At 45.4% G+C, this 137,428-nt stretch overlaps 6 protein-coding genes across 15 annotated transcripts in view; 4 read left to right on the forward strand and 2 right to left on the reverse strand.

The window, feature by feature from the left end:
- The window catches only part of ARHGAP25 (Rho GTPase activating protein 25), a 16,873-nt gene extending 14,792 nt beyond the window's left edge, over positions 1-2,081 (reverse strand). Inside the window, exon 1 of the mRNA XM_072846308.1 lies at positions 1,879-2,081. Within this exon, the coding sequence (XP_072702409.1) occupies positions 1,879-2,055 (177 nt within the window). The 5' untranslated portion in view covers positions 2,056-2,081. The remainder of the gene's footprint in view (positions 1-1,878) is intronic.
- An 8,893-nt stretch (positions 2,082-10,974) lies between these two features.
- Positions 10,975-36,928, reverse strand: CDS2 (CDP-diacylglycerol synthase 2). 2 transcript variants are annotated; one of them, XM_072846023.1, is made up of 13 exons: positions 36,598-36,928; positions 23,625-23,767; positions 22,545-22,641; positions 22,038-22,135; positions 21,163-21,302; positions 20,681-20,739; positions 19,831-19,913; positions 18,876-18,963; positions 18,476-18,544; positions 17,655-17,807; positions 17,234-17,353; positions 16,450-16,553; positions 10,975-15,761 (listed from the first exon to the last, which is right to left on the reverse strand). In XM_072846023.1, the coding sequence occupies exons 1-13, from the start codon at positions 36,685-36,687 to the stop codon at positions 15,632-15,634; spliced, it is 1,374 nt and encodes a 457-aa protein (XP_072702124.1). In that variant the 5' UTR covers positions 36,688-36,928; the 3' UTR covers positions 10,975-15,631. The 2 variants fall into 2 exon arrangements, with proteins under 2 accessions (XP_072702124.1, XP_072702125.1); XM_072846024.1 differs by lacking the exon at positions 36,598-36,928 and adding an exon at positions 36,366-36,519.
- A 292-nt stretch (positions 36,929-37,220) lies between these two features.
- Positions 37,221-40,362, forward strand: PCNA (proliferating cell nuclear antigen). The gene is made up of 6 exons (XM_072846025.1): positions 37,221-37,525; positions 38,126-38,223; positions 38,633-38,700; positions 38,858-39,052; positions 39,350-39,473; positions 39,604-40,362. Exons 1-6 carry the CDS (start codon positions 37,305-37,307, stop codon positions 39,684-39,686), a joined length of 789 nt encoding a protein of 262 aa, XP_072702126.1. The 5' UTR covers positions 37,221-37,304; the 3' UTR covers positions 39,687-40,362.
- Positions 40,363-42,591: 2,229 nt separating this feature from the next.
- TMEM230 (transmembrane protein 230) lies at positions 42,592-47,418 on the forward strand. Of its 3 annotated transcripts, none has more exons than XM_072846027.1 (4): positions 42,592-42,810; positions 44,540-44,667; positions 45,140-45,262; positions 46,171-47,418. In XM_072846027.1, the coding sequence occupies exons 2-4, from the start codon at positions 44,569-44,571 to the stop codon at positions 46,309-46,311; spliced, it is 363 nt and encodes a 120-aa protein (XP_072702128.1). In that variant the 5' UTR covers positions 42,592-42,810; positions 44,540-44,568; the 3' UTR covers positions 46,312-47,418. The 3 variants fall into 3 exon arrangements, with proteins under 3 accessions (XP_072702128.1, XP_072702127.1, XP_072702129.1); XM_072846026.1 differs by having other exon boundaries at positions 42,593-42,806; positions 46,171-47,417; XM_072846028.1 differs by lacking the exon at positions 42,592-42,810 and adding an exon at positions 44,186-44,204.
- Positions 47,419-50,878: 3,460 nt separating this feature from the next.
- Positions 50,879-117,562, forward strand: SLC23A2 (solute carrier family 23 member 2). Of its 7 annotated transcripts, XM_072846016.1 has the most exons (19): positions 50,879-51,943; positions 57,016-57,060; positions 58,521-58,619; positions 75,588-75,691; positions 85,053-85,341; positions 85,993-86,091; positions 91,617-91,733; positions 92,933-93,090; positions 97,654-97,742; positions 99,230-99,300; positions 100,450-100,631; positions 103,538-103,658; positions 104,371-104,527; positions 106,084-106,231; positions 106,805-106,910; positions 109,944-110,073; positions 110,214-110,351; positions 111,512-111,607; positions 112,171-117,562. In XM_072846016.1, the coding sequence occupies exons 5-19, from the start codon at positions 85,210-85,212 to the stop codon at positions 112,401-112,403; spliced, it is 1,977 nt and encodes a 658-aa protein (XP_072702117.1). In that variant the 5' UTR covers positions 50,879-51,943; positions 57,016-57,060; positions 58,521-58,619; positions 75,588-75,691; positions 85,053-85,209; the 3' UTR covers positions 112,404-117,562. The 7 variants fall into 7 exon arrangements, with proteins under 7 accessions (XP_072702117.1, XP_072702120.1, XP_072702118.1 ...); XM_072846019.1 differs by lacking the exon at positions 75,588-75,691; XM_072846017.1 differs by lacking the exon at positions 57,016-57,060.
- A 3,737-nt stretch (positions 117,563-121,299) lies between these two features.
- Positions 121,300-131,511, forward strand: RASSF2 (Ras association domain family member 2). The gene is made up of 12 exons (XM_072846361.1): positions 121,300-121,433; positions 121,839-122,044; positions 125,182-125,264; positions 126,432-126,507; positions 126,673-126,824; positions 127,793-127,881; positions 129,490-129,641; positions 129,728-129,829; positions 130,000-130,051; positions 130,152-130,273; positions 130,984-131,081; positions 131,300-131,511. The coding sequence occupies exons 3-12, from the start codon at positions 125,206-125,208 to the stop codon at positions 131,367-131,369; spliced, it is 972 nt and encodes a 323-aa protein (XP_072702462.1). The 5' UTR covers positions 121,300-121,433; positions 121,839-122,044; positions 125,182-125,205; the 3' UTR covers positions 131,370-131,511.
- The last annotated feature ends 5,917 nt before the right edge of the window (positions 131,512-137,428 follow it).

A 137,428-nucleotide genomic window follows, 5' to 3' on the forward strand; every position in this document is an offset into this window, starting at 1 on the left:
CCAGAGCAGGAAAGCTGTTCCTTTAACACAGCATCACTTAAAACCAAAAAACAAACCCAAAGTTTGCGGGAGAGGAGTAGAGAAAAAGAAGAAAAAGGGAGGGAGAATAAAAAAGCAAAGTGGAAGACAGCCATTTCTTTTGGACCTTCCTTTCTCCAGCTGTCACGGTGAACACGGAGAGCTCGGTCCCCGCTGGAGAGGATGGGTGGGGAGCCACCGAGGCATGTGGGGGCCGAGCAGGCGTGTGAGTCAGCGCCAGAGGCCTCCTGGGGCAGGAAATGAGGCTGCGCCACAGAAATGAAGTTTCTTAGAGATTTCATCCTCCTGAAAGCCATTGGGCTCCTGCGAGGAGTGGGGACCAAAAGCCTGAACTGCAGCTGTATCAGTCAGAATCATTGATGGGATCAGGGAGGTTTGAAATGACCCAGGATGGTGCAGCAGGGTCATGGCGAGAGCTGCCAAAAGCACCATGAATAGCAATAAGCTTTTTACAGCACTTTCTGTTTCTACAGCCCACTTACAACTGGGGAGACTGCTCTTCCCAGTCACCCCTGAAATGGGGCAAAGCCAGAATAGGACCTGGATCCCACTGGGCTCAGCCCTGTATTTTCACCCCGAGGATCTACTGATTGCCTTCCCCTTATGAGCGTTTTCTATCTTGAGATTAGTTTTGCTACCAGTAACAATTTGTACAGAGAATGGCTTTTGCGGCAATGGGGAGGACCTTTCCCTGCAATTTCTCGAAACAAGGAAAAGATGGTGGATATTCAAAAAGTAAGTTACGATATGGAGAAAATGGTTGAAAAACTAAAAAGTTATCCATATAAATTGGAAAACCAACCTGATTTCTTCCTGGCAAGTGTACTACAATGCATAACCTGAGAAATGGTTTATATGGGTGAGACAGAGGGCTTGTTACAACCTGGAGGGGCTGAAGATGGGCTGATGCTGCCAGAGGGCTGCGGACATCAGGCACTGCTACAGACATTTAAATTATGCCCAAGTGGGTGATCACACTCCTGTTTCGTGCAAAGGGTTGGGAGCACGTTGTGCTCTCCTGGGGATCTCAAAAATCATCAGAACTGACATGCGCCGGAGCGTTCAGCAGATTTCAAGCATTTTCCCTTAGAGGAAGAGGCAGCGGGGCAGGTTTCCTCTGGCCGCGCAGAGTGGACCAGGGCAGCAGCCGAGTAACACAAACTGCATCTGTGCCACTGAGCCTTCTGCAGAGGATGGGGCTGGGCCAGGACGGGATACAAACCCAGAGGCTGGAGAGAGAGAGAATTTCTTTCCTTGTCCCTCCAGCTGCCCTCTCCCGTGGCAAGAGGTCCTAAGGAAGCAGATGCCCTTCGCTGTCATCTGTCCAGCCCACAGCCCTGCTGTGAGGTCTGTCTTGGGCAAATCCTCACACCCATTCAACTATGCTGAAAGTTCTGCTTGTTTTTTCCTAAAAGCATGCTGTAAGCTGCCTTTCCCACCAAGTGCACGGTTGAAAGCTCTCTCAAAGCTCCTGTTGTCTTGTGCGCCCATTGCTGCGCTTGCCATCACAAAAGAGGTGGTGTACTGAGCTCTTCTTCTCCCCAGCCTGTTTCTGTTGTCTTGGAGAATGATAGCAACTTTCTAGTTGGTAACTGGTTTTTTTTCCAGCACTCCATTGCTTGGGCACAGAAGGACCAAGCCCCCAGCAGGGCTTCCAGGCACTTTAAGAATTTAAGTGCACAGATGATCCTGATCAGGATATCTGATCTCTGTTACTGCCCAAAGGCAGAAAACCTCTTTAATACCCTACTCCAGACCCATCCCAAACCATTTCCCTACGAGCAAAGTTGCAAGAAGGGGGAGATTGAGGACCGACAAAGCCCAGCAGCCTCGTCCTACCTGTGGTTTGACATCATCCTCGTCCTTGTAGTAGTAAAGCTGCTGGCCCTTAAGCACGAAGTACCGCTGCTGCCAGTTCTTGACGATGGAGCGCTGCTTTTTCAGCCAGCCGATCTTCAGGGGCCGCTCTAGCGGGTTGGGGGAGGCCGGCCGGGTGCCCGCTGGCTCTCCGCTCATCACGCTCTTGGAGCGGGCTGCCAAGGAAAGAGAGGGTCGGGCTGGTGGGCATGCACGGGGACGAGTGGCCAGCAGACCTGCGTCCCCAGGGCCTATTTAAGCTACAACAGCGAGAGCGGCTCTCTGCCCCTCTGCCTGTGCTGAGCAAACTGGCTAGAGTTTTTAAAGGAAGTGGCTGCAGTATCTGTCAGTATGTGCTTCCTTTTTCCTGCGTGGGAGTAATTATCTTGCAAGTGAGAAGAAAATCATTAGCGCTTTTTTTTTAATGGGACTGTGTGGGTTTTTTATACCCACCCCAAACAGCCTGCAGCAGCGATAGCAGAATGACCCAGCCTGGCTTGAAAAAAAACTGTTCAGAAATTGCAGTTTTGCTCTGGGAGAGCATTGCCTGATGTTTCCAATGGGGCAGTTCTCATACAATGAGGTTGGAAAGTCTCCAAGGGGTGCCAGTGTGGATTTACCGGCTGGGCAGAGCAGTGTCCCGTGTCTCCTGTTTGCATTGCGTAGATGAGTCCCACTGGTGCCACTGACCTGTGCCAGGAACCGGCAGCATGGCCCTGTGGCATCTCTAAATCCTTCTGTGATAGTAAATGCCTGGGGAGGGATCGTTTCCAGAAGGGACACTTTGATTTTTGCCTCTGGACGGGGCACTGCAGGACCCCAGTGCCAACCCAGCTGGGTAGAGTTAGCATTTATGGTCACAGGGCAAAAATAATTATATGACTCCAGGGGAATTCAGCTTCACTGGTCTCTGCACGTGGTGATTTCCTGAGGTCTTACGTCTCCGCTGCTAAAACGGAGCTGATGGCACCTGGCTGGGTCCGGCGGGTGAGGGTGGTGCAGGATTCGGGCCCCTGAGCCCAGCAGCATTTGCTGTCAGAGGCCATTCAAGCCGAGCCAAGGCCATGAGGGAGGCGTTGTGCAACGCTGTGGGGTGGGGGAAGCTGTGGCGGCCCCATATCTCTGCCCCCAGATGCCCGCTTTTCCCCTGAGCTGGTCAGCGGAGCAGAGAGCTGCAAAAGCTGCATTAGATATGAGCGTCAATGAATCCTGGCGTGGACGCGAGTGCAAAGGACAAGCTTAAAAAGGAGAAAATTAAAAATCACCCGCCACTGCCTTGTGATGTTTGGGACCAGGGGCATCTCACGCCTGAGCAGGTGCTCCCGCTGCACAGACACCCACCGGGAGCATGAGCCTACAAAGCATTTTGCACTCCGTGCCGAGTTTTGCCCTCATCCTTCGGAGCCAGGCTTGGGTAGGGTATTGTGAGCTCGCTTCTCCACTACAAACCTGTTACAGGATTGCAAACGCCTTTCCAAAAATAAAAAAATGATTGTGAATCCAAAAATCAGCCTTCAAAACACAGTGAGGATGCTGCTTGTATCTGAATGCGTGCTGATGTGGAATGCCCCTGGCAGAGGATGTGGTTGTAAGCAAGGACCTTCGAAAGGGATTTGCCAGCTCCCCTGAACAATGCTGGTACTGGGGATTACCCTGATGCAAAAACCAAAAATGGGGTTTCGAAATTGCACCTCAAGCTCCAGGCAGGTTCATTGCTCTTTGCCAAAACATCTGCATCACTCAAATCTCATAAATATTAATATGATTCTCAGCAAACTGCTCATGAGCAGCATCACTCCTCTCCGTAAATCATGTTCCTTCATGTCTTGTGGCTGCCGTCGACTCCTTGGGGGCAAGGATTTTTGGGGAATGATCCGCAGGGGTGGAGCAGCTGCCGGGAGCATGGAGGCTACTGGGTGCAGGGTGCTGCCTGCCTCCTGCGAACGCTTTGCTCTGCAGAAACCACAGCCCATTGCCAAAGAGCAAATCCTGAGTGGGCTGGCTCCAAACTAGCCCCGTTCTGCAGAAAGCAGCACTCCCACGAGCCAGCACTCTGATGCCTTCCCGAATTTTGCTGTGTGTTCTCCTATCCGAACGTAGGGCCTCATCTCCCCCTCGATGAAACAGAGATGCTGATATTCGCTCTGTTTAATTAGCACTAACATTTGCAGAGTGAGGTCTCTGTACCAAGCACCGATGACCACAAGAACTTAATCTGAAGTGAAGCTGTTGCAATGCAGCTCGCAGGGTCCACACTTGCACCCAAATGGGTGGAAATCAGGGATGCGTCTCCATCCATCAGCTCCGTGTTCAGCCTTCCCCAAAGAGCTCAGCAGCACTGATATTCCAGTGGCACAAGACTTGGAAGGAGAAATCATGTATTTTATGAAAAATGCAATGTTTTACTACCTTTTATTGGAGATACTAAGCTCCCTCTAAGCCCATTGTGGCTGCATCAGGGCTCTGCACCATGGAAACAAAGCGACCCGGCAGACACTGCTACCCGGGGGTTCCTCCTGCTCTCAGCCTTGAGCTTCAATCGCCTGGTCCTTGCTGGAAATAAGGTTTATTCTCTCCCTCTTTGCAGCCTTAAGGTGCATAAGGAATGTGCATTCAGAGGGGTACACGTGGGTCCCCTTTCTTTAGCATCAGCCCTTCTGAAACGCCAGACGCAAGGTGCAGCCGGAGGCCTGTGCTTACCCATGGCTTAGCCGTGTTCATCCACATACATGTGCACCAGTGTGAACAGGCAGATGTATTTTCCCTCTGCACAAGACAGCTCTCCCTGTACTTTGGGCTCATTTAAGGCCAAAATAACAGTTTGCAGGATCCTTCTTAGCCACGATGTGAGCACCCCCCAACCGCCGTCCCCACCGCAGGGCTTGTGCAGAGGCAAAGGAAAGGAGCTGCTGTGGGGAGCTTGGCTTTGCAGACAGCGAGGCTATTTTTGCCCAGTGGAAAGTTTTTCTGCATTCACAAAACCAGAACTACCAAGGCTGTGGCTCCCTCCCTTACCGCTTTTCCAAGTTTCTACCTTTTGTGGCCAGTGCGATGCCCAGCTCGCGTGATGACCAGCAGAAAATTTTACGTGGGGCTGGGCAAAGCTTTTTCCCTGGCTCTCACCAGGGTGGTCCAGCACTTGCAATCATCTCCTCCTTTACCAACACATCCCTGCCGCACTTGGCCCTGCTCCTTGCCACTCTCGCAGGGCAGGGAAGAGCCACGAAGAGCAAATGTGGTGCCCCTTGAAGCATTTCCTGTGGTAACCACCTCTGAAGTTGAGTATTTCCTCCAAAACATCCTCACTCTTCCTCCAGCCCTGGGCACCAGCCGTAGCAGGGTGCCCGTGTCCTGCTCCTTGCTCCCCGAAAAGAGGAGCCCTGCCAAAGTGTGACTTGCAGGAGAAATTGCATTGGGTGCCCCCATGGTGTCCACATCGACGCTGGCTCCTGCCCCAAATCCTTGTCTTGAGCAAGAGCCCTCCCTGCCATCCCCTTTGCTCCTGCCCCGCAGGAGGGATGTTGGGTACTTGCAATAAAAAACAGTAAAAGCAAAAGTGCCACAATAGGTTTTGCAATGAAAATTGCAAATGCAATTTTCTCCTTCATTGCAATAAATAGCTTTGCATTTTTCTCAGCATGAGGAAGCACACAGAAGCTGGTGCGCTGCCCTGGGGCTTACAAAAGCTGCTTGTGGGCCACGGCTGGAGACGAGGAGGGGGAAGTATCCCGAAGCTGGGAGGAGCCAGCAAGGGCGGTGGTGACTAATTTGCAATTATTTTCCACAAGCAAGACACATCCCTGCTGCACCCCTGAAGACGGCAGCAGCTGGTCCCCGCAGCCAGAACCCCTGAAGCATGAGAAGAGTCGATGCACCGAGCTCGCCCCAACGCTCAGGTCTCTGCACACACACACAGACACAACCCTCATCTCACGGGCTTGCAGCAGGGCAAGCTGCAGAAAGCACCAAGAATTTCATCGCAAGCAGATTTTCTTGAAAAAAAGCAATTCCTGGTAACAACACAGGAATTGTCTTGTTAGATTAAGTTCTTGTGGTTCAGATTAAGTTGTTGTTCAGATTAAGTTCTTGTGGTCATCGGTGCTTGGTACAGAGACCTCACTCTGCAAATGTTAGTGCTAATTAAACAGAGCGAATATCAGCATCTCTGTTTCATCGAGGGGGAGATGAGGTCCTACGTTCGGATAGGATGTAGGATGTGTGTTTTCGGAACACACCGCAAAATTCGGGAAGGCATCAGAGTGCTGGCTCGTGGGAGTGCTGCTTTCTGCAGGAATCCCATCTCCACTCCCTCTGCTTCCCAGCAGCCAGCAGGCTCAGTGTCCCCTGGCCTTTTTTTCTGAGCTACCGATTGAATTTACCCACTGCTCTGCAGCCTCTGTGCAAAAAAATATTAATTATCTTAAGAACAGGCAATGCAGAAATCCAGGATGCTTCTATGATAACTACGTGAGGATTTTTCCACCTCTATCCTGCAAAGTGATGAGGGCAGGTGATGGCACCGCTTCCTCTGTCTGCCTGCAAGCTTCTGGACCACCCGGGGTCTCATCCTGCACGTCACTGTGCATCGCCCGAGCCCAGCCACAGCAGCGGCCGCCAGGGACCAGCAGTGCTTCATCTGGGGCCTTGTCTGAAGCAAGTGGTTTGGCCACCGATGAAAGTAGCTTCAAATAGAAGTCCAAATTGCCTTTGCGAGAAAATCCAGCCAGAAACAACCCTGCAAGCTGACGCAAGGTGCAGGGAGGAAGAGCTCAGCACCGCAGAGACTGGCTTGGTCAAATCTCGCTGCTGCAGGGAGAAATCAAGTTGCTAACGTGTGCCTTGACCATGTTTTGGCTCCAGTGCCAGAACCACGGAGGGCCTTTGCCTCAGTGCGTGCACAAGACTGGGCACTGCACCCCTTCCTCGACCGCAGCATCCTCACCCCCACATCCCCTCCCTGGTTTCTTGACCCAAAAGTAGACATTGGCTCTGCCGTGATATTTTGGCCACAGAGCCCGCCGTAGGGATCCCTCACTCCTTCCCAAAGGTGTTCTCAAGTGGTTTTCATGCTGGAGATGGATCCCATGGAGGAGGAGAGCCGTGTAAAGCCTGGGCAGAGGCAGGAGATAAGTCAGGAAATCACGTAGTGAAGCTATCCTGCAGCACAGAGCCCGGCATGGGCGTTGGAAGACTCTTTACCACCAGTGAGAGGAAACCAATGACGTTGGGGTGGGCGAAGAAACCTGAGCAAGAGCGAAATTGCTTCCTCCAGCCTGCACCACTCCGTCCGCCTCTTGGCCTGCATTTCACCTCCTGCAAGGCTTGCGCCAGCAGAATGAGCCCATGTGGTTTAAATCCCCCCAAACCCGGATGTTGGGTGGGCAGCAGCCCCACGCTGCCAGGTCCCCCCGTTCCCCACCCTACTGAGACAGCCGCTGCTCCAGCCCCAGCGCCACGGCCCTGGCCATGCTCCCACAGCATCCCTCAGTGACGACTTTGCAAATCACTTCTTGCAAATCATTTGCAAACCATCTGCTGTCTCGAAAGCGGTAGCTGGGGGTCAGGTCCCCCCACCGAGGCCAGAAGCGAGTTCAGGTGTGTGCCGTAGCTGAAATCGCAGCTGGGCTTGGCCACAGGCACCCCGGCACACCCGGCTTGCACCTGAAAGGCTGAAGCAGAAACAGAAGAGCAGAAAGAAACAGTCACGGTACCTATTTTTGCAGCATCCGTTTTCAGGTTGAAATCCCAGTTCCGTGGCAGCTTGAGGGACATTTTGGATCAGGAGGGGCTTTTTTTTTTTTCAAGAGGGGCTTGCTTAGGAGACGGGCTGAAACAAAGCTCTGATAGTCCCGTGGGGATCTTGCGCCCGGGGTGCGATCCCCCCCACGTAGAGCGATGGCTCGGCAAGGGTTGATTTGCCAACGTACTTCCTCCTCCCTCCTCTGAGAGCGGCTGTGAACAACCCCATAAAAGTACTTTCCTGCCCTGTTTTCCTGCAAAGCTCTCGTCTTGCTTCCCCGACGACGCCGAGGTGATGCCGCCTTGTTTGCTCCCCTTTTTGCTACCCTCTTTGGCTGATGCGGAGACGCAGCTGCCTGGCCCCAGCCTGCACCGAAATGTGGCTGCCTGGGGTTGCTCTCCGCACGCTGCTGGTTGTATTTGAGGAAGTGGGTGTCCTTCTCGGCGCAGTTGGTGCACTAGAAAAGTGTTCGCTGAAGGACACGGCCCAGCACGGAGTTTCGGGAAATGTTTTGCTCAGCAGCAAAGCAGAGCAGGCTGCGGCTCAGGTGGCCATGGCCAAATGCCGCAGGATGGTGTCTCTGAATGTCCTAATGCATCCCCGCGTGCATGGCCCGGACGACACGGGTGTCTTTTGCATTTTCTTATTGCAGCTGCTGAATAATCCCCACAGTTGATTTAAGGTTTTTCACACCCGCTTTGTAACAGCGGTACGAGCAAAATGGGGATGAAATGAGGCTGCTCTTGGAGGCTGTGGGTATCAGAGCAGTGAGGGCCAGGGGACGTGAGCACAGACCTCACCAGGACCACCGGCTCAAGCAAAGCCCCTTTCCCTGCTCACAACAGCAAGTGTATCCTGTTTCATGTCATTTAATGCTGGTTTCCCTCAAAAGAAACGGCTGTGCATCTGCAAAGCAGACTGCAGTGCACTTAGACTGAGATGCAGCTCGCGAGACACAGGGTAAATGCAAGGAAGGGTTGTTGCATTCACAAACGCCCAAATGGAGCGAAAAGCAGCGAGGGCGGCTGCAAGACATGGCAGCGTGCCCCAAGGGGCTAACGGGGGGCTCCAGCCCCGTTTCCCCCCGTACTGGGAAGGCCCAGGCCCTGCAGACAGGGAAGTTGCCCTGAACAGAAGCAGAAACAGCGATGTGGGGAGCGCAGGCAGCTGAAAGAGGATGCGGCCACCGGTTCCCATTCTGATTTGCAGCCCAGCCACCATGCCTGGGATGCACGAAGCCGCTTGCAAAGGCTTTTTTTTTTAGTGCTGTAGCATATATTGAGGATGTGCCTCTCAGGGAAGGAGCTGGAGCCTGCGCTGACTGCCCGGTCACAGCACAGCCAGGGTTGACCCTGGTGGGCTAATTTGGGTTAATCACAGCTGAAAACTGAACTTGTTGCTTTGAGCAGTGACTGGAGCCAGCTCAGAGATCCCCGGCTCACATATTCCACTGCCGAAAGCCCAGGGAACATGACGGCGTGGAAAGCGGTGCTATCGCAACGGAGTAGCCCAGCACGTACCCAAGCCTGAACTAGATTAACCCCAATCTCCTACTTCGGACCCAAACTGCCTGAATTAACTCCGTTTCTGCTGTACCCCAAGCAAAGGACCCTGCATGAGCTCTGAATTTAGCATCATTTTTTTCCTCTTCTTAACACTGTCTGCAGAAAGCCATAGGAGCTCTAGGGAGTCATGCATTTTGATTCTTTTTTTCTCTTCAACCCGTTTTTTTTTTACAAAAGCCCGGCACCAGCTTGTGAACAGCCGCCTTTCCCCACCTGCCTGTGCGAACAGGATGTCACGTGGCACTTTCCCCTCCTCGAGAAAGGAAATAGCAAGTGTTTTAGCCCAAAATCGTGCAATTCAGCCCAACGCTGTGTAGCTACACCGCAGCAGCTCAGCCCTCTCTGGCATCCCAAAACAGCCCTTCGCAAGCGCCCAGAGAGCTGTTTCAGCTGCCTCCTGCTTGCTCCCGCCAGGTACCTGGTAGCTGCCTCCGCGTTTGGGAAAGGACATCACAAGATTGGGGTATTTTCTTTAGCAATCAAGCTGGGCAGCCTGTTCCTGAACCGAATGCCCCAGGGGAACTTAAAAAGGGCAAATCTCAGCCCATAAAGTTGTTTGGTTTGTTTTTTACATCCCTCTTCGATCAGGATCTCATGGAAAATGTGTCTGGACAGAGCGTTGCATGAGACCTGCTGGCACAGAGGCCTTGGTTTGAGGCTTACTGGCTTTCTGGGTACGGAGCACAGCTAGCGCTAGGATTTCCACTGGGAATTTGCAGTTTTCGATGTTTGATTTAATTAAATTGGCACAGGATGGGGAGCAAAAAGGAGGGATCTTCAGCTGAAGGCTGGAATGTGAGCAGCGACGCAGATACGCCGGCCGCAGAGGCTGTCAGATGATGTCTGACTCACTGCAAGGCACGGGCATGCACGCTGCCCTGCCCTCCGCCAGCTCGACAGCTTGCCGAGAGATTTCATAGTCCGTTTTCCAACAGATTTAACACCAAGGGATCTTTCAAGACCTCTCAGTAATGGCTTCTAATTGCTTCACAGGACTGCTGAAGATTGCGTGGTGCTGCTCAGCAATTTTCTGCTTAACTGGCCGACTCCTCCAAGGGCGCTGTGTTGCAATGAGAGATTTGGGGCTTTAGAGCAATTTTGCAAGGTTGCTATAGAGAAAGAGAGGGCATCGTGTTTTGTTGCTGTTGGAGGATTAATTTGTCTGAAAATGCCCACACAGTGTGACAGGAAGCAAAAAGAGGGCTGCTGATGGGTTGGTTTGGCTTAGCTGATAAGTCAAAAACAGTCAAAATAACATGAGAGCTAAAAATAGTATGTTTTACTGGGTAAACAGAAGGATTCCGCTCTCCTAAACCCAGGCAAGTCAGGAGAAACAGCTGAGATGAAGCAATAAGTTACGCTAAGTGCAATTCCAACAATTTTTCACATTCCCAATGAAATATTTAGGGTAAAATGAGCCGATTTGCAGGGTGCAGCGGTGCCAACACTTCCCTCATCTCTGATCAAGATGGGCCTGTATAATCTGATCACAGCTTCCACTGCAAACCACCCTGGAAACGCAGCCGTTTGTGTCCCTCGTGCAGGACACGGACGGTCCAATCCCGCCTGCGTGCTCAGCCCCTCTGCAGCCCTCACGTGTGTCTTTGCCACAACCAGGTCTGCTCTTAGGAAGATCCCCAAGGAAGGAGAGCTACGGGGCAAGGAATGGGGGACTCTGAGTTTAAAACAGACCGATCTGCTTTACAGAGCACGGAAAGGAGGTTTTCGGCATCTCCGACTTGCCGACAGCGCTGAATAAAACTGCACTACAGATAATGGAACTTATATTTATTTAACAGTAACATATAGTATATAAATAGGGTAAATACTTTAAAATATACAATATATCACATTCGGACATTCAGTCAAAGAAAGGCAACTCTACATGTGTAGCTAAAACATTAATCAAAAGAACAATGCACAGAGAAAGAAGCAGATGGTAGAAACACATCAGGTCTGGAGAACAGGAGCACACAAAGATTACAGCAGTACAAAACGCAACTCCGTGGCTGGTTACAGAGGGCAGGAACCACAGGAGCTTTCACGCGATGCTTTTTGTGACAAACGCCTGTCCCCAGGAGGGTCTGGATGGGCCGTGCGGATGCTTTCGACACAGCTTTGTCCTCCTCATATTGTACAAAGCTGGTCAGAGGAGGCGGGGGAAGGAAGAGATGCCAGGACCCCATCACAGCCATGGTTGGGGGAACTCGCTGCACACATCGGGAACAGGAGACACACCTTGGAACAGAAGATACCGGCATTTCACAGCCTGGTGCCAAGTGTTCGCTGATGCTACAGGATTTCCAGCTTCATGAGCTGCACAGGGTACCACAAACCCCAGGCAATGGCTGCCCCTTCAGATCAGTGTCAGCAGACTTCTGAGCCCATCACCCCAAATAATATCTAAATAATACATGCTGATGGGCACGGGACATGATACTGAATGCAGAAACTAGGTTTTGATGTTTCGCTGAGCACTGCAGGCCACGGTCTGGCTGTGCATCCGATCTGCAAACTAATTTGGGCTACAACCAGACTTGGAGAAGCGAATTCCTATCACAGCACGCCAAGTGCTTGTCTACACAGACCTAGCCCAGCCGTGCCTGCTCAGGCTGTGGATCAAACCAGCGTCCGACCCATATCGCTGAATCACCCACCAGCAAACAAACGTCACGAACGTTTAGAGTCACCTCACAGGGACAGCCAGCTTCTCACGCCATGCAAAAGCAGCTTTCTAGGCATGTGCCATCCCTGTGCTCATTAAATACACTCACGTCCCTCTCTGTCCACTCCAACTGGAAAAGCAGTGACCGCTCATGAAGAGGTGGTTTGCACACCAGCCTGTCCCCTGCCAGGCAGCAGTAATACCCTCGTAAGCTTCACATTGGCCAAATCCTGCTTTTCTCTTCCTTCTGACCCAAGCACACCACACGCCGGCTGATACAGTACCTCCCCCCTTACTGGTCTGCTCTCACAGTTATTTGCCTCTTGGTGGGCACAAGCAGGAGGAACTTCTCCGGTTGTGGAGCCCACTGTGAACAAAAACTATTGTGCAATGCCGAGCTCGAGCCCTGCAGCTGGAGAAACTTCACATGAGCCCGCATCGCCTCACCTAGACATCCCTGGTGTCAGTTTGGCCTCTCCAGCAGCATCAGCTACGTCAGCCTCCCTCCAAACCTAAATTCTTACGAGAGCTGCAGCATGACAAAGGTCCTGCATGGCTTAATGCAATGAAAAGAGGCGCAACATGTCTTGCTACACATCCCTGGCATCACAGTTAACTCCTTTAGGGACAGCCAGAGCCAGTAACGTCAGCTTTTCATTTCCTCTAACTTTCTAAGTCTAACTTGAAATATCTACGGCAAACTAAAGCCACTCACAGGCTGGGCTGATGGGGAAAACCCACCAAATGCTCCCCAGGCAGCACGCTGTCGCTAAGAGCGGAGTAGTACTATCACATAGATTCATACCAGCGGTGTAGAAGTGGGTTTGCCAGCCCGACAGAGGACACGCGACAGTGGTCACCAGTATTTCTCAGCAAGATCAGCTGTACAACTTGCAAATAATCTTAACAACCCCCATCTCCCTCCCTTCCTCCTCCATTTCTCAAACGGATGCGCTGTTCCCATTCAGTTTAGTAAACTTCAGTGCAGGATGCTAAACCCTTTCCACGTAGCTTTATCTTTCAGGATCAAAACAGGCTTGGAAGTCCACCCTTTAACTGCACTGCTGGAAAGGAAGCAAGAAGAAAGCTGCGAGCTCACCAGGAAAGGCACCCACCCACATTGCTGCTGCTGCTTCTCCCCCAGCCCTGGGAAGCCACTAAGTGCAACTGCTTTGCCCTCCAGCGTCCACATCCAGCACTACACCCTTCACAGAGGCCCAAATGCTACTTTAAATCAAAAGCATGCAGAAAAGCTTTGCGTTCCATTTTTGCCCCACTAATTACAACTAAAGAGGTACAAAAGGTTTAAAGCAAGATGAGCAGGAAACTAAAGACCCATATGAGAAAATTCTTAATATAAAGAGCAGAACACTTTTGTAATATTTATCAACACTAGAGCTTCTTCTGATGACCCAACAGTGCACTACAAGGGGTTTTGGCAGATGTTGGCAACGGGCAGGGAGAATCCAGCAAAGCACCAGCTTGTCCCACCCCACAGGGCAAACTGCTTTTCAGGGACTACACAAAACCCTGTCACTTCCACAGCTATTCCCAGCCCGGGTACTCCTTGCAGGTGCCCTCCCTTTGCCTAGCTAAACTCAGTCAAATTGTCATGAAATGCAGACCAAATATTCTCCCTGGGCAAAGCAAGATGGAAGCACCTTAATTCTCCCCTCCAATTTTCAAATTAGGGGCTTGGACCAATACCCTGTAAGTCAACAGAAAATAAATCCCTGCCTAATTCAAGCTGGAAGGGAACAGTCTCCACAACTAGTCCAAGAAAGCCTCTCGGTACACCACTGGCATTAACCAAACGCAATCCTGAACTGGCTCCGTCGGAGCAGTCCTGCCTCCTGCCAGAAGCCAGCAACTTTGCCAGCACCGTGCTGAAAATACTTTGTGGAAACAGACCCTTCTTCTCTGCAATCTGTGCTTTCGATCAAATACCTGTCTTTGCAGTACAATGGGCACAAACTTCTGCCCTGTGGTTCCTGTTTAGGGAGACGAAGCAGAGCTTACCACGCAGAAAGAGTCCTATAGAAACATAAGAGAGAGTTGGTATCTGTTAATGTATTTACACGCTCTCTCGCTCACTCAGGGTAAATGAAAGCAATGGCAGAATCAGAATATGGAGTATGAACTACGAAGTATTTTCAGGTGTTTTATTTTCCATCAACGCTTAGCTAGCTTGCAGCGTGTACGTGTCTCCATATGGGGGGGTGTCTGTGTATAAGGTTTATGTCAGCAATTGTTTGAAAACAGCAATGTACTTCTGTATTATCTTTCCCTGTCACTCGTTCCCCAGGTTAAAATAAGGTAAAGTTTCTCTCTCCCATGCACAAACTATGGAAAGAAGTAAAATCAGAGTCACCTTGTGTTTGGGAACAGTGCATAAGGTGTAAACTGGGGATATTTTCACTATCTGATCACTAAAAAAAAAAAAAAAAAGTTTTACAATCTTCAGGGCTCTCATTTTGAAATAATAAAAAAGTATGGCAAAATAAAGGAAAGTACTTAGATAAAACTTGCAACTATTAAGTACAAACTATTTATGACAGGATTTAGTAAGCGAAGCAGGACAGAAGCCTGCAGGTAAATGAACCCAGACTGAAATGCAACATCGACCATGATAAACTCAGCAGCATGACATCTAGAACTCAAGTAACAAACAGGTGATAGACATGATCCCTGAAAGAAAAACAAAATACCCAGCTGACAGCACCAGCAGGGTGCTGGAGCCCCAACCAGCAAACTTCAGAAAAAAACCAAGTTGGAAACTGCTCCCCAAATCAGTTGAAATATCCCAGTGCGGGGTTTCCAACCATCGAGAAATGAAAAAGTGTGGTTCAGTGTTTCTTAAAGGTTATTTGATGGGGTAAAAATGAACCAAGTTATTTAAAGGCTTGTTCTTACTTGGCAGGAATTACTCAATGAAACTTCAATGTTCTTTAAAACCTATTTACTTGATTCAGTTTTGAAGCAATTTGAACCTCCCACATTCCCACAAGCAACTACCAGTTTCTTGACTCCTTGTCCCCAGTCTATTTCTGGTTTAATCGGTTATAAAACTCTTATTTGCCAAAATATCAGCCATAAGGGGGGAATATGAGAGGCACTGCAAAAAACAGCAAGTGAAAATAGATGCGCGTGCCTGGCTGGGCAGAGGAAATGTGGCTGGATTAGTACAAGATCCTCTTCCAATTAACAGAGCCTTGTGCTCACCGTGCAGTCTGCAAGGAGATTGCACACAGGCATAAACATGGCTTTCTGGGAAAATTAACATCGCATTCACAGTTACCACCGCAGAAAGCGATGGTCCCCAGAGTTGCCATCGTGAACGCAGCCTGGCACAACGGCCAGGGGAGCTGCACGGCTTCACCTTCCCCGCTGGCTCCCACGCGCAGAGGCAGTTGTACGGACAACGCTTTGCGTATTCCCTGCATAAACACACTCACAGGAAAAGTTCAGCTCTGCGCATGTGCATCGAAGGTTAAGAACAGACCATGAGGACAGTTGTACCCTCTTACTTTACCCAACAGTTCTTCCAAGCCTTAACTCCTTCTCAGCTATAAACCCAAGATTTGCTCATTTGAACCAAAGCGATATAAATATATTATTAAAAAAACCCACAAATGCAAACATTTACCAAGAAAGAAAGAAAAGTTACAGTGAAATGAGGCCTTGTTATTGTCTTAAATCAGGCAAGCCAGGAATTTCCTCGAGGAGGCTTGTCTGTTTTCAGTCCTGTTCCAATCACCCGGCTGTCTATGCGTCCTCCAAACTACCTAACATACCCTTGTCAACAAGGTGTGCTTTTAGCGTGTTGAAGATGTGGAGCTGCTGGTCTGGCCGCAAGGTTAAGAACTGCTGGATCAGTTTGCTTGGGTTAGGACCTCTGAAACACACAAGCACCATTATTAATGAGTCACATTGCTAAATCTCAATGATCTGGGAACCCAAGTGCAATTTCATCAAAATCATAGGCTTAAGGTAAAGAGCCATGCTGCCCATTCCTTCACCAGTTCTACCCAGGGAGCTTAACTCCATTTGAGATGTGGAAATGGATTCAAAAGGCACAGGATGCTGAACTGTAAACAAAAAAACCACCCCAAACCCAATCTCTTTCAAGAGGGTTGTGCATCTTCCCTCACCAGCAGATGCTCCCCCTCAAAAATCAAAGCAGCCACATAAAGACAGTTCTTCACCTCCTTCAGTACATCTTTTATGCACCTACAGACTTTCTTCTATGCTTGGCTACAGACACTTGTTAATGCTACAAAATGAGATTTTTCTGCTCGTTCAACTCTGGAAACCCTGCTCAAGATTCACAGGGACGCAGAAGGGACAAGGAGGAGTTTCAGAGCGACTGGAATAACAGACCTTGGGAAATGGGGGTTGTGTTTCCAGCTCTGCATGACCCTGCTAAAAGATGCTTCCCTTCTTCAAGCCTCCATTTCCTCTCTTTCTTTGTCTTATATTTTTAGATGTTAATCTAACGGGGAGAACAACTGTCTCTTATTACAAGCCTGTACGTCACTTGAGTTTGACAGGGCCCCCAAGCTTCACCGCAAAGCAATAAATACCTGATAAAGCTCGCGATGTACACGTTAACAAACGTAGCCATCAGGTACTGACAGTCAAAGCGGTCCATGATACCTCCGTGCCCTGGGATTGTGTTGGCAAAGTCCTGTGCAAAGCAGAAGGGATTGTATTGAGCAGTCTCAAATGCCCATTACCTGTACTTGCTTATGTACCTCTATGCACGACACTCATACCCTTGCTCTAATTCTTCCCAGAAGGCAAAAGTCAGACTAAGATGACTGATCTTAAGTCAGATGACTGACTTAAGTCAGATCTTAAGTCAGATCTTTAGTCAGATGACTGACTTAATCTCTCCCTGGTTTTAAAAGTTTCGCCTTTATGAAGACTACCAGTGCCTGAGGGACATCAAGGCTTAGCTCAGGTCTGTCACTCAAAAGTCAAAGAAGGCTAATGTTTCTCTCTTGCAACGCTGTCTTGCCTTTCAAGGCATCTTAACCGAACATGGACTGTTTATACGTAAACCAGCCTGCAAGAGATCAAGGGAAGCCTCAGATTGCAAAATTTCCTGACTGAGTCTCTCTTCCTCTACCTCAAGTTCTGCACCAAAGCAGGGTTTAGAATATCACAGTTGAAATTTTAACATCTCTCCCCATTCAGTCACAAAAACTAGATTCTGCTCCAGCATTTTATCTGTGACTGAAGAAACCTTCTCTCCCTTCCCAAAGCTCACAGCCTGCCACTCCTTGGAGCACAGGGACTGCTCAGAGTGGTAGCACGTATTTACTCTTTCCTTTCTAAAATGTAAATTACCTTGACCATCCTCACCTTGATTTTGAAGGCTCTCTTAAATCCACTAGCAAAGAAGCCTCCGAACGGCCCAATGAGGGAGGCGAAAGTAGACAGTGCGATGCTGTGGATTTGGAAGGGGTACATCCGGACTGTCTTCTGCAGGAAGAAAAACATGTCAGAGAAGGATTTTCAACAAGAATAGCACTGTCCACGGCTTGCTCCTCTTTCTGTGCTCTCCAGGCTTTAGATCAGTTGGTTTTCAAGTGAGTTAATGTCCCACCAGGCTTGGGACACTTCCTTTGGGCCTTCAACCAACATGGAGCACCATTAAATTCCCCCCCTTTTCTGGATCATCCCTTGTCATGTTCCTTCAAACACCATCAAAATAAAGCCCTGATCTCTTTTGTTGGTGTTCCTATTGCAATAAATAAGATCCAATAAACAGAGAGAGTCCTACCCAGCCCACCACAGACTGCAGCACCAAGGGGATGTTGTACTCCTGTAGCTGGAACAGCTCGGACGGCTCACAGTCCACCGTGAAGCTGTTGGTGTCGTTGTTGAACTCCACCGGACAGGTGAAGCACCGGTACCCAGACATCACGTAGGACAGCTTCAAGGAGAGAGAAAAAGAGACGCACCAAGAGAAAGCAGGGTTAATACTTTCCTGAGTAATGTGGCAGAGCTGATCTCAAGAGAAAAGGCTGCTCAAGGAGACACGGCGAGGAGGGAGCCACACTCCCAGCTTCATTAAGAAGATTACTCTCCTGAGAAGCAGTAATTGGCTAAAGGCAAAGTAAGCATTTTCGTTTAGTAAGTGCATCTGTTCAGCAAGCAGTGATCAGAGCCCCGTACGAACAGGCTGAGACAGGCTGCACCACTTGGCTGAGAGGATGGTGGAAACAACCAGACACAGAGATCATCATAAAAACAGATAAGAATATTCCAAGAGCACTGAATTCCCTCGAAAATTTCAAGAGCACAGCCCTTGAAAAGACGCACAGCATTCATCCAACAGCAGCAGGAGAAAGTTTCAAGGACAATTATTGTAAAGAACATGTCACAGGGTCTAACAGGGACTAAAAACGTCCTCCATCTGCAGGATCTGCACACAGCACAAAGCACAGCCATGGACCAGTTCAAATCCTGATCAGTGAGGAAAATGTGAAGTCTCTGACAAGAGCTGGAAGAGCTTACAGCTTGACTGCATTTTTTAGACAAAACTCTGTCACCCTACGAAGGGAAAAGACCAATGAAAGAAGCACCATGATTGCTACTTACCAGCAATCCAAACAAAACAGTGGCAAAAAATCCTCCAATAAAACCCTCCCAGGTCTTCTTTGGGGAGAGCTGCCAGACAAAGAGAGAGAGAATTACAAACTGTACATCTCCGCACACCACTGCACACCTATGCAGCCCTTCTTCGCTCGTGAATTGCTGAGGCAAATAAAAATTGGTGCCAACAACCAACAAGTAAGTGTTTGGTCAGAACCTGACATTAACGTCTCGGTCTGAAACGGTTCATTTCACTTCACAGCCTCAAAGATTGGGACGCGCATCAAGTTTAATCTGGAGGCTTGCTTCAGACCCACAAAAAGCCACAAAACGGGAGATGAGGGAACACAGGACTAAGACCCAAAGAAGCCAAAATGCGTGGTTTGTCCACCAAAGTGTTACGAACCTTGATGAGTGGGGTGCGGCCAAAGAAGAACCCGAACATGTACGCCATGATGTCATTGCAGATCACACAGGAAATTGGGACGATGAACCTAGATGGGAGAAGAATCAAACCATTGGGAAGTGCCAAGATCAGACAACTCCAAGACTTAACTACATGAGCAGTTGCTTCATAAGATGCTTTGCAGTGCCATCACATCAACCTCTCCCCCTCCAATGCAATGCAAGGAGCAACCACCTGAAGCTCCTAGGGAAATCTGGGGAATTACTCTAGTGCTCTGGACTCAAAAGCAGGTCGGGCACCCAGAATGGCCTGTTTTAAGCACATTTTCTTTTGCCACACGTGACATGCTGTTAGACAGTGGCCCCCTCTGCCACCCAAAGAGGCTGCATTTAGCTGTAAGCAGGCTGCTCCCAAAGCACTCTGGGCTGGTTGTGGCACGCAGAGGAACATGCAATCTTAAAGCGGACAAAATTAGTTCCCGGCACTGCTGGTTTTGGGAGGACCACCAAAGGGGCTTCCCCTCTGCACAGCAGCTGGAGTAAGGTGGCAGGTTGCAATCTCCTTCCTTTCACAGCGCTGCTTCTACCATTATGCTGACGGCATTGCCCCAAATCAAGTGCCGAGCAGCACTTTCCCGTCCATTCGCTAGATGTGGGTATAAAGAGAAAGCATCTACACAGGCCTGACACTGCCTGAAAGGTCCCTGCACCCCACAGCAATTTTCAGATGCTTCTTTACAACAACTCTCTATACTGTTCAAGTAGCACAAAGCAAGTCCTAAGTCGCTGAGGTATCACTCAATCTTTTGCTTTTCTATTCTGAATAGGTTGGTCCCTCGCAGGAAGCACCTTCTCCTTGGCCATTTGTTTTTTTAAAAGAACAGTTTTAACTCAAAACACGGTCATTCGTTTCAGGCTGCAGAAATCAAAGCAACTCAGAACACACGGCAACTCACCATATCATTCCTTCAAACAGGTTGTGAATGATGAGGTGCGACTGGGTAACAACAATTAGCAACGTCACATGGGTCCATCCAAACTGGAAGAGAAGACAGCATGCAGTCCAGCCTGCCTAGAGACCCTGCCCATACGCATCGCTGGCAGAAATCAGATGCTGTTAGCTACCTCTCAGACAGAGAATGGCTCATGCACATGTGCATTTCTAGCATGCACCTTCACCATGACAAACACCAAGAGTCACGAAGAGCAGGGAACAGTCACCCATAGTAATTTATGGGCATGTTCTTCAGCTCAAGCCCAGAGGTGACCTTCATTGGGAAGACTTCTGCTGGACCAAATGCTCTTTAGCCCACCCCTATCCCATATATCTCGCTCAGCCTTCTGACTATATAAGAAGAGCAGAAGACTGATAGATATCCAAGCCATACCCCTGAGTGCTGAATATATTGGAAAGCAAAATTAGTTGTGTTGATGGTCAAACACAAGCAATGCCTTACTGATGTTTGGGAAAAGGAGGACATAGCCAATTAACCCTGGTGGCCATCTACCCTCAGTACAAGAGTCAAATAGCCTTGTGCAGTCCTCTCAGCTTGCAGGAAGTTTGTTAATAGCATCCACAAGTGCAGAGAGAAGAGAACACATGTTTGCAGGGAAATTCGGTCAGAGACACTTTCCTAAAAATACAGTCTGCTCACAGTAACTTTTCTTCCAGGCAGCGTTACAGTGCACAACCAGCACAGAAGCATCTACTGACATGTATTCCTCTACACAACATTTTCAAGCAGCCTACACTATTCATTCTTCTGCCTCCAAGTGGGGGCAGCCAGGCCCTGCATTTAACCTTACCATGTAGAACTGGAGGCGATAGTGTTTCTTCACCAGACTCAAGACAAACATGCAGAAACCTGATGAGAGACAGAAGGAAAGTAAACGGTGGGAATGGATCTTCAACAGAAAGAAATACTTTTTGTCCATGACATTCCACAGCTCTTTAGGTTCTTTACTTGAGGAAGGCAGCAATGTAGAGCAGGAAAACGCGCTACTTTTGGGAAGTCACTAAATACCTTTACCTACAAGTAGCACTTGGACAGATTAACAATCAAGCCTGGCTGTCCCGTACAGATTAGGCAGTTTTCTTCTACAGAGCCTCATGTAAGAGATTTGCCGCCACTACTCTAACCATGCAGCCAAGCTGCAGCATCACTGAAGGGCAGAGATAATTTGCTATGGCTACTGCATTAGACACAATACTCAGGACAAGAGTAGTTCAAGGAGATTTCTTCCCTCCAGCCCAGACAAGATTAACCAACAGAAAACGGGGTCTCTACCTGTTAAGTACAGGGCGAAAGAAATGAAGCGGTGGTATTTGCTGAGAATTCGCAGGGGCTCCTCTCTCTGAACCAGGGTGAAGAAATAATCTGTCACAGTCTCACCATAGAAAAAGTAGTTTACACAGAGCAGGAAGTACCTGTGAAGGATGCAGATGCTCGTTAGCAGGAACCCTACAAGGCTTCTGGAGAAACACAGAAAGTGACTGATCCCTAAGGTCTTTACACTGTTCTGGTACACTGCAAACAGGCTTTCTTCAAGTGACAGCCAGAACTTTATTGCCCCCAGTTTAGAAATGTCACCTTCATTTAAACCTGCATCACTCAGCGCCACTTTGCGATGGATCACACCATCCAGGTTCGGTTTTGGCCTTCTGATGCACAAAGACTTTCTGCCTTTAGGTGGCACTCCTCAACAGGCCTCTGCGAGCTTGGGCATCCTTGGGCATCCACCCGCTCTGTGCTTTCTGCAAGCCCTGCTCCTGCCCTCTCCCCAGCCCTTACGTCCCAATGATCAGCCCTGTTTCACAACCACCTAAAAACCCCCATCCCACCCAAGCAGCCATGTCCATCTCTAAGTGCTGACGCCTGCCAATGCCGTCCCTTGCGCAGATCATGGGATTCAAATCTCCACGCTTCATTAACAACAGGACAAACTTTATCAATACAGGCTCTTTCAAGATATTGATCTACCAAGATTTGTGGGGGCTTTTCCTTTACAAGAGCTGCTAATACATGACAATGGTCAACACACAGCAGTCCCAGGGTCTCTGGTTTGGAGGTAGCCAGATGATCCCCTTTGCTGCCTGTCTGCAATGAGATGAAGCATTACTGCTGCACCTAAGCCAGGAGAGGGGAGCAGCCCTCTTACTCACCAGCTGAGCGTCCTGAACCACGGCAGGTCATAGGAGTGGTACACGTTATAGCCAATAGTGATAATTTCATGGAAACATTTGATCTGGACACACATCACCTGCACAAAAAGACATCTGGAAGCTGTAATACTTGTTGGTTAAACATCTCTTTCCTCAAGGAGATAAAAAACATGCATGTGCAGAGCAAAAGACACTTTAGCAGTTGCTATCAGTCTGGCAGGAGTCTTGTAATCCAACATGGGAAGCTCACCATGTCGTTTTTCCCTCCTCTTTCCTCCGCAGGAGGTTTCTAACAACCCCTTGTATTAGTTTTGATTGCAGCCAAATGCCGACTGCCAGGGCAGCTGGTCACAGACTCCTTCCAGGCTTCCTCCATGGAGAGAGAAATCCAGCAAGCTGAATAAGGGCCTCTAAAATATAAGGCTCTGAGCCGCCCACCCCAGCAGTGGTCCCAGCAACCTTTCCCCCATCGTTGTGAACGTCAGGGCATCTCTCTGGAGCACTTACTATCATCATTAAGACCATGGGTCCTAAGTAGATGATGATGAAGAAGAAGGTGATCATTGCCAGCGTGAGGATGCCTCTTACCCACCAATTCTTCCATCTAGGCCACAGAGAAGGAACGACGTTAGAGAAAGTCAAAACAGAGCAAGGGAGCAAGACAGCACTTCTGCTCGCTGCACATCACAGGAAGGAAACTGAGCCCTGGAAACCCCAAGTTCCCTTTCAGTGCTGCAAAGAGACCTTCATCCACTGATGAAGGCCTGGTTGCAGCAGCTCCAAGGCTACAGCTCAGCTCAGTTTTTCCTGCTATGAATTTCACTAAATGCAGAAAGCATTAGCCAGGTGCAGAGCATCTCCAAGGGCACTGAAACGGGACAGGAGAGCGTCTGTTCCTGTTCTGCTTCAGGTTTCCCACACCTTGAACAAGCTGCATGATAAGTTCAAATAAATGGGGACCATTACCCCTCTCTGCACTCCTTTTCAGGAGGAGACATGGGCCCTGGAGTGTCGTACCCTCGCTACTCTCCAACAGATCCTGCCTTGAGCCTCTCCCATCCTGACAGGAGACACACTTTCTCCCGTGATAGGAATAAGATGCTTTTCCCCCAAAGCAGTCTGTAGAGAACATTCCCGGTTTGTTCTTAAATCTTGTCCTTATCAGCATGCTTTCCTCATGCATTCCTGCAGAAGTAGGTCACACTAGTGGTTAAAAACCATGGCAGTTGAAGTCTTTGCTGAGAGTGCCGTCAAAGCTAAACGCAACTGTCTTCTGCCCCACCCCGGCCTCTTTTCACCTGCCAAGACCAAGCACGCGGCGAGGCGGCCCTCCCACAGCACTCCTCTGCCACCGGTCCTCTCCCACACACAGCAGCCCTGAGCACTGCGCTCTGCTCTCCCTGCTAGCATCACCACCATCTTGTTTCCTGTGGGGGCACCTTCCTGCTTGCACGGCAGGGAGGGAGAGCGCAGCGCTTCTGAGAGCTGCTTTTTCAGCTTCCAGCAGCCACCACCGAGGCTAGGAAAGCTGCAGTGAAGGTGCAGGGGCCCTGGCAGCAGAGGGGAAGGATGCTCAGTGAGTGCTACCTTGAGGACAGGTTGGAGAGAGCTCTGTTCAGGACCTCTGGAGTGTCATCCGATGTCGGCACCGGGGGCGATCCTCCAAATTCGGACTTGCTTTCGCTGTCTGATGCTGTCTCTCCATCCAGCTTGTTCTCAGACTCTGACTCCTGCAAGTTAAAGAGAGGCAAGGAGCTTTACTAGACACAGTGCTGAAGAAACTCAGTTTTGAAGAAACTCAGACCAGCCCACTGGATGTGACACCACCGCTCTGCTTCTGCAGGAGAGAAGGAGGAAAAGAAAATATTCTGGGTATTACATGGGGTTATAGCCATGAGAAACAACATCAAGTGTTTTAGGTGGCATACATGATGGATTTTACTCTCCATCAGTCTCAGCAGCAGCCACAGAAAAGGATCTGTTCCCTCTGAACAGTTAAAGACACCTCATAGTTGAATAATAAGTATCTCCAAGTGCAGCAAACACGTAAGGGACACAGGCTCGTTAGCAGGAATTTGTACAAGATCTCCCAATCCCCAGGCAGATCTCCAAGTATGCAACACTGCCCAAATTAGACAGAAAGAAAGGCCTCCAAGTAGACAGGCTCAAGGCTTCCAGACTTTTCAAGTGCTGACTTTACATGCAGGCACTAAAAATAACACCGAGCCCATCCTCAAATAGCTGAAGAGGAAGAGCATGGCTTATCGCTCAGGCCCAACCATCCTCTCTGGCCACAGAAGAAACCTGATGTACTGGAAGGAAATACACGTGCTTCCCCGCCCCCCGTACTGCACAGCACTTAGCTCAGAGCAAAGTCCTGTGTTTAGGGGTAAATAAATACAGGTGAGGCAGGAGGTTACTGAAGGCTCTGCACCAGGCCAGTGGTGGGAAAAGGATTACAAACAACCTCCTGGCTCCCGGGCAGTCCCATGCCCTCTCCCCAGCCGCAGTTTTTCCTCAGGTCCAGCTCCTGAACAGAGGACGAATCCAACCTTCAACATTTTGCCCCTCATTTCAGCGGCAGAGCTCCATCCCGCTCCTCGCTCCTTGAAACAAGGCAGGAAAATGCCACTGCCTGGGGAGCGCTTGTGCATCAGGCAAGGCCGAGCCCATGCATTTGGCCTCAGACCATGGGCTATTTTAAAATTCCTGGAAAAGAGAGCATGTTTGCAGGAAAAGCAAGGAGGGAGCCAAGCTGACAAACGCTGGGAGCTCTGCAAACAAAGCCACTTCATCCCTTTGGGCTCCCAGGCAGCGCTGCCCCATGCTTGGAGAGGGGGGACCCCCACCAAAACAAGCATCCGCTGGGACTGGTTTGGTGTAACCAGATCGAGGGGTATTTGTAGTTCACTGGAGCAGTAAGACTTGAGTAGCTCCTTTATTTAAGACAGGAAAAGATAATTACTCCCCAAGCTGTGATGTGTCAATGGCTGCAGGCCAGGTTCTTAAAACAGACAAGGACAGCTAGATACCGTCAGGTGGAGGCAGCTAAAAATACGACAGTGTTGTTGGAGATGTCTTCCGGGGACGAGCGAGGCACCGGCCATCGCACCAGTCGCACCCTGCGTTGCCTCTTCCTCACCTTGCTCCACGCTCGCTTCTTTCCGTTCCCATCGAGTGGGAAGGAAGAGGAAAGCAAATCCTCTGCCAGCACTCCCATGGGTTTGGAGAGCTGGCAAAGAAATGCAACTTGGCTTTTTCTTCAGCTGTTTTTTAACTGACCTGTAAAATCCACTTGTCCCTTGGACGCCAGAGAGATTTAGTGCCATTTAGCTGGGGACACACAAAAGATCAAATCCATAAGGCAGCTGCAAATGGCAGCAGGCAAAAAGACTGGAAATAATAAAACTCCCTGAAGACCATGAATCCTATAGCACAGCACAGGTCAGGGGCCCTGTTCTTGAGCAGGTTTGGGGAAATCAGTGCACTGTATTTAGCTATAGTCTATGTTTCCCATTGCAATGCTTTCTCTATCCTTTCTCCAAGAAAAGGATTCTCTGCAGAATTCCCCTGTGAGCAATCTAAACAACAGCGAAAAGCTTCAGCTCCAGCCTGACCAAACTCAGTTTCTCCTTCCAGTCTTCTAGATTACACTTAGGAAATGGGGGCTTTGTTTCTCTTGTTCCATGTTTCTACAAAGAAAAAAAAATTAATGTGACTAATTCAAATCAATTGGGCAAGGAAGTGCTTAAGTACTTAGGGCAACCACCATCATCTGTATAGGCTAAAACAAAAAACCTTAAGCAGAATTTCTAATGCAATCCAAGTATCCACCATCTCATGCAAGTCCCAGGCTCGCCGGCCATGCAATAAAAGGACTAAGCATCGAAACGAGGAAGCAGATCCAAGCCAGCATCCCTGCATTTTATTCCCCAAAGCACTAACATTGGAAGGCTAAGTGCGAAGCAGGCAAATTATTCCTTGCCTGTAGGCCAGAGGATCAGAAGTTTCGCAAAGTGCTCAGAGACCAAAAGAAATGGAAAGAGCACTGATGCCTTCCTCCCTTCCACTCCTGGCCAAGACCATGAAGGATGAAAGCAACTGCATAGCTCAAGAGACAGAGGAATTTGATGTTGCAACTGAGCTAATCTAACAGCTGCTGGAACGGGCAGTCCCGATCTCTGCCATAGCCCAGCCGATGATTTCTTGCACTGACACCGACGTTGCAGCTAAATTGATGTAAACGACATCACCAGTTACCTGATCCCCTGGTTTCAGTGCAACGCCAAACCAAACCTCGTGCTGCAAAGTGTTTTGGTCTCCAAGAGCAGGAGCACAGCCTCACTGGATCAGTCCAACGGCACACGCATCCCGCTGTTCCCCACTTCATCCTCAGCAGTGGCAACAGGAGAGGTTGTGGAACGGACACACAGTACCCACAGCTCCAACAAACATTGCCACGTTATTTCCAGAGAGTACAAAGAAGGCAATCAAGAGGTTTGTCAAGATAAAGGGACGTTGTTAGGGTTCAACATCAAATGTAGGACTCCTTCCTGCCACATGTCTTGCTTGCTCAATTTAAGCCTGATGGGAGGTGGAAGAAAACATTTTCCCTGATGGAAGAAATCACCGGTCAGAGTGAGGGCTAACACACATTGTAACATCTTCATTTTGAAAACAACTGAGCAGAGTCGGGAATCAGCTCTCCCTACTCAGATCTCTCTCTCAAACGGAGCGTTGAGATTATATAGGACGTTGTGCCAGATATAGGCTACGGAGAGGACTCAGTAATTGACACTATTTTTATACCTTTTATGCAAATTGCAACCATCAGCCTACAAATCACCAGTTTAAGCAGCTGAGTGGGGTGCTAAATAACTTGTTTAAGCCTGAGCATGATGCACCCTGGTCTGGGCTACTTAATCCAGCTGTGGCAGTGCCTTGGTAACACCCTCCTGCACGTTTCCACTCGCTAGTCCTCCAACCAAGCCAGACAGATCCTCATCCCCGAAGGATAATCACCAGATAGCAATGCTTTCCGCAAAGAAGCTTGCGGCAGCAAGCAAAGAGTGCAAAGCGGCACAGACGACAGTGAGTGATGCTCGCCGAGGGCTACCGCCGGTGATAATTTAAGCTCATTACAGAGTCAGTGCTTCTGCAAAGAGCTTGTGACTGCAAGGGGCAGGTTTGGGCTGTGTGTTAAGCCACAGACTGCAAACAGAGACTCCCGCAATGCCAGTACAAACAGCATTTCAGGGAAGCTGGATCTAACAGATGGTATTCTGACACCGATTCTGCTGCTCCCCTAAGAAACACCAGGTTCCTGATGCCTCTTCTGTGCTGTTTCCTCCTATTTCTGCCCTTGAAACAAAAGCCTGGAGAGACTCAGACCTGCAGCATGTTAACCCAGAAATCGTGACTTGTCTCCTTTCCCAGCCACTAGACCCTACTCTCTCCTTTACCCTTCCATGGACCTTTTTTGTGCCCTTTTTGGTCATTGTTCAGGTTCTTCCTCAAATCAAAGCTATTTAGCCACAGGCTGATCCTCACATACAGCTGATCATGCCTGAACCAACTATGACTTTGAGGTAGCAACTAACACAGCACAACACCGGTACGTAAAAGCTTCCATCTTGCACCAGGGTCTCATTGAACCAGATGCTGCCGAGACAAATGAAAAAGCAGCCCCGTCACCTTTCAGCAATCCCACCACTTTCCACTGGTGCTCCTGCACCGGGACGTAGCTGTCTCCAGCTGTATTTATCCCATAGTCTCTTACCACACCTCTCCCTCAGCAATTTTTCCTGTTAGTTCAGTCGTTGATATTCCCTCTGCCTCTCTCCTCCCAGGCAGCAGGAGGGCAGAGCACTCAGTGCAAACGTGTGCCAGGATGTCAGAAATCTGTGTGCATGATGCAGAGCTGGGAAACAATTAAAACCCCTTAATAAAAGCAAAGCAAACTTTCCCTCTCGTTACTTTGGAATCTGGCTTTATTTTTCCATGTCTTTTGCAGGATAAGTATTAAGTTTATTAAAACGCAATCAGATGCAGTAGCTTTTACTGGCTTTTGTTACCAACATGGAGTTATTAAATTGAAAGGCTCTTTTTTGTGCAAATCTGCCTGTCCAGCACCGTAGGCAAGCCCAGTGCTTCTTCTTCAATTTATCATCTCAATATTGAAGGCTTCTTAAAGAATCAAAGGAAGAAGTAATGCAGGAATAAAATCGAGATAGCAACGTACATTTTATCCTAACTCATTCATTTCTACACAAGTCATGATGAGAAGAAAGAGTAAAACCCACAGATCTCTGAGGTCTGTTTCTCCTGACTGATGAACCAGAGCAGATCGAGGAAAAAAGCCGGATACCTACTTGCTTGTTATATTTTTGAAATCAGTAGGTCTAAGCAACATTTGTGAACAAATATTTTATCACCCTAAAGAAAGATACACGGAGAAATGAGTTGTCTTAGAACAACTTAACTCCTGCAAGCATGTGGTAAGAAATTTGTTCTCACATTTTAAATGGCTTTCTCACAGCGGAAGCTGTGAGCACTTGTTTTTTTTGCCCAAGTATCCATGACATGATCTCAGTTGTCATAGAAACAAGTCAGCTATCTCCCTGCCAAAAATTTTCTGCCCAATACAGAGATACAGTTAAATATTCAATGCTGGTAGATTAAATTAGTTCAAGAAATCCCATTATTTGTGCACCTTTCTTGAAGGAAGGCGCTGGTTTTTTTAGACTTCCTGCCAGATTTTAACAAAAAGCTGTGACGGAAAATGCTAATACACTGCTGAAGAGAAAAATAGAGTTGCTTTTTCAGGCGATAAAATTGACAGCTAGAACAACAGGGACCAACTGTACTAAAGCCTCTACTATTCTCACCTCTGAGCACATGTGCAGAATCAAGGCCAATATAATTAGTCTAATGGATACAAACCCAGCTGCCTCAGTCATGAAAATCTCAATGTTTTTCAAAAGTGGTTTTACTTCCTACGTCCAGGAAAACTGTCTGCTCCGTTCCCCTCTCCCCTTCTTCAGTGCTTTACCTACACGGCACCGGCCCATTTCCGACGGCTACCGTGCCATAGCCAAACCCACCTCAGACAGATCCACCAAGGTGACATCAAGGCAAAAAATCGTCCTGTTACTCCCTAATTATAGGATATTCTCTTGTAGAGCTTTACAAGCTCAGATGGGTGAAACGAGAGAGATGTTTGGAGACCATTAACACTAGAAGGAAGAAGCAAACAAGTGTCCAGGCTTGATTTGCACCAAGGTCCCAAAAAAGCACTGGCTTTTTGCAAGTGGGCACCAGGTAGCTCATGTCCTGATGCTGGTCTAGGGGAAAGTGCTTGAACTTCTTGGGCTGTGAAGTTATCTGCAGGGCAACTAAATTCAAGGTTCTCATGTCCCTCCATCAAGATATCCCACCAAGCTGGCATCTAGTGGTGACTGCTTGATTTGTGGTCTCAAAAAAAAAGTCAGTTCTCCTTTATGTTTATATGGGACTCCCTTCCCCATCCCGAAAAAACACATTCCAGTTGAAAGCCTGCACAGAAATTAGGGCATGCCTAAAAATGGAGACCATTAGCAGATAACATCACAAACAGCAGAAATGTTTGCATAGTGTCTGAAATAATGAAGAAAACTCCCATGGCCATCTCACGTTCCCAAAGCTGCCCGCTTTGTTTTGAACACAAGCAAGCTCAGCTCGCCAGTGGGATGTGATCGGAGGTATGCACAGTTTGCATTTAGCAGAACAACAGTCTGATACAAGAGCCTGATCTCAGTGTCAGCAAATATGATTCATGCAAAGTCGCATATCCCTGTGACTCACTCGGCAGAAGCTAATCCTCTGCCTGGCCCCCAGCACAGCACCCTCTCTGGGGCCTGTTTATTACAAGAAATCAAGGTAAATGGCTCCAAGTCCTTTCGAGAAGCTATTGTATACAAAAGAGCACAAAAATAGGTTGCTGGTTCTGGCGTTCCCCCAGAATTTCCTACTGCTAAGAGCAGTAGGAACCTGCCTCCCTCTCTGAAACATGTGACAGAGATGTTTTGGAGAAAGGCTTCAGTGCTGGGTTCTCCTGGATCTAACTGGCATCCCTCTGCTATCGTGGCATTTACCGAACCGGCAGACTTTGTTGTCCCCATAGAGACAGAGAAACATGTACAGAAACAAGAAAGCAAAGCTCCTAAGGCGCCTCTAGGAATCGGTGTCTGAAAGAGGCTGCCCCAGCTTGGAGCTGCGTATGCACGATTCCACACAGACATTTCGATCTGTTGTTATTTGGAAGACCTGTGAGAGCAAGAGGGACAACAAACAGCTCTGCAACAACGGGTACACTGTTCGCATCGGAAGGTTAGTGCACAAAAAGTCTATTTTTGTTCTCCAAAATGAGAGCTTGCATCATGCCAAGGCCAATGGCTTCTGACCCTCAATTCCTCTGGAGTTACACATATTTTTCCAAAATCTAATTGGAAAAAAATCTTACCAGTCTAGTTAATTTGCTGATTATAAGGTGGTACCACACCTTATAATCTTGTTCACGTTTCTCTACCAGTCAATCCCGTTGGCTTTATTTGAACTAATCAAGGAAAGGAGCCATGTAAGACTTGGCCCAGGATGTTTAGATGTAATCCTGATGAACCCAAATCAGTAGTTTTCTGAAGCCCCAGCTATCATCATAAACCTACAGACTATCACACTACTTGTTCTCTACGAATCTCCATGGTCCTTTATAATCCTGGAAAACATAAATCAGAGAAAACTCAAGTGAAGCAGATCACCAGGAGGGACACATGCTAACACAGACCACATTTGGGGGGAAAACAATAGAGCTATTGACAGGCACAGTAATAATTTCTGTCCCAAATTCCTGCAGATGCGTCCTGGCCAATACAAAGAAAAGTGGCAGTATTCTTTTCTTTCAGAAAGGAAATATGGATTTGCTTGGAAACACTGCGTCTTCACGTAAGTTGGTTTCCTAAAGGTTTTATCTCCAAGGGGAGTCTACCCCTGCTGCGCATCACTGCTCATTTAAAGCAGGCAGGAGGATAAAATGGTTTTCTTGCCACCTCATGTGTGGTATTGCGGTTGACAGACAGCACAAATCAGTCCTTGGTTTTTCTCCCCACTGGGAAGAGAAACGCAAATGTCTCATCACAAGTTCCCTCCTCTCAGCACCAAACATCCCTCCGTTCACATGAATCGCCCCCAGCATATCATTGCAAGAATACGGCTTCGGAAGCGCAAGCAGAGATACGTTCGCTTACAGAACAGCTCGTCTGAGCGCTGAGCAAGAGCCCCGACCTCAACCTGCAATGGGGGGGTCAAAGACAGCATGAATATCTCTTGGGAGCCGTGGATGTGCCACGGCCTCCCTCCATCACCCTGTGCTATACTGACCTTCCTGTACACAATAACAAGATGCAGTCGGGAGCGAGGACAGACCGCTGAAGCGGCAAGAGGAAACTCGGTAAGAAGCTCCCAGATCCACCAAGACTCAGCAAGAACACTTCAGAAAATAGGTCAGCTATCTGCCTGGAGGTAACGGCGACTTTTCAGATAGTGCCAAGAGAGACACAAGCTTAGGGAATGTAGCCCTCCAGACCAGGCAGAAATCAATCATCTAGTCATTAAATAAGGATAGAAAACAGAAGTCAGCTCTGAACTATCCAAAGGGCTGAGTAACAGAAAAGCAATGTGCATTTGGGGGATTTAACCTGAGCATTGAGAATCTCCGTACTTGCTCTATCATGCACGAGTGCTGCATACAGCTCCATGCAGACTGGGGAGGACAGGACCTCCTCACAGCCCGAGGTGGAGTCATCCAACCCTTAAAATGACAAAATTTTCCTGGGATCAAACTTCTCTGGCATCGCCACAAATAAGCAAGGAAACAGGCAGTTGAAAGGAGAGCCTGCACATTTTGCAGAAAGGAGTAGTGGTCAAGTCAAACACCATCCAAAGGAAATGATGAGCAGTCTGCAGCTCTTTCATCAGCTCCAGGGCAGGCCAGAAGCTGGCGAAGGTATTAAATGCGACAGCCGGTTATAATGAGCTCCATTAGAAATGCAATCAGTCCATTTCTCACCGCCACAATTAACAGTAACAGATAACAATGCACTCCTGTTGGCAGGCACACATAAAGCTGAGCATCAAACAGCAAGGAAGGCTGAAATGTATTCTCACATCAGACCTGAGATTGCTACCATCTCTCAGGAATAAATGAGGCTCATGCTTCAGCAGAAGCCAAACAAACTGATGCTTGGTATCAAGCCTAAAATAATATTAAGAGCTATTAAAAAAATAAGCCTTTGGGGCGGGTCTGAAAGCGGACTTGTACTTCTGCCTCTCTTAATCGTGGATGAAGATGAAGAGGCATCACTGCCGTGGTTTATTGGTTTTGGTGCTACAAGAACATCATCTTGTTATCACAAACTCCCAACTACTAGGAGCTCTCCTGTGGCCGGGGAAGTAACAGGATTTGAAATTGCCTAAACCTTCAGAGCACCTGCACTGTTATTTCTCTACGTCCTGTACCTTCTCCCCAGCCAAACACCAAAATCGGAGCTGCTGCATCCTTTCCAGCACACACCAGGCCACCGTTCACATCTCCCCTTCACCCTCCCAAGCAGACCTAAGGGACAGTTACATGTCAGCACCGGCATTCAAATACCTGGCACTTACTTAGCTCAGCATCTTCAAAACACTTTAGATCACTAGGGAAGCCTTGCAAAATGTCTGTAGGCACAAGAAATCACGAGGCTTGGAAGCCACAGTCTTTCACTTTTTGTACCACACGATACAGATGTACCCAGATAAAAAGTCGCATCATCAGTCCACTGCAGAGCTGGGCTGGAAAAAACAGAAGTCCTCATCATTGAACCCTTCGTAAGTACGGAAACATTTCACCCTTGCACACTTCACGCCTGCTCTTCGAGACCTTGTATCAGTAAAGCGACACTCTTGCAATCACCATCACCCCTTTTCCCATAAGAAATGAGCATCCCCAGCTGCTGTGGGTGCAATGAGGTGCCGAACGCTGCACGATGGAAAAATTCACCTGCGTGGGCCATTGCACAAAAATGCCTGCCAGCACAGCGGCTGCAGGGGCCGCTTCCATTTGCTCTTGCAGCTGCCACCTCTCTTAAAAGGGACAGTATTTTCCAGCAAGACACTGACTGCCAGTGACAAAGGGGTCGGTAAACAGAGCCACAAGTGACGCAGGGGTGTGATCTGCAGCCCAGATAAGCCTGCCTCTAAATAGACCTGCCCTCCTCCCCTTCCATGGGACTAGGCCATGGGATGTCCGAGACTCCCCCTGGATTTCAGACAACTACGAGTGCAACGTCCTAGCAAAAGAAGGACAGAAAAGGAAAAAACCCTCTGTCCTCACTGTCAAGTCACACGAATTACAAACCCCTACTGAGGAACGATTTTAAAATCCCATTAAACCAGCAGAAGCGTTCAGGAGCTCTGCATGCATCGTGAAACAATTCTCTTTTGCACTTTTCCTGTTCTCTTTGGAAGCTGGAAGAGAAAATGTAATTTCATGGGATGCGCACAACACAGGAGAGAAGGCACGGACCTCCGGTTTTAGATAATGAATGGGTCTACAAAGCAACAGAACGAGCCTACAAAAACCAAGGGAAAATGGGATCTGTAAGGTAACAAGAAAGTAGAACTTGTTTCAATCATCTAATCTCAGATATCTACACATTAACAGCAACAGTTAGCAGCACGTAAGTCCTCTGGGCTAAGAAAATGGGTACCAAGCACAAACAACATCAGTGCAAGTTTCCGTGTTTTTTCACTGGAGGGATCAGAGGGAGTTCAGTGATCAGAGTAAACAGATGTTGCCTTGTTCCCTTTGAGACGACGATTGCGTGTTGCACAACAGTTTCAACAAAAATCAATTTTAAAATGTTCTGGCGCGACAGTCTCAACTGAAGCAGCACAGTTTCAGCTATAAGCACTGCCCTGTGCCAGCGGGGAGGAAAACATCAAAGCTGTGACATTGTGCAAGGGTTAGAAGACCAGAAAGTGAAACCAGCCTCTCTCTTTCCATTATCAAAACAGCAAAGTGGGAACAAGTTCAAAACATAACGTTCTGGGTCTAATCTTAAAACCAGCCTTGATGATTACAACTCATTTTAAGTCGTTTCTTTTAATATGCCAAGAGCTCTTTTCAGAAGACACAAGGATTTCTGTAGAATACAATAGCCATTGCTAAACTATTTTTCTTGGCAAGGCTGACTGAATGACAAAGCCGAAACGGGAATCTCCCCTCTTGACAGCAACACCTGCAGGCAACGCGCTGGGCAGGCTAAGACCACCGACAAATAGGATGCACACGAGCAATTTTTCTGCGTTAAGCTTTCTACTGATGTTACTCCCAGGCTATGCCAGGCATTTTCCAAACACTAAAAACACAATGGCTTGATCTCAGAGGAGGAAAGATCGTTGTCTGCTGCCACGGAAAGCACGACGCTGTAGGCTTTTACTAATGGCAGGATTACTGTTACCAGGTAACCTCCCACCAGGCTTGATTTTAACAGTTTGGGGAAATTCTCTGCCTCCTGTAACAGCTTTCTATTGTTAAGAGACGTTCAGCACCTCAGAGGAGCTGTTCTTCACTGCTTGGAAACATCTTTTCTTTCTCCTTTTTCCTTTTTTTTCTCTTGCAATTCATTTGAGCTGCTTTAGGATGAGCAGTATGACATAAATGTTCCCTCTCTCTAGTAAGGACACTTCAAGTCATTGACTCAAAGATACTATTAGAGGAGCCCTTCAGAAGGCTCATTATATGTAAAAAGCATACTTGCCTGGACATAACAAGATTGCACTCAAAATAGCGGCCCTCTGACCTTCTTTAGAAACACATCAGAAGTAGCTAAAGCAAGATCACAGCGTGGCCAAGGGAGTTTGTTTGCATACCGGTTAAGCAGTACTAGTCCTTCCAGGCTGCTGAGGGACGTCTTCCAACTCCCACAAAAGTTCTGGAATATAAAAGTCCCTGAAGATTTCCTGCTGCAAAGTAAATTCCAACTGAGACAAACGTACTTATCTAGAGGATAACAGCTCTGCCCTATGCACAACAACAAAACAGGAGCCATTTTATTGCTCTCTTAATAGAGGTCAGTAAATCTGGATGTCACACAGCTTCACGTAAGCTACGAAAAAGGCAGAAACTTCCGATCTACATCAAGGCAACCCATTCTCGATGCTGTCAGCGCTTTCTGTCCCAGTTCCCTCTCTCATCACAACAGCACAATCAATCTTCGAACAATCAAGCTTCCTCAAACCTGACTGCGCAGCTCCTAGCAGGTGTCAAACCGGCATTCAAAACAGCATTAAATGTGACGTTTAAATTGAAAAAGCTCTCTTGCCTGATGATTTCACGCTTCTCTGAATTGCGTACTTCATGTATTAACAGAGGAAACCTCAACATGATGCTACTAAGGGCAAATGGACAAGTACGGGGCTGCTCCCCAGACACGCGCATTAAACACCAACGCAGTGAAGAACCGCTCTTCCCTCCAGTTTTTGCTCCCTGTGACCCTGCAAACATTATTTACAAAGTTTTTCTTGACTGCTTATTCCTCTTGTTCCTTTCCTCTTTGGGGAGGCGCAGGAGTAAAGATGACAAGAGTGACAACATGACTCACAGAGCGACTGCCAAGCTCGGAGCATCCAACTGCGCTTGGGTTTGGAACAGAAGAGACATAACAGGAAAACAAAGTCAGCTCTTCTTGTCACGGCTCTTCTTTGGAGAAACGCAACCGTTAAACCTCATTAAACTATCGACGAAGACCACGCACCCCACTGCAGGGAAGGGTATTTACTTAGGGATGACTTAGGAGATACCAAAGTCTTCCCTAAGGGAACCTGCGGGGTTTTGTAACCCCCACTTGAGATACCCCACAAAACCGGTTTACGCCCAGATCTCCGCGCTCCTAGAAGGCGGGATCTGGGACCGGTTGTCCAGCCACGGACAGAAACTCCCCCCGAGGCCGGGCTTTGCTCGTTCGGGGCCGGTTTTGGGGCTGTCGGCGAGGGGGGGGGGGCAAATAACCCAAGCGACGGGCCCCCGAGGCGCTGCATGAGCACAGGCAGTCGCGCACGGTGCGCGGCAGGACGGGGGTCGCAGCAGCGGCCCCGGCCTCGGCGAGAGGAGCCGGAGGGTCCCCCCGCGGTCTGCAGGCCGCGCAGCCAGCCCGCCGCAGGCCCCGCGCTCCCCCGCCGCCGCCGATCCCCGCGCAGCGCCGCCGCCCCGCTGCCCGGCTCCCCCGCCCCGCTCCCCGGCCCGCACCCCACCTTATCCTCGGGCTCCCGCGCCCCGCCGGGCTCCCGGCCGAGCCGCTGCCGCAGCTCGCTCATGCCGGCCCCGCGCCCGCGGCCGCTCCGCGCCGCTCCGCCAGCGATGCCGCCGCGCCCCCCGCGGCCACCAGGGGGCGGGCGAGGGCAGCGCGCTGCCGCCGACCAATCGGCGGCGCGGCATGGACGCGGAGGGCGGGGTTCGCCCAACCCTGGCTCCGCCCAGGTGTACCCGGATGTGCGCCCGCCGGCGCCATGATGGGTGGGCGCTAATGCGTAGCCGCCGCCGGGGGGAGGGAGGGCGCCCGCGTCGCATCGCCATCGGGAAAGCCCCGCGCGCGGGAAGTTCACGGGCGCTGGCAGAAGCGTGACGGATTTGTCTTAGAGAGGAGATTGCGGCCGCTTCTCACTCAGGCCTTGAGTTCCTGTCAGGAACTGGCGTCTGAGGAGAGGCGCGGCGAGCTGTCCCTACGGACAGGCCCTACGTGTGGCACCGGCGCTGCGGTGCAGGCGGAGGACGGGCTGCGAGGGATCAGGGATCGCCGCCCTCCCCTCAGCCGGGGCGCGGAGCGAGCGCGGCCTCCCGGGGCCGCCGTCCCGGTTAGGCCCCGCCGGCCATCGCCGCACGGCGAGGCGGGACGCGAGCTCTCACCACGGGGGGGAGGGGGTGTAACCCGCGTGGTGATTGGCTGCCGCCGGACGAGAGGGCAGGATTAAGGCGAGGAGGGACGCCGGGATTGGCCGGAGAGCGGGGGGACCTGTCATGTGAGCGTGGATAGGGTTTCGGTGAGGGAGGTGAAGGCCGCTGGTGATTGGCTGCGGCGCGGAGGTGGGCGGGGCGGAGGAAGGTATAAAAGGGGCGCTTGGCGGGCTGCGGCTGTTGGCGGCCAGTGGTCCTTCCCGGTTCTGTGTGTGCTGCCGCTCGCTGCTGCTGCGAGGATGTTCGAGGCGCGGCTGGTGCAGGGCTCGGTGCTCAAGCGGGTGCTGGAGGCCCTCAAGGACCTCATCACCGAGGCCTGCTGGGACCTGGGCTCGGGCGGCATCAGCCTGCAGAGCATGGACTCCTCGCACGTCTCCCTGGTGCAGCTCACGCTGCGCTCTGAGGGCTTCGACACCTACCGCTGCGACCGCAACATCGCCATGGGCGTCAACCTTTCCAGGTGGCGGCGGCGGGGCCTGTCCGGGCGCTAGGCCGGGGGTGGGGGAGTGGGCCCGGGCCTGAGGCGCTGAGGGGAGCTGGGGCCGCTGGGCCCGCGGGAGGGGGGTGTGTGAGGGGAAGATGTGCGGCGAGGGGCCGTCTTTGCCCTCGCCGTCCCCGCGGAGCGGCTCCTGGGGCGGGTGGGGGCCGTTCGGAGCCCTTCGCAGCCCTTCCCAGCCCTTCCCCCATTCTCCTCAGAGCTCTCGCGCCGTTTTTCGCGGCGCGCGCGGGGCCCGTCGGCGGCGGTGACGTCACTGCCGGCGCCGAGCGCGCGGCGCGCCGTGGCGGGAAAGCCTGGCGGGGAGGAGGGGAGGCCGAGCGCTGCCCGCCATGGCGCTTCGCCGTCCCCCCCGGCCCTGGCTCTGCCGCCCTGCGAGGGGGATGTGGCGCGGGGACGAGGCCGAGCTCTGCTGCTCCTGCACAGCTCCGTGTGCTGCGTCTGAGCGTGCTGACTGCTTCTTGCTAGCCTTGTTTTCACGCTCCAGTAGGCAATGGGCTGGTGTTCCTGCTCTGTCTGCTTGCAATCCTGTGAGTGACCTACCTTTTTTCCCCCCCCGCCCAGCATGTCCAAAATACTGAAATGTGCTGGAAATGAAGACATCATAACTCTCCGAGCAGAAGACAATGCGGATACATTGGCTCTAGTGTTTGAAGCACCAAGTGAGTGTTATATTTGGGAACTAATTTGCTACTGTGATATTTTTAGGTAGTATTCATAGACCAGGCAGATGCTGGGATGGGGGAGGTGAGAAGGAATACTTCAGAAATGGGAGGGGTCACCTGACACTTAAACTCTTGAAGCAGTCTGGAGATCTAAGGTTAGTCAACTTGACCAATGCTTTCTCTGTAAGAGAAAGACTCTTCTTTAGGCCTCATATTGATGACCTTGGCAGATTCCTGTCCTCTTACAGCCTACAAAAGGCTGTTTGGGTCACTTTTAGGTTTCTAGCTCTAAATAAGGCGGATCTTATTGTCATAATTGAGGTGTTTTTACTTGGGGGGGCAAAACTTAAATTCAGGATGATAATTTATTGGAAACACTTGGTCAAAGTATGTTTTGTTTCTTTAGATCAGGAAAAGGTTTCTGATTATGAGATGAAGCTAATGGATCTCGATGTGGAGCAGCTTGGAATTCCAGTAAGTAGTGGCTTGGATGACTGAGTACACTATCTCTTAGGAATGGGTGTTTTCCCATGTTCACATCAGACTTCCTTTGGAAAGACTACACAAACTCCAGTGTAGTGACTATACCAAGCTTCTTGGTAGAAGTTTAATTGTGACACTTCCATCGCAGGAACAAGAATATAGTTGCGTAGTGAAAATGCCTTCTGCTGAATTCGCACGCATCTGTAGAGATCTCAGCCACATTGGCGATGCAGTTGTCATCTCCTGTGCGAAAGACGGTGTGAAATTTTCAGCTAATGGAGAGCTGGGAAATGGAAACATCAAGCTGTCACAGACCAGCAATGTGGATAAAGAGGAAGAAGCTGTAAGTTAAGCCTACTGTGGTGTCTTCAGTGTTGAGGTTTCTACTAATATGACTAATCCTCTGACCTACTGGGGGCTAAAGCTGGGTCACTGGATTGTGTATTTCTCTGGCTTATAGATTAGAGTCAATAAATCGTTGCCAGCTTTAGGTCCTTACCCCTGGGGCCTGCGAGCAGTGCTCAGCAGGACAGAGTGGGGAGCAACACTGACTGCCTTTGAGATGTCTGAATTGAGAGACTTGAGGGAACTTGCTGCAGCTTGTGTTTATTGAAGTCTAACCTGGCTGATGGTTTTCTAGGTTACAATAGAGATGAATGAGCCAGTCCAATTGACCTTTGCTCTGAGGTACTTGAACTTTTTTACCAAAGCCACTCCCCTGTCACCTACAGTAACGCTCAGCATGTCAGCAGATGTTCCTCTTGGTAAGTAGAAGTAGCACTACTTGAAAAATCTTGTAGAATGCTGCCACCGTAGAACAGCATTAAGAACTCTTGCCTGAATGGCTTTTCTGAAGAACCTTCTCAATACTGTTTTCTTTTTTCTTTTTTCCAGTTGTGGAGTACAAGATTGCTGATATGGGACACTTAAAATACTACCTGGCTCCAAAGATTGAAGACCAACAAGAAGGCTCTTAACTGGAATAGGACTGAGGGGGAGATCTGGTCAGCTCTTTGGAGAGGACAACTGACTTTGAGAAGGAAGTGGTGTTATTAGCAATTCAGTGCATTGGAGCATTGTATGAGCACTGCTAGGCATGCTGTGTAGATATCTTTGTAAATATTTTTCAACTGACTTTTTTGCTATACTGGTGTCATTGGAAATAGGAAATTTTGTGTTTTCTAGTCTATTCCTATACTTCAGTAATCTCTTAGATGCTGTCTTAAGGTGAAATATCTTACTCCTCTCACCTTGTGTTAGAGAAGGGGTGCAATATTTAATTTAGTAAAGATGTTTCCTAGAGTTTCACCTGTGGAACTGTAGTTGACTAGGGCTGCTGTTCAATTACGCCATGAGTTTATTTGACCTTACTTCATTTATTTTTTGAAGCTGGTATTCTAACTGAAACTTGGAAAATGGAAATAAAGAATATAATTTCATGATATAATTTCATGGGTTTTATCCTGTTTAAATGTGGATGGATGAATCAGTGCTTTGTCAAACTACGCTAATGTACCCTACCTCCTTTTCCAAAGGAACTGCAACAGGCAAGCTTGTGCTTTCTTGTGCTGGAGTTACCAGCTTCTGCTTTGATTGTTTAGGTGTGTTGAAATGGAGGAGTGTGGTTACAGTTTGAATAAGTAATGGGTCCATGATTCTGTTTCCTTTAAGCAGAGAAGGTTTGTGAAACAGATTTTCCTTAAAATGTATTCTCTTGGGCAGAAGCCAGAGCTGCCTCTGGCAGGGACTGTTCCTGTAGCTGTCTCTCTGGCTCGGTGAACTCTCAGAGTGTGTAGGCATGTGCTGCGGTGTAGTAGTGACTGAAAGTTCCCTGGTCTGATGGTGAGCTGTATGAACCCTTCCTGGTTTTGGCTCTACTGTTTCTGGCTTATCAATGTTAAGCTACTCCTTGACAGGTCTGTGCATGGTGCATTCGTTGAATGCTGTTGTCCCCCACCTTACACACTTCTGTTGACAAGTGTAGTGCACTCACCTGTGTCACCAGCAATTCCTCTCTTAATCAAGGGTGTTTGTGATCATCTCCATATTTATTGATGAAGACAGGTTTACAGCATGTTTCACCCTGAAGGTTTGATCATGAAAAACAGGATTTGAAAACAGTTTCAGGCAGCTACTGGGTTGGTTTTTTCTTTGCTTACTGTATTGCCACCAGCTAGCTGTAAATCCTTACCCTCCATCTGGCATCTGAGTGACTCCACTTTGTCATGAATGAAGAAACACTGAAAATCAATTTAGTTGGCTCGATCAGTGCTGTGTGGTAAGTAGTACTTACAGGCTCTTAAGCGCTGTGGGTATGCTTCTTTTCTGAGGAGGCTGTGTACTTCCCACTAGTCAGCAGTACAGGAGTATCTTGAGCATAAACTGCCTGCAAACTTGCCAGTTGGAAAACCCCACTGATTTAGCAGAAGAATTTCACAAGGTGGCAGTACTGATTAAGAAACATAATTCTGCTGTGTCAGAATGATATGGCTACCATGGTGATAGCAACTTGTCCCTGCTCAAAGCTGGGGAACAGGATTTCTTAATGCCACTGCTCTTGAGTCTTCATTGGTAGCAGCACTGCTTTATTAGAGATGGTATAGACTGTTTTTCTTCTGCTGTGATGCAGGGAGCTCCCTGCATGGTTTTCAGCTCCCATATTGAGTCTTGTGTCTCCAGAGCATGCCCTATTTATTCTCTTGAGCTGTCTTAGCTTGCTGATTAATTCAGCACCTTTAAGAAAACAACTCAAAAGCAAGATCTTTAGCTGCCCTAAAGTTTCTCAGCAATTGCTGAGTTATTGCCCAGAACAGTTGTAGTGGATACCTTGGATAACCTAGAGGCTTTTTTTACTCCAAATGTGATGCTCCTCAGATAGGATCACCATTGTGGTGCCCACAAGTACAGCAAGTAAATCTGTGCTTCAGCAAAGAATCAAAGATTCATGATGAAATCGGGAAGGATTCTGGTTTTCAAGGATGTGTGTAAAGCTGGGTTAGTGATTGGAAGCAAATTATTTTTGGTGCAACCTCCTGCTGTAGTGGGGATTACCAAACTTTCTTGTGCTATTCTACTCAAATGCATTGTAAAAATAAGCCAAATGGCTTAATTGCTTATTTTTACAGCTGTAATGACCAAATTGAGTAGGCTCCTGTTGTAAGAAATGTCCTTTAATGTAAGTATCTACGCACTTGTGTTTTGACTTGCGTACTGTCTGCTTTCTGGATAAATCCTTAAAGAAGCTGAATGTTTACTTTGCTGTTGCCATACCCCAAATAATCAAAATTAAAATGTTCTCTTTTTAAACAAAACAACAAACTGCAGAGGCTAAGTAAATGCTGTGTGTAGTTCTCCATGTTTCATAGAGTAAGCCTTTGAATTTTATAACTTTAAATATTTTGACTTTCTTACCAAGGAGAAGAGAAATAGGGGGAGGAAGGGAGAATTCCTTTAAGGAATTCTTTAAACATTTAAGGAGATTAGGCTTGTCAGGCTCTAAGTCCAGTGGGTATTTTATTAATTTACAATTAATACAAGTTACAAGGAACCATGGCAATTCCTGCAGTTTCCTTGTTGGGAGCAGTTGGAGGATGTAGATCCCCAGCTGTGTTTCATCTGATGTGTTAATATTGTTCCAGGTGCTAGAAATAATTTTCTGGCTGTAGCTTGTCTGTCACATATTTAGCCCTAATGGAGGGCTGTGCTGTGTCTGACAGTTTAATTATGTCCAGATCTTCCTTTAGAAAATCAACTCTATTTTAAAGTATGTGTAGGAGCGATGTGTATGAACATGCTCGGTCATAAAAAATCTACAAATGCAGCCCTGAAATGACAGATTAGCTCCGGTGGGTCTCACGTGATGTGGGCCTGGGTGACCAGGACGTGGTCCGTGCCAGCCTGCCTAAGGACGCTGTTAATTCCAGCTGCTCATCTGGAGTGTGAGACTGAAAATAACCCAGTGGAGCTGAGTCAGCAAGAGGCTGCTGCCATAACCTGGAAGGAAATTGCTGTCATCAGGAATAAACTTCCTGGGTTGTTCTACGGCAGCGCGGAAGCAAAGCGGTGGGGAGAGATGGGTTTGCTCAGCAGCGCAAATAGTAGGTAACAGTCTTCGTGTGTTTTCGGTGATGTTTTGAAGCGGTGTGAGGCAGGGTGTGCAGCTTTGGGGGAGTTCCCAGACATGTGAAGTTCCTGTTTAGCAGCAGAGAAACCATTTCAGGTCTGGAGGAGGGGGGTCGGGTGTGTTTATCATGTTAGGTGTGAGGTTTGAGCTCCCGAAAGGGCAAGAAAAGACGTTCCCCTTACTTCCTTATTCCTGGGCAGAGCGGGCAGCAAAATGTATTGCTCTTATTTAGGGGATAAACAGGATTTTGTCTTGAAGTGCCAGGTTTGCATTTACTGGCGAGCTCCCCTTGTGAGCCTGCGCTCTACCCTGGAAGCCTTCCCCCAGGCAGTGTGGCTTCTGCCTGTGTTTACAACATGGCTGTAGCGCATCGTATTAGAAAACTTGGATTACAGGCATGATTCACCATTTATTTGCCTCTGAAAGAGCACAGCACTGAGCTTGTTTTTGATCTTGAACCAATGTAGAGCACAAGGAGAGTGAAGCTTAATGGACTTGACCCTGGCCTTTAAACATGAGGTCTGAGAGAGTTTTCTTTTTTTGCATCTGTCCTTAATAGCCTCTTTCTTGTTGGTAAGCAAGGTAATGGGAAAGGCAGGACAACTTATGCAAGTGTAAATTGGAAATAATTCCGAGGAAGCCTCTAGGAAAAGCTTGGTAAATAATGGGACAGTCAGTAAGAAGTCCCGTGGTACTTGAGTAAAATGGGGCAGAGTTGGGAAATCTGGCACACTTCAGATGTACTGATTTTTCTTTTGGCTGCTTCCCCTCCTGCCCATCTACCCCCTGGGCATGTGGGAGGCCTTGGGGGTGTTTGAGTACCGTGATCTGAAAAACATGGATGTGCAAGGAGCTGAGGATGTGAGTGTCCGCAGTGAGTCAGGGGTGCGTTGGCAGGCTGGATCCAGGCTTCAGCTCCTGAGAAGTTGGGCTCCAAGGTGCAGAAGAAAGCTGGCTGTGCCCCTCTCCCCGGGACTGTCACTGCTGACAGCAAAACCACAGGGCTTGGCTTCACGGCATGGTGAAATTGCAGGGTACGGCTCTGGTGGAACTAAATAAAGCTCTGCCCTGAATGCTGCCTCCCTCGCAGTTAGACAAGTGACCTATGCTTTTTGCTCCTTGCTGGTTTTTTGGTTACCTCATCCACTAACCACTCCATCCCCTTGTCATGCTCCCTCTGAGTCATGACTTGAGCTGTCTTGGGAATGACAGCTCCATTTCATTCTAACTTTTAGTGGGTTTTTTTTTCAAAATGGATCTATTGCAAAATATCCGGCTGGTTGAAAAGCTGCTTTGTTTAGTTCTGGTTTGGGTTTATTTGCTGGTGTCCCTGTTTAGAAATAGCTGGACCTCAGACATCTCCCTGCTGGAAGTATGATCTCCCTGCAAAATGAGAGCTGGTTTATACATTGTATATTATTCCGGAATTTCTATCTTGTTTTAAACACAAGTTCTAGCTCAGTTTGACTTTGCTTTCAAATATTGGCAAATCCTGTTGCAGCTATATACATGCTTTTGTATTTTAGGCTTAAATACAAAGCTTTGTTTAAAAGATTTATTTCATTAATTTATGAAAAAGAACAAAGATGCCTTTTGGTTAGTACAGGCTTGACATTTTTGTTTCTCTTAAATAACTTGACCCATGTCTCTCAGACTCCATCATCCAATTTACTCTTTCCTTTTTTTTTGCTCTTCTCTGTTTTCCAGGTTCTAGCTGATGCCTAGGCTTCCTTGTAATGATGCCGTCACGTACAAATCTGACTGCTGGGATTCCCAGTAGCAAAGTCAAATATTCCAAGCTTTCCAGCACTGATGATGGATATATTGACCTGCAGGTAAAAAGTGAGGAAGAAAACCTTTCTGCTGCTGCTCTGTGAATTAATAGGAAAGGCTGCTATAGCTTTGCATGTGCGTGGGAGGCAGCTGCTTTGTTCATCTCCAGTAGAGCAGCCTCAGCTCAGAAAGGTACAAGCTGCAAGCCACAGCTTCAGCCCTTCTCCTCCAGAAAGCCCATAGAGCTTAACTGGAAACAAGATTGCTTGTTTAATAGGGTCAGATGCGTTTCTTTGGAGGGAGGTGAAAATCAGAGCAGGTCTGGAAGCAATGGGTGTAAACGCTGGCTCAGACAGCAGGGTCTCCCTGCGCAGGGTTCCTTGCAGCAGGGCCATTACAAAGCCCTGCAGCAGAGCTGCTGCAACAGTGTGTCCCGTGTCATCTCTGCTAGCTGTGGGATTCACATCTCTGCTGTGGTGTGAGGGGAACTGTGCTGAGTTAAGCTGTTTAATATTTGGGTTTTTTTCCATCCAGTTCAAGAAGAGCCCACCAAAAATCCCCTACAAGGCAATTGCACTGGCTGTTGTGCTCTTCATGATTGGGACCTTCCTCATTATCATAGGAGCCCTCCTCTTGGCAGGATACATTAGCAAAGGCGTAAGTGGTTTGATTACACTTTTGTTATGAGTTTTGCATTGCTTGCCCATTCCTCAAAGCCTGCCATGAACCGTCATGTTCAGTGTAGAAATTCAGAGCAAAAGGCCTGTAGGCAAGAAGGTAATCCCCTCCACTGCTGTGCTGGTGTTTGCTGACAGCCCTGTTTCTCTGGCAGCACAGCCCTCTGTCTTCAGTTAGCACATCTGGAGCAGGTTCATAGCTGAATTGGAGATCTGCCAGGGAGGGCTGAGTTTCTCTGTCCTCCCTGGGGTACAGTTTCATTTTAATGCTACATCCCTGCAGTGGTCAGCTTGGAAAAACTTCATGCTGGGATCATCACTCTTCTAGTGAAGGTCATCTGGTAACTTCTGTAGGAGATACCAGACAGCTATATAGGACACAGCACCACTTTTCTCATCTCTCAGTATTTATGATCCGTTGAAAGGGGATCTGTTGTTTGTAGTTGACTTGGTGCTCCTCTGTGGCACACTTCTTTTACCTTGTGCTGTATGGAATTGCTTTACGGTTGGCAGCTGCTGCTTTTCGTTGTGGAAACAGCAGTATCGGAAGCAGTCCAGGCACAGATAGGAGAGCTCGCTCTCAGCCAAGCATGCAGCACCCAGCCTGTGGCTGGCAGTTTTGTAATGTGATTAGGGTTAGGAGGAGCCACCCCTCCTATCTGAAGGAGAAGTTCAGTTGAGGGTTTCCTGCAGCAAGGAGGAGATGACAGGGAGAGGACTTAGAGCTCAGCCTGAAGAAAACTGAGATATTTCTGATTTAAGATGAATTTTTATATTTTTGTCAGCTAGCCAGGCCTTAGGGAGGAATAGTTGAGGTAGGGCTTAAACAGGGAAGACACCTCACCCCCAGATCTCTTCTTACTGCACTTGCATATCTCTTCTCTGCAGGGAACGGACCGTGCTATCCCCGTGCTCATCATTGGGATCCTTGTGTTTCTCCCAGGCTTCTACCACCTGCGCATTGCATACTACGCTTCCAAAGGCTACCGGGGCTATTCCTATGACGATATCCCAGATTTTGATGATTGAACAATGTATTTAATCGCATTATAATTAGGTTGGTGGTAAGAGCTGTTAGTTACCCTGGCTATCAGAGGGGGCCTGTAAGATTGTAGATGAAGTACATCAGTCACAAGATGCCAGTTCCTGGTTTTGAGGTGTTGTAGGTTTTTTCAGTTGGGGGGTGGGGACTTGAACACAGAATTGACCAAAAGGATTGCAACATTAGGTGGGAAGAACATGTGATTTGTATTTTTCCTCTTTTGGTTACATAATGCTGGTTGCTTGTAAGAAGTTCTTGGGCAAGGCAATTTAGCAATTTTCCAAAGATAGAGCCAGTTTCAGCAGGAAAGATATTTGTTTTTCTAACTGTTTTATAGAGTTTATTTTAGTTTTCAGTGAGATTGGGTTTACCTTTGCAGACAAACACTGTAGTTAAATTCTCCTTTTGCTTTCTGTCCATCAGAAATGCTTGCAATCTACTTGTCCTGTGCTTGTCTGGAGTAACAAAAGTCAGGTGTGTACAAGGGGGGAAACTGCACTTGCATGAAATAATTTACATGTAGTGCGTTTGCTATGCAACTCCTGTGGTCAGACTGACCAAGCTTATTTACTCAGCAAACACATTTTTCAGAAGCAAACTGTTTCCCATGCCACTTACTTTTGGCAAAATCTGCTTATCCTTTAAAAGGACTGGTGTAGGATTTTGCTTATTATTTTAAACAAATTGAATGGATATGGGGAGAAGAATTGGAATCTGGACCAGGACTCAAGTGTCTAAATACCAAAAATGTTTGTCTTGACTAGCGTGGAGACTGGAGACGCTTGAATTCCAGCTGTCTGTACATATATTTGGAATAATTTTGTCCTTGTGTGTAACTCCCTAGACCAGTAAAAAGAAAATCTCTATAGTTTGTACTGAATAAATCCAGTTTGTATTGTTTTGCCAGCTTCAGTGATATGTTATTCAGGGAAAACAGATTGGTAGCTCTATTTTATGTAAAGTAAAAACTGTCTGTCTCCTGATGTGGGAATGAACGCAGTGTCCTGGAGAACAAGTATGTGGCAAGTAGTGATGCAAGTAGATGTATTTAATATGAATAAACTTTGCTATATTCTGTGTACAAATTTTAAGCTTGTCTTTTTCACATTCACAGATCTCTGTGTGCACTAAAAACTGTTCTGGGCAACCAGATTAAGGCTTTAGCTGAATCTGCTGTTGCCTACTGCTTCCAATTGCTAACGTAGTCACTCCAATCAGCATTAGGCTTTGAGCCAGCAGCTTTGGAACAGCTCCATCTGCTCTCCAGGACCCTTGGCCGGCTTTGGGGCAGAGCTGGGGACCTGGGATTACCCTCTGTAGTGCAGCAATCCAGAGTGTCCTGGGTGCAGCAGGAAAAAGTGCTTCTTCAGAAGGTTAGGATTGGCTTTTTGAATGTCACCTGCAGTCCTTACTAAATGTGCAAAGACCCCAGACTTCTAATTGCTTTGTTTCGGGGTCTGAATATCCAGTTCCTTTTGTTGTGCAGTGTAACAGGAGCAGTGTCTGTTTGAATACAGCTTGCAGGCTGGTACTGATAACTGCAGAATTGTCAGGTGTGCCTCATGTGGACTGAAGGTTTTTGAAAGGAAGAGGGGCAGGTATCACTGTTGGTGCAGAGCATGCAGATGTTTAGATGAGAACAGTGCTGGATGAATGCCTTGCTCTGAAAGAACTCTTTAAAATTGTCTTCCAATGTTTTATGAGCCAAGATCTTTTTTTTTCCACCGACATCTCTTCCCTTGTTTGACTTAATTGGCTTGTGTGTGCCCCAGTGCTGTACTCTGAGGAATAACTGATTGAATTTAGGATCTCCCTTTCCATCTCTGAAGGCAACAACTATGCATGTTCTCTGCTGAGTCATGCTGGCCATCGCCCATCTCCCATTCCCAACGCTGCTGGCCCCTGGGCCAATGGCAGCCCTGCTTCTCCAATGTTGTCACATACTGCTTGGCAGCAGCTGAAATGTGTCCATTAAAGCTGGGTCTGGCCAAGAGCGTGGCTGCTGACGCAAAGCCATGAATCAGCCTATATTAGGGGATAAGAATGTGTGTTTGGATTTTGGGAAAGGGGAGAGGAAATGGAAGGGAAGTTTAGATGGAAAAAGAAAAGGGGGAGGGAGAAGATGCTTTCAAGTGGGGCTGATAGGATGCAGAAAGTTAGGAAGCCTGGGCTGACTAAGAGGGATAAGTTAAAAGTAGGGGACAGGAGAAGAACATGTTGACATTTCTGGAGGAAAGGCAATTAATTTTTTTTATTTGACAGAAGCAGAGTCCTCAGGCAGCAGAGTGTATAAATAAGAACAGTCCCTGCCCTAATGCTTGCAGGGCTGTCTGTAGAAGGGATGGCCACAGGGAAATTTTCCTCTCTACAGGGATTGTTTTATATCTAATTTGGAAAAAGGACACACTTCTGGGAAAGAAGGGTATGTTGACTGCTGGAAAAATGTAGATCCAGATGACTTCATTCTTTGAGTTGACATATTGCATTCTAAGCATGGTTTTCCTCCAGAGTGTAAGTCTCTAGATGTTCAAATGTCTATTAATTGTCTAGCTGTAGCGTAGCTAATAGCCAGGGTTCAATTTTGTCTAGCAAAATAGCATGAGTTTACATTTATTTCAAGGGACTGGAAAATTTTAGTGCAGACATTTTGTTTCTCTGAGCCGGGCCCATACCATAGCAGTGGTGCTGCTCTGGTGTAGATTTGAGTGTAATCAGTGCAGTCAGCTCTTTTATTAAAGCATTACATAAGGATGAAGCTTTCCTCCCAAAAGGGGCTGTTGTTTCACTGCCTCTGTGCTGATACATTACAATAGGATCTTTTAAATTTTCATCCCACTCCTGCCACATTGTGGACCTGCATGCATGATTTGCGCGGCTGGCTTTGCTCCTTTGCTGCCTTTCCTGAACTCCCTGACTGTGTAGCTGTATCCTTCCCTTGACCCTGGGTGCCAGATGCTGCTGCCAAACCCCACAGTTAATGGCTCTGCTCCTCAGTTCCCCTTCTGTAACATCAGGGGTGTTGTGGGTTTGGGGAGGACTGACTCACTACAGTGGTGAGGTTAAAAGGAAATTGCCTGTGAAGAAGCTTCTGGTTCTAGAGCAGGGCTTGAATGACAAATAAGGCACTGGCTGAACACTGATGAATGAGGATAATACTGAATAGCTATTTCCTTTATTGAGCATCATCCATTCTGGGCACTCGGCAAGGCAGCTGTCTCGGAGAAAAAAATAGTCAGCATTTATATAGCTTGATGGGGTATTATTATGCACAGAAGCTCTGGAGAAAGAACAGGCACCCAGATTTTAGGCTTTTCTCTAGTTTGAGTGCTTGAATTCATGTATCCTCAGTGATGTTCTTCTATTGCTGTTGTATGGTGTATTTATACAATTACGTACTTAATACCATAAAGTTGCTGGAAAGACATTTGGAAATGTGATTCTAGAGTCCTCTGGCCTGAGCTACCAACAGTCCCAGAGAAATTCCCTCCATGTATTATTTATAAAAGCAAAGACTCATTTTAAGTAAACCTCTTGATTTTTACTTTTTTGACTGCCTGGAGTGAGCAAAGCTAATTGAAGTTCCCAAGCATCCTCACATCAGGGGAAACTTTCCTTATGTAGACAAGCTGTTTGAAACATCTAGGGGAATAAACTGGGGGGAACAAACAAGGTAGCAGTGGAGACAGTCTTGGGTAGCTGCAGACATTGACTACAAGCCCTGGAAACTGATGCTAAATCCCAAATGGCTCTTTCTCTGCTCCTCACTTGCAATGGCTCATTTTTAATAGCATATTGTGCTCCCCAAGGCAGAGTGGGGTCTGTTCCTCACCTCTCCAGGAGGCTCCTTGCCACTGGTTGTGGTGCAAATGCCACCAGCTGAGAGATGGCCACCAGTGGCTCCTGGCTCAAAGATGCCATGTGTAACTAATTTTCTAGCACTTCCCACAGCCAGTTTCCATTGAGAAGGGAAGGCGGGCAGCAGACCTGTACCAAGTGGTGACATTCAAGTGTAGAGCGAAGGAGTCAACCTGCTGCCCACACACTGGCTGAGGGACCTCAGTGGGCTTCCAGGAGAGGCTTCACACCCCGAGATGCTGTTAAAAGCAATGCAGTGGTTTCTGCCAACTCAGGCACTGCATAAGGCTGAGGACAGCAAGTGTTTATAGCCAGCATCGTATCCAATGCTGCATGTCCAAGGTCATGGCTAATGCCCCTTCTGGGAGATCCTGTAGAAGGATGCCTGCCTGAAAGGGGCTCATAGCAAAAATAGGAGGGATGGAGATCAACTCAGCAGTGGAAAGGAGCAATAGGAAAAGCCAGCGTTACCCAAAGCATTGTGCAAATGGTTCTAATAAACCCTTGAAGAGGCAGAAATTGTGCTTCTGTAGGTTGCTTGAAGTGACGAAGGGAATGGTGAGGTGTTTCACCAGCCTGGAGATTGTGTGAGTGCTTTGAGTCCAAGTGAAGCCACAGCCCTGAAGGGCTTACCACCCTCTCCCAGTTTCTCAATTCTTTGTTTTAAGGCTTGTAGAGCCAGCAATGTTGTGCTTTTTTACAGGCTCGTGATTTTGCATCTGTCTATATGTGCTATATATACTTGTGCTATATATGGCTTTTGACATCACTGTTGATCCTTCTCTATGAGATTCTCCATGTGCTTGTGCTGATGCAGGTTCATGGGATGGGGAGAAGAGCAAGGCCCATCGCTGGTCCTGTGGTGATGTAGTAAGAGGAAACTTGAGCTTCTAACTCCTTGTTCACCTTTTCTCAGCAGTGATTTGTATTTCCTCTTGCTCTTTCAATAACCTCATCCACAAGGCCTGGCTGGATGTTCTATTGTTTGTCTGCAGAGCAGGGTGTTTGTAAGGAGGCTGAGCTGGCCAGCAGGTTACTGGTCTTAGTCCTGAAAACATTTTAGTAAAAGTTGTGTGAAACATCTGCAGAGATGAGGGAGAGAGAATGGGATGACTCACTTGGAGCACACTGGCTATGACCCCTGTGTTCTAAATATAGCCATAAAACAAATGCTTTATTTGAACAAACAGCACAATTTGCAACAGCATCTCTAGTGCTTTTCTGGTACCTATTGTGCAGGAACACTTAGACCAGCCCCTGCAGTCAGGGTTTGCTTTCTTTCTGTCAACTGCAATTAGCTGAATTCAGCAACATTTGCCACTGAGAGGCTCAGTGCTGTACTGCTACTCTTACAGCAATATGGATTTTGCTTAACATGAAAGATGACGCTAAAACCCTGCAGGGCAGAAAGAAATGACTTGGCACAACAGTTCTGTCCCTTCTAATCAGATTTGTGCTATGCTCCGCTTATGCTGTGGTCTAAACGAGTTTCTCCATGCTCTCTCCATACTCCTCCCCCTCACAGCCTAGCCCTTAAAAGTCCCAAGCATCAGCCCATTCATACAACCATCCCTGAATCTTCTGCCCCTCCCCAAACTGCTCCTTAAGCTTTCTCCTGGCCCTTCCCTTGGGGTGTTTGTCCTGCTCTTCCCAGCAAGATCTCTACCTGCAAAGCACCTCTGGGACTCCTTGGCTCATCCTGCCTTTCCACTTGGCACTCTCCTGATTGCTGTACTCTGGAGCTGGAGCTCGGCAGTTTAGTGGGTAAGTGCAAATTGCCTGGCCCTCAGATCTCTCTGGCCTCCCAACTGCTAGCAGAGACCTTTTGGTTTGCCTCTTCCAGCTCAGGGAAGTCAGCAATTGTGCCTTCATTTTCTGCCTTCTCTACCTGGTGAAAATAAATGTTCTTTGCCTTTTTCCTAGAGCTCTGCATTCAGCCCAGCTATTCTTTCATGCTGCAAGGCAGCTGATGCCAGCTGCTGTGTTCTGCGCTCCCTGTGTGAAATGTGGATGTGCGTGTGTACAGCGTTTCCTTTCTCCTTCCTTAATACACAAGCAGCTTGAGGTTTTTAGGAATGCTGGATTTAACTAAAAATAGTCCAGGCAGTTCAGTGGGCCATGACAGATTCCTCCCTCCCAAGAGAATTGGCTTTGTTCTGAGATGGAGCCAAGGGTCAAGGCGGGGGAGGGGGAGACGGAATCTTGGAGGGGAAAAAAGCTTAATTGTGGATTAGAAATTATTGTTTCCAAATTATTTCATGGACTGTTTTGCTTCTCCAGGCTCAGGCAGACTTTGGTTTGGACCAGTTAGGTACTCGTTACCTTGAGGCCTTTCCTTCCATGGTTTCACCCGTGTCTAGGAAGGTGTTAAGAAACTTGTTTTAATTGAAGTAAGGCAATTATTAGGAGGTCTGTTTTGTGGTCTGCATGGACAGAGCTTACTTATGACAAGAATCCGGAAGCAAACATTTCCTTCCTCTACACTGAACTTCTGTTGGATACTGAGCCGTGATGCTGTCCTCCATCTCTGGAGCAGCGTAAAGGCTGCTCTTGGAGCTTGCCTCTCTGACAGTAACACAAACCTTTGAGATTCACATAGAGCTTTTCCAGTCCTGCTGCAATTACAGTAAGGACAAAATTGCAATGAATTTTCTTTGAGAGGACTCTTTCTGCTCCTGTGAAATAGCAGTTTTGGCACTGAAAGCGTAAGTTCTATGGAGGAATGACCATTTTAGCCTGGGCTGTTAAAATGAAGGAAAAAATCCACTAGTCACCACTAATTAATTTTATTTTGAAATATTTACTTGGACTGAAGTAGTAGCTGCTCTCAAGTCTTTAAAGGATTAGCTGCCTGCTAGTCTTTCGTGCCTGCAACCATTTATTTAAGCTGTTGCTGCAAATCATGCTGTTAACCTGTCATGCAAGGTTTTAACCTTTCTTTCCTTGTCAGTTGGAAATGTGTGGTACACACGGTCTTGCTGATGTGATAGTGGGAAGTTAATACCTCCACAGTCATGTCTTCTGGGTTCTCTCCCCAGCTTGAAAAGCTCCTTGAAGGAGGGGAAAGACAGAAAATTAACATAGTAATAATTGCCTACTTTAGGATATTGCAAAGCCTGATGAGGGGCTGTAAGAAGTTTAGGGAACTAAACTTGAGATGCTTGCAAATGCATTCTACCCTGCCTCTGTGCTTTTCCATGTGCTGTTACCAGGGCAAATAATTCCTCTCCCTCCTGCTGACCTGTCAGATAGGATGCAGCATTTCCATTGTGCTCCATCCTGATGTTCGCTTGCATTTGTCATACCGTGTTGCATCATGTTTAACGCAAGTGGTCAAACCAATCGACCAAAACCCAGCTGCCAGGGGAGGGTTTGCTCATGCAAGAGCATCCGTTTCTGAGCTAAAAGCCACGTTTAGCAAAGGAAAAGTCAAGTGGATTTAGAAAGAATCCCTGAAGAAAGCTGAGAACTCACCTCAGCAAGGATTCTTTCTTACTCTCACGCATGTAGTGTATTTAGTGTAAAAGGGAAAGATCTTGGGTCCTTAAACCTACAAATACTAATTAGCATCACCATATAATTTTCTAGCAATTGTCTTCATTAATATATCATTAGAAAAAGTCTACCAGCTCCTATAATATTAATTTTTCTTGTCTCAACTCTTTAACAGTTCATGTCGCAGCATGACTTCTTCACTGCTATTTTGGGTGGTTCTTTTCCAGACAAATGTCTTATTTTCTCTGTATTCAGTACTGCAGGTCAAGTGAATCCTCTCTGCCTTTTGTTGCACAAGAACAGAGGCAGGATTGTAATATGGCCAGTTCAAACGTATGGCTAAAAATAGGCCAGTGGATGGTCTCCAACTTCAAATTTAAAAAAAAAAATGTATTTGTAAAGGTTTCTCTTTGTTGAGTGACCGCATTCCAAATTGCTGAGAAGACACTTCAAAGTTCAACTTAGAAACAGCTCCTGTTTTAATCCTCCCCGTGAAATAAAGGAGACTATCTTTGACTTGCATCCACAGTGAGCTGAGACACCGAATGCTTGAAGCTGGCAGCCTGCTCCACTCCTGGGAGCTGATCATCCCTTTCGCAGGGTCAGTGCACCAGGATGCTGTCCTGGTCCGATGCTTCCCACCCTGTCAGTGGGGCATGGGCCCAGGTCTCAGGAGGGAGTTAAGGGCAGGCGCACATCCCTTCTCCCACCTCAGCTGTAGGGAAAATAATTTAACAGTGGCAAGATGAGCCAGAGCTTGCAAGAACACTTCAGTGGCACTGTATTGGACTGTTTGGCACTAATTATGAGTAGTGGAGAGGTGGCACTTCAGGCAGGGAAGGAGTTAACAAAATAAAGGTCAATTTGTGGGGGAGAAGTTGGAGTTCATTGTTCCAGGCTCTGCTGGGTATTTCCTTTTTATCCTCTCATATCTGAGTCTTGGCTCTCATCGTAGAAGGGGCTGCTAGTCCTTCCTTTTTCTATTTTTATTTAGACTGTGAGCCCTTCAAGGCATGGACTGTACCTTAACCTGTGTGCAGCGGCACAGCGGGAAAGCTCTGTTGGTAGTGAACTATAAATAGTGAGCCTGTCCAGCCCTGTGGCATCCATGCTTGCTATAATTGCCTGGTTTGCACTCCTGTGACAAGCGTTAGTTCAGCTGTCGGGGAAAGAAGGAACTGAAAAGTATTGCCACAGACAGTTTTCAGCTCTCAAGTTGCCCGTTGGGCTTTGGTTTTGCCCCAGTTCTCCCTCCTGCCTCGGAGTTGTTCTTTTTCTAGCTGTGTGCGAACAACGATTCCCGGCGTCTGCCCAGTGTGCTTCAGACAGTTCCATTTCAGAAGCAGCTTTGTAGAGGGCTGCTTGTGGTGCTGCCTATTTCGATCTTTAGCTCGTGCCTCAGCACCATGCTAATTTATTTTGTCTTTTGGCACTTGCTAGAGGAGGTTGATTCTGCAGCAATCATTTTTCTATCATTCCTGACATCACTGTGTTTTTGTTACTATAAGTTCACATGAGGCATTAAATGAGTCATGGGGAGATAGTGGATAAAAGTAATGACCACATCCATCCTTCCTTCCTCTCTAAGTACATTGTGGATGTTCTTTCTGAATTGCTAGCAAGTGGATTCAAGCAATGAAAGATTAAAGCAGGGGTTCTCTGCTGTCACTTCTGCTGAGATATGAGTAAGCAACCATGAGGGTGCTGCTGCATGTTCTTTGCAAAGTAAAGGAGTTTCATTTGAACTCCCAGTGGAGGGTGGCTTAAGAAAACCTGTTTTATTCTGTGCTTCAGAATTCTTCTAATGGACTTAAAAATTTTGTGCACCATGTCCACACCCTTTTGGAAGTAGATTATGTGGAAATAAGTTGCTCTGGTCCTACCTGTACCCATCTGTCAACAGAAGCTGCCACTTATGCCACAGCTTTGAACAACAGCCACGCATGAACTTGATGCAAGGTGGCAAAACCCAGCTTGTCTCCTGCTTGGAGTCCGTCTCTCCAAATGACATAGGCTTCATCCGATGGGTAGCTGCAAGCAAAATTCCAGTGTGAATGTGCATCGGCAAAGTGAAAATGTCAGGAGCTGTCAGCCACAGGCTCTTGCAATGCCTTTGCTGCCGCCACAACATCTCAGTCAGGAGATGTGGCTCCAGCGATTCAGCAGTATTGGCAGCTGGAACCTGGCAGAAAAAGAGAACAGAGAGGATAAATGCATGCTGTTTTCCTGGCCCTCTCCTGCTCCCACTCTTCCCAAGATTTAAGAGGACTCTCCCTTGGCTGGTTTCAGGGGCTGTGCTTTTGAAAGGAGGACTGGGAATGAACTCTGAGAGGTGACTAAGCCCATCTCCTCCTCCTCCTGCCAAATACAGGCCTTCCTCCTGACTCAGCAAGTTAAATCTCATTTATCTGGTACAGCCCCTGAGGTACCAGACATAACAGCATCAAGAAAATTAGCTTCTCATCCAAATCACGAGCTGTCCAGTTGAATTAGTGTTACTGTAAGCGTTCTTTATTACTATTCCTTCCCTATAATCACTGATAACGTTTGGATGAATACTGTGTGGCCAGCGTAGTCTGAGGAGCACGGGAAGCTGTTCTGGGTTGTTTGTACTGTGCTGGCTGCCAGAATCTGGTCTCCATTTACAAAATATTTTGCATATACCGAGGTGAAGGAAGGTGTCCTCTCTCCAAAAGCTACCGGAGGTAAAACCATCTTGATACAAACAGCAGGGATCCAACAACTCTGCAACTATATGGATTTTTTTTTTCTCCTGCTCACCTATTGATTTATTATGTGAATTCAGGCAACTGTAACTTTGCAACCCCTGCTATTTATCTTTCAATATAGCAAGCGCAGCAGTACATCTGCCTCTTGGATTGCTGGCTGAAGCCTCAGTAATTTGAGTACTTGGACTAAAGTAGTCTGAGATCCTTGGACTAAAAGCCCTATTTGCTATTAAGAGCACTTTGCACTAATTAAACTTCATAAAATTCTTCCTGGGTCTTCCTACCTCCATTTTTGCAGACGACAAAACTAAGTATGTAACTCAGATGACAGACCAGGAAGTATGTCATTCAGTTTTAGAAATAGTTCTTGGAAAGAAATAATTTTTTTTGCAAACTCTATTTCCATATAACATTCGGGGGGAGAACAGCAATCGAGTCATGACTGTCCCCAAGATAAACTATAAATTTATGTATGTCAAGGAACCTGCAGTGGTGTCTTCCACTAGGTGGTGGTAGACAGCATTTTTTAAGAAGGGTTATTCACCCGCTTTCTTTACCTCATAGAATAGAAACCCAGTGTCTGCCCAGTTCAGTATTCTCTTCCCCTTACAGTTACTGCTTCATATTCCAGAGGAAGAAGCAAAAACATCACTGCTGGTGAGTTTCTAACTTTTTTTGCCTTTTCTTGGGGAGTTTTCTTTCACCTCCTCTAGGCAGTTGTTGAAATACCAGGGGTTTCATTTTTATTTTGTGTAATCCAGTAAAATATATTCCTGTTATCCATACACACGTGTGCTGGGTTGTTCTTTCATTCTTTTCATTCACATAAAATATTGTTAATCTGATGTGAGGCAAACTTTTTTTATTTCCTTGGTTTATGTTGTTAAATAAAAACAAAACAAACTGGAAACACACCAAGAAAACAAGATAGGGAATTGGAAATGAGCTGTGGATCCCAGACCCAAAACAACCATCCCTGGATATAACTGGATGTGAAGTTTTGACTCGGTCCTTTGGAGATCCTGTACTTGGATCAATTATTCACATCCCAGTTGAGGCAATACTTTGGTTTAAAATTGAAATATTGAGTAAACAGAAGAGATGCCAGCCAAGAAGATTTCAGCGTTTAAATTTATGCCAGTAATGTACATGCTGCATCTCAAGAAAACCCTGACCTTCTGTAGTCCTGTCCTTACCATTTTATTTGCACAGAGCCATGAAGAAACAAACAAAATAAAGTTGGTGTGCTTAGGGAACATACTCATTAAAGGTTACCTCAGACTATGGCAATAATACTGCATTCTCTGGCTGCAGAGAAGGACACGCAGCCCAGGCTAAAGGCTCAACTGTCCCACAACAATATCTCCTTATGAAGACTTTTAGCTCCACGTGGGCGCAACCTCACCACAAATCAAGTCCCTGCTTGCACGCTGTCGTGGAGATGTTGCAGTAATTCAGGCTGGCAAATATCACAAAGCACTATTTGCTTGTACACTCTCTAATTGTTACTACTATGATTACATTAATACTATAATACCCTGCATTATGAAAGCAAGCATAATGACTGATTAGTACAAAGAACAGAGGGCAGAATTGGGACTCCAGGATTGTAGTCTTAGCTGAAGAAAGTCAGTGTTACAGGAATTTAGGCCAGTTAGGGCAATTACAGGAGGAATTCAGGCTATATATTTTTGATGGACAGGTATTTTACAGTGGTTGAATTGGGAAGACTGGCATAAGCCTTCTATTGTGATTGTCTAGATGCAGCAACACCTCACCTGTTCAGGTAAATCCCTGAGTGAGCTTTGAGGAGCTCAGATAATCTAGATGAGATGTAGCAAAGAAAAGAAAACAACAAAGGGAAGGTGTCTCCTTTAGGATCTCAAAGGTCTGCACACTAAATGATTAATGGCTGCTAATTTCTCTTGATAGCGTTGTTATGAAGGACGTGCGCATGTACATCCTGTGTCTCTGATTCTTCTGACTATGGTCCTGTGAATCATTCAGGCAGAAAGTGACTGAATGTTTTTATAAATACCTCATGGTTCTTCACTACATTTTAATAACATAAATTATGTATGCCAGTAATCCCAGTAAAATTATTTTTACTTCTACAGCAGGACTGTGTGACAGCATAAAATGGGCTTTGGCTCCCTGAACGAGTGAAATGCCGGGGTATTTCCTGGAACTTTACAGCACGGAAGGCCACCTGGAAGGTAATTCATCTATTTAAGAGGAACAAAGGCCTGAAAAATGCTTTGCTGGGTTTGAGCCTGTGGTTCCAGGGGGTCTACCTAGGTCAAATTCAATTCTTGGAGTGCTAAATCCACCTTTATCATCTTTCCCCTGCTTGTCCTTGGGATTATCGTGACCCCAAGGTCTTTTTATTTGTTAAATTTCAATGTGACTGATGCACGCGTCTGAACTTCCTACTTGCAGATCTCTTGCCATATTACCTGTGTTTCACTCTGCCGTCTTCCACCAGAGGAGGGCAGGTTAGAAAATTATAACGCTTAAAAAAAAAAGTAGAGCTGTATCTCTGCCAATGATTTCTGAACACAGGAAGTCCTCGTAGGGAGACTGCATCACTGAATGCGTATGATCCATCTTCCTGTACAAACTCCTGTCAACAGTGAAACTGCTGCAGTCTCAATCAATTTTGCATTACTAAAATGTCCCTTACATCACGGCTCCACGCTCTTCTGCTCTAACAAACAAAGGCTATTAACATTTAAAAGCTGCACTAACTGTATGTATATGTTTGGGATAAGGCCAGGTATTGAATAATGTTAAGGGATCAATAGTCATAATCTAGAGCAGCAGAAGAGGTGCGTTGTGACTTATCTGTGTCCTATATAGTTCTCCATATGGTTCATCTGAAAGCCTTTTAGAAGCTTAACAAGGAGAGTATTGCAGTGAATGTGGAAAAAATGATGCACGAGGATAAGAAGCACAAATGTTCCAGAGGCCTTGTAGGGTCTACGGTCTTAAAATAAGCTCCTGGGTTTTAATGGGATCTGATGAAACCCTCTTTATAGGGGCAGCAGGATGGAAGGGGTCGGACAGATGGCGAACAAATACTCAGTAAACACGCCCGGCAGCCGAACTCTGCACGAACAGCAACTATTAAGGCAAAGACCTGAAAAATCAACAAAGAATTGCAGGTCTGGGTAAAATGATGCAATGGATTACAATTAGTGTCACTGGTCTGGGGAGCACAGGCTTTCCTATCGACTTAGAGCTATGAGGCACCTTAATCAAATAACGAAGGGGGCTGGTGGGGGAGAAAGCACAGCATCAGTCAAGATTATCTCGAGGACACCTACTGTAAATTAGCAGGCTCGCGTTTGTAGCACGGTTTTGCTGGGGGGGAGAAAAGGTAGAAATTACCGGAGGTGGCTTCCCAGAAAAGCATTGAGCAGCAAAAGGTTTCATGAGCTGGCTGGCTCTTGGCATGTCCAAGAACTGCGGGTACCGGAAAGGGCAGAAGCCAAATTAAAGTGAGTTAAAGTTAACAAAACCCATTAGGAATTTCAGGTTTTGCCAAGAGGGATGAGAGAGAGGTGGTGTCCATCTTTGGTACAGGGTACTGAAGCGGCAGATGTCTGTGGTATGTCTGAAAAGCCCCAACTCCACGTGCTGGTGCGGGATCATGTCAGAGTTGCCCTGTCCCTCCAGCTGGAAAACTGAGAAAATCTCAGGGAAGTGTGATTTTTAGGAAGAGGGATGTGTGTGTGGTGGTGGTGTCATCTTTTTGGGGGGCTCAACTTCTTTAGCCTTACTTTTTTTTTTCCCCCAATAAGCTCACTCTGCTACTATAAAAGCTGGATTTTTCCTAAAAAAAAACAAAAAAAAACCACGACAAAAAACCCAAACAAAAAAAATCCACCCCAAACCAAACCCCAGAAGGGGCCAGGGCTGAGGGCAGCCTGTGGTGACACCAGGCGAGCGCCATTTTCCCGGGGGCTGGGGAGGGGACCCCCCCCGAGACGAAGCGCCGCGGGGGGACCGAGCCCCGCCGCGGAGCTGGCAGCCCCCCTCGGCCCGTCCTAGCGACTGGGCCAACCGCCCCCCCGGGGCCTCTATGGCGGCCGGGCCCTGAGGGCAGGCGGGAGGGCGGCGGGCGCCATCTTGCCGGGGGCGGAGCGGGGCCCGGCCCGCCCCGTGCTCTGCCTGCCGGGGCGGCCCCGGCCCCGCCGCACTCGCCGCTGCCGACCGAGGGGAGCGGAGCCGCAGCCCCCGGCGCCATTGCCGCCCTTAGCCCGCTATGGCAGGTGAGCCCGTCCTCCTCCTCCTCCTCCTCCTCCTCCTCCTCCCCTCCCCCCCCCGCGGGCAAGGCGCCGCCGCTCGCCCGCCCTGAGGGAGAAGCCTCGCCGGCGCCTCCCTCGCGGCGCTCTCCCCTTAGCCCGCCGCGGTCATTGCTCTCGCCTCCCGCCTGCTGTCACGTCCATCCCGGCCCCCCGCCGTCGCCTGAGACGTCCATCCCCAGACACCCGGGGCTCACCCCTTCCTCCTCCCGGGGAGGTGGGTCGGGGCTCCCCGGCAGCCTCCACCATGTTGCCCGGTCGCCGTTCACCTTGGCCGCGCGGCTCCCGCGCCGTCCGTACCTCTCCTCCTCTCCTTTTTATTTTATATTTATATTTTAAACCTCTCCATATTCTCCGTGCTGGCCTTTTCTGGCTCGGCATCGCCTCCGGACGGGACGGGGCACGGGCATCTACCTGGGGCATGGCCTAGGCGGCCGCGGGAGAGGGGGATGCCCGAGGTGGGCACCTGCGGCGGGATCACCTGCCCTGCCAGGCAGGGACACCGGTGGGAATTTAGCCGTGGGCGTGTGTGGGGGTGTTTTCTCCGTTCCAGTGAGGTCATCTATTTTTTTAATTTTTTTTTTTCTTTAATCTGAAACAAAATGGGGGGCAGAGTCGTAGGCTTACAAATGGGATGGAGAAATGCAGGTTAATTCTCCCCTGGTCCTGAAGGGGTGGCCTCGCTTTCTTGTCTGATCGCATTCTCGTGATAAGCTTTGAGGGTTTGGTGGGGTTTTTTTTTTCCTTTTTATTTATTTCTTTGCTTGTTTTGGTTGGCTTTTATTTTTTTCAGTGCAGATCGAAGCAGTAAATATTTCTGATTTCTGCTTTTGACTTGCGAGCCCCGTTCAGTATCGTGCGTGGTTTTCTTTTGTTTTAAGGTACATTTTGGGTAGAAATAAGTGATGTAGGTAGCACAGAAAAATGCCTGAACAAAGCTCGTCGAAAGCCTTCGATTAGGTTTCCTTACTTAACGGATAATGACTAACTACCTATACCGTGTGTTTCTGTTGTTAGTGGCTTTTGCCTTTTTTCGTAAAAGATGGGAATGCAGGCAGAGGCTTCTGCAGTTTCATTCCTGTCCTTTCATTTTGGAGCCGTCATTGTCATTTTGTAGACTGGGAAGACAACCGCTTAACGCAGTTTGGGGTCCCATGCAGCGTGTCCCTTAACCTCGCCAGGTGAGTGCAGGCAGGGGCTGACCCCAAAAGGGAGATGCAGGCAGAGCCAGTAGAAGATTCTGGCAGGAAAGGGAAATCCCCAGATGTATTTAAGACAAGGTAAAGACCTCGCCTGTTAATTTTTTCCATCTTATCGTTTGCCCCATGCAGCTGACTCTCTTAGTATGAGTTCAGTGCCAGGTAAATGCTGGGCTCCCTGTTGCTGTTGAACCTGACCCGCTGAAATAAAAATACCAAATGCTGCGTTTTCATAGGGAGCTTAATATGTCTGTGTATCCTCACTGCAGTGCAGTGTTGCCATACTTGAGCAAGCTTTAAATTACCCAGTTTAAGCTTAAAAAAAAAAAAAAAAAGAGCTGGTTTGGGTCATGGTTTTACTGGCAGCTGGAGTTTGATGCAGGCTGTAAAACCTAGCAGAGAAGCCGAACAAATACTGGAGTGATTAGCTACTGATGTGCTCCCCACCTTGATCTGCCTGGTGACTTCACTGTACGTAAAGGCTTATTGCAACAGGTAGCTCAGGTTAGTAATCTGGAAAATAATCTTTGAGATATGTAGAACAATTGGATTAGTAGTTGATGAGCTCTTACAACCCTACTCCTAGCTTCGACTCATGATCCAGATAGCTTGAAATTAGAGCAGTATTAACATGGAGATGCACTGAAACAAATTCAACCTTGGGCTAGCAATGAGGTTAAACAAGCCCTGAGATTTTTATCATGGATTTAAAGAAGCCTTTGGCTTTAGTAAAGATGCAAATAGGAGTTGAAAATGTCTTGTCAGAGCCCTGGGGATAAGGAAAGGAAGTAAGGACTACAATTCTCAAGGGTGGGTTGTTCTGCTGTTCCTTAATAGGCCGCATTCATATGGTTTAAAATCCATCCCAATCTGCCACTTGCCTGTAAGCCCTGCTCTTAGCTAGGCTTAAATTTGGTGAACTGCTTTCTCAAGGCACCTGTTTCTCGTGTTGAGTAGATGTAAGGAGCTGGATGGAAATAAGGTTCTCTGAGTACGGGCCTCTTGCTCATTCTGCATCTTCAGTACGGAAACAAATCTGAAGGAGAAACAGCTTTTCAAATAGTAGGATAGTTTGGGCTGCAAGCTGATGAATGTTTCCTTTGGTGACAGCACCAATTTAAGCCGCCCCCATCCATCACCGGCTGCGTGCTCCCAGCCTTGCAGTGACCCCTCGGTGGTGCTGGTACCCCTGCGTGGAAGGCTGCTCAGTCAGTGAGGTCAGGGAGCTTTTTTGGGTTAGCCCACAAAAGCCTTGCTTTGCTATTGAAGCCAGATCTCTTTGGAGAATTTTTACCTGCTCCTTACCTTCCCTGAGCTACGGGTAGACCTGCATGTACATCCCTAAAGCTGTACTGAGTGATGTACGTGTATGGGGGTTTTTTTTAAAGACTGCTAATACGAGAATTTCTGTCTTCTGTAGTTGAAGCTCACAGGGAGTTGAATTCCAGTGGAGAAATAAAAGTCCTGTCTTTGGTGTTACTTGTTTGGAGACTATTTTCTTCAGAGGGAGCTTAAGATAATGGCAGTGTTTGAGGATTTTTTTTTTTTCCCCCTAACAGAAAACTGTATGACTGTAGATTTTCCCCGCATTTGTTTAGAAGACTCTGTAGAAGATGTTGCATTTGTATGCAGTTACTATTTCAAAGGTTTTTAAATTAAACCAAGTTGAGTTTTCTTTCTTTGATTCTGCTGTATGTTTCTTTTTTTTTTCTTCCTGGTATAGCCAAAGGTGTCAACTTCCTCAATATAATGGACTTTTTTATTGTGCTATGAAGGGGTTTTGTTGTGCTGTTTAGGTTGATTGGAGACGGTTGAAAACTAAATGGGTGAAACTTTACCCATCATCAGTATGGATTCCTCCAGAAGTGGCTGTTAAACTGCTCTGATGACCTGATCTGAACTACAGCAGTTAACCTCTTCTGATCCTTGTCTGTACGAGGGGAAGTCAACTGGCACGCCCTCATCAGCTATTCCAGTTCATAACAGATTACAAACCAGCATCCCATGCAAGGTGGTTTTTGGAAGATCTTGTTCTGCTGTAGCTGTTCCGGTCAGTGTCGTCGTGTGAACCACGTAAGAAAAATAGTAAGAAAACTCAAGGCCGAAAAGTTTCTATGGGGTAATTTCTTCAATAGATTTATTTTACTTTCAAACGCTGCTTTATGCATTTATTCTTAAAGAGAAAATGCAGATGGCTGCGCAGAACGGGTTTTCTTCCATTGAAGATGATGGTTCATGTATTGCTGGAAAAGTTTATTTGTATCAAGTGTTCTTATTTACAAAGCCTTAGTGGTCATGAAATGGTCTGACAGCAGTTACAGCGTGTTTTATTTTACTTAAAAGCTGCGGGAAGAAAATATTGACAGTCAGGATGAGTAAAGAGAGATGCATCATGATGTAGTGTGAGGCAGGAATAAAATAAATCATGTAAAATGAAAGCTATTTGCCATGTTCTCTAGCCGTTCCCAGGGGTGAAGTGCATTAAGACATTGTGCTAACTCCGTGGTACTGCATATAATACTTCTATCAGTACTGGGGAGCATATTTGCTTTATGGCTAAATATTTTTAGTTGTTATGAGCCATCTTATGACAATGTTTATTTGAAGGCAAAAAAGAAATCTGATGATATTTGGCCATTTTCAGGTTATGGGAAGGAAATGGCTGCTGTTTGAATGCTCATCTGTTAGAGATGAATCTAAGTGTGGATTTCTTGCCATGGTAATTTGGCCATGAAAGGAGTAGAACTACCTCCTTGGGAAAGGGAATTGGGGTGTTGAAACATTGCTGGCACTTGGTGGGGAAAGGAAGTAGGAGGGAGAACTAGACTTCTAGTTAAGAAGTCTCCTGCTCTAGTTTTATTCCTTGCACTTAGCGTTAATCTTGGCAATTTCTGTTCCCAAACATAGCAATAAAAATGTGGATGGCATCAGAAGTACAGCATGCCTAGTGATGCACGATGCGTCTCCCATGGTTTTCTAATCCTCTGCGCTCTCAGAGGCTTGATGAACTTATTTCCTAGTACTGAACGTTGTCATCAGTCTAGTAAATAGTGAATCATCATTTACCTTGGGTCTGCAGAGAGCTGTGACTCTTTTCTTGGCTGTGCCGTGGCCTTAGAGTGGAGTTGGGCCGATTGGGCTTTGAAAACTCTGGGTTGGTTTTGGGAAGGACGAACTGGCCGCCGAGGTCCCAGCCAGGCTGTTGCGAGGGAGTCCCAAAGCACACATTTCGGTTGGCTCCATCCTGCGCAGCGGGAACGTATTGAAATACTCTTTGTTCCTATCCAGCAGCTCCATTTTATTATTTGCAGGGGAATGGCTGGGCTCGAGGTAATTGTAAAACTAGTCTTTAACGGGTTTATAATTAGAAATTCAGTGATCTAAATCTCCTTGTCTCTCAGTTCTCAGGCCAGAAGATGAAAGTGCTGGTTATGGAGGGCGAGGGGGGGGAATGCATTTACCATCCAAGAGTCTGGTCTTTTTTTTTTTTTTTTTTAAATTAAAAAAAAAACTGCTTCAGGAGAGAATAAACTTTGTCCTATTCTGGTGAAAGGGAATTTCCGATTTCTCTTCTCACCACATTCAGGCAGTCAGGTTCTTTTATTCTTCCCCCAAAACCTACGTTACTAAGCATGTAAAAAAATTGATGTGTATTGGTAAGGGTGTGTCACGTGCGCCTTCGAATGATGGTATAGCTGGATTTTAGCTTGGGTATTATGGAGACTGATATATCTTTCTCCTCCAAATGAATGATGTTTTGATCTTGTACTTGCGTCAGCAAAATGCATGAGAAAACAAGCTCTGTCTGATAGTTGTATTTTTAGGAGCAGATTAGTCCAGTTGTAATTGCGTTAGAGGAGCTGTAAGTAGCAGCATGGTACCTGGGAGTATTTTTGAACTTTTAGGCTCTGTGTGGTACGAAAGCAATAACTGAACTTGTTTATGCGTGTTTGGATTTAACCAGCATTTGCTTGTTATCTCTTTGTGATAAAACGGACTGTTTTAATTTGGCACCTGTTTCCTTTATGCTTGCTTTAGATTGAAATTGCTTGAAGTATGGGCTCAAATTAGTATAAATGGTGAAGGAGAGATTGACTCACCGTTATTTTGCTTTTGACTGTTTTGAAAGGTAGTGACTCACTGAACGGATTTCAAATGGCTCAATGTCCCCCAAATTTGTCGTCTGAATTTATTTTTAAGTCAAACCATTGCAGTGCTTGTGTCATTCGAACAGTTGGCTGAAGCATTTTGAGAATGCAGGGTAGACAGCAGTGCTGGTGTAGCAGGAAAGTAAGTAAAAAGTGACTTCAAGGGGGTTTTACACACTTACATTCCTGGGCATTAACCTCGTGTGTGGATGCTTTGAGTAGTTTGGGCTCTAAATGTAGCAACACATTTTAATTGGATTTACTTTTATTTTGCATGGCCATGAAATGGCAGCCTAGGGCAATAAGGCCTATTTTAGTGATATGCTGGCTATTAGTATGCTTGTAAGATTGTAAAAATTGGGAGAATAAAGTGCAGTTTGGAAGCTTTAATAGGAGGTTACCTTAAACACTTGGTCTACTAAGTGTGCTCTTAGCTGTGTTTATATGATGAGGCAGTTAATGTGCTGTTAGCGAACTTATCCCAGTCTTTCCCTGCTCTGGATGTTGATGACCTGGTGTTAGCAATGGGAAAGAAATGCTGGAAGTCTTTGACCGCTGGAGTCTACCATTAAGCACATCTTTATTGAGCGCTCTTTCTTTTCTAGCAGAGACTAGTGATCTGAAGAGTTTCTTTTTTTCCTGGCCTTGTTATCACTTAACCTGTATTGTCTTGTATTTAAGCATATAGCTCAGTGTTTCTGTTTTGTTGTGCTTTTAAAGAAAAAAGTGTTTATCTGTTCTTATCAGTATTCAAGGTCATATAGAGTATCTCATAAAACCAGGCATGTGACTCCATGTCATGACTTTCACTTTTTATTTAGAAGCTTGGAATGGAAATAAAAAGCTGCACTACAAAGTTAGCAACCTCTTTCTTATTTTGTAGCTGAATAAAATTAAAGTGTCCCAGACCTAATAGTGCTTAATGGACTGTGCTGTGATAAGGTTTGAATTTCCATGGAGTGTTTGACTCCCAATGGCAGGAAAATAAATTCGTAAATTCTACATTTTTTTTCTCTGTTTGTTACATGTCCTTTGTGTGGAGAATGCTGTATTCAGACCCTTACCGTACATGACCAAAGAAAACACACATCCTTGTTTTTGTGGATGATGTACTCTAAAGCATCAGCTGCCTCACAAGTTATAGCAGCTTTTTTTTTCCTTTTTTATACAAAATGAACTGTTTCTGAAAGTTGAACTAGATGTTCCTGATGCAAGAAGCATTTGCTTGATCATATTTTAACAGGTTGGAGGTTTTGATAAAAGCTTAAAGAGTACTGTTTCCTGATGAGCATTTCATTGTATAAAGGCCAAACCAAAGGAATAATTGGGATTCAGACTGACAAGAAGGAAATTGGAGCTCCAGGTCCCTATTCTGTAGGATCAGACTGCAAGGCATAATTGCAATATTCTCATACTGTTCTGTGCCCTTTACATATATGGGATCAGTAGCAGTTATCTGTCATTTGCTGATATTGGAAGTATGTATTTGCATGGGTACCATTTAATTTCGTGTGCAGAATTTTGGGAGATTATGCTGAGCATAGTAGTTACTATCAATACAATTTTACAGGGCTCTGTTCTGGTTTATTCAGACTGTTAGACACTTGTTGGTTACCTGTAGTTTATTCCAACTTACTAGTAGATGCTTTTAAAACTCAAACAAAAAAATTACGTGGACGAGGGGGTGGCTATTTTTTTTAATACCCAAGTGTTGTGTTTTTGTTGTAGTAAGATAGCGTATCTATTTATTTGCTCTAGCCAGAAACTGACAGTGGGGACAGCTCAGTTTGTGCTGTATTCATTTCAGAACATAGAAAACAGAACATCTGGCTAGGTATAAATAATAATCTTTAGTGTAGACTGGCCCTACAGCTTGAATTTTCCTGGATTGCTAGTTGCGTACTGAGGTCTATAAACTGAGTCGGCCCTTACAAGTCAGGCTTTCAAACGAGCTGATGTTTTCATTGTCCGTCTGTCTTGTTTGCAAATACCAGAAAAAGCAAAGGATGGAAGCCTGAGCTCTTTCGGAGATGGTCCGTGGTCCTTCTCATGAAAACATAGATCTGAAAAACCCCTTCTGCAGAAGGGGAAGAACTCCTGTAATCTTGAGCCCTGGGTACTTGTAAACATCCATTGCTAATGAGTCTTCCTCCTCTTTGGAAGGGATCAAACACATTTAATGCTTTTCATGAAGATGCTTAATAAGGCACGATTGAATCAAGCAAAGCTGTCCATTAAGCCTTCTATTAAGTTTCTTAGTATAAATGAGCCTAAACCCAAAGTATTATCTGAGCTCTCCTCCTTGGCTGTTTGGTTTTGGTAAAGATTTTATGATCAGTATTAGCCCAATTTTTAATCTCGCTTAGGTGCACTGTTCCTTGCTTTCTAAACCCGCTGAATCGTAGACTGCAGAACGGTGTGCCGAGTGTATTAAGATCCGCGTCTAATTACTGTTTTTGTTCTGGAGGCTGTTGTGACAGATAATGTTTTGTTGAATGGCAGGTAATAGATTTATTATGGAGACAGCACAGCGTGTGGGTACCTTCAAAGGAGACTCTATCTGTATTGGTCTTTTCTCCTCTTAATTATTCAAATGGAAAATTTTGTTTGAGGGCAAAATGTATGCCTAAATGATGCTACTCCAAATAGTAGCAGCAAAGAATTCTCGCGCTTTAAGTGATGCCAATTAGGTAAGGATAATTGCAATTATTTTTTTTTTAAAGTAGTGCTATACAGACATCTGCAAAAGAGCCCAGAAGATGAAGGAACCAGTAAGGTACAATATTGAAACCACAGTATATTGGCTAAAAAAGGGTTGTTTTACTGGCAAAAACCACAAAAAAGTACTCCACTAAATGTTGCCAAAATACTTTCTTGTAAAAGGCATGTCCTGCTGAAAAGAAAAAGCTTTCCCTCAATGAACTATAGTTGGCATAAATATTATTATATAGTTGGCATAAATATTATTATAAGTAATGTGAACTGTGTGAAAATACTACAATTTTTTGTGCTTTTCCTGAGCAGTCGGCTTGGTATTAAGCGGACTGGTCCATTTCTGTCACTTCAGTTGGAGAATGCACTTAGCTTTCTTTAACAGTTTTGTTGCTTGTAGGGATATTTAATGCATTAATATATATTTAATGCATTCTTAATTAACCGCTTACGTCTGGAGAAAAATCTTCAAAGCTATTGGACTAAATTACATCTTGCATCTCTGCGTGGTAACATGTTATATGACGTACAGGTTAGATGTCAGCTGGGTTTCAACAGGTCCTAGTTACCTCCTGTCTCTGCTAATTGTCCCTGTGGACTCAGAGGACTGAACCGGTGGCGTCACGTTAACTTCTCAAGCCGCGAGCAAGATGTGCAGAGGCACATTTATAAGGAAGTAGATCATGATTGCGGTGCATGTCCACACTTTCACCTAAGCCTGCCTGAAACACGAGTATGGGAAGTTAATCAGCAAGTCTGGTTAAACACAAGCCTGTCTCTATAAACACTTCCAGGCTCGTTGTGAAATTAATAAATTAGTAATTGCTTGGCTTAACGTGTGGGAATGAAATGCAGGGTTGCGTACGGTTGTTTAGTATGTGGGCAGAGAGTAAGCAGTGCTGGTTTAACTTAAAAATCATTAATGGCAATAATGACTTAATTTTTCCCTGTGGCTATGGCTATGGGAAACAAAGCTATGCTTAGTGACCAAAACTCATGGGACAAACAGTTGGTCAACAGTTATCGGTAGTAATAAATAGCATCTATTATTGCTAATATAATTAATAATAGCATCTATAATTGCTCTCTGGCACCAATAGATGATCTGCTTGCGCCCTGCCTTTTGCCAGTTCCGGCAGAAAGAAATTCTCTTGCCGTTTTGGGGGTTGGCTCCAGGAAAGGACTCGGGGGCTCTAAAACCCAGCACAGTGACAACTTACTTCTGGGAAGGTATTTGAGCAGATGTGTCGGGATTGTGCTTGCAGCAGTCAGCAGTCTGAAGCCAGAAGATACTTGGCCTGCAGAACTGAGGGTACTGTGTAACACAGCAAAGGCTGCCTGCACAAAAGCATGCAAAGAATCATGCTGTCTCTCCCCCTCAGCACTTGGAAGCCTTGAAACATTTCCTCTGCAAGTGGTATAAATTTGCTGATTATTCCCAGGAAAGATTTCTTGAAATAATCTTGAAGGAGTGAAAGGTCACTGAGCAAGGAGGGCATAACTCTTCCAGCTGGATAATTAAAAAGAAAATTAAAAAGTGTGCTAAGTTTGAGATTGACTTGTGGCCATGCTTTGAAGATTAAAAGGGCTTTTTTCATTTCAGAGGAAGGAGGTTGGGATTGGTGGGAGGAGGAGTTGCGGCTGCTGGAGCAGTTGGGCAGTACTGTGAAGCTGCATTTGCTGTTTGCTTGCTGAACCGTGAACGAGATACCAGGATTACTGAACAGAAGTATGGCTATCTGCTCTTTTTCCCCCTATTTTAAAACATTTAGTCTCACAGCTAGAGTTTTCAACCTGGCTGCTCACTATTTAGTGCAGGTGGATTTTTAGGCATCTGAGCAAATAGTGTATTGAGTTCAAAAGTGCATGAATGTTTTTTGTATGACTATGTTTTGCTTTAGAAAATGAAAATAACAGCAACTTCAACTAAAGGAGAGAACTTTCCATGTTCTTTGCACAGCCTGTAGCAAGATCAGTCTGCTGTTTTTTTCTGTACAGAGATTTAGCCCGCGATTTTGAAACTACTTGCAGTCAGAGAGAGAGAGAGAAAGCTAAAACTTGAATGTGCTAACTAAATGGTAACAGCAAAATAATGCCAAAGCAATACCAAAAAATTACAAAACTGCAACTTTAGCAGATAACACCAACAGATGTTTCAAGTCTAGATTTAGTATATAAATTTGCATATCCACTCTGTTTTGTGATCTGCGGCATTGAATAGGTCAGAGCTGTTGGGCTGATCATGGGTTTTTGCTCGCGGCTGGAACCCGTGAGTGCACCTAGGATGTGCTTTTGTGGTCTGATGTTTGAGAAATGAAGAGATTGAAGTCATAGGCGTGAAGTCTAACTGTAGAGTTCCAGTTTGTAGCTTATTAGGTGGAGGGTTATTAGGTACTCAGGCTTTTTAGGTCAGTTGTGTGTTGTTCCCTTGGCGGAGTTATTGCATACTTGAGTTTGGGCCGTATGCTGTCTTCTTCTAAGCGTATGTTGAAGTTGACAGCGTTTCCCTGGGCATCTGGGAATACGCGAAGGTAATGATGCTTTAAGGGTGGCAACCTCTCATGGTGCTATGTTGACCAATAAACAGGTTTTACTTTTGTGAGTTCTTAGAAGAAAAATGATTTGAGCTTTTGCCTTTAATTACAAGCATACCTGGAGGTCCAGGAAAGACGTAGGCGTCTGACTTAGTTTATGGATGTGGTGAATACAATAGCAGGTCATGAAAAGCACATTCCTTCTCCATTAATTTTTGAAGCGCTTTGATCTGTGCCTGTGGAGTATATGGCTTTGGCTTCACTACTCTTCTGTTGTTGTTTTTCCTTGAAAATGATTTCTTATTTCTTGCCCAGGAATCAGCCACAGGTATTTTTAAAGGCACTTCCATCTTGTAATTACTTCTTTACGTAGAAGAACCATCGGTCTGCTTTGATGTACATCTCGGACCCTATATTTTTCTTACGAGTATTTAAAAATACACAGTTGCAGGAAAAGTTCTAAGAAACACCATAATATGAGCTGTAACTGAATTCAGGATTTAAGAAGAAAAGTTGGGCACACAGCATTTCATTCTCTAACTGGAAAAGTGGAATTCACTTAACGCGGACTGCCTCTAGGTATCCTTTCTGTTCGATGAGAGGGATGTACATTTTAATGGGTTGAGTCACGTACAAGGGGTCTTGTAGGTGTAGTACCCAGGACCATGCATTGCTCATTTAATTAAATGGTAAGCTTTCAAAGCAATTTCAGTAATTCTTTGTGTATATTTGACACAGCATTAGGCAAGAGAAGAGTAGATGTTTTCATATTAAAGCATATCTTCTGGTAAGTGCTTTTCCAAGGAATTTATAATTCAGTGGTTTTATAAATGTCTCTGTAAGATCAAACTTAATGGCTTAGTCTTTCTGCTGTTGCAGGTTGTGGGTGGAAGGGGATCTATTTATTCTACTAATATGTGATGCTGTTTTCTTGTGTTTGCTGTATTATGTTAAGGGTATTCTGGAAGATGTTCACAGGAGTCTGCTGTATAAATTGAACCTCTTCACTGATGTAAGATACATATTTATTATGACTTAGGTAGGAAGAATACTTAAATTAGGGGATCGCTACAAAAATGCAGTCGGGAGACTCATTTGGCCATCATAAATGAGGCATCCTACACCTCACCCTCCTGATGAAACAGGATGTTCTTGCAAAGAAGATGTGCCTTCTTCTGATCGTGTTGCTCTGGGAAGGATGCGTTGCCACAGCTGAATATTTGTGAGGCATCTGCTATGCTGGAATAGGCTTTTTTTTTTTTTTTTTAATAAATTGTGGAACAGAGAACCTCTTCTTAACAGTTTTACAGTTTTTCAGTGACTACATCAGACTTGCCTTTTTATGTTGTGTTTTTCTTGTTATTACCTGGCAATAGATGAAGGTTCAAAGGAGGGATTTAGTTACCAGGTGTTTGCGGTCACTGGGTCATATTATTACCAGTTTTGATCATATGGGATAACCGTTGTCTGCCATCCCTACACACAAGACAGGGTTTTCAGTACAGTGGAGAGAGGTGACTTCAAAGAAGAATTTTGTCCTGACTGAGTGCTGCAAAACTAGGGAGGATGGCCTCAGAATAAATATTCCAACTCAGAAGGTTGCCTGTAAATTGTCAGTTTACCAATGTCTGTCTAACAGCAAACATTTGTAATTTGACTAGGGCACTCTGATGTGTTTGTTTCATCCTTAAACTGAACACTGTATGTCTGAGAAGAAGGCAAAAAATTGGATTTTCTCATAATAATCAGAAGTGAACTCATCCTAGAAGTAACATTCTCAAGCAAGAGAAATGCTCCTATCAGTTTAAATTTCAGATATTAAGCAGCTGATAAAAATGATGACTAGCTATGTAGGATCATCACGGCAGTGCTTCCTGCACTGAAAGAGCAAGATAAATTTTCTACCATGATTTCACTTCCATCAATAAAATGCGGCAATACAGAGCGCTTCCCAGCTGTTTATTCCCGCCTGTCTTTCACAGTATTAGGGAGTTTGAAGATGCACTGTAAAATATATTCCACTGTCTTGAAACAGTAGTCGCAAGAGTTATATCTTGAATTAACATTCATCTCGAGTATGACAGTGATTAAGTACCTATTCACTGCAAGGAGTTTTAACCAAACAACCTGCGATTAGATCTGTCCAGACTGTCGATCATGGAAGCCGGGTTTTAAGTGGAGGCGTCCAGGTTAGTAGGTGGTTTATTTGAACTAAATGATTGAGTGTAAATACTAAGTAATCAGAAATAAATCTTTGGAATGATGAAATTCTCCACTCACCAGTGATGAACTTTGGAGCGATTAGTCTTAATTGTAAGGTAAATAGACAAGTCTTGTTTAATTGGGTACTTAAGTAATATTACTTGCATTGAACTCAATTACACTTTGAACTTCGATGTTCAGGGCAAGCAGCATTGAGTCCCTGGCATTTTTTAATGCAACTATTTAAAAAAGATAATTCTGGACATTGGAGTAAAAAAGAAAATGGCTTATTTCTTTCAAAACCTTACATTTTTTTCTTGCCATTGATCGCTTAGTCCTGTACCTCCCTGTGAGCTCATCAAATGCCTTGAATCTAAAATAATTTCTAGCATATTCCTCAAAAGTATTGTAGATGAGTAATCTCACAGGCAGTCTGTGGACCTGTGGTACAGCAGTTTATATTTTATGGTCTTAAAACTTAAGATATGGTGATGCTTGCATTAAGGGCTGTAAACTTTCTCCATATTGCAAGTAGAAGATGTTTCTGTTTGTGAGACATATCGAATTCAGCAGTAAAGAGCAAAGGAAAGAATCTAATAATTGGAGAAGGAGCAAGTGGAGGAGGAAACTTTTCAACATCGCTTTGCAGTGGAGATTAAATGCTGGAACATAATGTGGTTTTATATACGCACACATTGTATAAAATAATCAGTGGAGATAATTGGCTTTCTTCCATGCATTCTCAGTAAATGATGAATAAAGAGTATTGCACGTAATGAGTGTCAGCTTTCAATTAAGTGCGCCCTATTCAGTAGTTGGTTCTTTGATGCAAGAACAAGCACATGCCGATTTCTGATCCACTGATGATCCGCAGCTTTCAGGTCTTGACAATTAAGCAAGCTTCGGGGGCGTATGGCAAACTTGTACACTTGTGTAACGCTGACTTTGCTCATTAAGCGAAGGGAGCTAGATGGCGCCACCTCCACGTCTTTTCCCTCCACAAATTTGGGCTGAAAAGGTGCTTTTCAGGTAAAGTGAGCTCGTTATTCTGCCCACTAGCGCTGTGCTCTTGGCCGGCTCTCAGTTGCGCGCAAGTGGCAGAGACGCTGCGTATAAACGTGGGCGCAGCGCCTGGTAGTTGGGTGCTACTTTCTGGTGGCCTGTTTTAATTATCGCTTACGGTATCGGTTGTAGAAGTGATGGTGTCTCATTAATAGTACAAGCACGTGATGTATTTGGAGAGGTAACTACTTCTCTCGTGGGGTAAGGGGATGGTGTAAAAACTTGATGGCAAGCGATAACTTGAGGCAGGGGCTGTGATGCGATGAATTATAAAGTAACATTTCAAAGTATAAGGGCAGCCTTAAGACAGTGCTGTCTTCCTGCAGAAAGAGAGGTAGGTCAGGGGGAGAAGAAGAGATTCATGCAGAAGGACTGCACATGAATTAATTTTGTTGTTGTTGTTTCAAGTCCCTTTCCATCTCGTTTTGCTCTGTGGCCTTAACATCACTATTATGCAGCATTTTCCATCAGGAAAGTGAATGAGCCCAGCACAAGTTATATTGTGTGTTTTCAGTTCTTGGTGAGGTTGTGGATTGCTCAACCTTGTCTTATGGAACAGAGCTTTGAGATCTGGGACCTTGAAAACTGGCTAATAGCTAATAAAAATATTTCCGTGCAAGCTGCGCAGCAAAGGCTTATGGAAATGCTAATTTGGCGGAGAAAATCTCACTCCTGATTACAGCTGTTGGAGTCAGGCATGTAAATATTTATGCAACTTGAATTTTGGGGGCCCCGGCTGGGTTTTCTCCCTGTAGCGTTGCAGATTATGTAAAACACTTGAACCTCCTTGTTCGAGTTGATCTGTATGCACTCTGCTGTTACTCAGAGACTGTCCGTTTGCTTACTTCTTGTAACTATGGCAGAGGCGTGTAGTAACAGTTTATGACCGTGTGGTGTCTTCCTGCATTTCAGCCGTTGTGTAACGCGCAGAGATTGTGATTGGACACAGTACAGTTATACAATGTAGTGAGCCCAACCAGATTATAAAAATCCTCCTTCGGTATGTCTGCATCCTTTCAGGCTGCGGCTTGCAACTCGAACCGTTGCACTGAGCATAGGCTGGAAGAAAGACGGTGGAGGAATTGGCTGAGACGGTCTCTAGAAGTTGGTGCAGGTTTCTGGAGGTAAGAGCTGCTTTGAATTCAGATGTTAATGGGGACGATTACAAAAGTCCGACTGCTTTAGTGTGGGCATTATTAAGGAAGAAAACTTAAACCTGACAAACTCGGGTTTTTAATTACTAAGTTTCAATATCTTGAAGATTAGAGGATTTAATTTTTCATTTTAAAATTTTTGTCACTGTAAAGAGAGACTCAAAAGCATTTGCCCTCTTTCCTGTTTACCTGTAAACTTTGGCTTCCTTTTAATTTTTAAAATGGGAGAAATTTATATGAGGTTTATGTGGTAAAAAAGAGATTTTAAGACTTTAGTTTTTGAAAGTTTCTTGAGTTCCAAATCTTTTATTAAGTTATGTTAAATGGAAAGGAAGTGTTTATTTCAAGACAATCTAATAAATCAACTCAGTATAAACTTTTTCAAGTGTGTAATCTGTTACTGGCTTTATATTGCGTACTGGACTAAAATTGTTCTCTTTCAGCAAGGAGTGATTATCTGTAGCAAAAGTAGACATAGGAATGCCTAAGCCTTTGGAAAGGAGCTTCGTATTCAGAGTTGAAAAAGTTGGCATGTTACTCTGATTTGCTTAATAAATGGAATTTTTCTTAGATGAGTCTCTAACTTCACCTTTGTTTTAATGCGATTAAGGTCTTGGGGAAAAAAGTAGCTTTCATCAAAGTGCCAAGTAGAAGTACAAAGAAAGCTGAGAAAAGAAGCAGCGTGTGCTCAGGTTGCTTTCTGAGTGCCATGAAGGACCTTAATGAACTGTGTATTAACATCCATAATAATGTGGCGGTACCTGAATTCTTTGATTATTAATGCTCCACAGGGAGACTGTAAGGACTGTATACTATTATAAATCAAATTAATGTGTGCCATAAACAGTGAGGGAGGTGTACTGAGCTACAAGTAAGACTATAAAGTAGTGATGTGGGGTTTTTTTAAGAACACTGATACACTATTTCATTTTTATTTACCATGAGCGTCCTTGCTATCTAGAGAACACCGCAGGTGTCATTTGATATCAGTCGCTTGATGTCAAGCTGTAAAATTGTTATCTCCTAGATTTTGCTTACACTTCTTTGAATTATAATCTTATGGCTTCTTCTGTGTACGTCTTTCTTGATCTTCCTTAGGACTCTGTTAACGCAGACCATTGCATACGGATTGATGGGATCTGCTATGGAGGGTGGCGCACACGGTGCACAGAAACTTGGCAAAACTGTTGCCTATTGGAACAATAAAATGAGAGAGTAATGGGGTGAAAGATGAGCAAGGAATGGCTTGACCAAACACATCTTAAGGTTCACGTACGCTTACTGGAAATACTCATGTTTCAGATATTTCTGTTTAGAATCACAGCCTAAATAAGCTGCTCTTTAATTATTTGAGTAACCAAACATGTAGTTTTTGAAAGCTGTGAGATCCTTTGTTAAACATCTCATTCAGTTGGATTTAAGTCCTCAACAAGCTCATTCACACAGGAAGTTAATGAGATTTAGCTAATGTGCTTTAAATCAACGGAAGGTTTGAGCATAACTTTCCTGTGTGTCTTTGTGTAGACATGCCCTAATAACGTTGGTCAGTTGTTAAGACATACTATTCTGGATGGCAGTCAAAATACCAACTACTTAAAAATTCATTAGAGCCTACAAAGAAAGAATATGTTTGTGCTTTGAAGATGTCCTTTAAAGTGAAGTGAGAAACTAACTTAGGACTGAAACTTCTTAAAGTGCCCATCAACTCGTGTTTTTTAAAACCTAAATGTTAGGAAGTTTGGGCTTATTTAAAATAGCAGTACTTTGTCTGCTTCTACTGCAGGTAAAGGGAAATGATGTCTTCTTGTGAAGTGTTGCGTTAGGAATTGGAAGTATACTTTTCTTTTTTAAGTGTAGGTGTAGTTTGCTCTGGAGTGTGGAGGGAAAATCTTCTCTGTAGCATTTAAGGACAAGGTAGCATTTCAGCGCAATTTCATTTCATGGGAAGGAACTCTGGGTGCAAGAGGTGCCTGGTAAAGACAAATCACAAGTATTTTTCGGGCCAAAGAGGCTCAGTTTCAAAATAGCCTGAGGAAAAGCTCTACTTAAGACTCAAGCAGGAAGATGGTTTTTACATGTAGCAACAGAAGATTAAGCGCGGGTGCTGTGCAGCTTTTCTCACGTCTGTAAGATGGTCAAAATCCCCTGGAAGGTTGAAAAACTGCCCTTTGGGCACACCTACGTATCTGGAACAGTTTGTGGGATAGAGGACCTCGTGGGCGCTATATCCGAGTACCGATCTGGAGATGTAATACTCGTGGCCAGCGCTGTGAAGCAATTGAACTTGTGGTTGCGGGTCTGCAGACAGTACTTTGATTGCATCATGTTAAGTACTTGCTGGGCTTTATTAGCCTCGCTGATGAGATACTTGTTGATGAATTCTTTGGAATAGGGAGGACCTTTTTGCTTTGTAGGAAAACATCAAGCAGCTTTTTGGACAACTTTGAGTAGCAAAGTTGCTACTCTTTTGATCGCTTGTAAATTGGTCATTAATATTTTAAAACCCCTTGATAATGTACTGTTTCATTTTTAAGAATTTCTCAGAAACAAGTTTCTCAGGCTTACTGCATTTCTGCTGTTAAATAGCAGATGTGAACAGCTATGGCAGGCAGGCTGGAGAGTGAAAGGGGGAATCTTGTTCTAAGGTTCTTTTAGTATTAAAAATAGCATAACTCAGGACTTGGAAAAGCGAGGACATGTAGAAAATCAAACCACAGTGCCTGTGGCTCCCATGTGATGCACAGAAGACAAGGTGCGTCTAATAACAGGAAGAGGAATCTTTGTTTTTCAGTACCTTAATGGCACAAAATCAGTACAGAAATTTTGTGCAATGAGCTTAACTAGCGCCAGTGGCAATCTGGAGAAAGCTGCTGTTCCATAATTAACTGGGAATTGCCTGGCTTTTGTGTGGAATTGTGTGTCTGGCCAGGGGTAGCTGTACCCTGTAAGTAAACTTGTCTAATTGGAGCCTCCACAAAATTCCTTAATTGTCTGCGTTGCCGGTCTTGAAAGCACAGAAGCACTCCTGTTTCCCTAATCAGTTTGGTACAGTGTTTTGGTGAAGGAGTTTCTTTCAAAACTTCCCTGATCTCCTGGCATCCATCCTGCTGCCTTCTGCAGCCATGTGCATCTCCCTGGATACTCCCGTGCCGATCCGAGCTGTGCGTCTGCCTGTGTCCCCCTTCTCCGTGTCTCTTGGTGAACGTCAGCTGGCAACCAAACTAAGCTGCTCTGTCCCGCAGCATGCAGTTTCTCTTTAATACGTCCTCGTGCTTGTAGAGTAGTATTAGCTGCTTGGCCTAAATGCACTTTCTTAAACTAAACAAAGTAGATGTGGTGCATTTGTTACTGGCTTAAATTCTTCATAGCTGTCTGATGCTACAGGAACTGAGAATTTATCTTTAGTTGCAGTCTACAGCATGCCCTTTCCAGAAGCAGCTCTGCAGTGCTCACAGTATTGGGTATGAGTGAGTGAAGTGGATTTTAAAACTGGTTTTGTCTTCTGCTCAGCCTTGGTACATTTTAATAATAAAATATCCTGATGTGCAGGGAGTCCAAATCCCTTTCCACATCTGTCGTGTGTCCATGGCCAAAAATACAATCTCAGACGTAGCGGATGCCTTGATTTGTATTTAAACACATCGTGTACTTGAGTTTTAGAGATGCCAGATGCTTGAAACTGCCATTGAAGGTGGTGGAACTCCAGATGTACTGCTGCAGTTCAGGTTATTCTCCTCAAGTGTTTTGAATTTGTTTAAAATTTAGGTGAAGCTAACCTCGGTTGATGTAAGGCTGGACAACTTCTGGCTGAGAGTCATCTCTGCTTGCAGGAGAAAGTTGTTGTTATTCACATGAATCTGACAGTTAATTACAAATAATAAATTGAAGATTGTAATTAAGCTGTCACCTTAATGTGATTCTCATCTCCTTAGTCTATGCAACAGACTGAGCTCTCTTGGCTCTTCACCCATCTGTAAAAGCCAAAAAGATCCTGGGCTGGATCTGACATCGCTCCTTCCTCGGGGCGGTGCGACATGTGCTTACCAGGTGGCATACCTACATTAGTGCTCCTGGGAGCTTTTCCATCAGTACGCTCTAAAGAATGTGCTGTTTCATTGCCAGCTTGTTTTATAGCATGCCTGTTGTGCTCGCTTTACAAGAACTTGCCTTGCACAGCAGTGTAGGGCCACCGAATGTAGGTCAGTTCCTGATTTTCCACGGTCGAGGTGGAGAGGGGAGGACCACAGGTACTGATTAACTAGTTAATTCTGTTTGACACCTGTACTATGCTAAGAGATAGGAGGCAATACACTTGCCTTTCAGACTAGCTAGGATTCTCCTCCTAACTTTTTTACCATCTGGTTTACTTGTGTCCTAGACCTCCTCCAGCAGAACTTAGTGTTTGAGGAAAGAAATACAGCATACCACAACTATAAGGCAGCCAATTTCCATTTGTCTTTGCAGACAGTTTTGCCACTTTATAGAGCAGTAAAACATTTGTGATTGTCCAGCAGCTTCTGGTTGCAGCTGTGGTTTTAGGAGACCTGGTACCAGTTCTAAAATGTTGCGGCCCCACGTGCAAAGCACTAAATCAGGCCGCTTAAGTTGTGTTCAAACTTTGTGCCCATTGCTCATGTTTATCTGCTCAGCTTTATGCTGGGTCAGCTGTCTCCTGTCCTCGCAAAGCAGCTGCACAAATCAATATGGAAAGTCTAAAGTATTCTGGCTAACATCCTTGTATGGTGGGTCTGGCTCAGTTGATAGAAATTGGAGATCTGGTTGGAATTTGGAAAGACCCTCATGGTTTTAGAAAGTTTTTGTTTTCAGTTTGGCAAATAAGGAAATACATAGAACTGCCTCCCTCTTAAAGCTTCTGGGGAAAAAAACCCTGCATCATTCTTACACTTTGGAAAAACAGCAATTTTCAGAGTTGAATGTCATCATGACAATCATGGGGGAACCTGAGGTCCAGACTAAGCTTCTTCCAAAGGGTGAACCTCTAGGTATGTTTATTGCAAATGTGGGGCGATATCGCAGTGGCGACGTATCCTGAACCCAGCATTGCTTCCCAGTTCTGGTGCTGCCAGTCTGACAGCACCTGACAAATTGTTGACTCTTCTAATGGACGTTTAAAAAAAAACAAACCCCAAACAAACAGAGAAGCCCCAACAAGCTATTGCCCCAAGCATGTTGTGCAGTCTGGAGGTCAGATTGGTTTTGTTTTCCCCAATCTTTGCTTTGCCAAGCTCTGGATTCAGATGTTAAAGGCCCTCAAACATAGCACTGTAGAAATGACTGCCATCACAGCAAATCTGATTTTTTTTTTTCCAATTTGTCTTTTGTAGTTGTTACTGGGTATTCTCAGACTAATCTGAAAAAGTAGGGAACATTTTAGTGTGGTTCAGCCCAAAACTATATCAAATGATTCTGCTTTTAAAGAAAACAATGCATGCAAGGGGGGAGACGTATATATTACAATTGCCTACTCCTTTAATGGGGTTCATGGTCCGTTTTTCCTTTCCATGTTAATAAGCTCTTTATGTATATCTGTATCTTCTGTCCTGCCCAAATTAACTCTTGAATCTAGTAAAAAATGAGTTTTCAAATTACTTTTTAGACAGACTTGCATGCAGTTTGGTACCTTGTGAAACAGAAGCTTTTTGTGCAGCTTGTCTTGGTATATGGGCAGATTTCTCTGTAGGAAAACCTTTGTTGTATACTTCAGTGAATGTATTTATTTGTGGCAGAGGTTCCAGAGTAATGACTTGTGGGCAGAAACTGCAGGAAGAAAAAGAAAGGTACATTTAATTACACTCTTGCATTGTACATCTCCATCTCTGATGGTTTTTATCTTTTTTTCTTTCACTGAACTTTGAAATGCACTGTAACTTGTTTAAAAAAAAATAGGAGAGCTCCCATGGTAAAATAGAAAATGTGTTGTTAGTAGTCATGAAAATGCAAAGTGTAAGAACTACCATGTTGTGTCAAACCAGACACTCCTGTAGCTTTGTGTCCTGTCCCAATGGTACCAAATCTGGGAGAAGATTTGTGTGTCAGAGAAAAGGCAAGCATGTCGAAGATGCAGAGTGGCCTTTCCCTGGCTAGGAGGGTTTTCCTCTTGTGAACTTGCACCTGGACTATCCCCTGCAGTAGGCTATTTGTCTAGATACTAATCTTATCTAAAGCACTGTAAACCCATGTCAGCTTTTGGCCTTCCTGGGTTAATAATGTATGAGCACTGAAGATAATTTGGTATAGAAAGAGATGAATGTTAATCAGTATCCTGGTGGAAATGTCACTTCTAGCCTTTCCATTTGATTGAAGGCAGCAGATAATTTATTATACTGGGTGTATGTAGCTGATGTTGAGTGAGTTTTATCTCTTTTTACATGACTTTTCAGCTTCTGATCAGTGAGATTTGTTATGGAGGGCTATAAAATGTCTGAGTCATCTTGTTCAGCTATGCTCAGTTGGTGGGATAAGAGGTCTGATAAAGAAGAATGATATCTTTCAGATAACCTGATCTGCTGCTACCTAAAGATTTCTGTTTCAGTTTGATACTTCTGATTGCAGAATAAAGGTATTCTGAAAATCTGATTATCATCTGTGCGATTAAGTGCAAGTTTAATTGCAAGAAGAGTTTGGAAATTTGTTCTCCTCGTTTTCCTGGGACCGCCCCCCTGACTCACGTAGGTGTGGTATTTGTGTGCATGTATACATGTGTACACAAACACTCTTGCTAGGGAAAGTATGCTAGGAAAAGATGAGGCTATTTTTTCCTGTTAATTTGGAGTCACTTGTTCGTCATCATCTGGGAACCCTCATCCAAACACTATCGTTCTAGCGATTGTGTTTCAGCTCTCAAGAATTAATACAAGGCACAGCTTATTTGCATGCACTCCTGATGCAATTCTCAATTCCCGAGGAATGATCACATCTTCTTTGAGAAGATAGCAGTCTTACTGTTTGCAATGCGAAGTAAAATGGGATTATATGGTCTTTTCTTTTGCATCAGTGGAGATGCTAGTTAATGCTAACTAAGCAGCTTATTGTGCCGGAATACCTTAAACCAGATCTCCTGAATGGCAGGTTTCCTGCTGGTGTAACTCTTACGCTGGTGTTTTATTGGCATGGCTGCATTTGTTAGGGAGGTGTAATTTTGCCCTTTCCCTTTTTCTTTCCAATCTGAGATGAGAAAGCTACCAGAGTAAACTGCGCATGTCTCCATCACTGATTTTCTTGGAGAATAAAATATGTCTACATTGACAGAAAAAGGCAAATTTTTTTCTTCTTTCTTCTTTTTTCTTTTTTTTTGTGTGCTTAAAAAAAATCCCTCATGCCTCTACAGTAAAAGCAAGTAAAACCCCTCCAAAAAAACCCCCACCCAGACACCCCCACTGCCCCCCAAACCTTTAACTAGTATCTATCTCCTCCTCCTCTCTAACCTGCTCATGTCACGTCTCAGACCGGCATAGGCAGCTTTGAGACCAATGTTCCTATAAAGATTTGAGGAGGCATCACCAGTTACCTGTGCACAAACTCAGAAGCAGACAAACTAATTTAAAGTTGCTGTTCGCGTCTGGAGATTTGCACTTTTGAAGAGGAAGTCTGTGGTTATTGTAAAAATGGGAATACCTTTTTTCCCCCCCCCCAGAATGGCATGGCAGTACTCAGTCTTCTCCTTTAATCTTAAGTTCAAGTGAGAAATAATTAATTATGCTATCTTAATATTTACTTTAAGAAACAAGTCTTAATTAAACCCTTATTTGAAGGCACTACTTTCCATTCCATTTTGATTTAATTAGGAGTGCTTCAAGGGTATCTCAGTGCCCAAGTAGTATTTCTTATGTACATATATTTTTCTCTCTTGAAAAGTTATATCGCTTTGAAAGATTAATATCTCTTTCACCTGAAGTAACCAGAATTTTCTAGCAAATGGGCAATTAACAGCTATTAAGAAGTTCTAAAATATTAGTACTCTGTAATTTTTCAAACAGTCCTAAATTGCCCCTAGCAGAAGGGTCTTTGTCAAGTTTCATTATTATTGCAATTACAGTAGACATTCAAGCTGCTGGCATTTTCCTGAGCAGCATTTTGGAAGGGAAGCTTAAGAAAAAACCCAAACCCTACTTTTTTGCTTTCTAATATATACATAACTGTGTGTTTTGAATGTCCATTAGCTGCCTTTCCACCTCTAGCAATTAAGTTGAAAATGTCATTCACTTGCTTTTGAAGTAATGCCAGTGGGTAGTGGGGTTTGCTGCTCGATTGTGTTCCTGGTTTTGCAGAAAATTTCACTTGATAAGATTTGGAAAAGGCCATTTTTCAGGTTCTATCATGTACTTTCATCTGTAGCTTGGCTTGTTTCATCCGCAGCTCTCTGCAGCTGCACTTTCTTTTTTGAAGCTCCGCTAACCACAGGTAGCAAAACTTGGTTTGCTGCAGAATATTCTATGCTGTCTCATGGGAAGTTTAGGTTCATATCTGTTAATTCATGTTCCTTAGTCTTCAAAATGGTAAAAGTGTGGGTGGCCATGGACTGGCAGGTCTAATTTAAGGAGCAAATGTGGGAAAACTATACTGTAGTGACCCATCTGGGAAAACAAAAGAGAACCAGTAAGCTGTAAGATCTTTCCTGTTCCTGTGCCAAAATAGTAGTGATACTAATTAAAATGCACAGTTTTATCCTGAAGCAGTTGCTTCAATATCATCAGGCAGATTAACTTGAACATCCCTCGTGCAACTGGGATAATTTCAGGTAAGGGTGTTCAGCAGAAAGGGCTGTTTCTGCCTGTCTGAAATAGGCTCACTGAAAGTCGGGTGTGCTTCACTGGCCATCTAGTCTAAGCTTCCTGAATGCTTTTTATTTAAAAACAAGTTGTTTTAAAAGGAAGGATTTAATTATACAGAGGTGAACTTGTGAGTAGGTCTACAAATTTACACTCTTTGAAGAAGCACAAGTATTGTTTGCAGTGGATGTTCAATAGCAAGCTGTTCTACATCACTGCGTAGCTAGAGTACGGCTGTACTTTGTTCCCAAAAAATTCTATGGAAATGACTGTGAAATTGAAAGAAAGCCAAGGTTTCAATATACTACTAATAATTGAAGATCACAAGAGAAGAATGAGAGAATAATCACAGTATTCCCATCTGAAAGAGTTTAAAATACTTTAGCTTTATCTTTAAATAGTAATCTGCTAATTATCAGATCAAAAAGGAATAAGAGTTGGTGAGTCATGAGCGTGAACAGGAACCAAGGCTGCGGGGCATGTGTGTTTGTACATGTATCTTAGGTAATCAAGAAAAAATTAATTTATCTCTTCAATTCTAGGTGCCATTGATGCTAACGATACTTAAAAAAGCAACCCTAATGTCCCAGCTGAATTACTGAGCACTTTTGTGATTCCTGGAGGTGCTGCTGTTGTTTAAATAAGAAATCGTCCTTAGTACTTGGCCTGTCATCCCAGAAGCATCCGCTTGGGTACTGTATGCAGGTCCTTGACATTCTGGAAACGATGGGGATTGGTAAGAATACCACTTCGAAATCAGTGGAGGCGGGAGGCTCAGCAGAAGGCAAATATGAGGACGAATCTAAACATCCCACCTTTTTCACCCTGCCTGTAAGTAACACCTTCAGGTACTACATAGTCAAGCTCGGTGTGAATCAGTGAATAATGCTTTGTTCTAACCATGTTGAACAAAACCTTTATTTCCACAAGTAGTTAGTAAAACCTCTTTTGCCACTTGTTACTGTTTATATATAAACAGTCAATTATGTTGTCTGTAGTTATTTCACGTCTGTGCTCCAAAACAGTGCGGTTCACAGGACATGCGATTCCCCAGAACAGTTAACTGTCCTACTGCAGGATACACCAGCCCCCGGTATGTCCTGAGTTGCTTGGCTAAGAGTAGCAGGCAACAGCAAGGAAACGCTTGTTTTCTTTTACTTACTCAGATTTTCAGTCGTAGCATTCTGTTTTACCTGTCAGCCTCTTAAGAACTCTTCCAATCAGTGTGCTGCTGGTTTCCCCCTGCCCTCAGCTGACACTGTCCAGGCTTTGAGGAGCAGTGTGCGATGTCTTTCAAGTTTCTGTATATTCCTAGGCCTGCTGTTGTAGAAATGATTGCTTGCCATGCTTGTAACATTCTCTGACAAAATGTCAAAAGCAGATGTCAAGTGCCAAGAGATAAAACTGAGTGACATGAGGTATGATTGCAGAGAAAATGTTTATTTTAAGACCTTGTGTTTCTTTTTTTTTTTTTTTTTTGAGGTCGTGATAAATGGTGGAGCAACATCCAGTGGTGATCAGGATACAGAAGACACAGAGTTGATGGCCATCTATACTACAGAAAATGGCATAGCAGAAAAGGTATGTAGTGGTTTCCTGCTAGGTGAGAACTCATTCTTGCTTTTTCAGTTCTATTGTTTGCCCACACTAGTTTTACTTGACTGAGAGATTTTCTTTCTCTAATCAAACGTGCTGACTTCCAGATTCAGATCAGGCCTGGGGGAGTTCTGTCCTCATGACTCTTCCGGTCACACATTTTGGTTGCAGAACACGGGGAACGACTCAGCAAATGTTAGAAGCAGTTAATGCACTTTGACCTGCCACCAAAATTCATAATACACCATTTTTTGATTTCTTCATTTCCGTTGGCCTTTTGCGTGGTTTCCCTGATGAGGTCATTCTGTTTTGTTCTTCAGTTCTTAACTTTTCTGCATTTAGTCAAGTAAACTGGTGGTGTTGAACACCTTCAAAAGTGGGATCTTCCATGCTCTTTCCCAATTTCTTCCAAGCTCCAACCTCATAAACTTGATTTTTCTAATTCTTCTTTCAAGTAAGGGGCTGCTTATTATTATTTAGGGACAGCTTTGTGAATGAAGGTCAGGTCTTTTATAAAAACGCTTGAACGTTTTTCCTTAGGATAACGATGATTGTATCTTAGCTCTTCAGAAAGACCCAGTTGAGGCCTCAAAGGAGACCAATTTTGTTGTGATTTTTCCAGCTTTCTTCTCAACTCCATCATTCCTCAAGCCTGTTCAATAATAATCTTGCAAGAAAAGACAGTGTGAATCTAAGCTTTTGTTTAAAATAAGGGAGAGGATTACGGTAAATCTGAACAGCACCTTCTTCTGAAATGGTTAGGTCTAATTGGCTTTCTGGGTAAGCCTTATCTCAGAAAAGCCTCCATTTGACCAGATCTTTCAAATGTCCTGATTGAAACAAGAACAAAACTCTCTTGGTTCCAAGCAAGAGCATCATGATGCTCATTTCTTTGAGGCTGTAACTTCTGTTGGGGCAAGGATGATACCAAAGGGTGTAGTTAAGGTTTTCTAACTCAGACATCAAAATTCACTTCTGAATTTCAGATTTAAAATGTACCCTAAACAGGTGATGCTGACAGAGATCTTTCGGTGTTACATTTTAGAAGAATGTTATGAATGCCACGATGTGCCTTCGTATAGTCTGCCTCTTTCCAGATAGTCTGCCTGAATGTCTCGAATACATCTCTACTACCATCTTGATCATGCTGCTATTTTAATGGACAAATATTGGCAACTGTTGGCATGCATATGTCTCTGCTGGCTGATTTTTGGAGCATGCTCAAACTAGTGTGGAGAGAGACAATCTGATAAAAGCCTTGAGCAAAAGGCGTTGGGATGGAATTGCGCAACTAAGATTAGCGATCTCTAGACATTAAGGCATGTCTTCATAGCCTGTTTTTACCAAACATATATTTTTCTCCCTTCCACTTGATCCATGTGATCAGAACTGTAAATGATGGATGATAATTCCCCTTAAAGAGACCATGAGCTTTTAATCAACCAAATCTGCTTGAGTTAAAGCTTTGCTGTGGCTTACAATGTATGAACAGTGAAAGGAGGGGCTGTAGCAATTAACAGCCTCATGTATTAAGATAGTGTTTCTGGTGATCTAGGCAGACCTCCTGCTTTTCCCTTAAAATAAATGTGTGCATGAAGCATGTTTGTTCTTGGCTTTGCATTCCTCTTGAGAGATCATTCACCAAAAAAGCAAATGAAAGGCCTTGAATAAAAAGCCTTTAACAAAGAGGACTGAAATGTACTTAGTTGGTGGAGGATGCCCAGTGCTTACATTGTCTCACAATATTTGTTATCTGAAACAATAAACTGTTAGCCCAGATGAGAAATAACTGTATTGCTGCATCCCTATAAAATAAGCAATACAATGTTGCTTATTGCTTAGTAGAATTAATTTGAACATGTTGTCAGCTCCTTATTTCAGGTAGTTCTCTAAAGGCCTTATTCCCTGCAGTTAATGAGTTTTCTTTTGGTCCTTCCCACTAGTACTTGATAACAGAGCCTTCATCTTGCACTGTTGGTGGTGTTCGCTTCTTTGGATTTGGGGGTGGGTTTGTTGGTTTATTTGTTGTGTTGTCCCCCCCACACCATTTTTGCTCCACCTTTATCTCTGTTTCATTTCCCCCCCCTGTTTATACTACTACTGTGCTTTTTTTGCATTTTTGTGTTGTCCCACCTTTGGCCAATTAAAAATAATTTTTAAAAAGTATTAGTCTCTGATGGGTATCTCATTCAAAAAGGTGCAGTTCATTCCCAGCAATTCCCTACGGCATACTGTGGCGTACTCGGCAAGCACTAGCACGTAGTCAGTACATTAAACCAGCAGGCACACGCTGGAGATATGAAAGGGCCAGTGACTACCGAGTGACTTACCAGCAGGATAGCCAGACCTCACCCTAGTTCTCAAATTCCTCGTTGTTCCGCCTTGGTCCCTTTTACGTTGGTTCCCTTTTACGTTGGTTCCCTTTTACGTTGGTTCCCTTTAGCCATTATCTGCTAAAGATTTTATGAAGGTGAAAGCTTTCTCTTCCAAAGTGGAATAAGTCTGGCTTTTGGAAGGAATGAGGAGTATGCTGGATTTTTTTTATCCGACCACTTTGCTGTGTAGGACAGACATTGCTATGACAATTATGGCTTAAAGTTTGAAATTCTTTTGTTAGAAGACCTATAAACTTCATTTTCTAAAGGAGAGCTTAAGTTGGTTAGCAGTTGTCGATCTGTGCCCAAAGAGAGTTTTCTACGTGCCATGGATGAGTTGCCTTGTTCCTAGGCCTGGTGCCTGCTCATCTTTTTATTCTTTGCAGACAAATGTGGGCATAAATGTAATCATAAATTAAAAGCTCTGAAAGGACTAATAAACTTGCTACATGTGCCATGGTCGTCTTGGTAGAAACAGGCCATGGCTTCTGATTTTTGCTGCCCAAAGAAGATGGGGAATATATATAGTGTAATATAATAGATGGGTGGGTGGAGAAGTTAAGGAATGTACTTGATGCAACCTCATCAGTCCTATGAAGAAAAATTAGTGTTCAGCACTAAGTGGAACATTTAGGTAGCTACTGGATGTTGGTCTGGCAAAGTTAGAAAAGTTAGAAAAGAGGCCAGTTAGATGGGTTTTCAAAAGGCAGGGGCCAAAACAGAGCCACCAATCTGCACAAATCACTTACTGGATTTTTAGAGAACCTGGTATCCTGCGTGGGAACATCATGAACTTTGAAAATCTCATTTCTCTCCGTCCTTGGAAGGAGTAGTGCAGGTTGCTCAGTGCACAGTGGTACGTGTTTTATCTTTTCACACTGCAGTCAGGTGGGGAACTATCCCCAGTTTGTTCTCCTAAATCTGTGCTGCTATTTGGGTGGCTTCAGCAAGCTAATGTTGACGTGATTCATGAAGCAAACAGTTAATTTCTGCTGATACCTCTCTGTTCCTACCTCACGGGCAGATGTTGTAACCATTCGTACTCTTCTTTCGTGACCTCTGCCTCTCTGTAAGTGTATGATGACCTCTTAGTCAAAATGTTGAATAAACAGGCAGTATCACCGGTGAGCAAAGTTCTCAGGTGGAGTGTATGTTGCAGTGAAATTGAGGGGAGGTGAAGCAATCATACACACACTTTTTTTTTTTTTTAAATATATATATATGTGTGTGTGTGTACAGTCTCTGGGGGAGGGTTAACAAAACTGCTTTATGACAACAGAAAGTATCACAGGAGCTTCTCTGGGTGAATCTTTGTTTTCCTGAGCAAGTCCTTCGAAGAAGCCTCTAGTGATGATAAATGTCCTGCTGTTTGTCCATAACTACGTGGGCTGTTGAGTCTTCCTCCTTCTGCCTGTCTTTGTGGGTCAGCCACTTTGTGTCCTGCCTTGGATCTACACATAATTGCATTGACGTGAGGATGTACACGGTTTTTCCAAAGTTCCAGTTAGAGATAAGACATGTACAGGTTTACTGCTGCTCAGTTCTCTCCCTCCAGTATGAGGTGAAGCTCTAAAACTCAAGTTCCTGAGGTTTTTTTTATTTGTCGTTTTTTAGAGAATCAGGTCAGGAGAGCAGTCTTTCATTTTTTGGTCGGTCTAAAAATTACATTGGTGCTGCAAATTGGCAAGATGAGTTGCGCACTGAACAATTTCCCTTAGTCCTCTGTTTAGGACCTGTACCTTATTTAAACTAACCCTGGTGAGCAGATTGCTCGGTGCTTAACATTGTTAAAAAGAGTTTTCTGAAATTAATGTTTCTATATTTTGCTTTTCCACTGTAATACCCTCGACCTTTCCATAGCAGGGTGGTCATTTACACTACCTGAATTTGAATTAACCCAGTGGCATTTGTTTTCCCAACAGAAATCGGAGGTAAGAAGGAAGTACCATGGGTCAGTTTGGCTTCCCTGACCTTGTAGATGATAAACCAAATGGAGATTATCTAAGCATAATCTGTGGATGTGTTGTGATTTTTTTGAAGAAGTAAAGACCATTTGCGGCAAAGTCACAAGTCTGGCAAAGTTCCTGGTCTTTGTGTAAGGCTACTTCACATGAGTTTGTTATGTTCTAGTGTGGATTAGGTCAGAACAGTAGTTATATAAGGTATTTTTTGGTTAGTTGAGCTGAAATGATAAAATCCGATACTTCCTCCTGCTTTTGTTGTTGTTATTTGGGCTTTGGGGCATTGTGTTCTTGTTCTCAGGAATTTCAAAACCGATTTGAACAAAACAGTTCCACTTGGTTGTAAAGAAGAAATGATTGAGCTGAAGGTTGTTTTACTGGAAAATCTGCAGGGATTCTGATGCGTGTATATGTGTGGTCACTTGTCTGTTAGCTCTCTGCAAATTAGGGCCCATGGTAGGCCAGAATGTGGTCTTGCTTAAATTCCTGTAGTTTTGGAGGAAGTCCGCTTGACTAATACAAATTGGCTGTGGATGTATTGAGTTACAATGATTAACATTTTTCTTGAGTGCTTGAATGTGGGGTGGAAGCAAAAATAATAAATCTTGTGGCTAAAAAAGGTTAACCAAGACTGAAATTGAGTAAGAATTAAGCGGGGAAGCAATTACCGTAATGAGGAACTTTCTTGCCTGTGATTTTGGTCTCTTATGCAAGGATAGCCATTCTGCTTTGAAAATAGCTATTGTTAACTCTTCTACTTAGTTCCGATTCTTCCTTTTTTGCTGGTTTCTTTTTTCTTTTTCTTTTTTTAAATAAATGGTTCTATCATGATAATCCCATTTTTGGGCAACTTTTGGCTGCCAGGTCAGTTATATCGTAAACGAACAATTGTTGTGTTAGTATAATAAGCAGGGAATGGCTTATAGAAGTGAATGTGTTTGGTACAAGTTCAGTAGCTACAGCTGGAGATGAGCTCGTCGTCAGAGATAAAAGGCTTTAAAAATGCAACATATCAACATTGCTTGGGAGTATTATACCAGCCTTGGAGTATCTGGGAATTGCCTGATAGTTCACATTCAGTTTATTCATATGTAACAGTAACCTACTGTTTGTCCTTTTTGTCCTCCCCCACTTTTTAACCCTCCCCACCTTTCTACCCTCCCTATCAAAATAGAGCTCTTTGGCAGAGACGCTGGACAGCAGTGGCAGTTTAGATGCACAGAGAACTGACATGATTTACACTATTGAAGACGTTCCTCCTTGGTATCTCTGCATATTTTTGGGGTTACAGGTATGTTTCAAAACAGCTATAATATTTTCTTTTAAAGCTTGTTCAGCATTTTCTATGTAGTTGATTGCATTTGTGTATGTGATAATTTTATTCTTCCCACACGCTCACATGTTTGAAGAAAGTGTTAAGATAGTTTCTTCTGAAGTTGATCACAAAGATTATTGTGTTGATAATGACCTATATTATTGTTTGCTGGCTTATGCATTTGTGAGACTCACTTTAATATTAGTCTTCTAAGCTGCTGCTAGTAAATAAGCGAGGAAAGGCTAAGTGGTAAGCTTCAGAAAGTGACATTTGGCACCTCTGGAATTGAAGATGGAGAGAGATAATGGTTTAGTCCTGAAATCTTGAATATTAAAGTGGCTACTCTAGTAATTTCCATTGTGCAAGCTTGATAGCATCATCCTGGACCTGTAGCCTTGCTAATAAGTGTGGCAGGCAAATTCTGCACTCCTTAGAGTGAGAGCGTGTGCTTCCTGCTATGAGTAGGACTTCAGTGGTGAGCTGACCCTACTACCAGCTCAGCCACACACTTGTGTGAAGCGGAACAGCTCTTTTCATCTCCTTTCTTTCTCAAATGGTAATAAACTCCCACAGGAATGCTGAGAATTTGTTAATATCTGTAAAGTATGTTGAGATCTCCAAATACATTCCAAAGCATCCTTTTTATTTCTGCCTTTCCTCAAGGACACGCAGTTCTGTAGGGATTGTATTTTTACTTGTTGAATATGGTTTTGTTTGTTTGCTTAATGTATTTGGATTGGAAAAGAATGAGTACGTAGTTTCTGGTATTTGTGAGTTTATTTGCAGCCCAGTTTGTGTGTGCTCTAAGTTCATTTGTAAGCTAATGGTTTTTCACATGGTTGAAAGTGAATGGAGTTATTTGTCTGCTGTTCTGTGTTAGAAGCTGTTTTCGGCACAGTTACCTACATAGCTTGTCATCAAGAGCAGTAGCCATGTAGCTATGTAAATAACCTAAAATTTCGGTTTATCCTACGGAAATAGCGATCATTAGCAACAGGCTAGTGGTAGCTCAACATGGAAGGAAAATACCTGAAGAAATGCTTAAGACCAGGAAGTGAGAGCTTTGGTGGATAATTCAAAAGCAAAAATATCCAATGCAAAAGAAAAGATGGTCATAAATTTATTTACTTATTAGTATTGGCTGCAGTATTAACAAATCTTTTTTCTCTTCACAGCATTACTTAACGTGTTTCAGTGGAACTATAGCAGTGCCCTTCTTGCTAGCTGATGCCATGTGTGTTGGATTTGACCAGTGGGCTACCAGCCAGTTGATTGGGACCATTTTCTTCTGCGTGGGCATCACTACACTGTTACAAACAACTTTTGGGTGCAGGTGAGATTTGGGACTCGTTTCTAGTTGTTGAGATGGTGATAAGAGTAGACATCCATTGGGATTTCCAGGATGCAGTCCAAGATCCAAGAGGTAGTTAGTCTACTTTCAAAGGATAAATATGAAACACAAGATAGCAGGTCAAATACAGGGCAGTTAGCGAAAGCTTTTGGAGAGCTGCTCCCAAAAAAAGGTGGATCTGAAATCGGAGAAGGTGTTCCAAGGGTAAGAAAATAGAGCAGGGGCAAGGAGAGGGAAGAAGGAGGAGCGAAATCCATGAAGACAGAGAAGGTAGAAGTGTTTCTGGGGGAAAGGAAAAGTTTACCACCGTGGTAAAGAGGAACTACTTTGGATATTTTTGTTAGTTTCTTGAATGAAACTATATTCTGGCCAATGTTTTGGTTGCTATGATTAGTCGTACAGCAAATTGTGTGCTTGTTCCTGTAAAGTCCTTGTCAATTTAGAAAGGTAGGGGGGAAATGATGAGGATAACCTTTTATTCTGTGAACTGAGTGTCTCTGATACCTTTCAATACAAACAGATCATTTGTTTTTATGTGTTAGTTGCTCTTAGTTGCAGGTAATGATCCTTCCTTGAGTTGGGAAGAAACATGTATGTGTACAGGGATGCCTGTACCTCTCCTTTGGTCTGCTCTCTTTAAGAGGATGCAAGAGACCAATTCAGCTTTTAGGAAATACTTATAAAAATCTGGTGTTGGTAAGAACAGGATGTTCTAAGTTTTATTAACGTGAAGAGAAATCTTTTTTTAAAATTGTGTGTTCTACAGTAAACGCTGCAGAGAGATGTTTGACATGTTTACTTAAACTTTTGTTGACTCTGCCTGTGGCAACCAGGAATAGCTAAAACCTGCCGAGTCATTTCTGCATCTTCTTGAATAAACCAAGGGTGATAAGTAAAACCAGAAGAAAAGTGCATATTTTAATAGTATGCCCTCCTATGGTTACTTGAATGATTTATGGGTCATTTAGTTCCATTTAAGAACAATGCGAGCTGAAATCTTGCATTCCAATAGAAAATGGACAAACACCCCCCACATTTTTAAAGATTTATCTAAGGAACAGAATCTTTGGGTGGAAAAGTTATCTCAATAGGGTGCAGAAGACAAGCCTATGGTAGATCACTTGCAGGCGTAGATCAGCTTTTCATCTAAAAATTTTCCAAATATTTCAGGTTTTCCAATATAATCTTCGGCTGATATTTTAGTTTGCTTTAGTTAGCTTTCTTGTCTTTTTTCCGTTGGAAAAAACCCTTCCCTTTATTATTTTATTATGTCTTACTAAACTTAGAAAATCGCTCCACTGCTTTGTATGAAAAGTTCATTCTGATGACAAAAGAGCATAATGAAAATTGTTGAAAGAGAAAATTTTCTTTCCTCAATGTATTTTCTTTTAGTCAAGACTACCTGCAGTTAATAATCATATTTTCTGCCTGATTGGCTCTTTGTGCTTATAGGGTAGCTGGCCTTAGCTGTAATCATAAATTTTCGAGTACCTCGTCTGAAAGGAGGCAGAGGAGCAGAGTTGTGCCCTTTGGTGTTTTGAACCTCTCTTTTGATGGGAGTAGTGTATTTTTCTTCCCTGTCTTCTATTTGTGTTTCATATAGGGAATCAAAGGATTGTTGACCTAGGCGGGAACTGGAAGATAAGGTCTTTTATTGTTCAACTTTGAGTGTCTCCACCTTGGATTTATTGAAGTTTAAAATCTTCCAATTTTCTAAGAAGTGCAGAGCTGCGCATGGAGATGAACTCAAAGGGGAGCTTGGTTTTCCTGTGCTTCTACCAGCTTTCTTCTTCTGCCTCAAATTTATCAGAAGAAGCTTAAGTTTTATGCTTCCTGAGACTTTTATGTCTTCACAGAAGTAAAGTTTGCCATATTTTGTTTTTTTTCCCTAACTAATCTTGGCCTTTTTCTCTTTATTGCTTACTATAGAGTGATCTGGGGCTCTTGCAGAAACCAGCGTGGTCCCATCAGTTTGAAACGCTCTGTTCCTTCTGTATAATCCCACCTCTGCCCTCCGTGGTGGTGTGTTATACTTCTCAGTGACTTCCACTTGCATATGTTTATATACTGAAGAGACAATTGTGTTTGGGTCTTAAAATAAGTGCACTTGTATTTAAGGAGAAAATTTCCGCAGTTGAATGTTTTATAACTATTTAACATGTGATTCTGGTTTTATGTAAGGGTCGGAATGGGATATAGCAGCAACGTTCCCTAAATGAGATTTTGAAGTATTTATTGGCAAGTCTGTCAACTGCAAAGCATTTTGGCAAATAAAGCCACTACGGTTTCAAAAGGTCAAATTCCATGGTTTAAAGGTCCTTAAAAGATGGATTTAGCTCAATTATGAGGAGGAGTTGTGGTCAATTTGGTACCTGTACTAATTTTAGGAATTCAAGCTATTTATTAGGTTATATAATAAGCCAAAAGATTTGGCAAGGATTCAGAGTAATCAGTTTTTGATTACTCAAACTGAGACAATCAAATACAGCTTTAATATACCTAAACATTTTAGGTATATTAAAGCTACGTTGTCTAAGCATTCTTACATCTGTGTGACACGTTAAGATAACGAAGACATTTCCAGATTACTTTAACTGCACAAAAAGCTCTGCCTTCACAAGGGCTGGTGCCAAAATTGAGCGACTTTGCAATTTAGACATGAAATGAAAATGATAGCCCAATCGTAAGCTGCTGTACTTTAGCCAGTTAGTAGTGAATGCCTGGCTTTGCAACGGGAAGGGTATTTCATAAGTCACGTTCCAAACTGCAGCTGTCTCTTTAGAAAGAAACTGATCTTGGTTGGCTGATTGAGTAATAAGATTTAAAAAAAAAAAAAGAAAAAAAAAAAAAAGAAAAGAAAATACTTTTTTTTTTTCTGCTTAGGAAAAAAACCCCAATATTTTGAGCCTACTAGCCCTTTTGGTAAATATTCGAGGTTAACTGTCTCATATAAAGGTTGAGCGGATAGCTAAGCAAGACGTGCTAAGATCTTATTCAATTCAATTCTTACTCAATATGTATGCAGGGTATTTTATGGGATAGAAAACTCACAATCTGGACCTAAGTCTCAGTACAACTGACTTCATCACTGGAGAATGTTTTTGCAATGTGTATTTACAAAATCATTAAGGGGGGACAGAGTACTTGTGTAGGTGGGATAGAGGAGTAACAGCTTGTTAAAGGTATTGCATATTTTGCCATGGGCACCAGCTTGCCCAGTTTGCTTAATGAACCTTGAAAAATAAGGTGAATCATTCACTTGTAGCTACCAACCGTTTCTTCACCAAAGATAAAGCTTTGATTTTTGCTTGAAGAAACTTAGAAGGGAATTGCATGCCAGTCAGGTGTGCTCAGATGGCTCATGTATTTTATGAAATTTGACTTTCTAATGAAGTTTTCAACTGCAGTAGGTGGGTCAGCTTTTTAGATTGCTCATGGCCCAAACTCCTTTCCAATGGTAGTTCAACTGTTCTAACTTCCTGCCTGTGAACTTTACAACCCCTGTTAGTAACATGCTTCTGATTTGATCTTTTTTGTTAAACATGTATAGAATTTTTTCCCCCACAGTTGGTTTTTGGGTTTTTTTTCCCTTCTTTGTGCCTTTTCTGACCTTTATCTGAATCTGCTACAGTTAGTTCTTTTCCTTTACTGGTGCTTGCGCTGGCATCGAGGCACTTCATTGCAACTGTAAAATAGCCATAAACAGGGTGCAGTAACAAGAGCCGCATGAGCAATTGTTCCACATGTTACAGTTTGAGATCTGCTATTAAAGAGAGTCTTATTACAATCCATTCATGACAGTATTTATAGAATAGTTCAAAGTGCATCTTCTCTGTAGTTAAGTAACATCTGAGTATTTGTGATGTTATGCAAGCTGGGGTTGATTCAATAAATACGTCGTTGGTGCTGGTAGATGCTCTTTAGATCTTAAACCTTTTGGGAAGTGTGAACACCAATGCTAAGAATGTCATCTTGAAATTCTTGCAGCGTTTGTATTTATTGTTGGTAGCCACCTGGAACATCTAATCAGCTCTTATCAACCTAATAGTTATTTACACATACACTTAAAGATGAATGTATAAATGACTGTACTTCAAGTCATGCAAAGGGAAGGTATTGAGTATGCAGACTGCATACTGCTCTATCAAAGAGCTTTCTTAGTGTGGCGGGACGGTGAAAGCTGCACGTTCAGCAGTCTGACTGGTACTTGCATCAGAACGTGCATCTGTATTCTTGTTGTGCTGCTGAGTCAAAACCTTAAATCAATGTCTGGTACCTGCATGCTGGTATCCGGTAATTACTTGTTATAGGCGTTGTATTAATAACTTCATGCATGTAAGTGTCTTCTGTTAGGTCTTTGGTTTGTGAAGTCTTAGTATTTCTATGTCTGTTCTTTTTAATAAGAAATTTTCATATTTTACATTTTTAATAACCCCCAATAAAGGATGGTTTTGAGGATGGGTAACCACCTAGCTGCAGTTGGTATCCTGACACAGTACCATAACACCGAGAAATGTCAGCATCTCTTCTTTCCCTTTCCACCAGGTTACCCTTGTTTCAAGCGAGTGCTTTTGCATTCTTAGCACCTGCTAGAGCAATACTCTCCCTGGAGAAGTGGAAATGTAATAATACAGGTAACTGTCATTTATGCTTGTTCAGGTTTAAGTGACAAATGGCCCAGATCACAGACAGTGCGACTGCCAAACCTTTTGATATGGAAACTGGAAGTAATGAGCAAGGAATATGAAAAATTCTCTCCTTTAACAGTGGTAAAACTTTGTGCCTTGGAAAAAGATTCCTAAAAATGCCCTTGTGGAATTCTGTTTCTGGGTTTTTTTTCTTTTAATATAAAAAATGTTGACAAATCTAGCAGTAGGATAAAACAATTCTTTTGTTAACAGTGTAGAGAAAGGCAGAAGGATTCCTTAAATGTTCCTTTCCGGTATTTAGAAATAGTAAGTCCAATTGAGTCCTTTTAAGTTGAGTAGTAGTAAGTTTGAGCAATGTTGAGCATCACCTCAAGCCCGGTATTTTTACCTGTTTAACTCATACCTGACAGGTTTTGCTGAGCAAGCTTTGACAATATTTGGATGTTCATTTTAACTTTTTCCTTGCTAGCTTCATGATTCTGAAAGGTTTTGAATTTATTTAGAGTGAAAATGTGCAGTAAAACTGGTTGGGTAAGGGGCTTTTTCTGTAACTTAGGTTAGAAAACTGAAGTGGAAACAGCTCTGGCAGTTTTCTTTTTAATGGGGTGTGGTGGTTCTGTAATAAGGCCGTGGGCAGTGCATGACAGCAGTACAGAGAAGCAGGCTGCTTGCTTCTAACTAAAGTTCTTCCCGGGGGGCCTTTTGATTTTCTAATCATTTATATTATTTACATGTTTATACATCTCTTTTGATTCACTTACGACCATCTAATTCGTTTTCCTGATGTTTTTTCTATAGAAAACTTAACTTTGAGCATTCACATTTTCTCACTGGCGGAGTCAGATTTAACTACTGGGAAATAGCACGGGGGTTTCAGTGCCCAAGATGTAAAGGCAAGCTGTGGTGTGCTTTAGTAGTGCTAGCTGTGTTGGATACTTCTGTGCCAGTATCCTAATACACACCTTGTTGAAAGAAAATACCGTCTGATAACCTTTGATGGCAAAGCAATTTTTCTGCTGCTTCAGCTGTTCAGAAAGAGCCTTTGCTGCACCTTGCTCTTGAACCTTTTAACCTTCAAAAGGTGTCAGATAGGCTTGTAACCATGGGTCAATTCATCATTCAGTGAGTGACCTAAATTGGTGAACAACAAACGTTGGAGTACTTGATTCCTAGTGTGCAGTTGAGTAATTCTCCATTCATCCGTTCACTGGAGTGGGAAAAGAATCCCTAATTGACCTTTCTTTCTGAAAGTTATGATTTTGTTCCACTTTGGTACAGTGGGTAAGATTAGTGGGTAGCTCTTGGGGAACGTAAGCATGTTATTACTTGATTTGTAGCATTGCGGAACTATTCTGTGGAAATCAAGGCTCATTTGTCAGACACAGCTTAAGGAGAGATTTATTTTGTATTAAGTGATGGCAAAGTGGCCGAGGAATAAATCCCTGTGTTTTTTCTTGTCTTCTTTTTGTAAGATATAACAGTTACAAATGGAACGGCAGAACTGCTTCACACTGAGCACATCTGGTATCCCAGAATACGAGAGGTAATGTAGGAGTAGCCTTTAGCTGTTGATCTGTCCGATTCCAGTTCAGTTTCTCGCCTAACCATCTGTGTGTTCTCTCCTTTAAGTTGGTAATTTCTTCTTTCACTGCGATTTCATTTGAATATATCCCTGTACTCATTTCATGGAAGTCTTCATCTTTTCAACTCGTTCATTGCTGGACAGCAAATACAAGGAGTTAGTTACCACATTCCAAAAGATGCGCAGTAAAATGCACAAGCAGGACGAATACTCTTCTTGTAACACTTTGCGATTTGTGCTTGCTGCTAGCAGTTCAGCTGCTACCAGACCACTTGCCTGCTGTCAGTCTGTTCAGTAGGCTGTCCCGTGGAAGGTAAATATGCAGTTAGCAAATCTGTTCATCCCTAGGTGTCTTAAGTTGGAGACTATTCTGATCAGACGTTGATTCTCCCAAGAAACTTGCTGAAATATATCAAACTCCTTCTCCACTCGCAGCACTGCAGTCTGAACTTCATCATGCTCTGCAGAGCCCAGGATGAGGGTTGTGCCCAGGCATCGCACTAGAGTGGTAGATAGCGTAGTCCAAATTAAGGCGTGTGTCATGGAATTTATCTCCCATCCCGTTGCTTTGGGCTGCAAACTTTTTCTTAATTAAAAACAACCCCTCTCTCTTCCCCATGTTCAAACCATAGCTACATCCTGCCAAGAGCCCTGCAGCCAAGAGGGCTGACAGTCTCCTGAGACCACAACGCTGCTCTATACCAGCTTCTAAGGAGCACTTGTGAACAATGCAGCATACACTCTGCCCCTAGGAGCTAGGAGCATCACCTCCGTGGCGCCACCAACCCTTGCCGGTTCGATCTGAGAGCTTAAAGGTTAGCCTGGAACCCAGGTCTCCTGTCTGACAGTGTGATGTGCTATCCACACAACTACCAGACTGGCCCACTGGTCTGTTGTGTAATAGTTTTGTGGAGAAAACCATAAGTGTTATGCTTAAGCAATAAGTCACTTAAACATAATGAGCTGTTTTATGACGAAAAATTTGCTGAGTTCTTCTGTGTCACTGAATTCTTTTAACTGCAGTTTGTAATCCAGAGCAGAAAAAGAAACGTTTTGGGTTTGCTTTTAAGATTTGACTGAACTGTCTCTTTCCCGTTCTTGTGTGTTCAGATCCAAGGTGCTATTATCATGTCCTCCTTGATAGAAGTGGTGATCGGTTTGCTCGGCCTTCCCGGCGCCCTGTTGCGGTACATTGGACCTCTGACCATCACGCCAACTGTTGCTCTCATCGGCCTCTCGGGTTTCCAAGCTGCTGGAGAAAGAGCAGGCAAACACTGGGGTATCGCTATGTTGTAAGTACTCCTGGGTGTTCTTGGCTTAGGTCAGGGTGTCCCAGTTGGTAAGTCGTCACGCAGGAATTTTGGAGTGCCAAGGAAAAGCCAGAGTCTGCTCGGCTGGCAAAGGTAGCACTGCAGTGCTCCCAGCATGGAGAAATACCATGTGCAGGAATGTGAGTGGGTCTGGATAGGGTCAGCTGGCAATGGGGGAATAAGGACAGCAGCAACGCAAGAGGAGGAGGAGGGAAAGGACAACGGCTGAAAGCGAGGTGTGGAGAACAGAGAATTTTATAAAACAGTAGTTGGTCTGGCAGCCATTGGCTGGGTCTAATTCAGTGCTATAGGAAAGATGATTTAGCAAAACACCAGAGAGATTAGTGAACAATTTATGTTTCTGTTTTTACGATGCTATTGTGCATGTTTCTTATTCTGCAAAAGCAAGCAAATACCATTAGTAGTAGTGGTCCATTTGTCATTATTACTGGTTTGCTTATCTATAGCCAAGAGAAATTTGTGTGATAACAGAGAACATGTGTATTTCCGTGAATGCCATCAGTTGATGAGGCATAAGTAGACAGCTTTCTGTTTAGTAGATAAAAAGGCTTTTAGAGTGAATTTCAGGGCATGATGTGTGTGCTTCTGTAGGTATAGGTGCCAGGGAAATTAAAGAATTGAGATAAGTTGTATGAAAGGGAGTAACTGAGAAAAATGGGATGAAGAGAGGACAAAAGCTTTCTGTGAGACGCTGTGGATAACTAGCCAAATAAGGATGGAAGCCACATTTTAGGGAGAAGGAAATTGGCCAAAGCAGTTGCTATATGCAGTGTATAGCGATCAACTTTCTGCTGGCTCTGGAAGCAGAAGGAATGACTTGATGAGATCAGATTCTGATCTGACTAATCTGTTTGCACAGTACTTTGAACGTGTATTCTGTAAGTGCAGCTTATGATTAAGAGGGCTGTTTAATTCTCTTTTATCTCGGATGTTAGCATCATGAATATTTTTGTAATTCTATTATGTTAAGCAGCTGACCCAAAGGAACGTTTTATTTTCCTGTAAAACAAATTCTGTGGAAGTTGGGACTAATGTTAAATCAATCAAGCAGACCTTTGGTGAATTGGACATGGAAACGTGTAATTAAAGTTGACGTTTTGCAGATGGAAAAAAATAAATCAATTTAGGAATAGGATTTAAATATTACCCAGTCAATAAGTATTTCTGGCTTCTGCCACACAAAAATGTGCACTAGGTTGTTGAAAATAACTCCATAGCCATCCAGAGTCACTCAAAAGTTACTTGAGCTCTACAAGATGTGGCACTTGAAATTGCCGTGACTGTTCTGATGAGGTAAAAATACTGTATTGCTATCTGGCGCAGCAGAATGTGTAAGAGCCGTTATCCTCTATTAGCTGCAGATGCTATTTGACAAGATTTTCAGTTTCCCAAACAGTTTTCTGACCTCACTTGGTCTGCGGCTGCCAGGCTGAAATAATTTAATCCATAAAACACATCATGTTGTGATCTGTAAAAAGGGGAATTATGCCTCAATTGGTCTTTGCCTGTATATCTGGTGAACAAAACTGTTTCTCTGGGCACTTAAAGATTTGGTAATATTTTACAGAATGGCAGGAAGTCCCCCTGCCATGTAGCCAATATAATATTATTTACAATAATATAACATTACTACATTATTTACACCTCTATGCTAAATAAATCAAAATACAAAGCCACCTGTCCTTAGGGCTAGCATGGCAGGATAGCTGCTGTTAGGGAGTGGAGCCCATCTTTCCATAATGGGCTTTGGGAGAGATGCCAAAACGTTTCCTGAATGCAAGGAGAGGGTGCTTTTATCATTCGACTCTAGTTGGGGGTAAAGGCTATAAATGACACCCTTCTTGTGCAGAGCTCTTTGTTCCTGGAGGTTGAGGGAGAATAAAGCTCTGTTTTGTTTCTTACAGACTGAAACTGATCTTGGACAGAAAAGGGAGGGAAGCTTAAAATCAGCTTTTTTTTTTTTAAGTCAGCTGATAAAAACATAATCTCAAATTTCAGAAAAGCTGTGCTGCTTCAGACAGCTTGACTCTTTGTGTAGCCTTTTTATAGCAAAACTGGTTTTGGCTATTTCAGAATTGAGCAACCTGCCCTGGCTTTTTATTTTTCATTGCGGTGGATACTTATTTTAGCCGTAGAGTTGAATTAATTTGTATCGTATAGAGGAGCTTAGCAGTTTTGATGAGGGGGGAAGATGCATACTACTTGAGGCGTCTAACAACTGTAATAAACTGGGTTACTGGTGAACTGCAGTTGAATGGAATGTTGCTTTTTTTGGGCTCTATTCTGCTTGATTTACAGCTGTTTAGTGAAAGATGCGTATACAAAAAAAAATTGGGATTCTTAAGAATTGAAGAAGGGATTTCCCTGGAGAGAAATTTTTCAAGTGCTTCAGAGGTTTATGCAAATTTTGAAATGTAACAATTGCTGTATACTGGCCTCCGGTTTTCCTGTTTCTTCCCATTTGCTAGCAGCAACCGTTGTGCTTCATACGGAGAGCAGACCTGGACACACAAATAGAGTTTGAGTCGAAAAGAAGCAAGCAGCACAGCATAGCTCTTTGCTAATGGCTGCTTAGCTCTGAAGATCTTTCTCTAGTCTGATTCATTTTCCTGGTTTCATTTACCTGTTTGCTGCTGGCTGTTGTTGCAGCACGTTAGAATACAAATCATGTTGTTTTGGCTTTCGTGGAATAATAATTTATTTAAAATATATTCTCTTTTGATGCTTTGTCTTGTGCTAAATTTAAAATGCACATTTATATTCTGTGTCTGAAGAGCCTGAACAGGTTTGTGCTGAGAAGGATTTTTAACATATTGGTGCTAATTACATGTCTCTCTTGTCCCACCCTCCTCCTCCTTATTTCTCAGGACTATTTTCCTAGTATTGTTGTTTTCTCAGTATGCCAGAAATGTCAAATTTCCCTTACCCATTTACAAATCTAAGAAAGGATGGACAGCATACAGGCTGCAACTTTTCAAGATGTTCCCTGTAAGTAGTTGAACTTGTTCTTCAGTTGGCAAAAAAAACCCTAATTTGTGTTTTGGGGGGTTTTTTTCTTGGTTTTGATTTTTCTTAATAATACAATAGATCACAAAGGTGAGTTAAAAGCTTAAATGGGCTTATGGGAAACTTAACTAAATGGCTCATTTGCCACAAGAAATAGTCTCATATTGTAGTCTTGCCAGATCCCATTCTGGTATCCATCTCTGATGAAGAGTCATTGGAGTGATGAAGATCATAGAGGGGAGGGAAGGGGGTAGAGAAGAAGGTATGTTTATGCATGCAGTGAAAGCCTAAACTGAGCCCTCCAAAAAGGGATGGCAAGATCATTATCTTCTAGTATTATGAAAGCAATACTCCATTTCCCCATGTGAAAGACTTCTTTTTATTTCTCTGGTAAAGTTGAGACTAATTCACGAGTTTGTTTAAGTGCCCATTTGGAGACTTTCCCATTTGTTAGGGGAGAGGAGAGGCTTGCTCTAATTCTAAAGCTTTTGTAACAGCACCTTATTTAGGGGCCGGGGGGAAACACCTAACAGATCTATTACAGGATTTACTGCTTGTTCGGACTTAAAGTATCACTTAAGATCACACCCAGATATGTGTGTAATAGATATTCTGTGCAGGAACTGTTTGCTGTTGATGAATATTGCCAATGATAGTTTATTTTAAACAGCTTTTTTCTTCTCCTCTTTCACAGATTATTTTAGCTATTTTGGTGTCATGGTTGCTTTGCTTCATCTTCACTGTGACAGATGTCTTTCCCCCTGACAGTTCGAAGTATGGCTTCTACGCTCGCACAGATGCCCGACGAGGAGTGCTATTGGTAGCTCCGTGGTTCAAGGTTCCTTATCCTTGTAAGTATGTCTGGTTTTAAGGGCTGTTTTTCTAATAATATGCCTGTGAATATAATTTCTGTTGTTTTCAGAAGCATTGCTGTTTTTTTCTCAGTACTCTATTCTGATGCACTTCAGCATGCACTGACCTAAAAACGTTGTAGGTGGGGATGATGTTTGTTTTTTCTTGTTTTCCTCTTTAATTTGATACCTTAATGTCTTACCCAAGAAAGACCGAGTCTCTGAAACTTGAATTTGTAGAAGGCACTTGCAGGGTTTATGTAGGTAACTCTTGACTTCTAGTAACATGGTGTGACTGTATATATAACATGGATTTTCAGGGAATGGTTGATTTATCTGTACTTGTCGATACTGTGGTCAGCTGCTGTTAATGTTATACAATAATAAGGATGGGTTATTACAACTCCTGTAGAGCTACTGAAGTCATTGATTCTCGTTATCTAAAGAATCAGTAGTGGCGTTTTTTCCAGCTTAATCCACTTCCCTGCCCCAAACACACCCATTCTTGAATTAGCACAAATGTTAACTACACAAAAATGTCCTGACTTGCAGAAGCGGCATTGGAATTGGGCTGATGGGCAAGCCAAAGAATGCCAGTCAATGCTTACCAAAGGACAGAAAAATATTTATAAGAGAGCACAAAACACTTTCCACAGCACCTTGGATGTTTGTATTCTTTTGATGACCACCTCTAAGTTTAAAGCTGTTGAAAGTTGTTTCTTATGGCATGAGATGGAGTTGCACAACTGGTTGACCCTTGTGCTACTCAGAAATTAATGGGGTAATAATAGAATAATATTCTACTAGAATAGAATAGTAGAAATTGTTAGGAATACCACTACATTGTAATGAGGCAGCATCGTTGTGGTTTTCCTTATGCTTTGGTTCTGATTAGTTCTTAAAAGAAACCACTTCTAAAGCAGTACTTGCAAGATGTGTAATAGAATAGCTTTTGGGAAAGAAGAAAACTTCTCCACCCTGATTAGACCTTTCTTATTTGTGAATTCACGTTTGTGTGACTTAAAGTTCCTTTTGTTGCGAGAGGCTCATCTATTTCAAAGAGATAAAAACATCAAGGCAATTACTGTGGAAAACCTGCCAAGCTTTTCTACAGGCTTAAATTAATCTTATTTTCTCTTCTACAAAAATTTGGAATCGGAGGGTGTTTGTGCAGTGATTGTAGCTGGTTGTTGGCCATTCTCTTCGGTAGACTAAACTTGTAACCAAAGACTGAGTTTTCAGAGCAATAATAATTAAGTGGCATTTGCCTCACTGATCAGTATTGTTTTTTCACAAGCAGTAGTTCAAATTCCTTCCTTCTGAACAGGAGGAATTTTTTTGGTGGGGTTTAGGGTTTTTTGGGTTTTTTCCAAGCATGATCAAAGCAGTTGGTTAGGCGTTTTTTCCTTTGCTCCTTTCATCTACTTGAACTTGCCAGACTGTGTTACTGTGAAGGGAGTCTGTTGATTCCATTAAAGATGAATAAATTGCTGTATGTTTTGATATCTAAATTGTTTTCTGTGGCATGAGAGATTTCAGTTTTCTTTTCTTCACAGTTCAGTGGGGACTGCCAACAATTTCAGCCGCTGGAGTAATAGGAATGCTTAGTGCGGTTGTTGCTAGCATTATTGAATCAATAGGAGATTACTATGCCTGTGCCAGGTTGTCTTGCGCTCCTCCTCCACCTATTCATGCAATAAACAGGTATGTCAAAAAAAGAAATACTTTTCAGTCTCTTAAGCTACTCTTTCCCCCCCCCCCCCCTTTTTTTTTTTCCTTGGGATAGGACAGGAATGTGTTCTGAGATTAAATGTTACAATTTGGTCAAACACAAGGGCCAAGGATCTGAAATATAAGATGCAACTGTCATGTTAAATTATTGTGTTGCAAATGTAGCATTGGAAACCTAGTTCTATTCCTGCTGGAGTCCGTGGAAGTTAATAGTACAGTTTCCATAGGGACAGAACTCTAAATCGGTTCTGGAATCGGGGTAGCTTGTCAAATTCACCTGAAATGCAATTTTAGAAAGAAAGAGCAGCTCTAAGTTTGACTTGAATTATTTTGTAATTTCCTCAGTTTCAGAGTGTGGGTATCTAAGACACAGAAAACAGAACTGAAGTTGGTTTTCCAGGTGTGTTGGAGCTTGAAACAGGAATTATAATAATTCATGTGGGACAGATGCCTTAACAGGCCCCCACGTAGCATGCAGTCATAAAGCACCATCTGAAGTGAGTCTATGCTAATACAAGTTTGTGTTTTTCTGATTGTGATTTACAGAGGGATTTTTATTGAGGGTCTCTCCTGTGTTCTGGATGGAGTATTTGGGACAGGGAATGGATCCACTTCTTCCAGCCCCAACATTGGTGTCTTGGGCATCACAAAGGTACGTGCTTTACCTTGCTTGCTCAGTGACCTGAGTATTTTATCTACTCCGGTTGATGGCTTATGCTATTTTCAGGTTTCACAGCATGATCCTCTTCCAAGAAACCATACTACTTAGTACTTTGTGCAGACAAACTTTACACAGCATTCTGAATTTACATAACTTGTCTGTACCAGCTACTGTCTAATGGAAATGCACTCTAGATAAGGACCCCCAAAATCTTATTTTTATTCAGAGTAAAGGGCAGTTAGAAAACCTACATAAAGCAGGTGATGCTAGATAAGCTATCCCTTTGAAAACCAAAAAGGCATTCCAGGGCTCAAGGGTGTTTTGAGTTGAGGCATAAACACTGTAAACTGTATAGAAACAGATACACTTTTGGATGTCTTGGCTCTGAAAGCATTGCTGGAGAACTGACTATTTTTAATGTCTCACTTGAACACACAATTAAATGCAGCTTGAGGTCCTTGGGTCTTATCTACGTTTGTACTAGGACGTTAGGCTGACACAGCTAGAACAGGAGCTGCATTAAATTGGTAATTCAAAATTAAATGTACCCTAAATACTTGTTTCCATCATAAGTTTTTAAGGCAGTGAGCATGCTTAGAGGATTACGTATTTTTGGGGGTGTTACTCAGGAAAATATAAAAGCACTTGAGAGAGTCCTTTGTTCACATGTGGAACTGGATGTGTGCTTGAATGCCTTGCTGAACAGGGAGACCTTGGACTGCAGATAGATTTGCTTGATATTGTTAATTTAACCTTGTTAAGAAATATCAGCAAAATTGGTAAGAGTAATTTATGTTGTAAATACGCACATCTTGTTGCGTATTTCACTTGGAAGCTATAAATCTCCTTCATGTGTACAAGATAGAAAATGTATGCTCTCCACTTAAAATAACTCATCCCTCTGACTTAATCCAATATAGATGATGAATTTATCTTCAGCCATTTTTTTTTCTGCACAAAGGATGATTCTGTTGGGTTTTAGGTTGGAATATCAATACTAATAGCACCATCTGCTGTCTGTATAAGTCTTCCATTCAGCTGCTGATGGAAATTTCCTAGAAGAAATTTTGGTTAGAAGAATCCTTAAAGAAAGGTTTATTCTGTTCTGCTCCCTTTCTGTTGTTACTTCATAGAAGTTGATATGAATTAACAGCACTTTTTTTATTAACAGTCCACCGAAATGAGTGTACATTTTGCTTTGGAACAGCGAAAAATGAATGTTAAACTGGCAGCTGTTACAGGGAACAGAGTTAACTACAGTTAGGTCTGTTCAGGCCATGATAGATGAGTGAATATGCCTTATCCAGAATGGCACAGCTGGATGGCCGTGCTCCAGTGTTTTGTCTTTTTTTCCTGTCTGCATACGCATTCCTACAAAACTAATAGTTTTTCAGCTTCGATTTATATCAAAATAGATTTTTGGCACGTAGATACTCTGCTGTTTATTTGGGAGAGGAAATCTTTAGTGCTCATGAGTAAAGGCGACATAGTCCTGGTGATTCCGTTATAGCAGTGCAACATTTGAAACGGCATTTACCTCCCTTGAAATCAGCATGTGATTACACTTAGAATTTAAATTTGAGGCTTCAACTGGATGTAGATACTGCAAAGTCTTTGAGCTAGTCTGTGAGCGAGTTTTATTTGATGAGAGGAGAATCAATTAAATCTAATTAGTTGGAGCAAAAGTATAGGCAGCTTATGCTATAATGTTGGTGATGAAATGGATACTCCAGTGAGGTATTAGGTACCATATCATGCACTCCAAAATAATCACATAAAGTGTGTATATGAGTGCCTGGGAATAAATACGTAGTTTGAGCTAAATGCTGACCAGGTTGCTTTCAAAAGGAGCTTAATTTGTTTGCCTTGTAGTGATTGAGCATTTGCATAAATAAAAGTTGCTACAGTGTGGGTTTTTTAAAGAATCTGCCTATTTCATGCAGGAAGATAATTTTAGAGCAAGATATTGGTGGTCCTAAGGAAAAGAATATCTTGATAAAAAATAGAGAAAGGTGCAGGCTAACTTCTGTTGTTACTCTAGTGAACACCCTAATTTACTGGTCTAGCTTCTATTTGTAGGTGAACACACCTCACCTAACAGTTAAGCAGTGAAGAATACGGGGGAAAGAAGTACTGTTACCGTAAACATGCCTACTGTATCTTTTTTTCTCATTTCACTCATTTAGCTCAGTCACACATGATTAACAAATTAATATCTACTTCTCTCTGAAGCTTAATGCTCTGTGACAGGGCAAAGGGCTTTGCTAGAAACCACCTTACCAGCCTAACAGGGCTTTTTTTGTACCTGGCACACCTCTTATGCAAGTATAACACTATAAAAATACTGAACATTCAGGTTTATCAGCTACCACTGCAACATAGTGCCAGAGAAATACTGCCCTGAAGTTTGAATGCTTAAAATAAAAATGAGAAGGAAGTGCAGGCACTTGGTTTCACAGTGTTAGCACAGCCATGATTTGCATATGAAGTGAATTCAGTTCTGATCTCAAAGAGGGGTGTTATAAAATCACTTGATAGTCTCTATCTAGAAAGCCTGCATGTCCTTCAAGTGAACTGCATGATCGGTAACTAATACATATATTCTTGTGTAAAGGGGCAGCAACACATGGATTTTTAATTTTTTGTTTGTTTGCATTACACTTGATCTATTTGCCATCTCTCCTAGTTATGGTCTATTTGTTTTCTTTATTGTAGATGGGACTGTGCCACATTTCACGGTTATTGTGGCTATAGCAGTTACAGATGGTTTTAAAGATGACTTAATGTTAACAAAACAAAATCAAACAAAGTTATGTTAGAATTGGAGCACAGCCATGTTACAGCTGAGCCCTCCCAGACATTTGTATGCTCTGCAGCCTGTGTTTTAACACCACAAAAAAATACGCGTGGTAGCTTGAAAAGAAGTTTTAAATGCGAAAGAGAGTAATAAAATAAAATGCAAGGCATGAAGTTGGACTAAGCGCGGACTTTTTCCAGTGTCCTTTCCTTTTTGTTCTCCTGCAGGTTGGAAGTCGCAGGGTTATTCAGTATGGGGCAGCCTTCATGCTCTTGCTTGGGATGGTTGGCAAGTTCAGTGCTCTCTTTGCATCGCTGCCTGACCCCGTGCTTGGTGCCCTCTTCTGCACTCTCTTTGGTAACGTATGTTTTCTTGCTCCTCTTTGTGTACTGTGTGGCGCTCTCTTTTTACTCTAGTGCTGTGTTTATATGTACGTTGCTATTTTTTTGAAGAAGGAGGTTATATAAAAGCTGAGACTTGTTTTATTTTTTATTTAGGGATGATTACAGCCGTGGGTCTGTCTAACCTCCAGTTCATAGATTTAAATTCTTCTCGTAACCTGTTTGTACTTGGATTTTCCATTTTCTTTGGACTTGTCCTTCCAAGCTATCTCAAACAAAATCCACTGGTTACAGGTATGTGTTTCTGCTCGCTTACATGAAGCATACTTTACCTTGTACTTACAGGCAAAGTACATACAAGTACAAAGTAATGGAAAGGCTAAATAAGAGAAAAAAGGAAGTATTATGGAGACAATAAAAGCTATAGATAAGAAAGCAGGTGTGTTCAGAGGGATTTAATTGAGATGTTGAGACCTGAATTGAATGTTTCAGTGGGATACATCTGAAGTTGTCCTGCTTTCTCAGGGTATGATTGTAGAGCAATGGAAGGAAGTGATTGCCAGTTGGACTGGAAGAAAGACTGAAAGGGTGAATCTGAGTTCTAAATGATGTTAAAAGAACAAGGAGAAATACCATGGCAGAGCTTGGAAGCTAGGAGTTCGTTTTGGGTTTTGAGATTTTTTGCCACTGCAGACATGTTCTGAATCTGAATTTTAATGAACTCAGTTTCAGACTGTTAGCCAAACTATATAGTTTTGGTGAATTCACAGAGAAGGTTTTCTGTTCTAATACTACCTTCTCAATAGTGGTCATGGCAGTGTATGTCAGCAAAGGAAGACTCTTTACAGGAATACTTAACTTGATTTTTTACTTTTTAATTTTATTTTTATTTTTTTAAAGGAGAGATTAACTAACTTTTTATAGCTTTCGCTTCAGAACCAGATTTAGGAGCATATCTAACCCACTGAGTTGTTCAGAAAAGTAGATCATTCAAGCAGAGTTAGGTGATGATATATTAATACAGTGTTCTTCCGTGAATTTGTGCTATTAAGTCTTGCCCTTTTAAAAAGGAAAAGGTTTATAATAGGAATTATTTCAGTCCACATGATTTTACACTATGGACATTTCTTCTTTTCCATTTTGTAGTTTTCTATTTAGTTTAAGTTAAGCAGTTGTGTCTGCAGTAGAAACTAAAATGCCATTTCATGACATTTTTATAAGCAAATGAAAGTTCATGGAGTTAGGTTTTGGGAAAGAAGGGGGCCCCATGGTGTACTACATTAGCTGAGCGTTCCTCTGCATCTATTCCCACATGGTTTTAAGAGTCCTATTTGAACAAATTCCTCAGTGAACTCAGTAGCAAGTTTTCCCAGTTGACCTGCATGTAAATCAGTAGGACGTGTATGTGTACAATAAAGATTCAAATTCTAAATATTTTTTTTCTGTTCTTCTAGGAATAGCGGGCATTGATCAAGTATTAAACGTTCTTCTCACTACAGCCATGTTTGTGGGTGGCTGTGTTGCATTTATTTTGGATAATACCATTCCAGGTCAGCATGTGAACTTGTCATTTTATCTGAAATAATAACTGCCTTTCTGAATGAAGATAGCATAGCATTTCATGGAGGCAGGAGAGGAGGAAGAGATTACTACTTTTGTTGTTGACTTCTTTAACACCTAGAGCAGACTGCTTAACACCTGTGTGCCTCAGTTTCCTTGAGAACGCTTTGAATCTTTTTCAGGTTATGGTCTCCATCCTATTAAACATACAAAATATCTGATAAAATTCAAACCAGAATAGTCATCTTCAGGACACAGAGTAAAAATATTTTAAGATCCAAACCTGCTTCCATTTGTTTAAGAGCAAAAATTTGCCTCAACTTCCAGTTACAAACTAAAACAGATAATAGCCATTTCCAATAAACTTTTTTTTTCCCTCTTCCTGCCTCTTTGAGGAGCCTAGAAGATCTTTCCAGTGCTTTGCTGAATGTGGTGTCTGAGACTTGGGGTTTTCTTTCTTCTCTTAACCTCTACTATATATGTGTGTGTTTACATGAAGATATTCATGTATATATCTTTTTTTTTTTTTTCCTTCTTTTATTTTGACTTCTAGGAAGCCCTGAAGAAAGGGGAATACGGAAATGGAAGAAGGGGGTTGGTAAAGGAAGCAAGTCACTGGATGGCATGGAAACATACGATTTGCCTTTTGGCATGAACTTTATTAAAAAATACAGGTGTTTCAGCTTCCTGCCCATCAGCCCTACCTTCATGGGTTACACGTGGAAAGGCTTCAGGAAAAGCAGTAACTGCAGGAGTTCAGATGAAGACTCAGAAGCTACAGTATAGCCTTAGTTGAAATTATATTATCTAGTTGTAGTAAAAGATGTATTTGCAGTTTCTTGCTGATTAAGAAGCATTAAAATATATGTTTTGTATATCTGCATTTAAATTCTGGAACCAGAGCTGAGACGGATTTAAAAAAAAAAAAAAAAAAAAGCTTTCCTGTTGTGGGTGGTGGTAGCCAGATCTAGTGTCTCTGGGTCAAATTTGCAAATGCTCCTCTGTTTGATTTTCAAAAGCTATAGATACCTGTGCACCCGAGTCTATTTATTTTAAATGGGGCTTAGGTTCCAGAAGTATGTAGGTGCTATTGAAAAAAGTTACTTTTTATGATGATTTTATTTAAGTCATTGATGCTGGCATTTTTGGCGCGTTCATTGCTGGCAATGTTAGTTACGCCAGAAAATTTGAATCCTCTGAGAAGGGTGGGGGGGAGAATTTACTTCTAGTTATGTCAAATCCCATATATATTGTTTTCTACTCACTGATTTGCACATTCCGTATTTTCAGCCCCCTGGAAACCAGACTTAGCTGATACTGGCAAATCATGAGAGTATTTTTTTGAATTACCGATAGTTCAGTCAGATGTCCAGTGTTAAGACAGAAAGTTTCTGTAATAACTTTGCCGACGGAAACTATGACCGACTTCTGATAGCTTAGTGCTGTAGAAGGAACCACTCATTTCATGTGGGTTCACATTTTAAAACATTTTCTTTTTCTGCCTGGCATTTAACCACCTAATTATAGTGTCCAGGTGCAGGTTTTCTTTAAAGGGACACATGCAGCTTGAGTTTTACAGAGATGGGAAACTTTTCACTTCCAGACAGGACCCAATAACAGTTTTTACAGTGCAGTGCCTGTATCCAGCAAGACATTTCCTGGACAAAAATGCTAATTTGTTGGGCAGTTCTAAGCAATTAACATCTGTATCCATGCAGCTTTCCCTACAGGGAAAGCCACACGGTCAAAACGCTGCCGGCATTTGCTGGTTTGGATCTGTGCAGAATTTTCTTGATCGGATATCGAGACCCGATGCTGCCTACGAGCAGCTTATGTTGCATTGCCTCTTTTTCTTCTCTCTTTGTGGGGCTTCTGCAAAAGCTCGTTACTGCTGTGGAGGTGATCTTGAACGGCAGAGACACTACATTTGACGTCCTCATCCACTGGATGGTTTAACGGGTATTGGGTCCAATCAGGGCACCATTCAGATTTTTTTTTTTTTCCTGGAATAGTCTCAGCTCTGATGTTATGTGGGTGTTCATGCTCATCATGCATTCATAATTAAAAGTTTTATTCATGTTTAATGTTCTTACTATTGCAAGTTAGTTTTAGACTTCAGTGTGGCCCCAAAAGCATTTTTAAGCTGTGGAGATCATCAGGGAAATGTAGTGTAATGTAATTTCAAGGCCAGTATGCTCTACGGTGCTTGCGTTTTGTATTCCTGGAAAAAGCATAACAGTAGATCCTGTAATTCACTAATCTATTTATCAAAGTTTGACTACTGGAGAGGAGCGCAGGAACTCTGTTTTCTCTGAGTCTACTTCCAGGTGAATTTGTTATTGGTTATTGAAGCATGGAAGGGTTGGGGTGGGGAGGGGAAGGAAAGAGCTTAACGGATCAGTGCTGAATAGTGTAGAGTCGGAATGATTCCATTGATATCGTTCTCAGCATGCCATGGCTGTTTCCAGAAACTATTTTATACTGCTTTTTCCATAACAAAGCATGTGTTTGTTCCTGCTTCAGGGAACTTTCAGTAGTTTGCAGTCTTGGTGTCAATTGGACTATCTCGAAAGCTGGTCAGAAGAGTTATTGTGTAGTAGACAAGGTTAGTTTGCCTGTGAAACAAAGTCATTTTTATCGTTTTTAAATTTTTCGTCTTCAGGTAGTGAGGTGTTAGATTTCCACATCCACTTGCAGATAGTTTTGAGTGCGGAGACCTCTACTCAGTGGCACGAAGCTTCCAAATTTCCCAACTTTATGTGCAACCAAAGATGTGTAGGAGACATGGGGGAGTTAAATTTTATATATATATATATGAAAGGAAAAAAAAAAGCCACCTATGTACAGTGGTTGTAATGATGTAAAATGCCAAAGGTGGTTATCTTGTAAATGTTGAGAAAGGGAGGCAAAAGTTTTTTATTGAAAACAGTGCCACCTTGGAAATACAGAAATGTCAAGTTCAGTGATGCTGCTGGGCACGGAGCGCAGCAGTGACGCCTGTGTCCCAAGGCTTTTCTAACTTCTCCCCCCAGATATTCTCTTGATGTGCTTAGGCAGTCAAGAGACGAGGCGATGAGAAATAGCGTTTGTCTTCTCTCACCTTTGGCTGAAGTAAAGCTGTGCGTGTTCTGTATTGCCTTCACTTGAGAATTGCCAAGACCCTTCAGTCAAATTACAGGGCAACGAATCCAAGGATATGTTTTTCTTCTCCCCGGAGCAGAACACCACTCCTTTCTTGCAGCGTAGGAAAGACTCTCTGAATAGGTGAAGTCCGATTACTCTGTTTAACTGTTGGATTTAATTCTTTTCATGACTTTGGGTCCTATCGTGCCGATTCTGTTGACTGGCTGAGAGAAGTGCAGTAGCGTTCAGCCGGCATGTTTGCTTTTCTAGCAACTTACCTTGGTAACACTAAAATAAGTAGTTGTAGTTAGCAGTCATTTTTGTAACCAAATTTGTATATGTAACAACTCTCTCCATCTTATGACGAACATGAATGGTTAAAAGATGAGCCTCAGTTTTGCAAAGGAAATCCACTGACGCGCCAGTAATGTATAGCGAGGGGTTATGGTGGAGTCGTTGGCAGGACCTTGAACGTGCAGGGCATGCAGCTGCTGCAGCCGGCATATTGCTATTAAAGCGTGCGTCTCCCCAGCGCTGAGAGGTGAGCAAAGGATGGAGCTGATGCACGGGTGCCTTGGAAAGAGAAGCTCCCCTTTCTCTTTCCGATGTGCCTGAAACCATCCCATCTGCCAGTCAAAGAAGATGCATTGCTTTTCTTTGTGAGGGAAATAACTGAGTTGCCCCCGGTTTTGTGCAGTTGTGGCAGGCAATGGTGAACCTTAAATTCTTCTCCCACGTCTGCTTTTCTACATCGGGGTTTTAGTGGCTGTCATGGAATGCCCGGGCCAGGGGGAGCACGGTGCGCAGCCTGAGCTGCTGTGCAGCAGCTGCTGGCAGATGTATTGCAGAGGAATAACTTGGAGTTTTGAAAAGCATTTAAATACTTCGTGTTTGCTGGTTACATCCAGGCTTTGATGTGTAACGGTGGCTGGATATAGAAATCTGACTGTAAATGCAATACTGTATTTCTCCTATAATATGTTATTGCCTGCCTTTCAAACAGCTGAACTAAACAAAACCACATAGGGAAGGCGACACCTGAGAGATGAGTTAAGAGGCGATGAGATGTTTCAACCAAACTTTAAGACGGAAGGGCAAATATTCATGGTAGAAATATCATTTTGTCATATCAAAGATGGTATCAATGTATGCAAAACAAAATAACTTGGGACTTTTGTAATTGATATTCTATTGTATTTTTTTTTAGGTTAAATTAAGAATTCTTGCTAACATGTTGAAACACGTTTTCTAAAGCAAATACTTGCAAATTGTACCTATAGAAATGTAAGTTTCATAGCTAACAGCTATGACGGATTCATGTTGTCATATTAGAGTGCATTGGCGGAGGAACTAAATCAGGTACCTCGCTCAGAAAGTTCAAACTTAAACCCAGAATTTGCTTTATGCCTTTTAGTACTGACTTGAAATATGGCAACTTGGTTTGTACATGAATATTGCAGTATTTTATTTCCATATATTAAAAATAACATTTCCACTCAGGATAATGATCGCGGTTTTCCTGGGAGGGAGTGGTATGATTGTCATGACAATGTCATGTGATGCTAGAATTTCTTCATTGACGAATCTATAGTAGTTGTGTATACTTTATTTACCCATGTTTATGTTCCTACCAAAAACTAAAGGGTTTCTTTATTGTTCATCTCCCTACTGAGATCTTGGTACTCCCGATGCAGAATTGGCACTTGCAAACTGAAATCCTCAGTACTATTTATACCACAAGGAGCATCAGTGAGCGCGACCGGTCATTTATAGCATCGCATCCTTAATAAAAAGTGTTGAAAATCACATCATTTGTGGTATAAACAGCACTCCAGGCACACGTGGTTTAAAATAGCCGGCTTCTAATGGTTTGAGTGAGCCATTGGATGCTTACACGCAATCTAAAACAACCTGTGCTTAACATAATTTGTATATCGATGTAGAAAATGCATGTGTGACAGACCAGCACAACCTACGGTGTTTCTTTTACGTGGCCTTCTTAAACCCAAAGCGACTTTTCTTTTTCCCTTTTTTTTTTTTCCTCCTCTTTTTTAAGGGGCGGGGGGGAGTGGCGGGTCACTCATTCTGGCAGAAAATGTCCCACTTGGTGCATGTTTCTTAGTATTTCTTAAGGCTAATGGCCTTTTTGGCCGTGGGGTGACAGGTACTCTCTGCTCTCACGTTTATATAGCTGCGGTAGGTCATTGCAGTATTGGAGGAGGCCACGAGTTTGCCAGTGTTTCGCTTCTGCTCATGAGTCTATACAGCTTAGTGCTGGGCTGCTTTTAAGTATTGGGGATCCGTGTTCAGAGCCATCCAAAATATTCCTGTCTAGTTCTAATTTGACTGTGGCTGTGCATTGTCATCCGTACATATTGATATGAGAGATATATTTAGAATTGCCTTGTGTACTATCTGGCATTTACGACATCTTTCCAGGTAAATCATCTTGCTGCCAGTCCAAATTATTGTACTTTGTCTGTTTATAACAACCTTCGGCGTAACAAACTATTGACTGTTCTTAGGCAGTGGGGATAATTTTTTTTTTTTCATGACTTCGTGACTGACTTTGGCTGTAAAACTTTTTTGTTAAACAGCAAGAGGTTTTTTGTTTTGTTTCTTTTTTTTTGTTGTTCTGAGATGTGTAATTCTTTTATGGAGGTTTTTTTATTTCGTATTTTTTTCTAACATTGCTTCATTAAACAATTAAATATTTAAAAATGTAATATTTGGACCAGATGTTGTGAATAATAGTAGATAAAGCTATTTTATTCTGTATTTTTAAAGCTGTTCAGTATAAATAAACGCGGGCATAGATGCAACTTGGCAGCGTGGTGTTACACTTCCTTTTAAACATCCCCTTCGAAGGAGAATCGACCTTTTGGCAACGCAGGTGATGTGAAGACCAAGCATCTCTTTGTAGCAAGTGCCACCCAAAAATACAACCCCCAGACCCCTTCCCAACACTTCCAGCTCTCAGCCCGCAGCTCGTACCACAAAGACGCATTAAATTTCCGTGATTTATTTGGAAGAAGCACTGCTTACTGTCTGTATATCATTTGCTGTCTGTCCCTGCTTTCAGTTGAGGCACCTCCGAGATCTCCCTCCGAGGAGCTGCTGGCTGCGGCATGGGGACCTGTCCCCCCTCCGCCACCCTCTCCCCTCGCAGCTCCCAACCTCTCGGGCAGCCAAGGAGCAGCAAAACTCCCTGTAAAAGCAACTGCACGGTCAGCACTGCTGGGTTTCTGAGCAATGTCCATGCAGCAAAACCTCAGTGACTAATTTCCTAATTAAAATAAAAACCAACCTTCAAGTTCTCTTAGTAATTTCCACTGAGCAGAGGCTTTGAGTTCTGTCCAGTTAAGAGTATGAGCAGCAAGAGTATACCGACAGAAATCACATCTGGTTTAGTGTAAAGCCTTAGGATTGGGAATTTATCTAAATTCTTGCCCTGCCTTTGGCAATCTGTAGCCAAAGCGAAGTCTTTTGGGCCCCTTGGTAGGGCTGCTGCATGCCCAAAGCGTGCCGCGGGGCACGGTGTATTTGGAGATGGCTTGTTGCTCCTCTTGGGCAGCGTGTAAAGATAAAACTGGCTGAGTATCGCCTTGCCTCGTCACCGGCGCTGAAAGAAAAACCCTGACTAGCACCTTGCCTTGTCCCCAACCATTTAATGAACTCATTTGTTGTATCTGGAGCGGTAATATGAAATTCCTGATGTTAGCCTGGAGCACCAGTGATGGGCGGTAGCTGCCTGCAATGAATTAGGACCTGGAAATGTCTGGCTGAGGATACAGAGCACCTTTAGGCATCTGTCAGCCTTCAAGGTATCTGAGCTACTATTGATTTTAAGGGGAATTAAGACACCCAAGTACCTTTCTTAACTTAAGCGTAGCCAACCGTGACTAGTGTAGTCAGATGGGGAAGAAAAATGGCAAAAAGCCACCTAAATCGGCAGCGAGAGGGGGTGAAAGTAGATCTGGTATCAAAGCTGGTGGAGCAGCTGTTTGACCAGGGCGAGGGATTTCTAATCGTTCCTGAGCCGGGCTGGGTTTGGGTCCCTGATGAAAATGGCTCTGATCTTAATCCCGATTAATCCTTTGTGCTACTGGGTCAGAGCTCTGGAAATAATTGAGTTTTCTCCGTGCGTCTTGCCCAAATCGAAATTCAGCATCAGCTGCATCAACCCAATAAGAAGGGCTTTACCCCAGGCAGAATCTCAAAACCTGAGGATTTTCAGAATGACTGAACCATCCTCAAACGGGGACAACGCCCATGTTTCGGACACATATTAGGTACGAGCAAAGGCCTTTTCAAGAGCCGTGTCTCTTCCCATCTGGTTCCCGGAGGCTGCGTAACGGCTAACAGATGCTCTTAAGCTAACGTGTATCCAAATGCGTAATATTGTCTGGTATTTGCTGACAATTAGCTTGGGGGTCTTAAAGTTGAAATAATGGGAAGCTGCCAGGGTGTGAAAAAAGGGAGTCTGGATGCTTGCTCAGTCTGGGGGGAAATACTTGACTTTTGGAGAAGTTTGGAGCTGGTGCCTTATGCCTGGGTCTGACTGAGGTCCCTGACCTCCAGGCTCAGCTATGGGAGCAGAAACAGAAGTAAATCCACTGAAGCCAACGGTTTAAAAGGCATCAACCACATTCCCTGCGTGGCATTTAGCACAGAAACGCTGATTTAACCTGCAAAACAGGTGCTGTAACATCCCTGTGCCGCAAAATGCAGGCTCTGATTTCAGAGCATCCTTCTCCCGGGAGATTTTCGGCAGACGGGAGGGGTGCTCGGGCGCTGGCAGGGCAGAAGTTTTGGTCTCCTTCTCCATGGGTCTGGTTCCTCTTGGGTTCGTGCTCACGGCTGCTGTGCGGGTAAGGAGGAGCTGGCAGCCTGTCCCAGCCTCACAGGTTGCAGGAGCGGGTCAAATTCCTTTTATTTGGTAAATAAATGCCTCCGTCCAGGCTCCATCCTTCCCGACCCACCACGTGTGCATTGAAGGCAACGAGCAGGATGTTGCAAAATCAGGATTTAACCCCAGTTCTGCAACCAAGTTCCTTCTTGTGCTCGTGCAGGTGCCCACAGGAAAGCCCTCTTTTTTTTTTTTTTTTCCCCTTTTGCTCAGATTGCATCCACCCTGCAAGCTGGGAGGTATGGTAGAAGCTTTCCCTCTCTTTGGGGCTAAATCCCTGGGTTTTGGGGCTGGGGTTTGCTCAGCGCGGGCGGCTGGGGCCGGCTCTGCTCCATTGTGCAGCGCAGCCGGGCTCTTCCCGCGACAAAGGGCCTCTCATCTCCGCCAGCCCTCGAAGATGCTGCTGGAATATAAATACTAACCCCCATCCCCGCTCGCTTTTGCCGAGTCAGTGTTTCCCCAAGCCAGATGGCTCCTCCTGAACTTCTCATATTTTACATACAAATAAAAAAAAATAGAAAAAAAAAAGGGCCGATTACAATCCCTGGTTGTAAAGACTTGCTTGTTTTGCTAAAGCAGCTGTTTAGATTATTTCTTTGTTTTTGTTTTCGGGTTTTTTTCCCTTCGTGTGGGCTGTTTCTAGGCAAATTCCTTAAAAAGAAAAAAAGCCTGGAGAAGCCGCAAAGCACTGGGAAAGGTCAGGAGCAGACAAAGGCGGAGGGACGTGGCCACACGCTGCCGCTCTTCTGGAATACTTAATACCTCCGTGCTCCCCCAAACCCTCCCCGCAGCGACGCGGGGTGCACGGGCAGGATGGGACCCGCAGCCTGGGAGCAGAGGCTGGAGGCTGAGCGCCATTTCAGAGGTAACCATGACCCCAAGCTGCAACATCTGCTTCCAGGCAGGTTTTTTTTTTTAATTTATTTCCTCTTCAATCCCCTTTTCGGGGGCGGTTTTGGATCCAGACGGGATCCCACGGCTGTGGCTGGGAGCTGGTTGCCGCCAGCACACGGCCCTGTTGCACCGTCCCGAAAGCAGAACAGCAAAGCGCAATGCCTGCATGGCTCCGGTGCTGAGTATCACAGGGTTTGGGGTGTTTTAAGGCAGAAATAACCACTTCAGCCTGGGTGATGCAGCCTGCAAGGCTTCCTTCGGGAGTCCTGCATGGAGCTGGAGCCGATTGTAAGAGTGTTTCCAGCCCCGGTGCGTGGGATGGGGCATCCTTTGGGATCCTGGTCCTGGCACCGGGGATGGGGCATCCTCTGGGATCCTGGTCCTAGGGTGCAACCTGGGTGCCAGAAACAGAATGTCTTTTGGGAACTCGATCCCAGAGCCTGAGCCAGGGCTCTGAGATGGAGCATCCTTTGGGATCCCGCTCCCAGGGGGTACAAACTGGGTGCCGAGGTGGGGCATCCTTTGGGGGATCCCTAGTCCTGGCACCCGGTAAGGGGCGTCCCTTGGGATCCCGGGGCCGGGGTGACCCTGGGGCCGGAGAGGAGGGGTGTCCCCCGGGCTTTCAAGCCCAGTTCCCGCAGCCCCGCCCCGCCCCGCCCCGCCCCGCCCCGCCCCGCCGAGGGCCGGCCCTCCGGGGGGCACCGGCTGCGGCGCGGAGCGGCGCGGAGCGGGACCGGGTGAGTGCGGGCGGGACGCGGCAGCCCCAGCCCCAGCCTCATCCTCATCCTCATCCTCGTCCCCCTCTCCACCTCCATCCTCGTCCCCATCCCCGGCGCGGCGGGGGAGCAGCCCCGGGGCTGAGCCGGAGCTACCCCGGAGCCCCATCCGCGGTGAGTAGAAGGCGAAGGCTGCGCCCACCCCCGGGGAGGGGGGACCCGGCCCCCACGTCCGAGGGTTGGCACCTCTGCACCCAACGAGTATCCTCGGCGTCACCCTCTCCTTTGGGGCTGGCTGCTCTCGCAGGCTGGAAGGGAGCCACAAGCACCCGCGGCTCCCCAGCCTGGTCACGACACCTTCGGTGTGGCCCCCATCGCGCCCGGGGTGGAGACCCACCAGCTCCTTTCCCGTAGCCCACAACAAGCCGTTGATGGCCACCAGCTCTGCTCGGAGGGTCTGACCTGCTGAGTGTGGCCAATGGGTCCCCTCACCTGTCCCCAAGCGAGCCGGCACCCCGATGGCATCACCCGCCGGTGGCTCTGCCACCGCTCACCACTCCCCTCCTTTCCCCTTTGCAGGACGGGGCTGAGCAGTTGGGCTGGCGAACAATAGCAGCGCTGGAAAACAATGGAGCTGCCGCACCTTCGCGCTTAGGGACGCCGGACGGACGCTCGGAAGAAATCCCGGCTCCAAAATAGCGCCTGGGCCAGAGCCACCATTGCACCGGCTCGTGGGAGCCGTCCACCGAGCACCATCGGCCGAGCAAAGGATCTGCCAGGACGGGGTGAGAGCACCCAGTCATATCCCACCGCTGAGCAAAGCGGCTTTTAGAGGCTTTCGGTGCCTACGAGGGAGGAATTGTCGCCTCCGGATGATGCTTTGCTACCGATTGCATCGGGATCGATGTGCCATTGGGCTGGTTAAAAGCCGCCCTGGGCTGCAGGGAAGCAGCAGGGTTTGTGCAGGAGGGAGCATCGCGGCCTCCCCGGGGAGTGGGATATTCCCACAATCCCTTGCACGGCCGGGGGAAAGCCTCAGCTGCGCCGAGACCACGTCTCCTGCCTGAGCGGGGAGATGCCGAAGTGGCAGTGGGGATGCTGCCGAAGCATCTGCGTGCCACGGGAGGGGACTGAGAAAGCAAAACCCCCCCCAAAAATGCTCCTTTCTTTGCAAGAGCAAGGAAGACTACCCCTCTCCTGCTGAAAACATGATCTTTGGGGTTTTTTTTCTATTTTTTTTCCTTTTTTTTTTGTTGTAGTTGAGCTGTGTATCTCCCTGGAAGCTCTGCAAAAGTGAGAGCTCATCCCCGCTCCACGCGAGGGGCTGCAAGCGTGGCCAGGCTCCCTCTGCACCGCAGGACAGATGGGGCTGTAGGGACGCGGGGAAGGGTCTTAGGAAGGTTATCTTTAGGGAGGGGAATAAGGCTGGGGTCCATCAGGCCTGACTGCGGGAGCAGTCGACGGCTCGTGTTGGAAAGCAGAGAAGGCTGAAAACCCCCTGCCACATGTGCAGGGGGAATTGATTGATCTGATGTTGTTTTAAAAGCGCTTTGCAAGACAGCAGCGAAACCTCAGCCCACAGCGGGCGCGAAGGAAATACTTCGGCTCGGAGTGGGGAAACTGAGGCACGGGGGTGCCTTGAAATGAAGACAGCACTGAGCTGCCAAGGTTGAGCAACCGGTTGGGCAATTTGCACATTGCCAGCCCTTTTATTTTGGCGATTTCCAGCCTTTCACCAAAGCCACGGCAGAAAATCGGGGGGGCGGCGGTGGCAGGTCTCCATTTGGGGATTCCTTCCACCCACAGCCCAGCGCTCTTGAGACCCAAAAAAGGAAGAATTTGCCCCTCGCTTGTTCGGAAGGGGATGTGATGACGGAAGCGAAGGTGGCAGCGCCGGGCCAGTAAACAGGAAACCGAGCTCCTCGGCGCAGAGGGATGAACCGGCATTTTAGGGCTCCCCTTCCATCCCAAAATGAGTATTTTTTTTGGCTGGAGTTCACCACAGTGTCCCCTTTGAGGGAACCGGGGCTTTGGCTTCGCCCCTTCGTATGGCTGCGATGCCACGGAGCGAAACTCCCTGCGATACCAAAGTTTCCACCCCGGGCTGCGCCGCTGGCACGGGGGTTCAGCCACTTTGGTATTTTTGGCAACGTTTTTGCATGGGCCAAGCAGCCGTGTCATTTCACCCTCCCTCCGTGCAACCATGCCTTAGCGGTGACTTCCCCAAAGCTTTTTCATCCGCGTTCAGGGGACACCCACAAGCCAGATGCTTATTTCTACCGTCCCCATATCCGGCAGCTGCCTGCGGGCTGGGTAACCCCCAAACTGGAGTCCCTGCTGGTGCAGGTGCCGTGCGGCCGCCGCACCGACGTTTATCCCAAAGCCACAAAGCCGGCTGCAAAATCCCCTCCCGATATCATTTTTGAGGGATAAATAGGATTATTACTGGTTTATTCTCCGTGGGAGGATGGATGGATGCGGGAGAGGTGGCTGCCGGAGGAGGGTTGCTGCCAGGCTTTGCCGGGATGCTCGCACGGCTCCTCGGTTTGTCAGGAAACCCGAAGCTTTGTCAGCTTTTCCGTTGCGACGTGTGATTTTTCGGTGGCGGGTTTCTCTTCTGCTTTCTTCAGGCAGAGCTGGAGCCCCGAGGGCCGGGCCAGCTTCCTGCCCTTCCCCTGCCTGTTTCTGCCTGCTTAAAGGCAGGCTTTGCTTTTGCAACATCTTCTCTGCAATGCAGAATATTTTGCTGTTGCATATAATTTATTGTCTAGAATATATCCCAATGTGTGGGGTAAGAAGTGGGATTTGCTGCTGTGCTGAGGTTTTAGGGGCAGGTCTGTCCTCCGACACAAGTTTTACTGCAAGGCCTTAGTTGAGTCATTTATCCACCTGGATTTCGTCGTGGGTTGTTTGGTTGTTTTTTTTTGGCAGGAGAATGGGTTTGTTTCCCAGGGGATTGGGAGGAAGCACATGGCGATGCGGGAGGTGGAAGAAAACAGCGGTTTGTGGATCAATGCTCTTTTCTCACCTCGGTTTCTCTTTCTGGACAAGGGAAGGGAGGGGAGAGACCCTGGAAAAATGAAAGCCCGTCTGTAGGAGAGTTTGCACAAACACCTGAGGAAAAGCATGACCCGAGAAGTCCTTTCTCGTCGCTCAAAACCGCCCCGACATTGCACTTCAAGGTCTCTCCAGTGCCTGATTTCCAAAGTGCTCCAAGCCCATGAGCGACCCTGAGGGCTTCACCCTAAAACTCATTTTAATTCCGCTTTGTAGCATCCAAAAATCACTCTCGTGCTTTAAGCCGGGGCTGCTCCAAAGGTGGGATTTTTTTTTTTTATGAGTTTGCATGAGAGCGATGGAGATGTTTTGGCACTGGGGGGAACGCACAAAAATTTAACTGGCATTGTAAAAAAAAAGATAAAGGAACCAGCCCAGTGTCTCTCGCTGCTTGCGGAAGTCAGCCCTCGTGCCCGCTGCCTGGTTTCAGGGCGGCACGAGGAAGCATCAAGCCGGATCCAGACCTGCGTGTCCGAAGTTTTGTAGCAAAACTCTAGTAAAATAAATGGAGAAAAGGAGCAAATCCTGCTTATAACCCTTGCACCTCTGGGTCTGGCATCACCGGGGCAGGCTGTGGGTGCTCAAAATGCAAATGTTAGCGTAAGCGTATCTCTGCTGGTATTAAATTTTCAGTGAGTTTACAACGCTTCTCCCCTTATCTGATTTCCCCTCCCTCCCCATCGGTTTTCCCGGAGCAGCCGCATCAAACTTTACCCACGGCTGCACCCGCTGGAGCCTTTTCCCAAGAGCTCTTCCAAATCCAAGCAAATTTATTTTTTCCCCATTATCGGGGGGTGCGTACCAGGGATGCAATAACGGGGCAGTTCACGCCGATGCTTTTCTCTCCTCTCTCTTTGCAATTCAGCTCCCACGAAAGGAGAGCGGGAGGATGGATTACGGCGGCTGCGAGTACCTGGTCCCCTGCGGAAAAGACAAATACATCTCCAAGTAAGATGCTCGGCAGGGCTGTAATGCAGAAATACAGTTGGCGCTGGTAGCTGGGGAGTTATTTGTGATATTCCCGAGGGTTTTTGTCTTCGAGCTGGGAGGAGGGGAGTGACCCTGGGTTTTAACTTGGTTCGGTTGGATTTGGAAAGAAAAAGCCATTCTGGGGCAAGAAACGGCAACTTCCTTTAAAAGAAAGAAAGGTCGTTGATGGGATTTCGCAATTTTTTTCTTAGGAGTGTGGCAAAATGCTCTATAAACTTTCATGAAATACAGGTTTTGCTGAAAAAGGTCCCGATTAGTAATTGCTCTTTTATGCCTTGGGAAGGAAGGAAAAGAATTCTTAAGTTTCAAGGAAGATTTTGGAGGAGATAAAGCATATATGTGATATTTTTCCCCCCTTTTTTCTTTCTCCTAACCCCAAATCCCCATGATTCGTGCTTCTTTATACTAGTCTGATGGTGCCGAGCATCCTTAAACTCCATCAGCCAGCTGAATTAATGACAGCTTTATGAATTAATGCCAGAGGCATTGCTTCCCCGTGATTCATAGCTGTGCTTAGACAGCCTGGGTTGGTTGTTTTTTTAATTTTTATTTTTATTTTTTTATATTTTTATTTTTATTTTTCATTTGCAACTGGAGCAGGGCTCAGACTTTTAATTTGAGCTTGAGGTCAGGGTCTGGAGCGACAAGCTGACATGATAAACTCGCCTGTGATAACTTGTGACTCCAGCATGACCCGGTGCTTGAGCACTCTGAAAATTTCCTTGTTTTTCAGCCTTGTGACCGACTCCACCAAGGTCTGGTGGGTTTTCTTGCATCTTTTTGCTCGGCTTATGGAGGGCACGGTTGCAGGGAGCTTGTCCCCCCCAATCATGGTTGTAAAGGGCAACCCCTGGTTGAACCCACAGCAGATATCCTCAACGAGGGAGGTCTAGAGGCAGAAAAAGACCCAAATTTGCCCCAGCTGAAGCTGGTTTGGGTCCCCCAGCAGTGTAGCAGGTTCATCACCCAGCCTGACCCCGGGAAGCAATTCCTGCTTTCTCCCAGATCCCCCCAAATTTGCCCCTGGCCGGCTCAGGGGGTACCACGCCGGGTACTGAGCAGTGCCTGCAGCGTCCCCCCTCGCTCCTCGCATCTCTTCTCAGCATCTTTCCCATTTTTTTCCAGAAATGAGCTGCTCTTACACTTGAAGACATACAACATCTACTACGAAGGGCAAAATTTGCAGCTGCGGCACCGGGAGGTAAGAAACCCCCGGGGCAGGCACCCAACTTATCTCTGGCAGCAGAGAAAAAAAAAAGGAAATAGGGTTTGATTCAGATCTGTGAGGTCCAATAAAAAAAATGCCTTTTAGTAATACTCATGGCTATTTGTATTTCGGATATTGAGCTGCCCACCTCTCGCGCAGGAGGAAGGCGAGCTCATCGTGGAGGGGCTGCTGAACATCTCCTGGGGCTTGCGGCGACCCATCCGCCTGCAGATGCAGGACGACAACCAGCGCATCCGCCCTCCGCCCTCCTCCTCCTCCTGGCACTCCGGCTGCAACCTGGGAGCCCACGGGTGAGTGGAGGGAAAGGAAGGCCCCCCCTGCCCCCCAAGGCAGCGTTTGCTGGGTTGCAACCCCAGCTGCCTTGGCTGGGTTCTTATTTTTCCAACGTGTGTCACCCTGAAGAAGGCAAGTCCAAAATAAAGTAGCTTGGTTTCACTGTGCAAAGGCCCCCTCTTTTCCAAGGACCCCCCCTTTTTGCAGATTCCCCCTTTTTGCTACCCCTGCTTTTTGCAAAGACCGCTTTTTGCAAAGACTCCCTCTCTTTGCAAAGACCCCCCCTTTTTGCAAAGACCTCCTCTTTTTGCAAACCCCCCCTTTTTGCAAAGAACGCCCCCCTTTTACACCCCCCCCCCTCTTTTGCAAAGAACCCCCTCTTTTGCAAAGACCCCTTTGCCTGCAAGAAGCTCCTTCCCAAACCAGCCTGGGGTTTAACTTTAATACAAGTTCAATGCTGGATGTTGCTCCGGGCCCGAGTAATTCCCCCCGGACAGCCGCTTCCCAGCCGCCCTCTGCGAACACCCGCGGGACCCTGGGCTGCAGCTTGGTCCTCAAGTGCCCCGGAGCAGCAAGTCCGTGGGTTGTCCCGGCCGTGGTGGGGTCCGCCTGGTTTTTGCGTGGCTTTTTAGATGTCTGCAAAGAGAAAAAAAGGGGCAGGTTCAGCTTTGCTTGTGCAGGTCGTGTGCTGGAGCTCGCAAAAAGGCTGTTTCAGGCTTCGGCATCCCTTTCTGGGAAGGGGGCAGCTGGGCTAAGACCCTCCACACGGTTTTTGGGAGCGGGACAGGATGAGATTCAGGATTTATATTGCAAATAGCCCGTACTGCGACCCTACAGGGATGGTTATCTGCCAAATCCGCAGGGAGAATGGGCTGCTTCCCATCCTGGAAATAGCAACGTGGGGGCGCGGAGAGGAGATTATCCTGGTTATCGTTCCCTCTGCGGCTGCACGCTAACAGGGCACCCTGGGTTTTTTTATTGCCAGGTCCGTGCTGAAGCCCAGCACCTTGCCGGACATCCAGGTTACGGATGCGGAGGCCGTGCCAAATGCGGAGGCTCCCGGGAGCGGCGCAGGTGAGCCGGGCTCGGAGCCGGTTGGATTTGGCTGGGTGGTTGGGAGCAGCTGCCTTATGATTTGAGAAAATATAAGTTTGATTTGAGAAAAATATAAAACAGGCTTTTTTTCTGTAGAAATCGGTGTTTCCATCTTGCTCCGGGTTACTTAAAGCCAAATTTCCAAAGCGCCTATATTTAATTTATTGAATTGCAGCAAGAAAATCTTAGCCCCGATGGCCCGAAACCCTTCCTAAGGGCTTTTGCTCGGGCAAAGGGCCACGGTGGCACATGGTGACGAGGAGCTTGGACAGAAATAGGGGGATGGAGCAAAGAGCCTCGTGGGATCGTAGGGAAAAGGATGTCGGTGCTTCCCCTTCCCGGCGGCTCCGCTTTTAGGGAAGAAGAATAGGCGCCGTTGGGAAGTGCTGTTGCCACAGGGAAGTCAACATTTCTGCAACGTTTTTTTTCCTCTCCCTGGTTTTTCCTCTGTAGAGAGGGGGAAGAGCTCATCCGCCCCAGCTCTTCGTTAACCCCTTGTTTTTAGCACGAGGCAGCGATGAACGGGACACAAACTGTCCCACCGGCAATTCCCACTGGAAAAACCTGCTTTATGCATTTTTCTCATTCAATCGGGGCATTTTGCAGATGTTCCTGGCTTTTTTTTTGGGGGGGGGGTTCATGGAAATACACTGGAGGCAGAGAAGAACCAGCTAATCCTTTCGGCTTCGGGATGCTCATCCACTTTCCGGCTCAGGGAGGAGCTGAGCACTTGCAAAACTCATTGATACATGAAACCCTTTGCCCCGTCCTTGATCCTCCAGCTTTTCCCCTTTCTCTTTTTCATCTCCTCACGCATGACACTGTTTTTTTTTCCCCTTAATGAAAGCTTGCCCAGGCGATAGCCGCAACGCATCGCACCATAGAAATAATCCAGCAGCTATTTCAGCCAGCCATATGATGTTAATCCTTTGCCAGCACATAAGAAAGAAGTCTTTTATTATATTTTTCTCCAAAAGCCTGTAAAAATCAGTGCATAACGTGCGTGCACAGCTCCTCGTGAGTGCTTAGTCACCATGGCCCGTGGCGTGCATCTGGAGCAGCGCACACCAGAGATTTTTCTTGCTGCAGACATGCTTTGAATTAAAACATCCAAGCTCGAGCCCGAGAGGTTCATTAAAAATGGATGAAGAGCTAGTTTATAATAATCTGGACCCAGGCCAGTTTTCACACAGAGATCTGAAGCGCTGGCCTTGTTTGCCTGTTCTCATTAAAGGAAAGGAGAAAAAAAAAAAAAAGTTAAATTATGAAAAAGCGAGTAAAGATGCTCGAGTCCCCGGGAGAAGAGGCTTTATCCAGGTAGCAGCCTGGATTTATGCAGTTAATTCTGAATTAATAGCCTCCTTCAGGAGCTGGGAGAGAATAAACCAGTAGCTGCTGTGGTTTAAACTGGTGGGTTAAATCTGTCCTGGGGAGTTTGTAGGGCTGTATTTCTGGGATGGGGACTTTTACATCCATGGGGGGACTCGCAGGAGCTATTTTGCAGCAGGGAGATGCTGGGGTAGGACCCCGGGGGGTTCTCGCTTGCCCCCGGTCCTCAGCCCCGTCCTTCCACTGGGTCTTTTCCAGCCGCCAAATCACAGCCAGAGGAGACGCCGCAGCTGATGCGGACACGGAGCGATGTGGGCGTACGGCGCCGGGGCAGCGCCCGCACCCCCAGCGAGCAGCGGCGCATCCGCCGTCACCGCTTCTCCATCAACGGGCACTTCTACAACCATAAGGTGAGCCCCGAACCTCGCCGACTCCCCAAAACCTCTCCCGGTGGGGCAATCCAGAGTGGGGTTTAAATGGACTTTACACCCCGTAGACGTCTGTGTTCACGCCGGCATACGGCTCCATCACCAACGTCCGGATAAACAGCACGATGACAACCCCACAGGTCCTCAAACTGCTGCTCAATAAATTCAAGGTACGTTAGATATCCCCCCGCTGCGCTCCTGGCTTGCTCTGCACGGGGAATTTATACCCCACGGATATAAAATGCAACGACGGAGTGAAACAATGGGATTTTTTTTTAATTGCTGGGAAAGTCTAGGGTAGAAACGCGGACCTTTAATAGTCATTTATGTCTCCATTCAGATTGAAAACTCGGCGGAGGAGTTTGCGCTGTACATCGTCCACACCAGCGGAGGTGAGTCTGCAAAAAAACCCTCCCCGGCACAGCCGGCGGGTCGGCCGTGGCAAAGCCCCATTGTCTGCCGGGCCAAACACCGGTGATTTTGGCATTGCAGAGAAGCAGAAGCTGCGAGCCAGCGACTACCCCCTGATTGCCCGCATCCTGCAGGGCCCCTGCGAGCAGGTCTCCAAGGTCTTCCTCATGGAGAAGGACCAGGTGGAAGAAGTCACCTACGACGTGAGTTTGCCGGCACAGGATGCTCGTCACTTTTGGATGGGCTCGGGATGCAGCTGGGGCTGGAAAACCGGAGGGATGTCTCCATGCTGGGGATGCAGGAATTGCTTTGCTTTGCTCCCACGTCTCCCCGTGAAAACTCCCCATCTTATGGGAAAAACCTTGTTCTGTGCTTAAAGAGCATCTTTAAACTGCAACCGAGAGCAAACCCCCCCTGGCCCTATTTTGCCATCCCAAATCTGATCGCAGAAGAGCGATTGCTGCACATCCTTTGGTGTAATTGAGATTTTTTTCCAGCCGGGGAAAGCGCTGCGGGTGGGAAAGGCTCGTTTATGCCATCTGCCGGCTCCTCCTGCCCCGGTGCGGCTCTGCTCTTAAATCAGAGGACAGATGAGGTGCTTTTGGGGTATATTTGGGCTTAAACAGCACTCAGTGACACACTGGGGATGTGCAGGGCTCTCCATATGAAGCAGCCAAGTCTTGCAGCCAGTGGGTAAAATAAAATAAACCTTAGGTGGATTTTTTCCCCAATAATTAGCTAGCGCTTGTTTGCACAAGCTGATGTTCATGCCGTGCAGAGGAAACATGGCGTTTTTTAGGGTTCGTTGCAAAAATCGGAGAGGTCCTTGATTTCCTGCAAGGTCACCTTCAGCCTCACGGGGTCGGTGCATCATCCTCTTCATCGCCCGGCTTGGCATTTCTCTCCCACCCAGGTTGCTCAGTACATCAAATTCGAGATGCCCGTCCTCAGGAGCTTCATCCAGAAGCTGGAGGAAGAGGAGGATCGCGAAGTGAAGAAGCTAATGCGCAAGTACGCCGGGCTCGGTGGCATTGAGGGGAGGTGCTGAGAGTTAAGGACATTGTCAGGGGTTGTTTTGGTGCAGAAAATTCCTTTGCACACCCTTGCATCCCTAAGGCATGCATGAGCCACTGAGTTTTGCATTATTCCAGGGTTTTCTTGGCAATTTGGGTTAAAAGCCCAACTTGATGCTGCAAAAATCCTCTTTTCCTTGTCCTTCGCCTCTGCAGATATTCCATCCTCCGGCTGATGATCGAGCAAAGGCTGGAGGAGATTTCCGAAGGTCCGACGGCGATGTGAAAAGCTTCGCTGGCACCCTGGCTCCGGGTTGCATCGCACGAAGAGCCGTTTGCCCGCAGGATGTACTGTACCGATCCCAAACCCCCGTCGTTCCCGGAGCGCTCCCGGTGTCCACCCGGATCGCTCCGGCTCTGAGCCAACCCATCCTCCCGCGCCTTCATCTGCGCAGCATCCTCGGGGGGTTCCGCCTCTGCAAATGGGTTTTTTTCCAGCAAGGCTCTGGCCGGCGGCAGCTTCGGCCAAAAACCTCAAATCCCTGGAAATAACGGGAAAAAAAAAAAAAAGAGGAAATCCGTGAGCAGGGTGAAGCCACGGAGGACAGGGCCGAGCGAGGGCTGCAAGTGTTCGACAGCAAGAATTTGGGCTCGGTTTGAAGACGTTCACTGCAGCGGTGCCCGCACATGGCTCCCGGCAGAGGATCCACTGCTCGGTGGCAAGAGAGCACAAATAATTCCTCTTTTTTCCTAAAAAAAAAAAAAAAAGCACACTTCTATTGCAATAATTTGCAGGTGACGGGAAGCTTTTGTAAATCGATAAGGGTCGGCTGAGAATTGGGGGGTTTTTAACACTTTTGCTGCCAAAAGCAAACCTGGGGACTGACGGTTGGATTTATAGCGAAAGAGTAAATCACTTTTTTCTGGCGCGTTCCCTTAACCTGCATCTGGTCGCATAACTCCCTCCTTCCCCTGTTTCTAATTTGCACTAATTTTAGGGATTTAAAAAAAAAAAAACAAAACAAACCACGATGTCAAACCTCTCTGGTAGCCGCCGCGTGCCAAATAGCCCTCCCAGGACTAGTTTATGGCACTGAGCATCTCGCAAGGGATGCTGTACGGAAAGCGGGGGGACGGCAGGAGGAGGGAGAGGCAGAAATAAAGAGGGGTTTATTTTGCAAATCGGGTTTGCAGCGGTGCCGGCACATCGTCCCAGTGAAACCAGGACCAGGACTGGCTCCGTTATCACCGTCACACCTGGAAAAACCTCTTTCCTCCCGGGCTAAACCAGCAATATCGATTGTATACCTCGATGTGAACTAAAACTCTGACTTTCTCCCTCCCTTGAGTTTTTGCAATGTACCTTTGTAATTTTTTAAAATGTTGATGGTACCTTTTCCACCTTTAACATGTCTTAGGGCAAGTATTGTACAGTGAGAAAAGCTTTTTATGTATTTGAAGGATGACTGTGGCATTGCTTCGTTGATTAACAAGAAAACAAAATATGTAGCAACTTAATACAGAATGAAAACCCCCAAGTTAGAGCCTGGTTTGTTCACAATAAAGCACTTTGCTGATAGAAACGCTGCTGAAATGTGCTCCGCGTGGGCTGGGAGCGATGAGGCAGAAGAGCAAAACCTGCCTGAATCCTGGCAGAGAAGTTTCCCAAGGAGAAATGCTCCTGCCCTGCAGTTTTGGGGACTCGCAACAAAATCGCCGGAGGATTTTGGGGGCTGTTGAGGGTTTATTCAGCCCTTAGAGACTATTTATCCCCATGCGATGTGGTCAGCGGGCTCCGTCCTCTGGATATTTCCCTTCCAGAAGGTAAAACTCACCTCTAGAAGAAAACCTCTGCATTGCTTAGCCTTGTTTTAAACACACTGAGTTTTTAAACCTGATCTATTCCGTTTTTTTCCTCCTCCTCGAGGCTGAGCTCTCTGCATCCCCAAGGTTATCCCCAGCCACGCTTTGCTTTCTCCCCGTAGCCGCCGGCCCCGCGTCATCCAGCCCATTGAAGCCCATTTATCCCTCCCCGCGCAGGAGGGGGATACAAGTGACGTCGGCTCCGCTTATTGAAGCTTTATCCGCCGGGAAAAGTCCAACGTGAGTTGAGCCCGGCGGGCGCAGACGGGAAGAACCATCGCCGGTGCGGCCCCGGGTGCACGGGTAAGGGCAGCATCCTTGGCACGGAGTTGAGGGATAAAAAGAGAAAGAATTGGGTAGAGAGCAAGGTGAAAAGTGTTGGGTTTTGGCACGCACCTGAGCTGGAGGTTGGGATGGGGAGAGCAGCCCGGGGAGGCACTGCACCCTGCCCGCCCGCTTCCGCACCGGGTTTTTCCCTGGGTTGTGATCCATAAGCTTGGATGCTGCAGGGGAAATAAAGAGGGGAAAAAATAGGAAGGAAAAAAACCCCATGTCTTAACTTTTACGGGGTTTGCCGCTCGGGTTTGCGGCTTTTCCAGCCATGGCGATGCAGCTGCAAACAGCTGGAAGGGGGACGTGCGCTTCTCCGGGCTTTCATTAAAATAAACCCCATTAGTTGGAGGAGCAGGGTAGCGAAACAAGGCAAATTAAATTAATCAAGCCCTATTTTTTTTTTTGTGAAGCACTGGGTTTCAAAGCGGGGGGGGTCAGGCCTGGCACCTTCTAGCGAGGGCCACGGGAGGGAAACGCTGACACAGGGATGCTGCGGCTGGGGCGGCCGGCCAGGGGGGCTCTGCTTTTTCAAAAGGCTTTTGTCAACACGGCTCCTGCTATTTTTGGGATGATTTTGGGGCCTCGATGGCTCAGCAGCTTCGGTACAATGAGCCTGTTTGCTCAGCCATCGGCCGGAGGGGTTGCAGGGTGGGGGACGGGGGGAAAATTGCATCGTGATGCTCCGGTACTTTGCAGCGGGGTGGAAAAATGAAGGCGCAACTTTGCTCGGGAAGTCGGGAGCATTTGCATTCCACCACACCGGCGGTGCCCACCCTCCGTATTTATTAAATATATAGAGTATGGTAAATATGTACAATAATACATTAAATTATTAACTATATTAAATGTAGGTTGGCCTGAGCCTAAGGCAAACCACATGGTGCACGGAGCCAGGATCCCTGTGCTCACCGTCCCTCCTTGTGCCCCTTTCGCAGGTCGGGCAGGATGAGGCCCCGCGATGCCTGGTGCTGGGTGGCGATGCTGCTGCTCGCCCTCTTCAGCGATGTCACCGGTGGCCGCCGCGGTGCTGGCGGGAGAACCAGCGGGCGAGGAGGTGGCGGCGGCGGCAGCGGAGGGCTGCGCGGGGGCTTTCGGGCCGTCTCCCGCAGTGGTGGCACCCCCGGCCGCAGCTCTAAGGTGGCAGGGGCCATCGCAGCCGGTGCTGCCGCAGGGTATGGCATGGGGCTTTTGGGGCGCCCGCGACCGTCCCGCCTGGGTCATGGCATCCCGGCAGCCCGGCAGCCCCCGCCAGCGGGTGGCTTTCACGCCCCGAGTTGGCCGGACGTGGGTGCCAAGCGGGGACCCCCCAGCCGAGCCCCCGGGGACCGGCGTGGCGGCATCGGCCCCGCTCTGCTGCTGGCACCCACCGTCTGCTTCGTCAGCCACAGGCTGCAGCGCTGAGCACGGGGAGGGCACCCTGGGTGACCCCCGGCCGGCCGAGCCCGCTGGGATTTCTTAGTGAATGACTTTCCTGGGAGATTAGATGTGGCTTGGGGAGGTGGAAGAGATGCTCCGCCGCTGCCTCAGTTTCCCCCCGCCGGCACGACGGGACCCTGCGCCAGCAGCCGGAGCTGGGCAGCCATCCCTGTGCTCACGGGGCCAGCCGGGAGCCGGCCGGATCCTGCAAACCCCCATCTGCAAGAGCACGTACGTGAGCAAATCCAGCCCTGAAAGGCCGTGCGGATATTTGCACCTGGAGAGATGCTGGATCAGCCCTGCCAGCGCTCGGCTCTGGTTTCCCATTACACGGCTTTACCAAAAAACGCTCCTTTCCCCCCAAAAGAGCACTGGGACTTGGTGGGGGGAGGGAACGCGGGGCTTGAAAACAGACCCCTCTGCCTTGCAATAAAGTTTGGCCTTGAGACATCCTCTCTTTTTTTAACCAAATCCAGCGTGTTTAGCACCGGTCACAACCCGAGGAAGAGCCCCATCGTCGAGGGATGCTGCGGGGAGGGTGGCAGGGTGGGGTGAGCATGATGCTCAGGGACAAACGCCCCCATCCCATCCCTCTGGGTTTGATACGATCAAACATGTCCCAGTCTTTACCATCCCCAGCCCAAAACACACCCAGCTGTGGGACTGACCCTCCCTCAGGTGCTTCATGTTTGGCAGAGAGGATGCAAATCCTGCCTGGGAAGAGCTTGGAAGGAGCGGTGAGGGATGCTTTCCCTTTTAGCATCTGCATTTTCTTCTCTAGTCCCTGTCTTGGGTGGTTAAACCTTCCCTAAACCCGGTTTAGCTGCAGCAGCTCAACTATTGCTGTGAGCAAAGAATATAAAGAGGCGCCAAGTGAAATATTGGGGATCCCCAAGGAACCCGTGGGCAGCCGCAATCACCGCCTTCCAGCAGGTAAGTCCCCCACCGAAGTATTTTTGAGCCTGGATGTCTGTGAGCCAGTCATCTCCCCTTGGAATTAGTGGGGTTTTGGGGGGTATGAATATCCTTATTCTCTCCCCAGGAGAGCTGTTGAGTCGGGTCTTGCCTCTATTGAGGGGTGGAAGGAGCCCTGGCTGGTGTACATTGGTTTTCTGGACTCTTTTACAATACTTTCTTAAATTTTACAGAAGTCATTTGGCTCCTGAGGGATTTAATAGTGTTTCGCAGCAGGTGAGCATGAGATGCACCTGAGGCCGATGCTCTTATGGCTGTCAAAATCGCCTCTCAAATGGTCTCTCCCCCGGCTTAGAGGATGGCTTTTAAGTTGAACAAATCCAACTATTCCTATAATGCACTGAGGGGTTATTTTTTTTAATGTGCTTGTTGAAAATAAACAATAAACCCAGCAGAAACTCCAGCCACAGCTCAAATTTGCATTTTTCCAGCATCTATTTTGCATCCAGACCTGCCCGGGTTGTGCTCCAACGTCTGGACCCAGTCCCGAGCACCCTCCGCTCACAGCCCTAATTTGCAGCCTGAGTTCAGAAACGCCGCAGGGGTGATCCCCCACTTCCTACATCGCATTCCCAAATTTTTCTTGCTTCTTCCCTCCCGCTGGCGTGCAATACAAAGGGACATGCTCTGATCTCCCCCTCAATTTAATTTCCAGCCCTTGCCAAGGGCTGCGCTGCAGGAAAAAGCCTTAAAAGCTATTAACGTCCTCGTTAATCGCCTTGTGCTGGGGAGTTTTGGGGTTGCGTGTTCGGACGGGGGAGCAGGGCTGCTCTTGAGCAACCTCCGATGCCGAGATCCCTCGGAGACGTGTTTTTCTAGGCGAGCGGTTGCGGGCAAAGTCAAGGCGTTTTCATGCATTTTGCTCTGAAACAGCAACTGAGCAAGCGCTGGCCTCCAGAGCGGCCGGCTGCAAAGCTCAGCCTAATTTTGGAGGGTTCTTTGGGAGACCCAGCCTTGCAAAACCATCCCCAGCGTTGATCCTGGGAGACGGGGCTGGGCTCAGACGGGAGATGGTGCTGTTCGCTCAGCGATGCGGCTCCTCTAATCCCCCACACCGGATCCGATGCAGGGATAAAATCAGCCCCAGATGAGGTCTGGGCACTTGCTTTGCACTTCAAGCCTCCAAATAAGACTCTTCCTCCTCCAGCTCTCTGCAAACTGTCCAGCCGTGCACCAAAAATCCTCTTTTTGCAGTTATTTTCAGGCAAGAAAAATATATTCGGTTGCTCTGCCTGCATGGGGGATGCTTATTTGTGGAGATGAGGGACGCAAAGCGCCGTGGGATGGGTGATTTAGAGGAGAGTATAAAAAGCCAACCCCCAAAATTTTATTGCATTTGTACTTTGGGGTGTATTTATTACCAGCCTGGTAAATCGAAAATGCTTCCCGTCCTCCCTTGGCAGCAAGGCTCCTGCCTGCACTGCAGGATGCGGAGTATTTAGCTAGTTAATACAGAGCAATTAATTTATCTAGTTCAACAGACCATTCCGAGGGGCCAAGAGGGCTCCGGGGTTATTGGATCCAACCGTCCTTAAAGGACGCGAGGGCTCGGACCACGTCCCCGTGTCCTGCTCAAGGGCTCCCGGCACCAGGAAAGCTCCGATATTCTCCACCGACCCCGCAGCAGTGAGCAAACGGCTCCGATCATCACCATAAAACCCAATTACCCACGCAGGACCCCGTGCTGCTTAGAAAAAATCGGGTGCTGTGCGTGCAGAGAGGGGAGAAATGGGTTTTTTTGAGCTCGTCTGAGCATTG

The sequence above is a fragment of the Ciconia boyciana genome, chromosome 25 (genome assembly GCF_034638445.1).
Source record: "Ciconia boyciana chromosome 25, ASM3463844v1, whole genome shotgun sequence".
NCBI lineage: Eukaryota > Metazoa > Chordata > Aves > Ciconiiformes > Ciconiidae > Ciconia > Ciconia boyciana.

Bases quoted from the DNA above. Each gene is read 5' to 3' on its own strand.
- TMEM230 (XM_072846027.1), top strand. From the start codon at position 44,569: ATGATGCCGTCACGTACAAATCTGACTGCTGGGATTCCCAGTAGCAAA. The intron at 44,668-45,139 runs GTAAAAAGTGAG...TTTTCCATCCAG, and splicing joins ATGGATATATTGACCTGCAG to TTCAAGAAGAGCCCACCAAA. The intron at 45,263-46,170 runs GTAAGTGGTTTG...TCTTCTCTGCAG, and splicing joins CAGGATACATTAGCAAAGGC to GGAACGGACCGTGCTATCCC.
- CDS2 (XM_072846023.1), bottom strand. From the start codon at position 36,687: ATGGCGATGCGACGCGGGCGCCCTCCCTCCCCCCGGCGGCGGCTACGC. The intron at 17,808-18,475 runs GTAAGTAGCAAT...CTCTCCTTGAAG, and splicing joins CTGTTTTGTTTGGATTGCTG to CTGTCCTACGTGATGTCTGG. The intron at 15,762-16,449 runs GTATTTATTGCT...TGTGTGTTTCAG, and splicing joins TACATCGCGAGCTTTATCAG to AGGTCCTAACCCAAGCAAAC.
- PCNA (XM_072846025.1), top strand. From the start codon at position 37,305: ATGTTCGAGGCGCGGCTGGTGCAGGGCTCGGTGCTCAAGCGGGTGCTG. The intron at 38,224-38,632 runs GTGAGTGTTATA...TTGTTTCTTTAG, and splicing joins TCTAGTGTTTGAAGCACCAA to ATCAGGAAAAGGTTTCTGAT. The intron at 39,053-39,349 runs GTAAGTTAAGCC...ATGGTTTTCTAG, and splicing joins TGGATAAAGAGGAAGAAGCT to GTTACAATAGAGATGAATGA.
- RASSF2 (XM_072846361.1), top strand. From the start codon at position 125,206: ATGGATTACGGCGGCTGCGAGTACCTGGTCCCCTGCGGAAAAGACAAA. The intron at 126,508-126,672 runs GTAAGAAACCCC...CCTCTCGCGCAG, and splicing joins TGCAGCTGCGGCACCGGGAG to GAGGAAGGCGAGCTCATCGT. The intron at 130,274-130,983 runs GTGAGTTTGCCG...TCTCCCACCCAG, and splicing joins TGGAAGAAGTCACCTACGAC to GTTGCTCAGTACATCAAATT.
- SLC23A2 (XM_072846016.1), top strand. From the start codon at position 85,210: ATGCAGGTCCTTGACATTCTGGAAACGATGGGGATTGGTAAGAATACC. The intron at 103,659-104,370 runs GTAAGTAGTTGA...CCTCTTTCACAG, and splicing joins AACTTTTCAAGATGTTCCCT to ATTATTTTAGCTATTTTGGT. The intron at 110,352-111,511 runs GTATGTGTTTCT...CTGTTCTTCTAG, and splicing joins ACAAAATCCACTGGTTACAG to GAATAGCGGGCATTGATCAA.